The sequence below is a fragment of the Cetorhinus maximus genome, chromosome 4 (genome assembly GCF_964194155.1).
Source record: "Cetorhinus maximus chromosome 4, sCetMax3.hap1.1, whole genome shotgun sequence".
NCBI lineage: Eukaryota > Metazoa > Chordata > Chondrichthyes > Lamniformes > Cetorhinidae > Cetorhinus > Cetorhinus maximus.
The window spans coordinates 18,388,077-18,532,255 of NC_135882.1; the positions used below are offsets into that span (position 1 = coordinate 18,388,077).

At 42.9% G+C, this 144,179-nt stretch overlaps 1 protein-coding gene across 3 annotated transcripts; it reads left to right on the forward strand.

Moving 5' to 3' along the window:
• Nucleotides 1–33,350: 33,350 nt before the first annotated feature.
• tmem65 (transmembrane protein 65) lies at nt 33,351–105,542 on the forward strand. 3 transcript variants are annotated; one of them, XM_078540002.1, is made up of 7 exons: nt 33,351–33,972; nt 69,354–69,398; nt 70,180–70,247; nt 73,354–73,408; nt 81,355–81,397; nt 84,721–84,826; nt 105,491–105,542. In XM_078540002.1, the coding sequence occupies exons 1-7, from the start codon at nt 33,675–33,677 to the stop codon at nt 105,518–105,520; spliced, it is 645 nt and encodes a 214-aa protein (XP_078396128.1). In that variant the 5' UTR covers nt 33,351–33,674; the 3' UTR covers nt 105,521–105,542. The 3 variants fall into 3 exon arrangements, with proteins under 3 accessions (XP_078396128.1, XP_078396127.1, XP_078396126.1); XM_078540001.1 differs by lacking the exon at nt 105,491–105,542 and adding an exon at nt 95,158–98,475 and having other exon boundaries at nt 33,354–33,972; nt 69,357–69,398; XM_078540000.1 differs by lacking the exon at nt 105,491–105,542 and adding an exon at nt 95,158–98,475 and having other exon boundaries at nt 33,359–33,972.
• Nucleotides 105,543–144,179: the final 38,637 nt, after the last annotated feature.

Sequence of the window (144,179 nt, forward strand, 5' to 3'; positions counted from 1 at the left end):
CTTGTAACAGTTTCTAGTTTCCTGGCCCCAACCATCTCCATTTCACCATGGATATCCAATCTCTCTACATCGCTAATCCTCAGTCAGTCTGAGAGATCTTGGTTTCTTCCTTGAATGAAGGGTCAGTCTGAGAGATCTTGGCTTCTTCCTTGAATAAAGGGTCAACAAAGAATGACTTCTAATTCAACTCCACTCATGTCCTCTTGTGAGAACCTGTATGGGTCCTAGCAGTGCCTATCTTTTCATGAGTTACGTGGAACACTCTTTGTCTCAGACCTACTAAGGTTCCTTCCATCCCGTCTTTTTTGGTACACTGATGAATGTGTCAATGCTGTTTCCTGTTCTCACCCCAAACTGGAAGATTTAATTGACTTTGCTTCTCCACCCTTCTCTTGCCTTTCCATGGTCCATCTCCAACTCTTCCCTTCCCCTCCTGATGTCTCTGTCTCTATTTCTGGGGTAGGCTATCAATCAATATCCAACATAAACCCACTTACTTCCACAGCTACCTTGACTACACTTTTTTCCCATGCACTACTAAAAGGATCCTATTCCATTTTCCATTTCTGTTTCATCTGCTCTGACAATGTAAACTCTGTACCACTGATTCTGATATGTTTTCCTTTTTCCTCAGCCAAGTATTCCCCTCTACTGTGGTTGACAGGGTTCTTGACCGTGACCATTACATTTCCTAAACTTCTCCTCTCATCCATTCACCTGCCTCCCAAAATCATGATAGGGTTCCTCTTGTCTTCATCTTCCACCCCACCAACTTCCATCTTCAGTGAATCATCCTCCACCATTTCTGCCACCTCCAGCATGATGTCACCACCAAACACATTTTCCCTTCTGCTCCCCTTTTGGCATTCTGGAGGGATTGTTCTCTCCCCAACATACTAGTCCACTCCTCAATCACCCCAAACACCTCGTCCCCTTCCCACAGCTCCTTTTCCTGTCTCTTTACCTGCTCTCTCTGCACTGCCCAGGGCACCAAACACTTCTTCCGTTTCTACACTAGTACTTCTTTCAATTTAGTCTACTGTATTCTCTGCTCATGATACAGTCTCCTCAACACTTGGGAGACTAAATGTAGATTGGGTGACCTCTTTGCAGAACACCTCCATCAGTTCCTGAGCATGACCTCAAGTTTCCAGTTGCCTATCAATTCAATTCTTTATTCCATTCCCTCTCTGACCTTTCTGTCCTTGGCCTCCTGCACTGTTCCAGTGAAGCTGAAATATAAGCTTGAGGTACAGCCCCCCCATCTTTCGATTCAGCAGTTCTCCCAGACTCAATATCAAGTTCAACAATTTTAGATTGTAGCCTCCAACCCATTTTCTTTGTTTTTTATTGTTTTTTGTTGGCACCTGTTGGTAGTGATTCTGCTTTCCCATTTACACCACCTCTAAACAAATCAGGCAGAATGTAATGCCCTCCCCTGTGGTGAGTTTGGTGGCAGGGCAGTATTTAATCAGGTAGGTGGGAAGGTGGTAGGAGGGGACCCCGCTGCCTTCTGACCTCCACCCCGGTTACGTCCTTGCTGGGAAGGCTCGTGGACCCAGCCACCAATTGTGATCCTTAAGTGGGCAATTAGGGGAGCTTGCCACGCAAGGAGTACAGTAAGCAAACTCATATGGGTTTGCTTTAGGGCTTCTTGCAGGGGGGGTCCCTCATTCAAAGGCAATCAGTGCCTGATTGAGGGACCTGGCATCGGATGGGGGGCAGGGGAGGTGCAACAGACAGCCAACCCCCTGCCCTAGCTGCTGACTCCCCAAACCCCCTCCTTGCAACCCCCACCCCGCCATGCCCCTCTCACCGTCACTTGCCTGGGATCCAGTGACAATACTAGGTTTTGAGTGGGTGTTGTAGTGACAGCAGCCAATGCCTCCCAGGTGGCACTTCCGTTCAATAGAGCTGCTGGCCTTTGGCTGGTAGGCTCCTGGCAGGTGGGCGTTCTGTCCCTGGGACCTTGATCCTGGGAAAAGCCCGCTGCTCCATTGTGATGCCAGGCTGCCAACCCCTGTTGCCTTCATTAAATACCGCCCATTTTTTCTTTCTTTATTTGTTCCATTACCACTCCATTTTGCCTTGCACCATCATCCCTTTTGTCATTTAATCTCTCCTGCTGTGCAACCCATCACAGATCCTCAGCAGGCCTGACAGCATCTGCTGAGAGGAACACAGTCAACGTTTCGAGTCCGTATGACTCTTCACCAGTTCTGTTGACTGTGTTCCTCTCCGCAGATGCTGTCAGGCCTGCTGAGTTTTTCTAGGTATTTTTGGTTTTGTTTTGGATTTCCGGTATCCGCAGTGCTTTGCTTCCATCACAGATCCTCCCTTTTGGTCTTTCCCTTTGTATTTGGGTAAAACCTGTCACATCTCTAACTTTTTCTAGTTTGGACAAAAAGTTATCAACCTGAAATGTTAACTCTGTTTTCTCATCACAGATACTGCCAGGCCTGCAGATTTTTGCCAAATTTTCTGTTTTTATCACAGAACTATCTCTGGTTCACATTTATAAAGAATGATCTAGTATTTACATAGCATCTTTCAAGAACTAAGAATGTCCCAGAACCCTTCAAAGCCATTGAACTACTTGCTTTTTAAAAAATTAATTTATGGGATGTGGGCTTCGCTGGCTGGGCCAGCATTTATTGCCCATCCCCAGTTGCCCTTGAGAAGGTGGTGGTGAGCTGCCTTCTTGAATGGCTGAGTCCATGTGATGTGCGTTTTGAAGGATAGTCACTGGTGCAATATTGGAAACCTAGCAGCCAATTTGCACTCAGCAAGATTCTACAAATATCGATGAGATAAATATTTAGGTAAAAGCAAAATACTGCGGATGCTGGAAATCTGAAACAAAAACAAAAATAGCTGGAAAAACTCGGCAGGTCTGACAGCATCTGCGGAGAGGAATACAGTTAACGTTTTGAGTCCATATGACTCTTCATCAAAAGAGTCTATGTAAGTAATTTGTTTTAATGATACTGGCTGAGAAACAAATATTGTCCAGGACATTGGAAGAACCCCCTCATTTGTTTTTTTTTTTGAAAAGGTGCAATGGGATTGTTTGCAACCAGCTGAGAAGGCAGATGTGGCCTCGCTTTAATGTCTCATCCAAAGGATGGGCTTATTTAATTATGATAACTCCATGTATCTCTTGTGAGAGCTTCTTCCATTTGCTCATTTTGGTCTTGTTTATTTCCATTGAAAGCCTCTTTATGCTTCCAAAGTGTTGAAACATCTTTGGCAAACGTTTTCTCAGTTTGTTTGCAATCACACGTGGGCCGCTATCCAATCTGTCAAGGCAGAGGAGATGGTGGAGCCCTGAGCCTATGAAACCCCAAAACGTGCATTTTTAAGAGATGCTACAAGTGCCAGATCCTTCTGCAAGGCCAATCCGGCCTCAGCACATTCAGTAACCACATGGTTCATTATTGAGTGTCAATGCCATGGACACTCACACAAGTTAGCAGTGGACTCTTTCATATTCTTTGACTTGTAACAGAACCCTCCCAGCAGACAGTTACATAAGAAATAAGAACAGAAGTAGGCCATTTGGCCCCTCAAGCCTGCTCTACCATTCAATAAGATCATGGCTGATCTGACTGTGGCCTCAACTCCATCCTTCTGTCTGCCCCCCCCCCCCCCCCCAATAACCATTAACTCCCTTGTAAATCAAACATCTGTCTAACTCAGCTTTGAATATATCCAAGGACCCAGCCTCCACTGCTTGCTGGGGAAGAGAATTCCAAAGATTAATGATTCTCTGAGAAAAATTCAGTACCTTCGGTGATTGTGAGTGCATAGATAGAAAGCAGCCTTCTTTTTAGACTGGACTCCTAAAGTCTACACCTCTATCCTCTTCAACAGAGATAAAAGGTTAGTTTGCTCTTCAGTGAGCCAATTCCTGGGTTGTCCTTTCAACCTGCAGCTGCTTAGTGAATCATGCAGCCCAGACATCTCCAACTCACTACGTACACCACTTGAGGTGCCTGTGCCTGGGTCAAAGTGAGGGAATGGATTGAATCAAGGAATTGTGGAGGGGACAACCCTCCCACAATGTTTAATGGAGAAGTAGGGGGCAGGGGAATATACGTTTGGTGATGGCATCATCCTGGAGGAGGCAGAAATGGTGGAAGACATTATATTGAACGTGGAGGCTGGCGGGATGGAAAGTGAGGAGAAGGGGAACCCTGTCATAGTTTGCAGGGGGCAGGGTTGGGGTGAGAACAGAGCACAGGAAATGTAATGGGGAGTTGAGGGCCCTGTCATCCATGATGAAGGGAATCCTCGGTTGAGGAGAAAGAGAGACATAATGGAAACTCTGGTATGGAAGGTTGCATTCTCAGAACAGATATGACGAAGATGGAGAAACTGTGATCCGTCAGCAAGAGCATGAAGTGGCCACTAGATGGTAGTATCCATACATGACGTGAGTACTAGGTGCCCTGGATAATTGTATGAAATAAATTAATTGACAGGATTTGGTTAATGCTATAATGAATTCTCACAGAAAGTTGGTGGGGTGGGGGTGAAATGTGAACAGCTGGTGACACATTCTTAATGGCCAGGTAAGAAAACCTGAAAGTTAACCATTTCCCTGTCTGTTGTCTTAATGGTTAAGGCAGCAGACAGGGAAACCCAACAAGTTTGGGAGAACACCATAAGTAGGGAAGAAAGTTCGAAATATCAACATTTACCAAAGTAAGCATAAAGAAAAAATATTAATTGTTAAAGATGAATACAAAGTTAAGTAATTAATCATTATTTTTTATCATAATTTTAACATTTTTTAAGTATGCAAAATGTTCACATCTTTAAACTCCTTATTATAGGTTATCTATTGTGCTCTTCAGATATTGAGGTTCCTTTTTGGAACACAATGCAAGTAAAATCTATGCTCAGGTAGCAGTCACTCAGAAATCTTGTTTCACAGTGAAGATGGTGCTGGGATGACTTTTGGGAGATTTAAAAATGCCCTCTTCAATCTCGGCTCATGACTCTGCTCAAGTTTCCTCATAGTGATCCTGAAGAGAGACAGATTGAGGCCCATTCAGCCACTGGGGTAATCGCAGGGACGTGCTCCACTATCTACACAGGCCTGGTGGTGTTCTACAATATGCTCCAGCAACAGGTTCCACATCTTGAATGCTTGCCTCAAAAGTTATACTGCAGGGGAATCGTACAATTGTTTGATGTGGCTTAGTGTCCTTGGACAGGTTGGCAACCTGAAAATGTCAGTCATTACTATACGATTGCTGACTGCAACTATCAAAACTGTGAATCAGAGAAAATTTGCCTGCATGTGTACCCACCCTGCCCAAAAACTAGTGCAAAAGTGGCAAGAGTAGACAGAACCTAGCTTGGAATTGCAGCCCCTTCTCACACAATGCTATGGAATATGCCATAGAGTCCTGTCAGCAACAGGGAGGGAGTCTGTAAGTGAGAGCAGGATGACATTATCTATGAGATTTGCCATCACCCTTCACTTCTAGATGTTGCTTGTCCATTGCTCTTAAATACTCAGGCTCAGCTCTCATATCTAAATTTCAGCTGAGGCACTGGAAGGAACCAAATTTAAACATTCATTTAAACAAGGTGAGATTTTGTTTTCTTGTCCTTTAGGGAAGGAAATCTGCTGTCCTTACCAGGCCTGGCCTGTATGTGACTCCAGACCCACTCTTAAAAAAGAAATGCCCTCTGAACAAGGGCAATTAGGGATGGGCATTAAGTGCTGGTCTAGCCTGTGATGCCCATATCCCATGAAAGAATTTTTTAAAAAAAGTTCTATTCCTATGGATGCAGTTTCTTAATAGGAGTTGGGATTTTAAGGGTGGCAGGGACTTATTAGAGTTCAAGCAGCTATGAACTTGTACTCCCAGTCATTTTTTTTCAATCGTAAATCTATGTGTCTTCATTTATATTGGAAAGTGCTTGTTGTAACTACATCCTCCCTGCAGCACCACCACTGCTGGAAGAGTGTAATTGTAAGATGCAAATTTACATAGGCAGTTCCCATTATAAATATTGGCTCAAATGCATGATGGAAATATAAAATTAAAGGCATAATCTATCATTTTAAAATGGGGTCTGAATGGTCTCTGTGTGCCATGGTCCAAATATTCTTGCCCTTTTACTTTACTTCACCCGAAGACTATACTTGACTCCCCGTGTGCATTGTCATGGGAGGTCGATGAGCATAAAATATGTGCAAGCAACATGTTGTATATGTATTATTTAAAAATAATCTTAAAAAAATATCAATTTACTGATTCTCAGTGAAGACAAGTGGGTGTTACCATTTAGCTTCACTTGCTGAAAATGATCATTGAGGAACTTACAATTATTACATGTATTACTATTACACGTCAGATTTCTGTCTAAATGTCATAAATGAAAATCATGGTGGTGCTGTGCGCTATTTACGTAATTTATTAAAGGTGCTTGTACATCATTGCTGCAGTCCTTCTGAAGAAAAACGCCCAACTTAAATTTGTTGTCAAAGTGTCGACGACACTAATTGAGCCACATTTATTGCCCATCCCATGTTGCCCTGGGAATGCAGTAGTGGACCTTCCTTTTCAATCATGTAGCCCTTATGATGATGGAATGTTCATGATGCTCTGACGTAGGGAATTCCAGGGTCTTAACACAGCAAATGATGAAGGAAGAGAGGTATATATCGAAGCCCGAATGGTGTGACTTGAAGGGGGTGGTTCAAATGCTGGTGTTCACATTCTCAATGATAGAAGGAAGGGAGGAAGCAAGGAAGGAAATAAGTGCTGTCAAAGTAGCCTAGCTCACTTGCTACAGTGTTTCCTGGGGGTAGTACATACTACAGCCAGAGTATCTCAGTAACGGAGGAGTTCAAGATAAGGAGAATGTATATAATGTTCATGTTGTAACCTCATATAATTAGTGTGCAAACAGTGTTTAATGGGCTGGATTCCTGTCCAGATCAGACTCTCAGAATATTGCAGAATGATTTTGTTTCTGTAGTTCTTGCTATCATCCACGCCTCAAGGAGAGGCAGCTTCAGGCAAATGGAGAGAAACTTGGAGGTTGTAGCCTCTGTGTTAACAACAACATTACATAGCATGATCAGGGAATACAACGGAGGTGCTTTTAAAAATGACCCCAAGGAATTTCATGCAGGAGGAACAAGTGTTGGCAGGCTGGCCCACTGCTTCATTGGTATGATCTGACACATTTTTACATCTAAAATGTGGGCGCAGTACACAATTTATACCCTATAGTGCAGTAATCTGAGCACCTGAAACAGACAAAATATGGCTGATGAACCATGAAAGAAGACGGGTGGCTCTTAAAGACATACCCTGGTCATGAACCAAAGATTCACTTGAAATAAACATATCGTCATTCTAAAATGAATCATGTTTTGGCTTTAACAAGTTTATTATTGCAATCTGTTACATGATCTGGAAAACGGGTAAATTTTCCAAGCATACTAAACTTCTAACTGCTGTGATATTGAATTTTTGAACTCAACATTGTTAATTGGAAGCTAGCTGAGGCTGCGATGCTCTCAAATTACTTTCACCAAAGAGTAGTGAAATAAAAGAAATAAGAAATTAAATTTGTTCTATCAGTTACCTGACTGAATTCAATTAAATAGCTGTTCAACTAATGCTGTACACCATTCTTACCAATGGCTGAACTGTAGATCTTTTCAATGTTGTTGTTTTCATTTGAGATTTTTAATTCCAAGTCAATCTAGGCATTACAATAAAGCCTATGGCACGAATGTAAATTCCTGTCCATTTTCCCTAGAGTTATTGAGAGAACACAATTGAAACAATTCAAGAAAACTAAGTGTTGCATTTCATTAGCTGAGAGATGTGTTTTGTAACATGCACTTCATCGCAGGAATATTAAAATAAAAGCAAAATACTGCGGGTGCTGGAAATCTAAAACAAAAACAGAAAATGTTGGAAAAACTCGGCAGGTCTAGCAGCATCTGTGGAGAGAGAAAAAGAGTCAACGTTTGGAGTCCAGACCCTTCTTCAGAAAGAATATTATTGCCCTCAATGTGATGCAGTGTAAGGTAACAAAGATGATATATGATCTCTTGTCAGGCAAGCGAGGGATAGGGAGCAAAGCTGAGTAAATGGGGTTCTAAATCTAAATGAATGGGAAAACAGGCTCAAGGGGCTGAATAGCCTAATCTTTCCTGCATCCCTATCTCCGGGTAAGAATCGCAGGAATCTGAGATGAAGGAAAGTTGAGATTGTCCCCACTAGAAAGCAAAAGGAGTTTGTTAAATAAATATTTAAGAATCCTTCTGAGGAGAATTTTTAGAAATGTGGCAGAGCTCCTGGAAGCATTCCCTACCTTGTCTCAAGTTCCAGGGTCAGGGAAGGAGCATACAGTGACCAATCCCGCTGGCAACAGAATTTTTAAACCCACACAGAGAGGGGGAGAGATGCAGTGTACTCCAGCCAGCCCCAGCTTCTGCCCTTGCCCAGCCATGATGCTGTTAATCTGACCCCCAGGGCTATCAGATTTCAACCCTAACCTGCTTCGTGCAACAAGGTGACTGATAAAAGCAAAAAACTGCGGATGCTGGAAATCCAAAACAAAAACAAAAATACCTGGAAAAACTCAGCAAGGCTGGCAGCATCTGCGGAGAGGAACATAGTTAACATTTCGAGTCCGAATGACCCTTCAACAGAACTAAGTAAAAATAGAAGAGAGGTGAAATATAAGCTGGTTTAAGGGGGTGGTGGTGGTTGTGGGAGAAGTAGAGCCAGCGATAGGTGGAGATAACCAAAAAATGTCACAGATAAAAGGACAAAAAGGTGTTGAAGGTGGTGATATTATCTAAGGAATGTGCTAATTAAGGGTAGAAAGCAGGACAAGCAAGGTACAGATAGCCCTAGTGGGGGTGGGGTGGGGTGAAGGAATCGAAAAAGGCTAAAAGGTAGAGATAAAACAATGGATGGAAATACATTTAAAAATAATGGAAATAGGAGGGAAAAGAAAAATCTTTATAAATTATTGGAAAAAAAAGGGGGAGATCGGAAAGGGGGTGGGGATGGAGGAGAGAGTTCATGATCTAAAATTGTTAAACTCAATATTCAGTCCGGAAGGCTGTAAAGTGCCTAGTCGGAAGATGAGATGCTGTTCCTCCAGTTTGCTTTGAGCTTCACTGGAACAATGCAGCAAGCCAAGGACGGACATGTGGTCATGAGAGCAGGGTAACTGATAAAGTGGCTCCGGACCCAATACACCACTGATGCAAAATTCAAGAAACCAGATCAAAATAATTATCCAAATAATTGTTCAGTTATTGTGCAATATTTGGGATAACATTTTAATTATATTCTTTGTTTCTTGTGTTATGAGGTCAATGTTATTTATAAAATATGCATTGCACAAATTTGCATTTGATACTGCATCATGAATTAACATTTTATTTATTCCTTTAACCCATTTGGATGACATATATATTTTCATTGTGGCGTGATACTAGTGTGTTTCAGCTTCAGTTATCTACAGGTTTGTCCTTTACAGTTGTTAGAAACTTTTAAGAATAGTGAATTGAACATGATTGTTCCCTTGCTAAATAGACAATTTAAATGAACAATATGACCTTTGACAGGGCCCTCAACCGTGTCCGGCCCATATCCCGCGCATCCTCCCTCACGCCTTCTCCTCCTTCCCAGAAACATGATAGGGTCCCCCTTGTCCTCACTTATCACCCCACCAGCCTCCGCATTCAAAGGATCATCCTCCGCCATTTCCGCCAACTCCAGCATGATGCCGCCACCAAACACATCTTCCCTTCACCCCCCTTGACGGCATTCCGTAGGGATCGTTCCCTCCGGGACACCCTGGTCCACTCCTCCATCACCCCCTACTCCTCAACCCCCACTTATGGCACCTCCCCATGCCCACGCAGAAGATGCAACACCTGTCCCTTCACTTCCTCTCTCCTCACCGTCCAAGGGCCCAAACACTCCTTTCAAGTGAAGCAGCATTTCACTTGCATTTCCCCTAACTTAGTCTACTGCATTCGTTGCTCCCAATGCGGTCTCCTCTACATTGGAGAGACCAAACGCAAACTGGGCGACCGTTTTGCGGAACACCTGCGGTCTGTCCGCAAGAAAGACCCAAACCTCCCTGTCGCTTGCCATTTTAACACTCCACCCTGTTCTCTTGCCCACATGTCTGTCCTTGGCTTGCTGCATTGTTCCAGTGAAGCCCAACGCAAACTGGAGGAACAGCACCTCATCTTCCGACTAGGCACTTTACAGCCCTCTGGGCTGAATATTGAATTCAACAACTTTAGATCTTAAACTCCCCCTCCCCCCATCCCCACCCCGTTTCTTTTCCCCCCCCACCCGCCTTTTTTTTCAATAATTTATATAGATTCTTCTTTCCCCACCTATTTCCATTATTTTTAAATCTAAAACTAAAACCTTTAGTCTTTCCACCCCACCCCCACTAGAGCTGTACTTTGAATATCCTGTCTTCCATTCTTAATTAGCACTTTTCTCAGACAAAGACCACCACCTTCAACACCTCTTTGATCCTTTTGTCTCTGACATCTTTTGATTATCTGCTCACACCACACCCTCAATGTGTCTCTTCCCCCCCACCCACCTTAAACCAATTTATATTTCTCCCTTGTTGAAACTATACTTCAGTTCTGCTGAAGGGCCATGAGGGCTCGAAACGTTGACTGATTTCTTCTCCGCCGATGCTGCCAGACTTGCTGAGTTTTTCCAGGTAATTCTGTTTTTATTTTGTTTTGACCTTTGTACTGTTCATTGTGGAATTGGGTGAATGTCACAAGACCAGGCTGGGAAATAGACACAAAGAACTCCCCAACAATTTTTTTGACTTCCTGCAGATTCAGATAACCTGTTGTCAGAACAAATGGCCAGTGATTTAAAATCTTCAACCTTTCAAAAGGACAAAGAGTGTCCTGGGTGAGCAAAGTACAGATTAGTTGAGAATGAACTTTTCAAATATTGACAAAGAGAAACAAAAATGCACTTTTCTAAAGAATCTGAGTGTATTTTACAAATTGCATTGAAAAAGGTCAAAATGTTACCACTTAAACCAGCTGTCGGTAAACACCCTGCTACCTGATGATAGTTCTTCCTCTGATTTCACCCTGCTCCCCCATGAGGTAACAACAGGCCTCCTTTTGGATAATGTCATTTTATTATATTAAGGGCACTTCATGAATGCAAGTTGTTGTAGTAGTTGTTGTTAGAGCCTCAGTGCTATGGCTGAAAGTGGGAACTCAGCGAAGAATTAAACCCATGCCCTTTGCTTCTATTTCACTGCATTGTGGTGGCCTGAGACGCTGCATTACCAATAAGTTAGGCATCCTTACTCAGTTATGACACCCAGTTCTTCCTGATTATTCCAGAATCGATGCAACCTTGGGGCTGAATTTTCAAAGCGGGGTCAGGAACCAGACAGACACCTGGATAACTTCCAGGTCCCAACCCAGGCCTGCATGTGCATCCCTCACGCAATGCTGTTTTGAAATGCAAATGCCTTATTTTGGGCCAGAGGTGAGCTCACTGCCCAATTAACCAGGAGATAGGAGCTGCCTGCACAGTGCAAGCGACAAAGACGTACAGTAGATGCCAGCCATGATTGGGTCTGCTGCTTCCTTGCTGAAGAGAGCAGGTAGCCCTCAGCACTCCAGCAGCCTTGAGACACACGAAAATGGCCAGAAAGGCAAATGTGAGGTAATATGCTTGACCAGGCGGGTCGGGGACTTACACTGCATAAAAAAAAACTTTAACTTTTCCCACATTGAACCTGACAGCTGTACATTAACAGGCACTACGCTCTTTGGCCAGGATTTTCCAGTCCCCCCCGCAACCACTGTCGGGATCTTCCAGTCCCACTGAAAGTCAATGGACTTCTGCCTGGCCCCCTGCATCCCACCATAGCAGGTATGGAAAATCCCAAGCCTGTGTGTTACAGTTGGAATTTCTGTCCTTGCCTCCCCCGGCCCATTAAGAACCTCCTTAGGGTGGGGTTAATGGGCCATTAACCGTAGGCAAGTGAATTCCCCCATTCCAGCTCTCCCTTTCAAAACTGGAGCATGTCCTGGACGTGTTCGAGTCCAGAGTCGCCCTCCAGGAATGCGAATTTTTAAATTGAGCTCGCACTCGTTCCCATCCCTGCCTGCAATTAAAAATCAGGCCCCCTAGACCTTTACAATAGCAATCTTCTCAATATCAGGAAGAGGCAATTCACGGTGATGCGTCAAAAGATTGTTATCTGGAATAATGCTTTACACAGAGGTACTCAGAAGTACTGCAGCCAACAAAATTACCGAGCTTGATAGTCGCATTTTTGGCTTTGAACAAAGATCTATGAATCCAAGGTGTTTCCTGCTCTCAAAAGGCTGCCGGGCAGAATGGGAAACAAACATTGCAGCTACCCAGATCTGACAGTCAGAGCAGGGGCCAGGTTTCTCAGTTTTTGACACGCTGCTCAATATTCCGCTTTCCTCGGTGAGAAGGACTGAGAATTGGACCATTCGTTTAAGCGCAGCTGAGACATCAGTCTGAACGGAGGAAAAATGTTGGGATTTACATTTCAAGCTTGAAAGGTTACAGGGAGAAAGTCTTCTTGACCGCCTGTTTGATCTCCAGTGTGTAAACCGGATTGACCAAGTTCGACCCTTCAATGCCCTACAACTAACCTGAAGCATATACTACGCCGGGCGAATGCTGGAAGTGATTGAAAGCACGAAATTTGAATCGTAGCGCCGCTGGAGATGGCACAATGGAAGCTGGAGACCCACCCTGTGGGGCACCCCGCACCCCGCACCCCTAACCACTCTTGAGGTCCACACAGCACCCGACGCTGGGAAGGGTACTCATGAGCGCCTCCCCAACCCGCATCAGAACCCTCTGAACTGGAGCTCAGTAAGTCACTTCGCTCGATCAGCTGAGTTGAAGCTCTGTCTGCACACTTGGACCACCCCGTTTCATTCCCTACATTCACTTGTCATTCACTCACCAAAGAACCTGCCTTCAGCAGCAAGAAGGGCCCAGCACCGCATTTCAATATAAGGGCCAGGCACCCGACTTGCAGAATTCTGCAAAGTCTCTGAAAGCCCGATGGAGCCATGCTGGAGAGGTTGTGGTGAGTTCCTGGATTTACTGGAAAATGTTGCTCCATCCCTCACAAGGAGGGCTAGAGGGCTTGGCAGTCTGCCCACACACAGGCTGCAACAGGTTGCGGGGGGGCAGCAGTGCCAGAGCTTCTGGGTCTGCAGCTTGACAGGAAGATGGAGCAGAGGCTGTGGAGAGGGCAAGTATACAAACATAAGAATTAGGAGCAGGAGTAGGCCACTTGGCCCCCTCGAGCCTGCTCTCCCATTCAATAAGATCTTGGCTGATCCGATTGTAACCTCAGTCCCACATTCCTGCCCGCCCCCAATAACCTTCTACCCCCCTTGTTAATGAAGAATCTATCTAGCCCTGCCTTAAAAATATGCAAAGACTCTGCTTCCACCACCATGTGAGGAACAGAGTTCCAAAGACTCACCACCCTCAGAGAAAAAAGATTCTCCTCATCTCTGTCTTAAATGAGCGACCCCTTATTTTTAAATAGTGACCTCTCCGCACTATGCTCTCTGCCATGTTGGACTGGACTCCTCCATACCCCTTGGCAGTGATAGGAGGCTGTCTGGCATCTCGGTGTGCATTCCCCATCAGCGTTCTCCTGTATGCTGTTCCATTGAGGTCCTCAACTGAGCTTCCTGTAGCAAAATTGGTCTGCGACCTCACCCTACCTGTTGCAGCCTGTGTGTGGGCAGATCACCACATCCTCTAGGCCTCCTTCTGAGGATTCAGCAACATTTTGCGGCAAATCCAGGAACTCACCACAACCCCTCCACCATCGCTCCATTTTGCTTCCAGCTAATCCATCCTGTTCCACTGGTCAGGCTGCAGCCCAGTGACTCACCAGGTGCTGATCCCACCTTTATACCAGCCTCCAAGGCACATGCAGTGCCAATATCCGAGCTGGTGGTTGGAAATGTCAGATCAAGTGACACGGCCTCTTCATCAGTGCTGTGTTTTTGTTGAGCGATGGGCGGGTGTGAGGGATGGGTGGGTGTGAGGGATGGGTGGGTGTGAGGGATGGGTGGGTGTGAGGGATGGGCGGGTGTGAGGGTAAGTGGGTGTGAGGAATGGGGTGTGAGGGATGGGTGGGTGTGAGGGATGGGCGGGTGTATGGAATGGGTGGGTGTGAGGGATGGGCGGGTGTGAGGGATGGGCGGGTGTGTGGGATGGGCGGGTGTGAGGGATGGGCGGGTGTGAGGGAAGGCGGGTGTGAGGGATGGGCGGGTGTGAGGGATGGGCGGGTGTGAGGGATGGGCGGGTGTGAGGGATGGGCGGGTGTGAGGGAAGGGCGGGTGTGAGGGATGGGCGGGTGTGAGGGATGGGAGGGTGTGAGGGATGGGCGGGTGTGAGGGAAGGGCGGGTGTGAGAGATGGGTGGGTGTGAGGGAAGGGTGGGTGTGAGGGATGGGTGGGTGTGAGGGAAGGACGTGTGTGAGGGATGGGTGGGTGTGAGGGATGGGCGGGTGTGAGGGAAGGGTGGGTGTGAGAGATGGGCAGGTGTGAGGGATGGGCGGGTGTGAGAGATGGGTGGGTGTGAGGGATGGGCGGGTGTGAGGGAAGGGTGGGTGTGAGGGATGGGCGGGTGTGAGGGAAGGGTGGGTGTGAGGGATGGGCGGGTGTGAGGGAAGGGCGGGTGTGAGAGATGGGCAGGTGTGAGGGATGGGCGGGTGTGAGAGATGGGTGGGTGTGAGGGAAGGGCGGGTGTGAGGGAAGGGCGGGTGTGAGGGAAGGGTGGGGAGGGTGGGGAGGTTGGGGAGGAAAGCAAAAGGTCCATGGTCATACTATTAGCAGCTTGTTTATCAATGTCAGATAGAAGGACGAGAGTAAGCTGGGAGTTGAGAAGGAGCATAAAGCATTAACATATCGTTATTCTCCGTGTTGTCAGCAATGTCAGGTGTCAGGGCCTCTGTCACAGGTGGCCCCATGATGGGGAGAATTTGCTCCTCCATATGGTCAGAAGATGAAGGTGTCCTTGTCCCTTGATGGTTCTGCCCTGCTCTCTATTATGTGCTGTCTTGTCCCGCAAGAGAGAGGTAAGATTGACTGTGATTGTGCAGCACTTTGTTTGGGTGATGTGCCTGACTTAGCAGAATAGCTAGAGGCATGTGGAGGCAGCAATTGGTGAATGTGAGGCTGGCAGCGTTGGTGAGTATATGAGGTGGAGTATCTGAATATTTGGCATGAATCCTAAGTGCCAGGGAGTGTTGCTGGTGGCTGGGGATGTGTTGTATTGAGAAACCTGCGAGGTTGGTGGTGTGGTGGGTTTGAGATGTCCTGTAAAGATTCATTCACTGACTGTGACCACCCTTTTGAGGCTATTAAACTTCTCGTGGCACTGCTACCAGGTCCTCAGTCAGATGCCGGGAATTGATTACCCTGGCCATTTGCTCCCAATCCCTTCTGAGGGTGGTCCTTGAGGATGTCCTGGCCCCGATGGAACCACAATGTTTCTCTTTCTGTCCGCTTCTACCATTAAGGCCTCTGGCCATATTCAGAAACAGCCTCCTGTGATTCAATGCAACTTCCCTTTAAAAAGGATAGACTGCCTTTATGAAGAGCAAACTGACTGCACCATGTACTCTATGCAAGGACTGCTCAGTTCCCACTGAGTGTCTTAGCAGCCAGCAGCGTGGGCCTAACTCAGACCAATGCTACAATCAGGTAAATAAGGAGGCAGCACCAGGTTTGTGTGCTGTTCATTTTTTTAATATAACTGTTCAAAAATAAACAATTAGTTACTTAAGCTTATCCTCCTAGTTCGGATGGGCAGTCTGCTTATATTAGGGATGCTGTTCTTCCGGAGGGACACTTACAGTTGTTCTGGTGACACTGAACTCTGCCAATGCCTCAGAGAAATTTACAGCACAGAAGAAGGCTATTCAGCCCATTGTGTCTGGAGGGTTTCTGCCTCTACCACCATTTCAGGCAGTGAGTCCCAGACCCCCACCACCCTTTGGTTAAAAAAATCTCCCTCAAATCCCTTCTAAACTTCATATACCTCATCCAAAATCTTTCCCCCCTTTGGTTATTGAACCCTCAACCTATCCACTCTATTTAGACCCTTCATAATTTTATCACTGTAGCTCCTGACACTGGTCAGCCAGGTGTCTTTGCATAGTGCGTCGGGCTGCGAAGGTTGTCCCATAGCTGGTATTATTGGGGCGTGCCCTTCAGCTGGTGCCAACACTGGTTAGTGCTGGCGTGCAGCGGTGTCATCCTGCACTGGCAATTGCCCGTTGCTCGCTCAGCTGCTGGCTCCAATCTGGGTAACAGCATATAGGTCGCTTCGCCTCCCCCTCTTACTGCCTGCAGCTCGAGGAGCCGTGCTGTCTGTCGCTGTTCTGCTCCCTTCCCCACCTCTTGATCACCCCCTTTCCTGACCTCTTGCCACCCCCTCTGCTGCACTCCCTGCTGCACAATGTTGCCAGCTGCAGCCTATCGGGCTTTGTCTCACTGCACCCAGGACTCAGCACCTCACTCTCTAACCCAGCAAATCCGCTCCCTTTCCTCCTTCTCTTTGTTTTTCCTGGGTCTGTACCACCTTTGATGCAGGTAGCTGCTTAGGATTTTGCTGGCTTTGACTTCACAGGCCCTGCAACTAAGGGCTGGATGATATGCTGAAGCTGGGGTCCCTGCACGCCTGTGTAAATGTTGGGGCTGAGCCTGCCTCTGCCTGGCTGCCTGGTCCCAATTTAACTTTTCAGCCGACATGCCTTTAACTATTATGGGGAGAGATTTCTGCCCCTGTTCAAGAAGAAGACCTGCCTCAGAGCTGCCTGTTGTGACATTGTATTCCTGCCAATGCAGACAATGACATGTCCCTTTAAGAAGCTGCATAGTGACATTACTATGACATCACCATGCGTAAGGCTGGGGGATAAAAGGGACCAGCCTTCATGTTAGATGTTCCCTATTGCCTGTGATCTCTACTGCAGATGTTCACTACTGTCTGTGACTCTGTATCAGTAAGACTTTATGAATACCTTATGAGTCAGGCATATAGTCAAGTAATCAGTCTATGTAACTGGCCACAGGCTAAATCAAGGCCTATGCAGAGCTGTATAGAGTTGTTGCTGTTAATAAACTCCACGTAATTGTGTTCAACAAGAACCCTCATCTGTCTCAATATCTTGCTTAGCATAGACAGCACAGAGACAGATCCCTTGAGGTCTACATCGAGACCCTCTGCATATATGGTGGCAGCAGACCATAAGAGACCACGACACTGCCAGCCAGGGGCTGGCAGCTCATCAGTACCAGCAGTGCCACCAGGAACTGTGACCACTCCCAGTACTGCAGCTAGGCCAAGGAAGATGCATTCAATGATGGACCCAGACCGCCGTGAAGTCTGGGATATCGCCGGAGCTGGGTTGGCAGGCTCCAGCAAGGGGGCATGTTGAACAGGATGGGGAGGAGGGTGAAAGCAGAGAGGAAAAACTGTTGGGGTGGTGGGTCTCCAATTGACAGCAGGGGTACAGAAACGAGGAACTCCCCACTCCCTTTTACTGACCAGCAGCCCGCAGGATCAAGCCTGCTGGGCTGCACGTTGCGCACAGACCTCTCCCACTGCCTGTTAAACCTGAGCAGCGGCGGGATGATACCCTTAAGTTGGCATTAATTGTCCACTTAAGGGCCTCCATTGCACCTTGGATGGGCAGCCCATCCAACACCTCCCCTGTGCTTGTAAAACCATGGTAGGATGGGGTGGGTGGGCCGGCAGCAGGCATGCTGCCAATGGCACGGCAACCTATTTAATGGGTCCACCCGTCTGCTTTCCTGCCTGTGCGTGGCCTGTAAAATCCAGCCCAATGTGTGGAGAGTCCGCCCTCTGCAGTTGCAACATCAAAGTCAGCCTAATTTTATTCAGTTCAGTTAGGTCTCCCCTTAGGCTCTTCTGCCCCAAAGAAAACAGCCCTAGCCTACCCGACCTTTACTCAACTAAAATTTCCCATCCAGGCAACAACCTCTTAAATCTCCTCCATACCCCTGTAGTGCAATTACATCCTTCCTCCATTGCAGTAACCAGAACTGCAGCAGTACTCTAGCTGTGGCCTAACTAGCGTTTTACACAGTTCCAGCAAGACCTCCTAGCTCTTGCTTCAGCTAATAAAACCAATTATCCCAACTGTACTTTTCCAGGAGCCACAAGTATAGGTGACACTTTTAAAGGGATCCACACCATGAACTCCAAAATAGTTTAAACACAGATGGTTCCTATATCAGTGGGCAGTATTTACATCCAACCCTTGCTCTGGTAGAAGTACAAAATACCAGTTGATATGATCAGCAGTTCTGCTGCAGTGTAAAGTTAAATATTGGAAGCAGCAGCCCAAGATAATTTTGCAATTTTATCTTTCAAAGGGCTCTGTAATTATGACAATCCTTGTGTGAGTGCCAGTTTAAGTTAAATAAATGCCATTGTTGGCTGCTAAGCTTGATAATATGCAGATTGTATACTGGAAAGGTTTTACCTTGGCTTAATAATAAAATCTGCAAAGGCTGAATCCTGGAATCGCTTTCTGCCAGCCTGATTAGGTCCTTTAGAAGCTGACTACTATGTTCCTCACTGTTTATTACACTTCCAAATTTTGTAACACCTTCAAATTTTAAAATTGGGCCTTGTACCCCCAAGTTGAAGTATATCAAAAGCAGCTGTGGTCCTGGTAATCAGCCCTGAGGGACACCACTGCATAACTCCCTCCAGTCTGAAAGATAGCCATTTTCCAGAAATCTATTTTTTATCCCTTAACCGGTTTCCCCTCCCCCACCAACTTTAACGCTGAACTTGCACTTTGTTAGTTCCTATCCTATCATCCCTCATGCCCTCTCCAAGCTCTTCTTGTTGAATACCCCCTCTTTCCCTCTGGACCCTTTTCCTACTGAACTGCTGACCACCAATTCTCCCCCTCCAGGCTCTTATGCTAGCTGATATTATAAATGATCCTCTCTCCTCAGGTACTGTCCTTTCCCATTCAAATCTGCCATCGTCACCACTCTCCTCAAAAAACCAATCCTTGACCCTCTGCTGCTCCAATTCTAACCTCCCTTTCCCCTCCAAAGTCCTGGAGCATTTTGTCACCTCCAAAATCCGTTCCCATCTTTCCTGAAACTCCATCCTTGAATCCTTCCAATCAAGTTTCTGACCCTGCCATTGCGAGGAAACAGCTCTTATACCAAAGTCACAAATGACATCCCATGTGAGTATAACAAAAGTAAACTATCCCGCATCATCCTTCTCGACCTATCCGCAGCCTTTGACATGGTTGACCATGAAATTCTGCTCCAACATCTCTCCACTGTCACTGGGCTGGGTGAGATGGCATTTGCCTGTTTCCAAGCAGTTGCAGCCAGAGAATCACCTGTAATGGCTTCTCTTCCTGCACCCTCGCTGCTGCCTCTGGTGTCCTTCAAGGATCTATTCTTGGGCCCCTCCTATTTCTCATCTACATGCTTCCACTAAGCGACATCGTCTAAAAACACAGCGTTAGTTTCCAGATGTATGCGGATGACACTCAGCCGTTCCCCTCCACTGCTTCTAAACTGTCAGATTGCTTACCTGACACCCAGTACTAGATAAGCAGAAATTTCCTCCAACTAAATATCGGGAAGACAGAAACCATTTTCTTTGGTCCCTGTCACTACCTCTTCCCTTGCTTCTGACTCTATCCCTCTCTCTGACAACTCTGAGGCTAAACTGGACTGTTGGCAACATTGGTATTATTTTTGGCCCTGAGATGGGCTTCCTGCCACATATCCCCACCATCACTAAGACTGCCTATTTCCACCTCCATATCCTTGCCTGACTCCACCCTTAGTCTCAGCTCATCTGCTGCTGAAACCCTCATCCATGCCTTTGTTACCTCAAGACTTGACTATTCCAATGCATTCCCGGTTGGCCTCCCACATGCTACCCTTTGTGAACTTGAAGTAATTCAAAACTCTGCTGCAGGTGTCCTAACTTACATCAAGTGCTGCTCATCCATTTGCTCGCTGATCTACATTGGCTACGGTTAAACAATCCCTTGATTTTAAAATTCCCATCCTTGATTTCAAATCCCCTCAAGGCCTCACCCCTCTCAATCTTTGTCCTCCAGCATTAGAGCCCCCCCAAGATTTCTGCATTCCATCATTTCTGGGTTCTTGAGCATCCAAGATCTTAAATCGCTCTACCATTGGCAGTCATGCCTTCAACTTCCAAGGCCCTACACTCTGGAATTCCATCCCTAAATCTCTCCCCCTCCCTTTCCTGTTTTAAGAGGCTTCTTAAAGCCTTTGACCTAAAAACTCCTTATTGCGGCTCCATATTAAATCATAGTTGACATCACTCGCAAAGCACGTTGGGATGTTTTATTAAGTTAAAAGCAGTATAAAAATGCAAGTTGTTGTTATGGCAGGTAAGTCTGTGAACTCCAACCACCCCCGCCCCGCCATCATGTCCCCTTAACATTCAGAAGATATCCTTGAAAAATAGTCCAATTGCCTGTTGCATGGCATGGGTTAAATATATTTACCAAATCAATATAAAGAACAGTATATCAGAAATCTTTATTGCTTACTTTCACTTTCCAATATTCTTTCAAAAGCCATAAATGAAGGGGATGCAGGCTTTAAGCTAACTTGTCAGGGACAAGTTTTTGAGAGTTTGTTATTCTAGAAAGAAAAGGAGAAAATGATGAAGCATTTCATCCAACACAAAATAATCTTCTGTCCATAAGTGCTTGTCTCAATGGAATCAATTAATACTCCAGATCTGGTAAAGGTAATAAAAAAGACAACAAACAACTACCTCATGGCCAACATGTACATTTTATTAAGGTAATTGATGGAAGACCATCAAAAAAGTACATTTTCAATCAGCCAAGATTGAAAACAGTAACACAATGTGCAGCAAAGCACGAGAAGAAAACACACATTTTGTTGAATTATATGAGAGAACAGCTGCCGAATAATTGTGTGCAAGCAATTTGGGCAGTGTATATAAATATAAAAAAGAATTGCCTTTCATGACCACCAGGCTTCCCAAAATGCTTTATAGCCAATGAAGTACTTTTGATGCATAGTCACTGTTGCAATGCAGGAAACGCAACAGCCAATTTGCACACAGCAAACTCCCACAAACGATAACGTGATAACAACCAGATAATTTGTTTCTGTGATTTTGATTGAGGGACAAGTTTTGGCCAGGACACTGGGAATAACTCCCCTGCTCTACTTCAAAATAGTACAATGGGATCTTTTATGTCCACCTGAGAGGGCACCCCTGTTTAATATTTCATCGGAAAGATGGCACCTTTGACATTCCAGCACTCCCTCAGCACTGTCCTGGAGCATCAGTCTTGATATTTGTGCAGAAGCCCTGGGTTGGGACTTGAACCCACAACTTTGTGGCACTGAGGTGAGAATGTATATATTATATATAATTATTCCCTGATGATTAGGCAAAATGGTCTGATGAAAGAAGCAATGACATGAAATGCAAGACAATGCATTCTTAACTGGCTGTTTCTTTATATGCCTAATGCACAAAGCATAAAGCATTCCATTTAATTAGTGCTACTCTTGAGAGATTTAGCATAAGTTCACGTTGTGTCTGCATTGGGGAGCCAAGTGTACCAGCTCGCTGACTTAGTGTAACCAATGCTAGGTGATATCTATGAGTATAACAATCTGTATTTCTTTAGAAAATATTTGTGCCTGCACCCTTGTGGAAAACAGCATTTCGTAAATGTGCTTCTTTCCTGAGTCACTCTGATGCTATTGGTTCAGGGATGGCCCACATGTGTTGCACAACAGCTTCATCAAACTTCAATAAAAGCTGGAACCAGTTGCTCGGTGTCCCTGTGTGTAGAGTTTTTCTCATGGTGGTTACATGGAAAATTGAAGAGATGCAGTGTCCTGACTGATGGCACATGAAGAACTGCATTGTGGGTGCAAGGCAGCATGGGTAATTTAGTCGTCACAGCCTTGCCAGAATTAGCAAGTTCCGCAAAATGAATTAAAAACCGTGCAGAAGTGCTTGCCTCAAACTGTGAGAAAGATAGACCCCTTTTATGCTCATTAGACTTTATAAAGATGTCTGCCTACACCAGCCTGAGGATTGATAAGTGTCAGAGATAAGAGTCTATTCCTTCAAGCATGGCCTTGAGAGGCCCAGACATCTGGAAAAGACACTTAAATAATTGAAAACCAATTAAATGAGCTAAAAATAGTTATCACCTTATATAGCACAAGGCCAGAGCCAAAAAACAGTACAAATAATGAGCACACAAAGACATCATTGCTGCAGTGTGTAGAGTGGTTTGTTCAGCTACTTTGAAGGTGTGCATGGAAACCTTGTTGGTGGATTGACCACTGAGGTGAACTTTGGCTCACAGGGCTACTAAGTAACCAGTATTGTGAGTATGTTCTATTGCTGAATGGTATTAATAAAAGTGTGCCACATTTAGTTGAACAATATCCAAGTTGTTGTGTGCCATTGATACCAAAAGTAGAGGCAATAACTTTTAAACTAGGTAGAGAGTCTAACAAGTATATTAACTCGGTCCCTATACATATTTTGAAGTGTTTTTTTTTACATATGGTTTTTTTTTGTTAAAGATGAAAAATTACAGAAATTTAGGAAGTGAAGTAGAATTGACTAGAGGATAGGAATTTCTCTACAGTTTAAGCTCATAGGCATTGCAAATATCAGTGAGCTGCAGCACACTACAGGTAGGGGAGTATACCTACAGAGTGACAAGTTTACATAAATGAAGTTGTAATGGGAAACATTGTCCCAAAACTAACAAAAACCCTGACAAAAGGAAGTAAAGTCTTACAGACACAAGATGCATGCAAATGTACATTTTTAAGTATTGTAAACTGGTTTCCCCTTGTGACATTGACTCAATAGTGATGGGGAAGGTGTAAGAGGTAGTACATGTTTCTTGAAAGCCTATATATCCTATGTGCTAGACTCTTGACATCTTAAAACTGCTAATTGATTTCTTGTTGGATTATGCACTGTAAATCAGGAAATATAAGCACTTAAATAAAAGCAAAATGCAGCAGATGCTGGAAATCTGAAACAAAAACAGAAAATGCTGGAAAAACTCAGCAGGTCTGACAGCATCTCTGGAGAGAGAAAAACAAAGCTAATGTTTCAAGTCCCTATGACCTTCCTTCAGAGCACTTAATATTAGCACTTAACCTCTCTTTGCTACCTTCTATTTCTTTCTGCTTTGGCTCTCCTGATTTGCTTTTCTCCCCCTTATTTTTCCCTTTTCTTCCTCCTTTGTCATCTGCTTTACTTGATCTTGGTTTTTTATTCCTACTTTTCATGTGGTATGGTGTGGTGGTGAGGAAAGGAATCACCAGCGGCTGTTATTGGAAGGTGTGACTCTTAAGTGGTTCCCTTCCTATCCCCTCCTCCAATCATCACACTTTTTCCCACTTCTTCACTCTCACTACGTCCCTTACTCCTTCCCCTATCACTCCTCACCTTCATCACTACCACTGTCTCTTGTCCTTTGAACTGTCAATCATGCTCTCCTTACTCCACTACCATTCACCTCGGCCATAAACCTTCATTCACTCTCCCCACCCCACTCATGTGCACAAGTGCAAGAACTCCCAGCCAATACAACCAGATTCCTTCCTTTCCATCCATTTGCATCCTCACTTCTGATGTCTTTTCCTCAAAAAAACCTTGTTTGGTTTCACTGTTCAACTTGTACTTAAAAAGAAATCAAATTCGAACAAGAAAACAAATTTCTTTTTGTCTCTGTCACTATCTTTGTGTTCCCTTTGTACCACTGTCTGTGTTGTTCCCTCTCTCCATTTTACATCATTCTCTGTTTCCCTCTCACTGGGCACTTGTTCTTTCACTCTCTTGTTCTCACTCTGTCACGCACACGCACAGGTACAAGCCATGATGAACATCAACATTTTCTGTCAATAAAACACAGGTGAGACAATGAGTTGGCTTCAAAAGTCAGCTAGTGTTCTTTTTCATAATTGAATTACTATTAACATTAGGATGCCAGCTCTCTCCCACAGCTTAATATACTTTTATGCTTAAAGGCCAGACAAAAGCTACAACAGGTGTCAAATCAGTACATGGTCAGGGTTCTTCCCTCCCTCATGCACATATTGACATAGCAGCTTCTCCTTTTTATAAACATTTTACTGCAAATCTTTTCATTTTTAAAAGTCCTTTTCAAAATTTGAGGAACATTGGTTTGGGTTCTGTAGCCAGTGACAAACAAGCACTAGCCTTCCATCACACTTACACTAGTCCGCAGACTTTGAGCTTTTGCACTGCCACTCTTGGTTTCTAGAAAGTGTGATGCCCTCTACAGGGGATTTGGAAGCTGTACAAACAGGACACAAAGTGGTGTGTTTCCTGAATCAAAGAGATTGGAGAATTTTATTTTAATATTTTTAAAATATCCAACAATAGTTCAAAGCTGAAGGAACAAGGCACCACATTATTAAAAATAAATTCTGTGCCAGAGGTTTCTTTTTGGCAGTAATTAAGACTTCACATGCCATTGAAAATTCACTTACATTTGAATGGACATGTCGAGCTTGTGTAATCTGCATCTATTGATGGTCTGTTAAAAATCACTCATGTTTCTGTGGCAACGTGCACTTGTACATGTATGTTGTAGCCTGGAGCTATGGGTAATTATGGTCGCGGCTCCAACACACTTTCCAGCACATGGCTGACTAAGAATCTCTCCCACTCTTACCACCTGCCATTGGCATGTGTTGGAAGGATTTTCAGGTTATAGTCAACCTGTTTGGCCACATTAAGAATACACCATCCTGAGCTGTCAACTCACTATATCACAAGACCTCCTTGTGTATCTAACAAGTCCTGCATATTCACATCCTTCACGTGTGAATTATGGCATCTTGTCAGAGACTCAATGTAACAAAGCTTCCAGAGGAGCAGCAGAACTACTGCTTCGTAATTACTATCTAACTGCACACATGCAGATGTTGTAATTTGCAGCCTGATTGATTACTTTGCATAAACAAACAACTGGATACATTTATTATTTCTACCATAAAAAATGGGCCAATATTTGTCACTCACAATAAGTGCTTGTTATGTAAGAATAAGTCCAAAGCTAGTTTTTTACTTCAAGCAAGTTTAGTCACAAGACAGCTCAACAGATCAACAAACTAGTCCAGCCCCATCCACATTGGAGTGTTATAGCTGTAACCATTTATAGGTGAGCCAATGCCCATCACCTGTTTTAACAACGCTATTGTCTTAAAAATGTAACTGCTATACAATCTAATTGCCAGTCAACAAGAAGATTGTTATTGGACCTTGAAAGTGTAATTACTGATAAACTGACAATATTGAGCAGAAATTTCAAGAAATTAAAGAACAATATTCCACCAGTATAGCTGACTAAATAATACTAATGCATCCTTGGCAATTTGGCACACTGCACATGCTGAGATTGCACAATGCAGATTCAGCCGACCGTGTCACAGCTCTGGGCAGAACTATCAATTTCACATGTACAAGTTTGGAAAAGGTCAAGGCCTTCTATTAAAATCTTTATCGCAAGTAAAATTTACAAAAGTGTCACAGATATAAGATTTTAAATAAAATTTTGATATATCGTTGTTCAAAAATATAGACATATATTAAAGAAAAGTAGAAGAGTATTTTGCAGGGAAAACACTTATTCAAGCCTTTTTTTAAATCCCTTTTAAAGGTATTGAAGCTTACTTGTTTGGTCTGCCCCTGCTGATAACATAGCATGGTTGTATAACACGTTAAGTGCACAATTCAGCTTTCTAATAATAGAATTGCAGCAGCAGCCAGTATGCAAGGCTGGGAGACTGCAGGATTATTTACACACCAATTCTGTTCAACTTAGTCAGGGAATTGTAAGTGCATCACGTGACTGTTCCTCAGCCAGATTTCTCACTTTTCCCATTGTGCTTTGTTCATAATGCATTTGTTACTTGGTTACCACTAGATAATATTTTGGTTGGTATTTTTGCATCACTTTTAAGATTAAATTCTTCCAGCATTAGTCCCTCAGTGACGCAATGCATTCAGTATTTGACAAAAACAATTTCATTTCTGTACTGCTTTCAGTAAATACTACTGTAGGATCGCAGGATTTTTTTGTCCATTTGATATTTTCTATTTTTTTGTGACAGCTTAGTGGGACCCAGGAGGAATGGGACTCCTGAAGTGAAAATCTAATATTACACTAGCTATGAAATGTCTTTCCATATCATAACTGGAAAATATTTTTTTTAACAAGTCTGAACCAAGACAAGAGTGTCTCCTGTAAATAACACCACACATGAAGTTTAAGTGTAAGGTATTGTTGTAATCTGATCATCATGGCCAAGTTGGAAATTAATCTATTCAGATGATTCCTTACAATTTTAGCAACTGTACTCCAATCAGAATATTTATAGGACTAGTTTTTTCTGGAATCCTTCCCTTGACTCTTTTCATGTTAAGACATTTAATTCCACCTCATCAAGTATCAGGATTTGAGCCTGAAAGAAAGTAATGTTGAGATTTAAAAAAAAAAAATAGGTTGGTTCTAGGGACAACTTTTTATAGAATCCTGTCAAGGAGCCATCAGACCTGGGGAATCTAGGCATCTGAAAGGAGCCTAATGCCTGAAGCATGCAGCTTCTGGATGATAACAGGTACAGGTCAAAACTGCTCTTCCAAATACATTATGGGATAATGGGACTGACCTCAGGGCAACAAGTATCAGAATAAAATAAGTGAAATTTGGGGTAGTTTTGCTTAGATTACATAAAAAGTCAGACATTCCTCAGTGGAACCACAAGATTGGCAGAAAAGCTTTGTTGTTTCTGCTGGATACAAACCAAAAGCCAATTGTCTTATCAATGAATGCTCTTACTATCTGTGATTTGAATAAAGCACTCTACATAAATCAGTATGGAGTCTTATTCCCTTCATATCTCTAACAGAGCATTCAGAATCTTTGACAATCTAATGAGCAGATTCAAGCCGTGTAACCTAACTGTCCAGCTGTTCCTTAGGAGCCATGGTTACTCACTTATTACTAGGGGAATAGGCCGCTGTTACTATACAATGCAGCCTTGCTCATTTCCCACAATAGGCAAGATCCCAGGGACATCAATGTGAATGCAGAAAGATCAAGGCTGCAGCTGAGGACAGCATGGTGCACATTTATCTTTTGCTTTTGTAGTTTGACCTAGTTTTTGAAAGAGTAAGCTAGTTTACAGCTTTCCAGCATTTAGTTAGAAGTAATACAACAAGAACTTGCATTTATATAGCACCTTTTTATGTGGTAAAACCTCCAAATACTGCTTGCCTTCCTGCAAGCTGGCTGCACCTAAGGCTCGCTATTGCAGAGATCCCCAGACTAGCCATGGACATTTTGATGTGAAGTAGTGCTGTCATGACATGGCTACACAGAGGATAACTGTGTGAGTGTGTGTTAATATCATGATATTTCCAGGAACAGTGCTTTTCATTTGTGAAAAGGTTTGGTGTGAAATCTACACATTCCACGAGACAATGATACAAATCATGATAAGCCACGCACATATAATGGTGTAAAATGCTTTTTGGTAATGGGTTCTAAAAAACAGTTGACAAAACAATCAGAGATCAGTTATTACCATTGTGTAGGCAGCCCTTCACCGGATCCACTCAAGGGCCTGTATAATTGCATGAGTTCCAGATGCTGTCGTCCACAGTTGCATTATGACACCACTAAAAACATGTGACACTGACATTGGAATGGTCCTGGGAAGACAGGCAGTATTCCGCAGTAGTTTTTTGTTTTTATCTCAGTATTTATGAAGGCCAGTTTAAAATCACTTTTTTTTGATCCATTTAAAGAATGCAACAAGTTTTTTCCAGATATTGTCACCAGCTGTGCTATGCCATGCCAAGAAAGCTAAAGGCAACTTAAAAACAGTTTCTGACTTAGGCTTTTGTGGAGAAAACGTCCTGAATCTTAGAGAAACATTTCAAATCAGTAAGGAGGAATCAATGAACTGTCGTCTGGTCAACCTCCTAAATGATGTGCTATTTTCTTCTCAAATTTGGAGCCATTATTTTTGAAATACAATCCTGTTCTTTCTGTGGAGCTGGGGAAAGTTGTATTGCTCACTTCCACAACAGAACACAACAGTATGTGGAATGCAAATTGGCTGCCCTGTATGGAGCTTTCCAGGGTATTTACATAAGATTATATAATGCCCTGAATTCTGCTTGCAATGTAAATAGGCTGAATTCAGAGCAGCAGCCTCACAGCATTGCGGAACTGCGTCCAGTATTTTGCATATTGCAGCCATTGGTGACCTAGAATAGTTTGAGCTAGTGAGTTTGTAAGATATGTCTGCCCTTCAGCCCATAAATGTTGTGTCTATGGAGCACACTAAATGTGCATCGCTGCCTACTTTCATTATCATTTACTACTTCAGCTAATCTAGTGAGGAAGTAGAACTGCATGGGTTATCGATAGACATAGGGCTGAAATTCCTCTTGATAATATAAGTCAACATGAACTGTGGTGATTGCACATAAGCAGGTATACCATGCAGGCACATAGACATAGATTTAATGAAGCATGTGGGGTATATAGTATATGAATGGGGCCACATACATGAATTCTGCAGCAGTGTAAAAACTATTGTTAGTCTATGTATAAGTAACAATGCTGCAGTTGAGGACAGCATAGTGCATTTGTGTTAGATACTGATCTTTCACATTTTTAGTTGCTTTTATAGTTCAACTCGGGTCTTCATTGAGCAGGATAAATGCACTGTTTGAGTTGCAGAGAAATACAAGTCATGAACTGGCTATACATTGGTTTTCTGCTTCTTAGTACGGGTGTTGCAGAATTAGTAGTAACATCAGGATAAATTCACTGTGTTTTCCGGGATTTAATTATAGTTGCTACAGCTTCTCTTCCTGTAAACTGGTTACACTGTAAGACTTGCTATCACACACACTCACAGACTACACTGGGCATTTTGCTACATGTGTGATGTGCTGATAGCATGACATTGCTATACAGGACAACTGTGTATGTTAATGCAATTATCTTGCATCAAGATGCTAAGATGAAAATGTGCTGCAATTGGAACCAGCGCACCAGTCTAGGAAGACAGCCAATAAATGGAAAGATCCAGTTAAAAAAATGTCGCTTTTGGGATATCGGCCTTTAAAAAAAACCCAGTTAATTTATGCTGATTTTGCTACTAACTGTGCAACATCTGTACTAGGGAACAGAAAACCAATATAAATGCAATTCGTGACTTGTCTTTCTCTGCAACTCAAACAGATGTGTCGAGAGTCTTTATTTTCCTGATTATAAAAGGTCATAAGTAAAATGAATTTGTGGAGTTTTAACCCAGCTCCTAATGGTTTGACCTGGGCCCACATTGTTTGACAATTTGGAACTAAATTAGCAGTTTTGGGCAGGAAAGTGTGTGCTGTTGAGAGTTGAAAATGATCTATCAGTGCACATCCAAAGGTAAGGCAAAAAAAAAATCCACAACATGATGTCTTATTCCTGACATGAGACTGCTTGAAATAAAACCAGAAAATATTTACTGGCAATAGCCATGTTGAATAGGGCAAAAATAAAGAGGAGATTTGTAAAAGATTGGCAGTCCACAAAGTAGAAAGTCACCTAGTTCAGGTGAGATGCATCTCAGTTTAAGGAAGTAAGAATTGCAATTGCGGAGGCTCCAGTAAATGTTGTGGTGGTGCCAGATGACTGGAAGATTACAAATGTTACATGTTCGAAAAGAGTGAGAGGACTAAACAGGCAACTTCATGCCAGTCAGCTTAATGTTTGTGGAGGGATAACTTTTTGAGCCAATATAATATAGGTCAAAATTAATTGGCATTTGAAAAGGCATGGGCTAATAAATGAAATTCGGCACGTTAATGCATGTTAAAGACAGTAAAAACAGAAAATGCTGGAAGCACTCAGGTTTGGCAGTATCTGAGTTAAAGTTTCAGCTTGTGACCTTTCATCAGAATTTTTACCAGATCTGATGAAAGGTCATGACCGGAACCATTAACTCTGTTTCTCTCTCTTCACAGATACTGCCAGACCTGCTGAGTACTTCCAGCATTTTCCTGTTTTTGTTTCAGATTTCCAGCATCTGCAGTATTTTATTTTTGTTAAAAGGCAAATTGTGTCTGACTAACTCAATGGAGTTCCATGATAGAGTAACAGAAGGTTGATGAGGGTAATAAAGTTGATGTTGTGTGTATGGATTTTCAAAAGCCACTTGATGAAATTTTATATAATAGACTTATTTAGAAAACTGAAGCCCATAAGATCAAAGGGACAGTGGTAATGTGGAACCAAAATTGAATTCAGGATAGAAAGCAGAGAATAATGATGGAATGGGGTTGCTTTTCAGACTGATGGGGCATATGCAGAACTGTTTCCCAGGGATCAGTATTGGGATCACTGCTCTTTTCAATAAATAAAGACCTGGACTTGGGTATACATGGCATAACTTCCGAGTTTGCAAATGACACAAGACTTGGAAACATATAAGATCCTGAGGGGAATTGACAGGCTAGATGCTGAGACGATGCCTTCCCTTGTGGGAGAAACTAGAACTCAGACACAGTTTAAAAATAAAGGGTCTCCCGTTTAAGATGGAGATGAGGAGAATTTTTTCTCCCGGAGGGTTATTGATCTATGGAATTCTTTTTCCCAGAGAGCAGTGGAGGCTGGGTCATTGAATACTTTTAAGGCTGAGTTAGATAAATTCTTGACTGACAAGGGAGTGAAAGGGGGGTAGACAGGAAAGTAGAGTTCAGGCCACAATCAGATCAGCTATGACCTTATCAAATGGTGGAGCAGGCTCGAGGGTCGAATGGCCTACCGCTGCTTCTAATTTGCATTTTTGTATATAAATATGTAGTTGATGAGGAAGATCATAGCAGACAGGAGGACAGATTGGTGAACTGGGAAGGCACCTGGAAAATGAAATTTAATGGATGAAGTGAATAATTTTGGTTGGATGGACGATGAGAAGTAACAGAAACTAGGTGGAGTAATGTTGAAGGGGTGCAGGAACAGAGTCCTGGGCCAGAATCATCGGGTTGGCATGCGGGGACGGGTCCTGCTCGCCGACGCATAAAATGACGCACGCCTGATGTCACCGCGCGCTATTCAGATCTTCAGTTTGGTGGGTGCACACCGGAGTTGGCTGCACGACTGCCGAACTGTCAAAGGCCTATTAAGGCCATTTAAATATCAATTAAGATAATTAACAGAGCTGCCCGTCCAATCTTAAGGTTGGCGGGCAGGCAAAGAGCCCAGGCGGCCTATGTATTTATCATGAAACCTCATCCACGGGCAGGATGAGGTTTCATGAAAGTTTTTAAACTTTAACTAAAATTTTTAATAAAATTCATAGACATGTCCCAGCTCATGTAATACTGTCATGAGGGGACATGTCTTAAAATTTATTTTTTCTTTAGTTTGATTTTGAAAAATTTAAATAATCTCCCTGACGCAGCTCTGTGCCTCGGAGATTTGTGCTCTTTCACGTGCATGTGTGAAAGAGCGCAGGCCCCAACTCAGCCTCCTTCCCCCACCCGCGCAGGGAGCACTCTGCGCTTCTGGGTGTGCGTCACGCTGGGCGGGCCTTAATCGGCCTGCCCTCGTAAAATGACAGCGCCCAGCTGATCGCGGGCCGCACGCCCGCTCCCACTCAGCCCCGCCCTCCCCCTGATAGGGAGAAAATTCTCCCCCTAGTGTGTATGTACACAATCTTCAGAGGTGGCAGGACAAGTTGAGAAGGCTGTTTTTAAAAGAGACCTTTGGCTTTATTAATTGAGGCACAGTTTGTAAAAGCAAGGAAGTTATGCTCAACTTCATAAAACCCTGCTTAGGCCCCAGCTAGAGTACTGTGTTCAGTTCTGGGCACCACACTTTAAAAAAGATGTCAAGGCCTCAGAGGGTGCACAGAAATGATTTGCTAGAATGGTACCAGAGATGAGGGACTTCCGTTATGTGGGAGGATTGAACAAACTGAAGATGTGGTCCCTAGAGGAGAGAAAATTGAGCTGGGTCAAAATCCTGGAATTCCCTCCCTAACAGCACTGTGGCTGTACCTACACCACATGGGCTGCAGCGGTTCACCACCTTCAAGGGCAATTAAGGATGGACAATAAATGTTGGCCCAGCCAGTGAAGCCCACATCCCATGAATGAATAAAAAGAGATTTCATAGAAGTCTTCAAAATCACAAATGGCTTTGACAGAATAAATAAGGAGAAACAGTTTGCAGTGGCAGAAGGGTCAGTAATCACAAGACACAGGTTTAAGATGATTGGCCAAAGAAGCAGAAGCGACATGAAAAAAAAAACATTTTTACACAAGGAGCTATTGTGATCCGGATAACACTGCATGAAAGGGTAGGGGAAACAGATTCAATAGTAACAAATAAAAGAGAATCGGCTAAATATTTGAAGGGCTATGTGGAAAGAGTGGGGAAGTGGGATTAGTTGGCTAGCTCCACTGAAGAGCCAGTACCAGCCTGATGGGCCAAATGGTCTTTTGTGCTGTTTCATTCTAACATGAGTATTTTCGACATCATTCGAAAAGCTTCAGGGAGAAACATTTTGGTCAGGACCTCTCTGTTTTCCCTTTTCAACATGCTGCTGTGTGCTTTCAGCATTCTCTGTTAACATTTTAGATTTTTAATTTCTTTTCTCTCCCTACTGAATATGTGATCCTGCTAATGGTGACGTGTTCAAGCCCCGGAATTTGGCAATGCCAAGTATTAATGTGCACAAACACTCACAGGGGAAGAGCAAGAAGTTTAAAAAGTCCTTGCAGTCAAATGGACGAGTCAGGCGTTCTTCATGCAAACAATAGAAATGAGCAGTTTCTGTTCCTGTACAATATTACTGCAAAGAAAAACGAGTGGTTTGGAAATCCTTGAATGGAAAAGGGCGTTAATAAACATCGTAATCTGGATTGCAACACGCCCTGTAAATGAACGGGGGTTGATCTCTGACACATCAACGGGCTCCCACGACTGACAGGCAGCGGTGGCAAGAGCACTGATTACCACCGCGAAACTGCGCATGTGCGGCCGTCGTATTGCTTGCCGGGAATTGTAGTCGCGCTACCCCCGGCTCCGGGCTGGAAGAGGCAGGAGAGACTACAACCCCTATCGTGCTTCGCGAGGGAGAGGGCGGTCCCGGGGGTGGGGGGGGAATGCACGCATGCGCACTGCCGCCAGGCTCAGCTGTCAGCTGCCTCTGGGAGTTTCCTCGTCCCGGGCGTGTGGCTTTCTTGACTTTGGAATTTGGAATCTCCTGACGTTCGATTGGAACGCGGTGCTGGCGGCTGCGGAAAATGATACATTCAGGCGGAGCTGCCTCTTAACCTGGAGCGTCCGGACCTCCTGCCAGGCGCTGCTCTCTCTCTGACCACCCCGCAGCCAAGAGTCAAGACTCTCTCCTTTTGTTTCTTTTTTTTTGCAACCTCTTTCGGTCGCTTTCCTTCTCAGCGTTCGCCATGCTACTGATCCCTTGCCTTCGGAGAGTTCTGCGACCTTCCCGGACTCTGGCGTCCAGACTGGGCTCCGGGAGGAGAGGTGAAAGGTGCGGGTTCCACCCCCTTGCTCCTTCGCTCCTCTCCTGCCGGAGCAGCGCTGCTCCCCCGCGGCTCTACGGCACCCATTCGGCCAAGGAGCCGATGGAGCCGCTGAACACGGTTGAGGGAGCCCGGGACTTCGTGTACAGCCTGCACTCGAAGGAGAGGAAGAGTCTGCTGCAGGAGCTCCAGAGGTTCGAGTCCATGGCAATAGCACAAGGTAAGGGAACAGCGTGTATGAGGGGACCGTGGGTTGAGCAGAAATACACTAGCTGTGGCTTGGTACTGCAGCGTTACCGACCGGCTGGACAAAGAGTAGTGACCGGACACAAATTCTAGAGAGAGAAAGAGAGAGAATTAATGAGGGAACACAGACTGGAAGACAGGGCTTGCACATAGGGCGGATAGGGGAGAACTTGTGTCCGGACAGGGGGTGCCTTTCGAGGAAGCAGACACACGTGGCTAGGCTGAAGAATGGACACAGGAGCTGTTAGAGACACAAGCTACTTGGAGAGGGGAATGTGGACAGCCAGCCACAGTTTGGAGAGAGAAGTGGAGACTTCATAGTTACTCAGCCAGGGTAAAGTGGACAAATCGGTGTTTGACCGGCGCAGACTCGATGGGCCGAAAGGCCCTTTTTCTGTGCTGTAGACCTCTATGACTGTGACTGAGAAGCTGAAGTAGGGGTGATCTTTGTCAAAGAAATGCATTAGACCAAGTTACTGAAGTTTTAATATCTTTGTTCCTAAAAAGTTATTTTTAGATTGTTTCTTCCATCGTTTCTATTTGAATGACATATTTGTACTTCTGAAGTCAGGGTTAGACCTGATTCGGAAAGGAGTCAGAGATGGCCACTGCGATTTACTGTAGAGTTCAAATGCTAAGGAGGGGTGGAATAAGTAGATGGGGTTTTTTTTTGGGGTCTCTGCTTGATAAAATGCGTAAGTTGGGTATATTAGGATCACTGCTGTTTCACACGACTTGACCATTAACGGTTAAAAATTGCACACTGACTGCGCGTACACACTTTATCTGTGCACCAGACTTTGACACTTAGTATTTAGATATACCGAGGAGTTTTTTTTCGGGTTTTCTCAAAGAAATCGGTGCCTTTGTTTATAGATTGGCAAGCAGGGAGCTCATGCTTGTTTTAAGTTAGTGGTGTGTTTAAAATTAAAAGGCTCCACCTGAGCCGGCTGAGATAACCAGCTGGCTTTCCCCATATGTTAATTTTCTGTCCTCTAGTTTAGACTTTGTTGTGTGTCCTCAATGTTGGAACAGTATGTTAAGGGCATGGTTAACCGTATCACAGTGCCTCCTGATTGTAACTGGTGGTATGCGTTTTGAGTATATAGTGTGGATAGCAGCTTGTATTTTTGGTTCAGATCATTGCTATTAGTATGATTTAATAGAGAAGCACGCTAGGGGAATTGATCGAGATGAGTGTTTTTTTCCCCCCTGTTATTGTAAGTCAGTTGAAGGGCTGTGACCATGCTGCAAACATTGAAACTGAGCTCTTAAACCTGGCAGATACATGAAGCATATGCAAAGTGCATGAGGGAAATGAACTGTTGGCGAGTTAGACCTGATTCATGGAACGTGAGTCACATCACCCGTGGGTTAGTTTACCCGGCGCTGCCCTGTTGCACTCAAAAGCCTCCCACAAACCGCCCCGTCAGTCCTGTTCTGCAGGAGATGGTATGGGCAGAGAGGTTCCCGGCTCCTTCTGCTCCTCCTCTGGCTGGAGAGCGGAATCGATGGAGGTGCAGCGCTCCCAGTCACCCCAGCGCATGTGAAAGCCTCTTATTGAAAGGGCTGCATCTGTTGACGAGAACCAGGGGCGGGTAATTTGAACGGAGAGCCCTGTTCAGCACCTTGGGCTGGGCTGGGCTAGACCTGCCTGCGCTGCGCTTGGTCCCCACTTCGCTCTCCAGCCGCGCGGGGGAAAGTAACAGGAAAACATTCATCCCCTTGTCGCCGGCAACTCATTTGTGGACGATTGTTTGGTCAGCTTTTCACCATTCTGAATTTGGGGGAAAAGTGGGGGAAACAGTGAATCTGCGCTCTCACCGCCAGTGTGCATTGAATAAAGTCTGTGAATGGTGCTGGGACACACAACCCAGTCTGTTTTAACTTTTGAAAGTCCACTTTTTTTTAATTTTTGGTCAGGGTACTGCGACAATGTTCAATTTAAATGACGCAAGACTGCCTCTGCTAGGTCTTCTGGTACTGTGCCTGTGAGTAATTGCGAGGAGGTGTGGAGACAGTCCGGCTGATGATTGCTGACTCTCCATTTCAAAGAGACGGCAAGATATTGAATATGTATCCAGTTGTTGAAAGGCTTTGCGCGCACTACGGTTACATTTCATCCAAGCCCTGGTAACCCAGCAGGAGCTCTTGATTAAGTCGCTGCTTTTGATTGTATCTCCGTCAAAGATTAATGAGTATCCCTGTCTGAATGTTTCCAATCTGAACCTGAAATAGCTCATCACATGACTAGCAGTTTGTTTGACTCACTTGTCCTATTACAGTAGCACAGCATTAGGTAGTGGCTTAGTATAAATTAGATTCCAGAATTACATTTCTTCTGTTTATCGGTAAATTGAGACCTTTTGGGCTAAACTGAAACTGTTTTCTGCCATGATAACAATTCTCAAGGGTGTGCGGTGTTACAGACCTAGTAATGCCAGTCACGAATGGGATCTGTTGAAATGCCTGAAGAGCGGGTGTTGCCTGATAAGCTGCCAGGCTATGGGAACCACGGCGAGTATTTCCCTCCTTCAATGGAGCACTAGACGAAGTTTCCCTTCACGGTTTATAAACTGACAAATTGACCAAGGTACTTGTCTACTGGCATAATATGAGAAAAGTTTCTTGATGTGCCTGGTGCTGATGAGTGTTGGGAGGTGTTTCTCTAAGTGATGTAGGGGAAATTTCAGTTTGGGGGGAAACAGCACAGTTAGGTATGTATTGACACCTGAGTGCAATTACTGGCCTGTTAACCCTGCCACATTTGAAACTCTTTCGAGTTACCAACAGTCACAGATTGCAACTCTTTCGAGTACAATCACAGTTCTTGGTTTCCGGGAGTGGGACATGAACCCACAACCCTCTGATTCAAAGGCGAGGGTGCTATGAACTGAGCCACAGCTGACACCTCCTCTGCCACATATGAAGTGGGACTGGTGTATTCTCCAACATGTCCAGGGTTCCAATTAACCAGTGTTAATTTTAATTTTGTGGGAGGTTTGATGTATATTGATTCATTGTGTGATAAGGTGATTTTGACTTCTGTCATGAGCTAGTCACTTGTCTTGTGGTTTCCTGTGGAGCTCCTGATGCAGCTGGTTCTGGTCTTTATTTGCTGCCCATTCTAATCTTCAGATTATGCTTTCATGAAGTTGTGGTTGGATATAGATTTTGTTGAACCAGAGCACTTCTGTTTTTATTGCAACCAGTGGCTTGTATCATGCACTGTTCTCTTTTTTAAATTAAGTTCTTGAATTATCTCTGTACATCTGTGGCTGTAAATTCTAATTAGTGTGTTAAGATTTGAATGGCGCCTCTGAAGCAAATGACATTCTATAAAATCAAGTGAATTTATTGTTCAGTCTTCCTGTCAGATTTTATTATAGATTAAATTCAGAAATAATTATGGTAAGGCAACTTGGATCTGACAAATCAGATATAGTCACTTCATAATTCTTTGTGCATATCTGAAAACAATGTCTTTAAGCATTAGACATACAGAAAAATAAATGCAATTAATCACTTTTTTTTCCCCTCAGCAAAGACTTAACATTTGATGATCGTTTTGGTTGTTTCTCTCTCCGCATATTATTAAAGAAAGCTTTATAGGCCTCAGGTCATAAGAACATAAATAAATAAATTGCTGCTGATTAAAATGCCAAAGTTGTTCTTCATCTTCTTTCTGATCTTCTAACTGATCTTCCTCTTCGCTATCTGGTGGCTCATCCTTCACCTGCATTGCAGCCTGTTCCAAACTTTCGATTGTTGCTTCACTTCCACTGGAATTGATACTGCTGTTTCTTTAAGGTGCCTGATCCTCCTGCATATCCTGTTGCTTATTGGCCACTCGAGCCTGCTCCACCATTCAATTAGATCATGGCTGATCAGATCCTGGCCTTGACTCCACTTTCCTGCCACCACCACCCGCCTGCCTCCCAACCCTTGACTCCTTGTCAATCAAAAATCTGCCCAACACGGCCTTGACTATATTCAATGACCCAGCCTCTGCTGCTCGCTGGAGAAGTGAATTCCAAACACAAACGACCCTCCTGAGAAGAAATTCTTCCTTGTCTCCTTGTCTTTGTCCTTGCTGTTTAATTATGGCCTGACACGTATTATCGTAAATGAAAACCTTGAAATGAGAGAGTTCCTAAAAAAAACAACAACACCAGATATTTACCATCCTGGCCTGTTGTTCCAGTCCCTACCTTGAGTGTCTTGACTATCTTTCACAAGGTGGCAACAAAAAGAAATAAGCAGGCATGAACCATGTCATACAACATATCTTAAAACCACAGCAGAAGCTAAACAGCAGCCAGATAAATTGCACGCTGATGCATTAACCCTAAACATCTTAGGAATGAACAATTTTAGCTATTTCAATATTTCTAACTACAGTACAAATCCACAAGCCACTCATAGAAATAAAGTGAAAGCAAAGACCTTAACCATATGAGATTAAACCAAATTCTAACCGTGTATATAGGTATGCCAGACTAGGTGTTATTGCTTTATTCTACTGCACAGTGATTTATTAAACAATTCTTTTAAATGCATCTGCTGTCGCTTTTATTTATAGAACTGAATTGATACTTTACCGTTTAAAATAAATGTCTTCTGCAAAATAACACTACCCAATTTAGTGTAAAAACAGCCATCCTTAATTTCTATGCATTCAATTTTTCATTTGAGAGATTATTTTAGTACACTGTATGTCTGTGGGAAAATGCCAATAGCTTTCATGCAATTGTCCTACCTGTGTATTACATTTCCAAGTAATTCCTTGCAGATTAAACATCCAGATGTTTGAGAGATGTATAAATGTAGACACTTTCTTTTAATATGCATTGGTTCTTATGCACAGCTTTGTTTGGAAAGTCATGAAATGCTTTTTAAGTTTCAAATGTTTCAAATCCAGCCTGGATAATAGACTCAAAGGCGTAACAACCTTAAGCGAAATGAGTGTAAGGGACAACCAGCAGTGCAACAGGTGCACAGTACAAAACTCCCTGTGATTTCTGAGTTGACAGCAAGGTGGGAATTTAAGTTGGAGAAGCAGCATGATCGCCTGGATGGAAATTCCGAAATTCCTGCCGATGCAGTTTGGGAATCTGCTGTGACTTAAGTTGAGACGTCCTGTTCAGGGAGAGGAGAGGGGAATTCACTCTGATATACCTGATCCAGGTATGACTGAAACTGATGACAACAGCAAAGCAACTATTTTCCAGAAACGGCGTTACTTTTTATTTGCTCTTGGGATTTAGTTGTCACTGGAATTTATTTCCCATCCCTAGTTCTCTTGAGAAGGTGATGGTCCATGTGGTGAAGGTACTCCCACAGTAACAGACTGTTCTAGGGTTTTAACCCAGTCTTAATTAAGATGGTGTGTGTGACTACGAGGCAGAGGTGTTCCTAATCACCTGCCCTTGTCCTCCTGTTGGTAGTGGTCAGTTTGGAAGTGATGTCGAAGAATCGTTGGAGACTTGTTGTAGAGCATCCTGCAGATAGTATGCGCTGTGGTCATGGTATGCTGGTACTGGAGGGAGTGGATGTTTAGGCTGGTGAACGGGATGGTCAGTTAAGTGGAGAGCTATGTCCTGTTTGGTGTCTAGCTTTTTGAGTGTTCATGCACCTGCACCCATCCAAGCATATGGACACTATTCCACCACACTTCTAAGCTGTAGTTTGTAGGTGGTGGAGTTGATTTGAGGAGCCATTTGCTGTAGACTATCCAACATTTAACCTGATCTAATAGCTATGGCATTGATATGGCTGGTCCAATTAAGTTTCTGGTCAATGGTGTCCCCCAGGTGGCTGATGGTGGGGGATTTGGCAATGGTAAGGATATGAATGTTAAGACATTGTTGATCAACGTTCTCCTTTAGAGATGGTCATTGCCTTGCACTTGTGTGTATGTTATCAGTCGCTCTCAGTCCAAGCCTGCATATTGTTTAAGTCTTGCGGCATGGACTGCTCTGTTTTCTGAGTTGTGAATGGAATTGAACACTGCACAATTATCAGTGAACATCCCCACTTCTGACTTTATGGATGGAAGATCATTAATGAAGCAGCTGAAGATAGCTGGGCCTAGGATGTTGCTGTGAGGAACCTATGGGACCGAGATGATTGGCCTGCAAAAACCACAGCCATCTTCCTTTGCATAGTATGATTGAAGCCAGTGGAGAGTTTCCCCTTGATTCCCATTGACTTCAATTTTGATAACATTTCAAGATGTCAAGGGCACTTGCGCTCACCTCACCTCTGGAATTCAGCTCTTTTATCCACAGTTGGACCAAGGCTGGAGCTGAGTGAGTGGTCCTGCTAGAACACAAATTGGCTACAATAAGCAGTTTATTGGCAAGTAAACCCTGATAGTGTTGTTGATAACTCCTTCCACCACTTTGATAATTGAGGGTAGGCTAATAGGGCAGTAATTTGACCAGATTAGATTTGCCCTGATTTTGTGGTCAGGGCATACCTGGTTAATTTTCCACATGGTTGGATAGATGTGGCTGTGTTGGAACAGCTTAGATTGAGGCATCCACAGTGTGAAGAAGACCAAAGAAAAATTGCTTTATGTACTTTTATTTTTCAGAAACTGTTCTGGTTTCATTATAATTAAAAAAAAAATTAACTCCAGGCTATTCTCTTACTTTTTATTCATTTTACAATTAATTGAAGTTATTGCAGTTCTGTTAATGCATATGATAAACCACTGTACATGAAAGTAATTTCCCAATCCTTTGGGTTTAGTTCTTCAGTTTCTTCTTTCAATTTTAGTTGCGGAACCAATGCTTGAATTGAGAGAAATCACAATCTGAGAGAGAAATTCTGTTCTACAAATTACTTTCAAATTTGCTATGTGTTAGAAGTTAAAGGGAGACGTGACTTAAGTAACCTCATTCAGAATATTATTTTGAGCTGTCTGATAACTCAGCAAGTTTATGGAGTAATTCAGCTGTACAGGCTAACAATGTCGCATGTTTGATTGCTGGTCCATGCTTCTGTTTCTGGCTTGGACCGTGGGAATATCCTGGCCTTAGGAGACAAAATCATCGAGGGCCTCTACTCCTGAAAACTCTCTCTGACCTCTGCTGGAAGTCCTTGTCTGAACCTGCCCCCAGTATCTGCAGACCTCTGCGGTTGAATAAACTGCCAATATTGCTGGATGAAGTTTACACATGTTAACAGCTGCTACTTGGCAAAGTACCTGAGAGTGGCAGTTATAGTTACCACTTTAGGGAACAGGTTCTTCTGACTTGGTTACCACTTTAGGGAGCAGGTTCTTCTGACTTGGATACAGCGAACTCACCAAATGTAGAATATGAAAATGCCAAGCAACGCAGCAATTGTAATCAAAAATTGAGCGAGATAACAATCTGAATGGGAGATCTGCTAGTCCTTGGAGGTAGTATTCCAGCTCTTTGGAAATCATGAAGCGTAGAGAGGATGCAATCTAGAATGAAGTTTTGTGTTAATGCAGTTTTCTGGGCCAGGGTTAATGAATCAGTTGGTGCCTGTTGACAATGACTAAGAGTCCTTAGTAAGTTAAGAAGGTATGTGTAAGGTTAGAAGCAAAGACACTCTTGTCAGCCTTGTAGAATGATAAAATATGCTTTGTGAGACTCTGAACCTTCTCTATTCAGATCAAGTCAAACCATAAAGTTTCATATTTTACAGCTGCTTGTCTCTATTTGCACTTGTCCAGCGTGCTGTAGAAAATGTGTTCTGTTGAGGTGAGAACTACTTCCTTAGCCCATGAAGATGTGATTGATGACCTTCCTTTGTGGTGTGGAAGATGCTATATTTCCACTTGGAAAATGAGCAAAGGCCCCACAGTGTAGTGATGGTATTGACTTTAGGAAAACTGATTAAAGCAGAAAATAAATTGTCACTGCCGAAGGACAAGAGAAGCCTGTAAATCGGAAAGGAAAAACAAGAGTTTCATGTGAAGTGAAGCCTCAGTGGCTAAATAAGGGTGTTTGTAGAGATATGAACCTTAGGCATTTCATTGTATAAATTTAAATTGTGAAGAAAACCAGTACAGTTACGAAAAGATAAAGGTTATTTAAATTAGATAATGTTAGTGACCCCAGATGAAATGGGTTGAAGGTTGGAGGATGGTCAGCAGGAGGGTATCGATATAGTAATCTTTAGAGACAGGGAATAATGGTGACACTTGGGCACAAGAAGGTAGACACATCTACATTAAGACATTAATTAATGATTGCTGGAATGTTTGAAGCATTAGAAATAAGCTGTTTGAACTGGTGGTTGATGTGGGTGGAATAATCAACCCCAGAGGAATTAATTTAAATATTTACGGAAAAAAGTGTTCAGAAAGTGCAGGAGGAACAGATGAGAGGGTGGTGTAGCCATATATGTCAGAACCAACGGGGAGATGGCAGGTGGGAAGGTGGTTAATGGAGTTGGTACAATGGGTGGGGAAAAGCCACAGAGAGAACGTCTCTGATTAGAAATCTCTATGAATAAATCTAAACTAACAGTTGCAGCCTGCTGCAGACCACCAAGTCAACACAGTACAGGACACAGGACAGTATTACAAAGACATGAGAGATTTGGAAAACATTTGTTATGCCCAGTAAAGGCATGTCCTAGTCATCACTTTAAAAATTCTTTCGAGTTATCAACAGTCACAGATTGCAACTCTTTCGAGTACAATCACAGTTCTTGGTTTCCGGGAGTGGGACATGAACCCACAACCTTCTGATTCAAAGGCGAGGGTGCTATGAACTGAGCCACAGCTACACCTCTCATCACTTTAAACATGGACTGTACTTGTACAGAGCTGAAACTGTCTTTGTTTTCTAAAATGCACACTAACCAGGTGGCTAAGATGGTGGCCAAGAGTCAGGTGACTTTTGAAAATTCAACACTGGCTCCATCAAGTTTTTGCAAAGTTCCGAATTGAATCACCCTGGGTGGGGGACTCCCTCTTGAATGGACATACCCAGGCAGCATCCCTCTCTGGAATTCCCATTTGCCATTGTTCATAGTTTACTCCAAACTCAGAATCAATGGACTTCTAGACTCCATGCCTCCAAGTTTGCAATTCAACAAGAGAGCTGCAAAAAGCTCATTATCCACAAGTGGGTGTGAAGAATCATAATTTATTTCCATTATATAGCAATTGCTTTCAGCTTTAAGTCATTCTGGGTGGACAGTAGCAGTTAATCATGTGGCTGAAACTGGTGTCTGACCCCAAAATCCTTTATCAGGTGAGCCAGAAAGAACTGGGCAGTCTGTAAGCCACAGCAGCTGCAGAAAAGGTGGTGTCATATTTGCCTTTGAGAGCAGGAGGCTGTAGAAATCGTAAAAGCCTCCCAGCTTGGTTCCTTTCTCAAAGTCCACCAGTATTGAAATGTGGCCTCCTGGTACAAAAACCACAAGCAACCAACTTCATAGTCTTCTGCAAAAGGAATCTCTGCTGGAATCCTGCAATAATCCTAATAGATGACTCCAGCTATTTGAACCCAGTTAACTACAATTCAAGTGGAAAATACTTTTACTTTACTGGACCTGCAATGACTGTTCTCCTGCAATAAGCCAGACATATGAACTGTTGTTTTGTTTATAATTTATAAAAGTACTGTGTGTGTGTGTGTGTGTGTGTGTGTGTGTGTGTGTGTGTGTAAAATCCTCTTTATTTTAACCCACATAAGCTTATTACTGTTATTTAAATTGACCACACGCGCATCTTCCTCTCCAAAAACTACACTGATTATGGACAGTAAGGGAAAGGGTACAGTTCGCTCCTGACCCTGTCTGTAACAATTTGCAACGGGAGACTTCAATTATAATTTGAGAAAATGGAAGTTGGTAAACATATGGATAATTGCTTCATAACCAATACCCAAGAGGCAGTGCTCCTCTTGACCTAGCTAAGATTAATGAGCATAACACCGGTGCTGTAAGACCCAATGCTTGCTGAAGAAATGGGAGAGATGAATGTGAGCCATTGGGTTAAGTAGTCAGTGAATCATTATGATCCAGGTTTTAGTTCCCATGGATTGGACGACTGCTCATGGCTCTGTTACTTAAAGGAAGAAATGGAACAGTGGAAATTATGGACTTGAGCTTGACTTTTGTAGGAAGAAAGCAGTAAGTATCATAGGTGATTAAAAATAAAGATGTGCATTTATACAGTGCCTTTCCTGACTCCTGAAGTTCCAAGGGGCTTTACAGCCAGTGTTGTACTTAGTAATGTTGGAGTTTATTAAGATGTAATTATTTGGAGGGTTTTCCATTATTCGTGGTATTGTGTAGTTTTAGGAAAGGTAGGCTTTGACTGAGTGCTTTCACGGGGATGACCATGTTGATGCATAAAACAATTTTACTTAGACAAAATTTAAGTTGTGACCAATGGGGCAATGTGATTCCCCCGTATAGGAAGTGACTCCATATTGTTTGTCTTTCAACTGTTTTATATTAACTGTGTTTTTAATTAAGAAGTAAAATTCAAGCAAATCGTAGTCTCGAGAACTTTCAGCAACAAATATTTCAATATAGCGTGCTTCTCGAGTATCTGCACAGAACAAACTGATGCTGCGCAGAGCAGAATGAAGGAGTTACTAGAAATGACCAATTATGTGGTCTGAGGCTTTGAGAAGGCTTTTGAAGGCAGGGTAGGAGGCAGGCCGTAAGGCAAGACTTCCAAGGAATAATATAAAGGTAACTGAAGGCCACCAACAGTGATGGGGGTGAGGGATGATGTTTTGTGTCAGAGATGCCTCAGGCTGGAATGTGGGAATGTAGGAGTTTCTGGAGGTACAGAGACTTTTAAATGAAGACAAGATTGTAGAATTCATTAAACTGTGGAATGCGGAGCCACTGGGGATTGATGAGGTCAGGTATGATGGGCCTTTTGGTGGGACCAGATACAGCAGTACAATTTTGGACAACTGACAGTTCACTACCTCCAAACTGCACCTGCCCAGCAATGGGAGTATTAGGGAGGTGGAGTGTGGAGGTAGTGAAAATGTGGATAAGGGTTTTGGTAGTGGCGTGAATTAAATAAATGGAGATTGTGGAGATTGTGGAGATTGTGGAGATTGTGGAGATTGTGGAGATTGTGGAGATTGTGGAGATTGTGGAGATTGTGGAGATTGTGGAGATTGTGGAGATTGTGGAGATTGTGGAGATTGTGGAGATTGTGGAGATTGTGGTCTGTGGTTATGGTGATGGTGAGGATATAGGGTTCGAAATTTAGTTAAACGTTGCAACGAACCAAACCTGTACATTTTGTTTCAATCTATGTGGGACTTGCATTTTGAAGATGAGGTTACACAGTGTTTGGCAGAAGTTTAAAAGGTGATTTTGGTCTTGAGAAAGTTGTGAAACATCCATGGTTTGCATTGGGCAGGTGATCAGATGGTACAGTGGTGGTGGAGAGTGTTTTTTTGGCATTCATATGAAAGCATTGAAGTGGTAATATGTAGGTGAGGAATAGGAGCAGGGGTGGAGTGTAGAATAGGACCTTGGGATACTTGAGGTAATTGTGCAGCACTGTAAGGAGGAGCCATTTTATTGCTATTGGCTACCTTGGAATAGGTTGGAGTAGATCTGGGTGTCACAGATATGCATCAATGGGGTGATACCAGAGTTCATGTGATGCACACACAATTGGGTCTAGCAATTGCATAAAATAAGTGGTGTCTATTCCGGGGGAAAGGCTGTTCACATGTAAAACTCTGGGTTAGTTTCTAATTCAAATTTTCCCAACAGCAAAATAAGATGTAAGTGTTTAAACATTGATTCAATTAGAAGGCCCATTATGTGCATTATGTTCAAACACTTAGATCCAATTATCACAAACCATTACCTTGGAGGGAAGAATACCTATTAAATACATTTTGGTTTATCTGTGGGCTGAACAATACAGGCGCTCAGATATATTCATAGGATCTTGTCACTATGCTCACTGTTTAAAACAGCCTCATCTTCATCCCCACTAAAGAAATAACCAGTGTTGAATTGATATTCCTGTGATTGGCATGTTGCTCGTTATAGCAACCACAATGAATAGTCTTGAGAATGAATTGTGTTGCTATGACACCACACGAGCGTACGTCACATCCCCTAATTCACCAATTTGCCTTAGTTTTATACAAAAACAGAAACAGAAATACCTGGAAAAACTCAGCAGGTCTGGCAGCATTGGTGGAGAAGAGCACAGTTGATGTTCCGAGTCCTCATTGAAGGGTCATGAGGACTCGGAACGTCAACTGTGCTCTTCTCCGCCGATGCTGCCAGACCTGCTGAGTTTTTCCAGGTATTTCTGTTTCTGTTTTTGTTTTGGATTTCCAGCATCTGCGGTTTTTTGCTTTTATGCCGTAGTTTTATAGTGATTTACTGATCTGTTGCGGGCTCCAAGGTGTATTTATGTTTCTGTTCCTATCTATAGTAACCATTTGGTATCATATTTATCCTATAGACAAACCCTACCTAATTCTGCATTATATGGTTGGATTTGTCCATTGGATAATCTGCTTGGTTCCTGGTGTGATATCAGTTTACTTTAGGCCTTAGGGTATCACAAGGAGGCCATTCAGCCCATCATGCCTGTTTCTTTGAAAGAGCTGTCCAATTTAGTCCCAATACACCAGCCTTTGCCCCATTACACTGCAAATTAGTTCTGCTCAAGTGCATGTCCAATTGCTTTAGCAGTTTTCAGTAGCAAAGAATTACAAATTCACCAATTACTTGTTGCCTCATTGTAATATTGAGAGCACGTGAGCCAAGCATGAAATGCATGAATTAGTATTATACGCTCGGTTGCAATAAACTGAGACTTTTTTTTTCCTTAAATGTAGTTTATTTCAAGCTATGCAAAAATAGCGAATTTTTGTAAAACATTATTCTAAAACACTCAGTCTGCATGATCACAATATTTAAGGTTGTAGAGATAGTGTTAAATAATAGAAACAGGAAAGTTGGAACAGAAATGGTTTGTTTTGATAATTACTGGTTTACATGGTTTGCTTGGTTATGTAACTTGGAAATGTAGCATTTTTCTCTGCCAAGTGACTTTGCACCAGCCTCATGCCAAAGAGAGAAGTCAGAAAACCCAGGCGATTTTTAGGCAGGGCTGCAATGTTCAATAGACAGACGAGTCCGTTGGTCTCACGACACCAATGGGAGTGCTTAGAGGCAGAGCTGAGGGAGGCAACATGGAGGTGTAGGTGTGTTCCAGTCATAACTGGTGGAACATGTAGTGGTGAAAAATTGTCCTTAGACCAAAGAATCGGCATTTCAGATAGCCATTTGTAACTTTAAAATATAATTAAAGTGGCAGCGCTGTCGTTGTTAGTAAAGTTTAATTGTCATAGATTTTATACTTAAAGCTGTGAAAAACCTTTTTTTAAAAAAAAGTCTTTTTAAGTAAAATAAAACAATGGTAGCTTTTAATTCTAGAATTCATTTCGGTATTTGATTTTTAAAAGCTCAAAACACGCTGTGCTATCTTTGGTGATTTTTTTCCTCAGAACAATTTTATTCTAAATCTTGTACCATGTTGTACGTGACCTGAGTGTTCTTTGCTTACAGTAAGCTCTAAAATGGATAATACTGCTCCACTCCTGGCTCTGTTTGTCACCTCCTTTTCTTACAATGATGAATATAACATGATTTTTTTTTAAACTACTGCCCCACTCCACCACCACACATACGTAATTAACAGTGAAGCTCCACCTCTGGTTTTAACCAAACTCTTATTTACTGCATTTCAGCTCTTGGCTATCTATTGCTGGCAGTTTATTAATTATAAATCAAGATTGGAATACTGAGATTCTCTAGCTGATCACTTAAAACTGACCAAGAGTACAAGAATTGGAGAGCAGGTTTCTGGTTAAAAATTTAGATTTAAAACAAACTCTTAATTTTTACAGAAAGAAAAAAAAATATATATATACAGTATATTAGTTTAAATATCCTTTCACAAATAAGACAAAAGCCAATTAAATCCCTGAATTTTGTTTTAAAGGTGATGAATGAAAATGCATTTGCCTGTCAGAGTCTTTGAATACAATATAATTGGGTTTCTTCATAAAGGGAGTTCACCTAGGAAGGAGGAAAAACCTGGACTCTTCATAGCTGAAGGTCGCTCCTGTTAGTACCTGCTGTTGAAACTTTCAGTGCAAATTGAAATGGCTGTGTTTAATCTTCTGGCACATTTGATATTGAGGCATTCAACGGTATTGCTTTGTGATAGAGCTACAAGCAGGGAATCTCAGATCCAACTGAACTGGTGCAGATTCTCACAAAGCAGGGGAAAAAGACATCACCTGTTTTGACGTGAAGGTTTGAGACACTTTGTTATAGTGTAGTATAGTAATTCAGCTTGGCTTGGTCCTGTTGGGGTTTTATGGTCAAGGCTGTGTTGACAGGTCATGTTGCATCAATGTAGTTTTGACAAACTGCTGCTACAACAACAACAGCCAGCATTTATACCGTACCTTTTTAAAGTAGCAAAACTTCTTAAGGCTGTTAACAGGAGCTTAACAAATTTGACACCAAGCCACATAAAAGTGCTATTAGAGCAGGTGACCAAAAGTTTGATCGCAGAGCTAGGTTTTATGAAGTGCCTTCAAGGAGAAAAGAGCGTGGGAGAGAGGTGTAGAGGTTTTGGGATGGAATTTCAGAGCTTAGTCCCTTGGCAGGTGACTGCAGTGAAACAGGCCACTTTGTCGCAGCTAGTTTGTGCCAGTCCAGCCAGTAAATAGTCCCAGTCGCGTTTACCCACTTCGCTTCCATATTGTGCCATGCCCTTTTCCTTCATTCAGCTATCTAACCTAATCTTGAATGTTGACAATTTCTGCCTCAGTCATTGACCCTGGAAGTCAATTCCACAGCCTCACATTGTTTTGTGCAAACAAGTTGCTCTTTGGCCTGAATTTTTGCCGAGATGGAAGGGTTTCGCGGCTTAGCCAAAATGACACTGGAGCCCCGATTCCAGAAGCCCCACACCCAGGGTGCCCCATTTTCACCGGGGAGAACGAGATTGGACTGTACTTTGCACATCCATGGTTCACAGAGGCAGCTGCCCATGCAGGAGTGCAGCTGCCTTCAAAGAGATTTAATTTTTGTTTCTGGGATTTCCAAAACTTTTGCAGAAAAGGTCTAAAGCTGCCGGAGTTATTTGGCGAGGTCAGGTGCTCCGTTTGGGATTGTTAAAAGTAAACGAGAATGTGCGTAAAAAGTGGATAAGCTCTGGAACTGTCAAGCTGTCAACTCACTGAAATTCCCAGGCCATTTAATTTTTTTTGCAAAAAATCAATCCAGTCTGCAGGTCAAAAAATATGTGCTTGCTATTTCACTGTTTGTTCTGCTTGTCCGCTTCCACAACCTATCACTATCACATTGGAGAACCTGTAAGTTCACAGTTTGTTTGATAGTTCCGAGAGTTATAAAGAGATTAGCTCTCTTTAATGAATACAAATTGTTTTCATTATGATTAAGTACTTGAAGGAAGTGTTTGTTTTTATAAGGAATTAAGTAATTGAAGGGATTTAATTGTTATCAATGAGCGCTTATTTTAAATATAGTGAAGTCTGCAATTCGGCCCGTCAAATTTTATTTCACTGCACCATGGCTCTCAAGATCTGCTCATGATGGATACCGGGAGAGTTGGCATGGAGGGTGTAAGGGCAAAGGGTGATGGATGGGGGCATGGGCTGGCAGTAAGTTGTCATATGGGATATAAAAAAGCCATGGGGATGAGTGGGGGCTGCTGGGTTGGCATGAGTTGGCACTGTTGGCATAGGGGTTATAAAATGGCCTGGGGGTGAGTAGAGGGGCATAGTTTGGCATGAAGGCTATGTGGCCATGGGTGTAGAGGGGCCTAGGTTGGCATGGAGGGCATGGGAGCCATGGGTGGGTAGAGGGGCATAGGTTGGCATGTAGGGTGTGAGGGGCATGGGAGGTAGGTAGAGGGGCATGAGTTGGCAATGATGGGGCATGGGGAGTGTGTGGGTGGTGTGAGGGATGAAGGCTGTCTTTTTGTTTTATGTTTTTATTGTAAGTGGCACAAAGTCCCAGGCCTTTTCCAGCCTCAGCGCCTGGCAGCCCCTCTTGCTGCCTCTGCACTATTTCCAGAGGTGGTAGGCCTGACTCCAGTTAGCACACTCCCCGCTCCCAGAGCAAAAATCCAAAGATTCGGGGCACTTACTCACAAGTCGGTTTGCGGAGTTGGGAATTTTTCCTACTCTGCACTCCTGACTAGGGAGTGAAAATTTGGTCCTTTGTTTCTGTTCTAGATCTCTTACATTTAATCTTGCACCTGCAGCCCATTTTCCTAGGCCCCTTAGCTGCTGAACAGTCTGTTTCTACTCCCCTGTCCCATCCATCACCTTAAGCATTCATTCCTTTCCCCACTGTTGCACAGCAGTGTGTACCATCTACAATTCACCAAGCCTTTGGCAGCACTTTCCAAGCCCAAGACCTCTGCCACCTAGCAGCACAAGAGCAGCAGATGCACGGGAGCACCACCACCTGCAAGTTGCCCTCCATGCTACACATCATCCTCACTTGCAGCTATGATGCCATTCCTTCACTGTCACTAGGTCAAAAACCTGGCACTCCCTTCCTAATAGCACTGTGGGTATGGACTGCAGCAGTTCAAGAAGGTGGCTCACCACAACGTTCTGAAGATCAATTAGGGATGGGTAATAAACGCTGGCCTTGCCATCCTATGAGGAAATTTAAAAAGGTCTTTTCATAATTTTATAAACATTTCTTACTTTCTTGCACCACCAAGCATCAGTTTAACCAGGGCATCGCCAAAGAATATGTAAAATGCTATTAAAGGTGTTGTACTTTACAAGTTTAAATGCATCCACTTGAGTTAACTTAAGGTACTCATCATATGCTAAAACATACCCTCCATGACAGGAAGCCCAATTAACGTAAATGAAATGAGCCTTTGTTTCAGAGTCCTGGCATATGGCATTGGTTTTAGTTCTTTGGCAGTTGTCCAAGACAGTACCATATCATTATGATTCGATCTGTCATTTTTCCTGATGCCAAGGCAACACACAAGTTGTCAAAACCTAGTTCAAAGCTGCAGAAATTGTGTATTCTTTCAAAAAAATTTGGAGATGGCTTACCAAGTTGCGGTGTCCTCTTCCGTCAAATTCAAGTATTTTGGTCTTCAGATCAGAAGAGGATCAGGCCATAGAGTTATCAAATGAGTTCTACCCTAATTACTCCTGTACGGTATCATGAAATAATCTGTGGTAAGCTACTCAGACACATCATATGGTGCAGGTTTCACTTTATGCCAGGATTTTGCTTTAAAACCTTCATTGTTTCATTGGAACATCCAAATAATTATAATAGGGCATTATTGATTGCCACTACACCACCTAGTAATGTTATTGGACTAGTGACCCAGATGCCCGGGAAAATTCTCTGGGGACAAAAACAGAATTACCTGGAAAAACTCAGCAGGTCTGGCAGCATTGGCGGAGAAGAAAAGAGTTGACGTTTCGAGTCCTCATGACCCTTCAGCAGAACTGAGTGAAGTTAGGAGAGGGGTGAAATTGCTGCCAGACCTGCTGAGTTTTTCCAGGTAATTCTGTTTTTGTTTTGGATTTCCAGCATCCGCAGTAGTTTTTTTGTTTTTAATTCTCTGGGGACATGGGTTCAAATCCTACCACGGCAGCTGGTGAAATTTAAATTCAATAAATAAAACCTGGAAGTGATGGTGACCATGAAACTACCATCGAATGTCTTGAAAGCCCATCTGGTTCACTAATGTCCTTCAGGGAAGGAAATCTGCCGTCCTCATTTAGCCTGGTCTACGTGTGACTTCTGACCCAGAGCATTGTGGTTGACTCATAACTGCCCTCTGAAATGGTTGAGCAAGCCACTTAGTTCAAGGGAAATTTGGAATGGGCAACATATGCTTGCCAGCGACACCCATGAATGTCTTTTATTTCATTGCTTATGGGAAGGAATCTGTTTAGTTTAACTGTGTTATGACCCCTACCCTTCAAAGTAATTCATTGTGTGAAGCATTTCAAAATATTTGTGACATCCAATAAGATGTTGTATAAGTGAAAACTTTTCTTCTGTCCTGGAGTGAATATGACTGCCCTTAATTTTTTTTGGTCATTTGGGATCGTTTCCAAATAACATGAAACCTTAAGAGACTTTTTTTTAACTACAGGTTTGTAGTTGTGTTTGTAACACAATAAACACTGAAGTATTTTGCCTCAGCTCTCCGGCAGCCTCGAGCAATTTCATTGAGCGTATTCATTATTGGCACCCGAGTAACTTGGAATCCCTGCAACTATTGAATATCCGACTAGTGCAAGTTGATTTTGTCAAGAAACCATTGGTGGAAATTCTGGGAATTTCTCAGCAGTGTCCGAAGGTTAAATGTTGCAAATACCCACTGCATTTAAGGGAGGTGAATTTTCACAGTGCTTTACTGGTGCGACTTTGGTGGTGGAGAGTGTGAAGCATGGAGGAAATTCGCCTCCATGCCTTTATTAAGAAGTGTTTGGCCAACTTCTGTCCATTATTTAAACCTTGATATTGATTGCTTATCTTTAAGGGGTCCAGTATCAAATTTGGACTAACAACACTCGTGTGAAGCCCCTTGTCATGTATTTGAGCTTCGTTAAAAGCGCTGTATCAGTGCAAGTTGTAGATGATGCATTTTTGATATTTGCAATATATGCAGCATGATATTTGACAGATCTAGCTCCTCATTTAATCTGATTCTTTTACCTGCGTTTATCAGCACAATGGCATCTCTGCATTGGTGATCTCTGTTATGCAACACACCCTTCCATGTTGCATCAAAAGATAGTGTTATGTTTTATTTCACATCTTGGTGAAAATCATGGAACCCGATTCTAAGCAAATTATTATTTCCAGGCCTATTTTATTTATAAATGCTCCCATTATCTTTGTTCCCTCTCCCTGTTCAATGGGTTAATTGAATAGCTTTTTTTTTTCAAGTTGTGAAGTATATCTTTGTTTCCTGGTTTAAGATGGAAGCATTGAAGTTAATGGGAAGAAGCAACCAGTCTTACTGAACCCACGGTTTAAATAGGTTACTCAGTTCAAATTGTTAATGATTTATCATAGCATCTGCTTCTGAGCATTGAACTGGCATTGTTCAAAGCTACTGGACTGGCAGCAATTTGCACAGATCAATTGCAAGTTAAAACAGGATGATACTGTGACAGTGTGGAAGTATGATTGACTCTTGAATGTGAATTTGAAACTAACGGATTTTTAAATGCAATTACAGAAGCTGCTGTTCTGCATTGTATCAGAAGTTAACCATAGTTAACTGGAGTCCTTATCCCATTTCTTGCTAGAGGAATGTATAAATCATGCCTGTGGAACAATAGAATTGACTTACTGTGAAAGAAACTTAATTGATTCTTGTATTTGCGAGCCGGGACAAAAGAGCATCAGAGTGGGGGAGGTATTGGATAACGATGCTGTGCCTTTCCTCAAAAGAAACAGTATTATGTGTTCTATCAATATTACAGTGTACATCATTGAATTGGCGGGGGAGGGGCTATGGGGTGCAGTAGCGAGTTATATTTTTAAAGTGTGAAAAATGCATTTGTATTGTACTTGCTCAATAAACAGTTAATAAATGTTGTACTTGTATTTGAATTTATAGCATCCCCTGGACACCGCTACCCCAGAGCCCAGATTCCCATAAGCAGGAAGTGGAGAGAATAGGCTGCAGCGGGTGATGCAGGTTGCTTTGTTGTGTGTCAGTGCACCTGTTCAAAATCCCAACAATTGGCAGATTCCTCTTGTGCTTTGGCATGCTCTTACTGGCTCACTTGTGGTCCTAACGTTCAGTCTTTTAATTTTATGTTTGCTGACGGTGTTTTTGCAATGATGGCTTTTGAGTTGCTTTGATGTCACGTTGTGCTTTACAGGGACGCCAGCTGATGTGTAGCACAGCTGTTCAGGAATTTAATTTGTGTGGTTTTTTGATTTGCTGCCCGCTATACAATAATCACTGGCTTAAGATGGCAGCAAATCTAGCTTTAACTGGCTAGAGCTTTCTTAACTTTGTCATAACGTTATAAAAATGTCATATTTCCTCTCCATCAAAGTGGATCATTTATTTTAAACCAAGTGCATCGTGTTTTGAAATGGTATTGACAGCACAGACAGTATAATTTTCCAAGTTTAAACACACGCCTTCTTTGAAGTACCAATCCTATAGAGGCGTGGCCTCATTTCTGCAATGCCAAATGAAAGCGTAAACTATTGGTGTTTTGGCAATCTGCTACTTGCCATTCACATGTGATAGGGAGTAAGAATCAGGGAAGCTATCTTCAGAACAGTGCAGCATTAGGGACATGACGATGATGATAAATTATATGGAAACATTATTCTGAGAGGTGAATTTGTCCCTCAGATGCAATTAAATTGCCACTGACTGCAACACTTGACCAATTCATGGGCTTTTACTGTGCCTTCTCGCTTACTTCTCCTTTTTTCTATTATCTCGGATGTTAACGATTAAGATAGTTCTAATAACTCAGATGCTGCAATAGTTGTCCCGCTATTGGTAGAAGCAGCAGACTACAGCGTATCATATCAAAGGAGAGAAGAATGAATGAATCAGAAAGCATAGTTAGAGATCAATGATTATATAGTGGCTCACCTTAGAAATTTTGATACAGCGGATTTACTTTTTGGACCCACATCATTCAACCCACTTGAGGTGACATGCCTGCTCAGTTTAACACATTTCTGATTTGCATTGCTTTCCTTCTCCTTACAAGTCTACCGATCAGGACTAGACTATAAAAGCAGGGATGTGCTGCTGAGGCTTTATAAGGCTCTGGTCAGACTGCATTTAGAATATTGTGAGCAATTTTGGGCCCCGTATCTCAGGAAGGATGTTGTGGCCCTGGAGAGGGTCCAAAGGAGGTTCACGAGAACGATCCCAGGAATGAAAGGCTTAACATATGAGGAACGTTTGAGGACTCTGGGTCTATACTCGATGGACTTTAGAAGGATGAGAAACTTACAGAATACTGAAAGGCCTGGATAGAGTGGACGTGGGGAAGATGTTTCCATTAGTAGGAGAGACTAAGACCCGAGGGCACAGCCTCAGAGTAAAGGTAAGACCTTTTAGAACAGAGATGAGGAGAAACTTCTTTAGCCAGAGAGTGGTGAATCTATGGAATTCATTGCCACAGAGGGATGTGGAGGCCAGGTCATTGACTGTATTTAAGACTGAGATAGATAGGTTTTTGATTGGTAAGGGGATCAAAGGTTACGGGGAGAAGGCGGGAGAATGGGATTGAGAAACTTATCAGCCATGATTGAATGGCGGAGTAGACTCGATGGGCCAAATGGCCTAATTTCTGCTCCGATGTCTTATGGTCTTATGGTCTTATGATCATTGATCTTTTCATGTGATACAGCAAAATCACATCAAAAATCAAGTTGTCAGCACAATATATGAGCAAAAACATGCATTTAAACAAGTAAACAATGGTTAAATTTTGCCAGGTAAAATCATAGAATCTTGCATGACAGAATGAAGCCATTCAGCTCATTGTGACTGTGCTGACTCAGTCCCACTCCCCTACTCTTTCCCTACCACCCTGCAAAAATATCCTCCAGCTGTCCCCATTATACGCCTGGTACCAATCTTAAATTTATGTACATTTCTTCAGCCAGTGGAAATAATCTTTCTGGCAGTTGTCCTTGAGTAATTTTTAAATTGCCCTTTTATAATTTTGAACATCTGGAAAGATATCCTTGTTAACAATCTGCTTCACTAAATGGGAATACATTTCTATTTTTCATAGTCAACGACATCAGCTATTCCAAGGTCGTTTTTTTGGCCACTGAGTGTTTCAAGACTCTTTCTTTTTCTGTGGGGCTGGGGTCTGCTGAAGAAGTTGACATTCTTTGTGAAGTTGCCTATAGTATTGGTATATATGAAATTCAGTGTTAACTGGTATATATAATTTGAGATAGGACAAATTTATGTAATTTTACTGTAAGTATAAATAAGGTTATTCCTAATATAATTAGAATAATTTAGATCCAGCCTGTAAATTGAGACATAATTGAAAGGCTAGGCTCTGTTTCATAAGTTGGGTCAACCTGCGGCTACAACATTCCTAGTCACAGAAACTGTACTTTACAAAAGAAAATCCTAATCTTCAGCCTGTTTCCTATTGTTTTGAAAATGAGTATAATATTAAAGGAGAAGCACATGTATCTTGGGAGATTATTTTGTGTGCAAAGAATCTTTTCGCAGCCTGCCATCTCCTCTCCTACCCCTGCCCCACACACCTTGTAAAGGAGAGTCTGCTAACCCGGGTGTATGTTGTTCTCTGCTCTGCAGCATCGGGTCCACTGCTCCAGCAGTGTACATCAAATCTTCCATGTTGGGAGTTGGAGGTGGGGAGAAGAGAGGGAAGTTGGGGAGTTAGCGGTGTTGGGCTGGTGGTTGGAGGGTTATTGGGGAGGTTTGGGGAGTTATTGGCCGGGGCGGGGTTTGGGGAGTTAGTAGGGGGAGGCATGGTGGAGGGGAGATGTTGCTGACTCCACAGAGGATGGAGGAAATTTAAATCTCTCATTTGAAGGTAAGGATGGTTCTGGTGTTGAAAGCTGCTCTTTAAAAAAACAGAAAAATCAATTTGTCAATGAAAATGGGTGTGTAAGAATCCTTTGCAAAGCCATCAGTGTTTATCTGGGTTCCAGTATAAAGGTACATTAAATGGTGACATCTAACATATTATTTTATGCACAAATAGATATGATACCAGCGGTAAAGAATGTTTGGGTTTGTAGAGGTGGCTGGGAGGAGACTGTGTATACAGTGCCACATCAGTTGATTTTTATTGAGCTAGCTAAATGTCCGAGTTCTTCAGCTTGACATGTGAGAACATGCTATTTTGGTACTGATTCATTCAAGCTGAATGTTGGGGTAGACGGTGGCGTAGTGGTATTCTCGCTGGACTAGTAATCCAGAGATCCAGACTAATGCTCTGCGGTCCGGGGATCGAATCCCATCACGCCAGATGGTGGAATTTGAATCCAATAAAAATCTGGAATTAAAGTCTAATGATGACCATGAAACCATTGTCGATTGTTGTAAAAACCCAACTGGTTCAGGGAAGGAAATCTACCTGTGACTCCAGACTCTATCTGTTGACTCTTACCTGTCCTCTGAAATGGCCTAGCAAGCCACTCAATAAAGGAATGAAACCGGACCTACCACCCACTGTAACACTGATATAACACACACCCTTCACTGTCTATGACAGTATGGGTAGGAGTGACCACCACACAGTCATTGTGGAGATGAAGTCCCACCTTCACATTGAGGATACCCTCCAATGCGCTAAATGGATTTCGAACAGATGTAGCAACTCAAGACTGAGCATCCATGAGGTGCTGTGGGCAATCAGCAGCAGCAGAATTGCACATGAACATAATCTGTAACCTCATGGCCTGGCATATCCCCAACTCTACCATTCCCATCAAGCCAGGGGATTAACCCAGGTTCAATGAAAAGTGCAGGAGGGCATGCCAGGAGCAGCACCAGGATACCTAAAAATGAGGTGTCAACCTGGTGAAGCTATAACATAGGATGACTTGCATGAAAAACAGCATAAGCAGCAAGTGATAAACAAGAGGTAAGCGATCCCACAACCAACGAATCAGATCTAAGCTCTGCAGTCCTGCCACATCCAGTCGTGAATGGTGGTGGACAATTAAACAATTCATTGGAGGAGGAGGCTCCACAAATATCCCCAACCTCAATGATGGAGGAGCCCAGCACATCGGTGCAAAAGATCAGGCTTGAAGCATTTGCAACAATCTTCAGCCAGAAGTGCAGAGTGGATGATCCATCTAAGCCTCCTCCAGAGGTCCCCAGCATCACAGATGCCAGCCTTCAGCCAATTCGATTCAATCCACTTAATATCAAGAAATACTGGATACTGCAAAGACTATGGGCCCTGACAAAATTCCGATATAGTACTGAGTATAGTACCAATAGTACTGAGGACTTGTGCTCCGAAACTTGCTGTGCCCCTAGCCAAGCTGTTCTAGTACAGTTACAATACTGGCATCTACCTAGCCATGTGGAAAATTGCCCAGGTATGTACTGTACACACAAAGCAGGACAAATCCAACCTGTCCAATTACCGCTCCATCAGTCTACTCTCGATCATCAGTAAAGTAATGGAAGAGGTCATCAACAGTGCTATCAAGCGGCACCTGCTTAGCAATAACCTGCCCACTGACGCCTAGTTTGGGTTCTGCCAGGGCCACTCAGCTCCTGACCTCATTCAGGTTCAAACATGGACAACAGAGCTGAACTCCAGAGGTGAGGTGAGAGTGACTGCCCTTGACATCAAGGCCACATTTGACCGAGTGTGACATCAAGGAACCCTAGCAAAACTGGAGTCAAAGGGAATCGGAGGAAAACTCTCCGCTGGTTGGAGTCATACCTGGCACAAAGGAAGATGGTTGCGGTTGTTGGAGGTCAATCTTCTCTGTTCCAGGACATCACTACAGGAGTTCCTCAGGGTAGTGTCCTCAGCCCAAACATCTTCAGCTGCTTCATCAATGACCTTCCTTCCATCATAAGGTCAGAAGTGGGAATGTTCGCTCGGTAGCACCACTACTGACCGAGCTGGACAAGTCCTAAAGGACATAACTGTTAGACTGGGTCTGCAGCAGGTGGTGAGGGAACCAATAAGAGGGAAAAACATACTTGACCTCATCCTCACCAACCTGCCTGCCGCAGATGCATCTGTCTATGACAGTATCAGTAGGAGTGACCACTGCGCAGTCGTTGTGGAGATGAAGTCGCACCTTCACATTGAGGATAACCTCCATCGTGTTTGTGTGGCACTACCACCATGCTAAATGGATTTCGAACAGATCTAACAACTCAAGACTTGGGCATCCGTGAGGTACTGTGGGCCACCAGCAGAATTGTACTCGAACACACGCTGCGACCTCATGGCCCGGCATACTATACTCTACTATTATCGTCAAGCCAGCGGATCAACCCTGGTTCAACGAAGGGTATAAGAAGGCATGCCAGGAGCAGCACCAGGCATACCTAAAATTGAGATGTCAACTGGTGAAGTTATAACACAGGGCTACCAAACAGCATAAGCAGCAAGTGATAGACAGAGCTAAGCGATCCCGCAACCAACGGATTAGATCTAAGCTCTGCAGTCCTGCCACATCCAGTCATGAATGGTGGTGGACAATTAAACAATTCACTGGAGGAGGAGGCTTCACAAATAACCCCATCCTCAATGACGGGGGAGCCCAGCACATCAGTACAAAAGATAAGGCCGAAGCATTTGCTACAACCTTAAGCCAGAAGTCCAGAGTGGATGGTCCCCAACATCTCTCATGCCAGTTTTTAGCCAATTCGATTCACCCCTCGTGACATCAAGAAACGACTGAAGGCACTGGATAGTGCAAAGGCTATGGGCCCTGACAATATTCCAGCAATAGTACTGAAGGCTTGTGCTCCAGAACTTGCCGTGCCCCTAGCCAAACTGCTTCAGTACAGCTACAACACCTGCATCTACTGGCAATGTGAAGAATTATCCTGTACACAAAAAGCAGGACAAATTCAACCTGGCCAATTACCACCCTATCAGTCTACACTCCATCATCAGTAAAGTAATGGGAAGGGGTCATTAACAGTGCTATCAAGCGGCACTTGCCTAACAACCTCACTGCTGCCCAGTTTGGGTTCTGCAGAGGCCACTCAGCTCCTGACCTCATTACAGCCTTGGTTCAAACATGGGCAAAAGAGCTGAACTCCCGACGTGGGAGTGACTGCCCTTGACATCGAAGCCGCGTTTGACCAAGTGTGGCATCAAGGAGCCCTAGCAAAGCTGGAGTCAAAGGGAATCGGGGGAAAACTCTCCACTGGTTGGAGTCATACCTAGCATAAAGGAAGATGGTTGTGGTTGTTGAAGGTCAGTCAATTTAGCTCCAGGACATCACTGCAGGAGTTCCTCAGGGTAGTGCCCCCAGCCCAACCATCTTCAGCTGCTTCCTTCCAATATAAGGTCAGAAGTGGGGATGTTCGTTGATGATTGCACAATGTTCACCATTCACGATGCCTCAGATACTGAAACAGTCCATGTCCAAATGCAGCAAGACCTGGACAATATCCAGGTTTGGGCTGACAAGTGGCAAGTAACATTCATGTCACACAAGTGTCAGGCAATGATCATCTTCAACAGGAGAGAATCTAACCATCGTCCCATGACATTCAATGGCATTACCATCACTGAATTCCCCGCTATCAACATCCTGGGAGTTACTATTGACCAGAAATTGAATTGGACTAGCCATATAAATACTGCGGCCACAAGAGCAGGTCAGAGGCTAAGAATCCTGCGACGAGTAACTCACCTCCTGACTCCCCAAAGCCTGTCCACCATCTACAAGGCACAAGTCAGGAGTGTGATGGAATAATTCTAACTTGCCTGGATGAGTGCAGCTCCCACGACACTCAAGAAGCTTAACACCGTCCAGGACAAAGCAGCTTGATTGGCACCAGACCCACAAACATTCACTCCCTCCACCATCGACGCACAGTAGCAGCAGTGTATACCATCTACAAGATGCACTGCAGGAATTCACCAAGGCTCCTTCGACAGCACCTTCCAAACCCATGACCACTACCATCTAAAAGGACAAGGGCAAGAGACAGATGGGAACACCATCACCTGGAAGCTTCCCCCACCACCCCAAAGTCACTCAGCATCCTGTCTTGGAAATATATCGCCATTCTTTCACTGTCGCTGGATCAAAATCTTGGAACTCCCTTCCTAACAGCACTGTGGGTGTACCTACACCACGTGGACTGCAGCGGTTCAAGAAGGCAGCTCACCACTACCTTCTCAAGGGCAACTAAAGATGGGCAATAAATGCTGGCTCAACCAGCGAGACCCACATCCCGTGAATGAATAAACAATAGAACCTTTGGGCTGTTAGAAAAACCATTTGCAGTCAAACATTTTGAATATTGAGTCCCCGGTTTGGCTTCTAGTAAAAATCTAGTAAGAAGTCTTGAAAGAAAATGGTGAGAAAATGATCTTTAACCCTTAAAATGCAGTGAGCTTCTACTTGAACATTCTAAATGCGGACAAGGTAAATACACAATGATGATCATGTCCCCATTCACCTGCAATCCGACTCCATTGCAATGATTGAATAGTTTAATTCAACTTGTCAGATAGTGGTGGTGAAATTGAGGTGAAGATTGTATTCTCTCTGACATTTTAAAATACAAACAATTCTTCAAAACCATATGTTAGGAGAATGTGGCATTAAAATTTAAAGAAAATGGCATATTAACATTCAGCTTCCGCTAGAGGTTTAGCTACATATCTATTATTGATGGAGTTGAATGGAGCCGCAAAATTTTGGGTTAGCTGTTTCTAATAGTGTCATAATATTCTCTTTAACTAAATGTGACCATCATTGAGCATTTCAAGAAGCAAGCTCATGCCTGCACTTTGTATTGACTTGACTACAAATACATCTGGCAACTATGGTGGTGAGGGTGGGAGAGAGAAAAGGGGAAGACTGATGAAATATACAAGACTGAAGAACGAGATCTAAACATGAGAAACTAAGGCTGGTGTTGAATTGTGTGAGAATTGCACCACATTGAAAGGTACTATCTCCAACGAGAGAATGCAACCACCTCCCCTTAACATCCAACAGCATTACCATTGCTGAATCCCCCTCCATCGACGTACAGGGGGGTCAACATTGACCAGATCATAAATACTGTGGCATCAAGGACAGGTTAGAGGCTAGGAATTCTGTGGTGAGTAACTTGCATGTTTGACTTAAGCTGTAGTGCTCTATATTTTCAATATAAAATATTTGCAACGTTTCTATAAATTGGAACTTGAAATCATAGGACAATTTTTTCTTTTGGACTACACGAGCACCAATTTTATCATTGTTCCGAAACTGAGGGGGTATTAGAATGAGGAACAATTTAAACAAGTCCCATGAGGATGTGGAGAGAAAAAGAAGCTAAACATACCTGGTGCGAGTTGTGGACTGAAATCATCCTTTCTCCTTTAGTATGGGGATTTCTGCAAGTTACCATTTCTCTGCAGGGAGTCAGTCCACTGCAGGGGCATCAGCATCTTTGTCAGCCCAATTGAGTAGGGGAAATTTAGAAATGACTAGGATGCACACTCTGAACCATCCATTATAGAATTTTTATGAACATTGATTTTTTTTTTACAGAACTTGGTATCTGCATATTTAAATCAATCCACTTCTGTGAAAATTAAGGTAATATTGTATTTTGCGTTACGCATTATTATCCATTTAAAACTATGATTACTGATGCTAGTTGGCTAATCTTAAAACCAATACCTCCTCGTTACAGCTTTCTTGAATTGTAAATCACTTGGATTGTTTTGCAAATGCCTTCTGAATTAAAAATATACGACCTTCAATCCTTTTGCTTCATTAAAGAATATTTATAAATTTCAGAAGCATATCTTTCCATTAAGAAACCTTTGCACCTGCCCTTGTTCAAAGTGAATGATTTGCTGCTTTAATAGTAGACACCATTTTTTTGTGCTTGCGGATTTTTTCGATAACTGTAATTTGGAGTTTTGGCATCTTCATTTTATTAGCTCTGTAACTAGTGAGCTGTTAAGTTCCAACTCCCCAATTTTCATAGTCATCGCTTTAGATATTCTTGAATGTCTTCTGTTGGGACTGCTTTCTTTGTTTAAACGCTAGAGTACTCAGATATCTGTTGTAACAACCACAGAATCAGGTCTTTAACGAGCTCTTGTTACACAATCCAACATGAGTACTCGGGCACATCATTCCACACGGTTCCAATATGATGGCACGCTCCTTTATTATTGTCAGCAATTCAATACAGGAACTCAGGTATGCTATACTCCATGGTGTACAATTAAAAACCAAATTTGTTTTGGTTTGTATTTAAACACATTTTAATGGTTTTTGTTTTTAATACAGTCCAGGGGAAATCGATCCATTTCAAGGATTTGTTCCCAAAGTGTTGGCTTTCTTCTTTCCTGTCTTAAATGCAAGGAGCATGTTACAGTCAGTGTTAGAAATTCCAGGTCTTGACTTGGGTATTCTCTCGAGTGCAGTGGTGCTTGTCTCTCAGTTAATGTTCCGAGCGTCCCAATATCTTAATATACAGCCAAGGGTGTATATAGCTCATTTCCTTTGCATGAGTGCTTCTTCGGTCTTTTTGAAGATGGACCAAGAAAATACCTGGTAAGTCAAACGAGCTAAGAACAACAGAAAGCCTGCTTTCTTTCACAGCCAGAATTATGATCAGACTCACCCAATTCAGTCAGTGCCACTTGTCTTTGTGTAATTATTCGTCTTGGTGTAATTATTCGCGAAATAATTAGAGTGCTACACATTCTTCAGTCATTCTGATAGTAAACACTAAATTGCTTATGGTGAAGTTAAAAGCATAATTCATGTAGGAAAGATCACTTGAATAATAAAATTTGAGAGTAAATGTATTACTGCTTTTCATTTTTGACAATTTCCCTGTTGAATCCCCTCATTGGATCAAAACCATTGAGTTATCCTAAGAGATTGACAACAGGAGCTTTAAATGTAAGCTTTCATTCATTCACATTCTTCAATATCTTTTCAAATCTACTCCATTGTTCAGTATGTTACCGGGAAGAGGTACTTTATTGATAATCTTCGTTTCTAATTGAATGTTCTGAGCTGTTTCCTTTGTGGCCAAATTTATAAAGCTACTGACTGCTAAGTCATACTTTCCTGATCTATGCTTTCTTAGCTAACCCAGGTTATCAGCGTTATAATTGCCTTGGTGTCCTTGAGGCAGAGAATTAAAAATTTTTGTTCCCCATTGCTAGTCATTGACCCTTGCTGCAAAGTATGTGTGTGGTTGCTTGAGGATAGTCTCAAGTACAGCTATAGTCACCATGGTAAATAGCCTGAGAACACTTACTATATGATGAATGGCCATTTTGCAGAGGCAAGTGAAGCACTGGTGCTTGTGTGGGGCTGTCTACCAGCAGGAGTCATTGCCTTGTTGAAGGGAGAAAATTGACAAAGGAACTTTCTGAAGTATTCAGCACAGTTGTGCACATTTAGCTATTCGTACAGCCCATTTTTCTAAATTTTATCCTGCAGCAAGATCATCTGGATCAGTGTATGCTCTAAACACGATCAGCATTTTTCAAATGATTTCCTTAGCTTCACTGCATTCAGTTTTCAGTTAACAACTTGTATCTTACTTTAAGGTATTAAATGTCTTTGTTTAATCAAGAGTGAATCATTACTAAATCTAGCAATGTCTTTTTCGAGTTGCAGACCAAATAGAGTCACATATTCTCCTTTTTACAAATTAAGCATAGTTCCATCAAGAATAACCTGATACTCTGTCTAATTATATAACACACTAACACATCTTTACAATGTCTCAAAGAGCTTCACACAACGAATTAGTTTTGGAGTGTAGTGAGTTATGTAGACAAACACAACAGTTAATTGCTGCTGCAATGTTCTCTCTGGCTGAACAAGCACTGCAGTTCAACATCAGCATCTCTGACAATGCAGCTCTCTCTCAGCGTTGAATTAGTGTGTCTGTCAACATCTGCGCTGATCTCATTTTTTGGCACTCACCTTCTGACCCAGAACTGATGGTGAGCTAAGCATTTTTTTTGGGTCTATTCCTAAGTCCTATGTTCCTAATGTTCGGTATACCCTTCAGATTTTGCATTAATGTATTTTCTCGTGGTAATGAGAATGTAGGATTTTAATACCAATGTTGCTACTTGGGTGATTTAAAAAAACAAAACAAAGGACAGGATGTTCTCTTCAATTGACTGTTATCAATTTCATAGGGCTGGATTTTATGCAGCCTGTAGTGGCAGGAACCATGGCGGTGGTGGCTCTGGGATTAAATGGAAGCCGCACAGTTCCCCCTCGCTGTTGGAAAGCCACCCAGCAAAACATGTTGAGATTGCCAGCAGCCTCCTGGGGGGTGTGGGATTTCCTCCCTATCGGGCACTCTGTCTCTGATTAAGGGACCAGGCATCAGACAGGGAGGCGGCTGCAGCAAGTCATCACCCTGCTCTTGCCTCTCCTGTGATCCCCATCCCACCTTCACTCACCTATGGCCTGGGGTCCCAATGAGATCCCTGGGCCTCAGGCGGGTGCAGTGCCACCCGCAGCCACCACTCCCCCTAGTGATGGCGTCAGTGATGAATTGCCGGCCTCTGATTGGCCAGCAGCTCTCAGCATGCAGGACTACTTCTGCTGTTGGGGATCACGATCATAGGGATGGCAGCCAATTTAGTGCCTGAAGAGTACTTGATTCTGTTGGATCTCCCTGATGGAACTGACAGGTGTTTCCCCACCGGTTTTCCAACCAAGACCCTCATCAGCCTAGCAAAACCTCGCCGTAGATTCTCTAGTTAGTTTTTAATGTGCTGTGTTTGTAGTGTAGCCCTTCTTGAATGCCTAGATCACTTGGAATACTGTTGGGGGAGCAGAGGGCACATTACTGACTTTGTAGCCCTTCATCAACAGAATATTGCTTTGGATCATTAACTTAAGGTGAAGTTTCATTAAATGCTTCACCATTATTTCAAAGAAATCCTTGTCCTTTTAGCGCGATTGCCTCCCAGAATAAAATGAGCTGTATTAATCTTGCAAAGTCTAATACCAATGTACTCTCTCTGAACAAAGATTAACACCATAATGTACATTCCTGTGATCGAAGCAAGCAAAGATTAGATGTTTCCAACCTGAACATTGGAAAGAGCACTGGTTCTTTTTTTTTCTTACCTTAAGGCTTCATTCAGCAAATGTGAAGTTTAAATTATTTTTTTCGTGCAGATTGCTAATCAGAAGTAATTGCCTTAATTCCTTGATTTAATTAGAAGTACTTTTTAAAAAAAAAAAGTTGATTACATTCATTTGTTTCACATTGAGGATTGGCAGATCTGCTTTTTGTACCTCCCCGAACCGTTGGCATTGTATTTTTGACATCCATTCTGTTAGGTGGATGTTCTATGAAGTATTTTGTCAGGAAACCTCCATAGTAGGGAATTAGTAGAATTATCGTTTTGATACATGAAGACTTAAAGGCAGGAAATTTGAAATATGATTAAGGGAGGCTTGTAATTTTGGGGACTTACAATATAGACTATAGGTTTATAGACTAATGTAAACCACTTTGAAGAGAATTTTATAGAACACCAATCTGTTGACTTGATTAAGCAGATTGCTGCCACTGGAGTAATTATTGAGCTTTGGAGATACATAATATAGGGCTTAATATAGACCCTTTCTGACCATAGATGTAATGGTCTGTATAGGAAATCCTGCTGAAAGAGAAAGAAGTTCTTAAAAACTGAAAATGTAGCAATCTTCATCTGCAGTATAATTTTATTTTGAGTGTATCTGCAGTATCCAGTAACTAATAGCTTACATAATCCATCTGACCCATATTAGACCATAAGACATAGGAGCAGAAATTAGGCCATTCGGCCCATCGAGTCTGCTCCGCCATTCAATCATGGCTGATAAGTTTCTCAACCCCATTCTCCTGCCTTCTCCCCGTAACCTTTGATCCCTTTACCAATCGAGAACCTATCTATCTTGGTCTTAAATACACTCAATGACCTGGCCTCCACAGCCTTCTGTGGCAATGAATTCCATAGATTCACCACTCTCTGGCTAAAGAAGTTTCTCCTCACTAAAGACGTTTCTCCTCATATTTGTACAATCCTCTGGAATCTATTGTCTATAAAGAGGTTTTTGAAAGTAATGCATTGTCATCTTGGAGAGAGATGACGAATGCAGCAGTCAAGGAAGAGCAATCAAAAAAACCCACCTTTCCACTTTTTCTTTCTTGGAACTTGATTCTTTCTACTTAGCATTTTACTTATAGGCAGATGTAGTTTAAACTTTGTTTGAGAATTAATATAATTATAATTGACACCATCTATTTTGGTGTGCATTTTACATAGGCCAGTTACAATAGGACAAATGCAATAAATCAACTAATTGATATATTTCTTGATGACACCTAACCCTGTAATGCAGCCACAACTTCATATATCAAGCAAAGGTTTAAAGACCATGACAGAATCTGTGCCTTTAGAAGTTGCAGACGGTATCAGCCAGATGGCTTTGAATTCCATTAAGTCAGAAAAGGCATATTTACTCATGCACATTTGTCATTGTTAAGTTAGTTATGCAAAAATAAGTTTAAGTCAATTCAGCATAATACCAGGTATCCAGCTGTTCCATTTAGGTAAGAGGAACTAAAAGAACTGCTGGAACCACAACCTCCTGACTCTTGAGCATGCTTCCACAATGCCAAGCTTAATCTAGATGATTAGTTAGCGTTTTCTAGTTTTTCCTTTTTCTTCTGTCGATTGCCTCGGATAATGCTCCTGCACTTGCTCAGGTGGCTGGTGCTCACCACGTACATTGAAAGTGAAAGGAAATCAGTCCCTAACCTGAGGGGGAAAAAATGGCATAACTTGACGAGTTCAAATGTGTGTTGGTTATGCACACGGCTGAAGCATAGAGTGGCTTTAAACTATTAATTCAAGACCCTTGCACAGTCAGATTCAGTAAGCAAACCTCTAATATCACCGAGATTCAGTATGTAAATTGCAATTGAAACATAGAAGGACGAATTATAATTGGAAGTTGAGGTTTAACTCGTTTTTCTTCACTAAGAGATTCCAACTATAAGGGAAAAATTTCCCCACCCCGTTTGGGGGGTGGGGGCGGGGGAGTGTGGAAGCGCGCGTGCCTCCAATTAGTGCCCCCGATTTGGGGGGGGGGCACTGCTGTTTTATGTGGGCGGACCAATTAAGGCCCACCCAGCGTAACGTCCTCCAGGAAGCGCCACGCGGGGTGGGGGGGGATTCCCTCAGCCAGGAGTGCGCTCTTTCGTGCATGCACATGAAAGAGCTCACTGATCTCCCTGAGGCTAAGTGCAGCCTCAGGGAGATCGCCTTCGAATTAAAATTTGCAATAAAAATGATCGAAAAATTTCCCTGACATGTCCCCTGATGTGACACTGTCACATGAGTTGGGACATGTCCATCACTTTTACTGAAACCTTTATTAGAAATTTAAATACCCTCATGAAACCTCATCCCGCCCATGGATGAGGTTTCATGCTTTTCCTGAAGCCCGCCAGGGCTCCCAGCCTCCCCGCCAACCGTAAGGTTGGACGGGCAGGTCCATTAATGATAAGTAATTTCTCAATGGCCTCAAAAGGCGTTGACAGGTCGGCGGGTGCGCAGCTGACTCATCTGTGCTCCCGCCGACCTGAAAATGGAAATGACACGGGGTGGCGTCAGGAGTTCCACCCGACGTCATCCCGCGTCATTTTACGCGTCGGAGAGCGGGCCCCACCCCTGCTCGCTGACCGGAAGACCCTGCCCTAAGAGTTTCTTTAAAGTCAAGGCCTGAAATTAATCATGGCTAGTTTGGTGTTTGAATTAATAGAAAAGCGTTGTAATAGTTCTGTTTGATTACATTTTGAAGCAATGACGAGGTTTTGTATGGGTTAGAGAGAAATTGGTTGTGCAAATGTTACCCTTGCCATGTTGATTTTGTGCAGCAGTTTTCCCTGGGTATAAATATGGCAGCCTAATTATAAATAAGTATAAAATGAACAAGCAGCCTCAGACAATACAGTTACGCTACTCGCCTAAGGAGATCACAAATGGTACCAATATTTGTTTGAAAAAGAACATTATTTGGTTAAGCCTAATCAAGCATGTAAGGACAAAATAATGTCTTTGAGATTTAATATATTGGCTTTAGTAATAGAGAATCTATCTGAGTTTTGCACTTGTTCCCATTTGTGATGGAATCTTAGTTGTGTTTTGTGTTGAAACATTTTATGTAGGCTCACCAGTGCCCTTTGCTCATTATGGGTGCAATTTAGATGGTGTCACAAGCAATGGAGATAAATGAAACATGTTCAAAGTATGAAAACAGCACCAGAGCTGCTTTTTTATTTGAGTCAATGTTTTGAGCTGGGATGAGAGTGATGGATGATGGTGACGCCCTCTGAAATTTGGGCATTTTAGAAAGCGGACTTGTGGGGCTGACGACTCAATGTCCTCAATGAGAGGTTTGGTACATTATCACCTTCATGAATTCTAGTGATACTTTAGTGCCCTTTGTGTTATATGGTGGTGTGTGTTCTAGTTGTGTATTTTTAAATGTGCCATTTTGAAGTAGCATTTATTTATACAGGTCTAAACATTTTTCCTTTTCTCTTTACAGAAGAAATGGAAGTTAAGCCTCCATCATCGGCACAGCGCAGATACGGTAACGTGTCTCTGTTTTATAACCATTGTATCCCTTACCCTGGATGCAACAAAATAGTCAAGGACAAGTGTATGGACCTAACCTCTTGTGTGCTGAATTTGATTTAACAGCATGATCCTAATATGAATTGATCTGCAATCTCCTTTCCTCCTGGACAAATACACAGGAAATGCCAAGTGCACCAAAAAACCATTAAATAAAAAGTCAGGCATCAATGTTTTATAAACCCCATGGAGGAAAGAAGATTTCCCCTGGCTGCAGAAACACAATGGATAAATCCTATTACAGCATCTTGATGCTGTGGTCAGCCATACACCCTGACTCTGACCTGTCACAAATTTCCATCACAGAACTATCAAATTAAAGATATAAGAGGAGGAAAGAAAATGTTTGCAAGAAAATTGTTAAACAAGATACTAACAATGCAAAACAAGATACTAATCATGCAAAAGCAATTGTCTTTTCCCCATGGCTTTCTGTAAAACCCTTTTGAAAGTCAAACCTATGTAACCAGTAATTAGACTGATGTTACTTTGGATGTCACAGGGATATCTGAATTTATACTTGAGTATTTTTATATTTAAATAACTCCATATATTACATAAAATGTATTAACGCTATGTAGTTTGGTTTTGATAAGATTACAACTGTTTTCTGTAGAAGTTGAATTGACTGTTAGAATCTTTTGTGTTACTGAGTGGTACAATTAAACTATAATATAGTGATTTTATAATTGAGGCCTTGCTTAAGGAAAAACTTTTCATTTTTTTAAATCTTGCAGTGTTTCTTCACAGTGCAATACCTTTTGTTGGATTTGGTTTCCTGGACAATGCTATAATGATTGTTGCAGTAAGTACTTCCCTGTCTCTTCCTGCATTTCTTATCATTGAGATACTAATCTTAAAGTGATCATTTTAGGAAGGGTGACTTCACCCTAATTACCATTAGAAAGGATTGGAAGGGCACGCTGATAGGATAGGATTAGATTAGGGTGGGAAAAGACTTTTGTGAAGCATAAAAACATCAGTATAGGCTGGTTGGGCCAAATGGCTTGTATTTGTGCTGTAATTCTGTGTAATTCAGGGATCAGTTTACTATATTAGTTTTGTGGAGAAGCAATATGATTGTACTATGCATTGCCACAGAGCAGTAGGGAGTGGCGATCAGGGCCTTTTTTGGAAACTGGAATAGTGGCTTATTTCTCACCGTTTCTGTGCACCTTATAGTGATCAGTTACATTGGCCAACCCTTACCTGTCTAACCTATAACAGGTAGCAAACTTCTGTATTTCACATTTTGCTATGGCTTTGCCTGCTAATTTTCATACGTTTTGGGAAGTAGTTTATAGAAGAAGACAAGAATAGACCCAAGTGAAGTCTCATGCAGATAGTAATAGTTGTTTAAGTAGTACGCTGAAAATTGTTGTATCCTGATTACCAATTTGCCCCCCTCCCCACCTATCCAGTATTCTTTATTGTTAGCACTGACTGCCAGTAAGAAAATATGAGCCATAGTAATGGTATGAAGTAGTTAAACTCAACTAAGGCTAGAGGGCTGCAAAGGACATTGTAGAAAAATATGTTGGTCCTTGAGATTGTGATCAGCTTCATTGGGACTGTGCAGAAGGCCAAAGATAGAGACATCTGAGTGAGAGTTGGGCGGGGAACTAAAATGGTAAATGAGGGGGAGCTCAGGGTTGTACTTACGGGCAGAGCAAAGGAGTTTGGTAAAGCAATGACCTCATTTGTGTTTGGTGCCCTCCATGTAATGGAGCCTAGAGCAACGAGTAGGTTAGGGGCCCTGGATGGTGATATGGGAAGTGTTGAATGGGCAGGTGTTCCAGCTTCTGCGCTTAAATGTGAAAGTACCTGGGGGAGGGGAGCAGGCGGTAGAAGGGTGAACCACAGTGCCATGGGAGGGATTGGTTCCTCAGGAAATCTGAGAGAAAATGGAATAGGAAGATATATTTTGTGGGATTATGGTGGAGGAAGATAATCTGGAGGGGTTGAAGGTGAGGACTGGGGAGACAATTGGGTGACAAATGCTGGCCTTTGCCAGTGATACCTACATCCTATAAAAGAATTTTTTAAAAAACCCATCACGGTTCTGAAAGGGAAGAAACATGGGAAATGGGATGGGCTCCCCGGAAACTGGGAGGAAGGAATGGAGTCACTTTTTCTTTCTTTCCACAAATGGCTAAAGGATCCTGAAATCCTGTACACACAATGTTTCACATGTACACTGGCCATATCCAAATCTACCGCAGCACCACCTTTCTTGATCCCTCCACTGCCTCTGATTTGTCATGATGCTTGTACAACATCCAGTACTGGGTGTGCAGAGATTTCCCATTAAATATTGGGAATATTGAAGCCATTGTCTTTGGTCTCCACCACAAATTGCGCTCCCTAGTCAGCCACTCCACTCTGTCCCCAGCTGTCTGAGACTAAACTGCACTGTTCGCAACCTTGTTGCCCTATTTGACCTTGAGCCGAGCTTCCAATCTCATATCCTCTTCATCATCGAGACCACTGGCTTGCACCTTTGTACCATTATCTGTCTCTGCCCCTGCCTCAGATCATCTTCTGTTGAAACCCTCATCTATGCCTTTGTTATCATTAGACCCAACTATTCTGATGTTCTCCTGGCTGGCCTCAAACCTTGTACGTTTTGGGAACTTATGCCTATCCAAAAATATGTTGCCCGAATCCTTTAAAATTCTCACCTTTTCAAATCGCTCCAGGGCCTTGCCTCTCCTTATCTCTGTAACTACCTACAGCCCTCCAAATCTCTGCTCTCCTCCAATTTTGGCCTCTTATGCATCCAAGATTTTAAGTGCTCCACCATTGGCAGCCATGCCTTGAGTTACCTCGTTCTGGAATTCTCTCTCTAAACCCTTGTCTTGCCGCTTCTCATTTAATTTAATTTTTTGTATTCTTTCATGGGATGTGGGTGCTGCGCGCAACGCCAGCATCTGTGCCCATCCCTAATTGCCCTTGAACTGAGTGGCTTGCTAGGCTGCTCCAGAGGCCAGTTAAGAGTCAACCACATTACTGTGGGTCTGGAATCGCATATAGGCCAGACCAGGTAAGGACAGCAGATTTCCATCCCTAAAGGGCATTGGTGAACCAGATGGGTTTTTCCGACAATTGATATTTTCATGGCCACCATTGCCGCGGCTAGCTTTCAATTCCAGATTTATTAATTGAATTTAAATTCCGCCAGCTGCCATGGTGTTTGATATGCTTTGCTATGTTAAAGGTATAAATGCAAGTTGTTGTTAAAGCATTGTGCAGAGATGCTAATAGGCGAATGTTGCTTGTTGAAGGAATTAAAAAGAGCAACACCCTGAGCACAACTGCACTCAAATACCTTCCTCTTGCTTAAATAAAATTTGCAGCCAGAAAGTTCTCAATTTCTCACTCCAGTCGTTTAGAGCACCTTTGTTTCTTTTAATCGCATCCATGTAAGTGATGTGATGGAAATGAGTTTCTAACACGCTGAAGTAAACCAGGATTCTTCAAGAAAATTAGCCTGAAATTTAGATAATTATCAGACTTTCTTTTTTAATTCTCTTTACTTGCCATTTAGATATACATACGAAATGTCTGGTGCTTCACATGGTATTATAGAATTGCATTCTAACTTAGAGATATGGTTAAATTGGACAATTGGGTTGTACTGGAAAAAGGGAAGGTAGATTTAGTCTGAAAATTCTAATCCTGTGAAGAAAATATACCTCTGACCTTGTGACCAAATGCTGGAGAAAGGTTAAGGTGAAACAATTGGCGAATACATTAAAATCAGGCGTTCTGTTATGCTGTACTGTAGTGTTCTTTTAGCCCTCTTTTAAAAGATTGATTAAAAAATAAACAGGCATGAGAGGTCTCTATTGTGCATTACTAAAAGAACTTCAATATTTTGATACAATATTGATTTTAGTTCTGTTTCTCAGGGGACGCAGATTGAGTTATCCATCGGAGTTATTTTTGGCATTTCTACTATGGCTGGTAAGCATTTTTGAAATAATTTAAGTCCACTCAGGAGATCTTTTGAATTGCTTCTGGGTCTTTGTCAATCTTATGTAGTTTGGAGTATTTTTTCTTTCTCTCCGTGGTTTTATAATTCGTCAATCCCAAGGAGTCAGCCACAATTCCCCCTTCATTCAGCAGACTAGACAGCCGTCCCGGATAGTGAGTAGTGGCTTGTAGCGTTTAAACGGGAATTAATTAGGTTCCTGACTGCTCAGGACAGGACACGTTTGCGTGGTGGGAAACTGATGAAGAATGATTAGGTTTCTGAAGCAGGAGGCGGGCAGGCTCTTTCCTATTATTTTGTGTTCTGTAAGCAGTTCACAAAACACCTAACTTCCAAACAAGTAATTACGTCACCGCTGTGTCTCCATTGCCTCTTAATGGTTCCTGTTTCAGCTCGCTCAAGACCTTATTGTTGTTGGCTGCCAAACTATACAGGAAAATGCTGCACCATTAACCTGGGGCCTCGGAGACAGCTGCGGCTCTCTAGTTATACTTTTCCTGAAGTTTCTGGCTGTAGCTGTGCACATCCGTGTCCTTGGAAAATCTATGTCAGCTCGTGTTTGTCAAGAAATCAATTTTCTCCTCCGTTGCAGGTCTTGCATTTCCTGATAACCACGAGGAAGTAATCCTTCACCATCTATTCCATCTCTCAAAACATATAACTAAATCATAGCATGAAAAGTAAATACTTTTGTGCCATGTCCCTTTGTAAATCCAAAGGGACGTAGCACAAAAGTATTTACTTTTCATGCTATGATTCAGTCCTATGTTTTGAGAGTTATTTTCAATTGAGTCAATTCTTGCAATTCTATGGTAGTAAGCTATTTCCAGTAATGAGGGAGTAGCTTTTGAAAACCCTATTAATTCTCAGTGTTGCTACAATTAGGAAAACATCATTAGGGCAGTTCTGCGTTTGGCTGCTCTTTCCTTTTTTTATTTGGCACGCAATGGTCTTTTATACAAGCTAGTGAAGCGGCCGAAACTACAGATTAAAATGTGAGTCAACAAATCTGGTTTTCCTTTCACCTTTTTTACAATTGACACTTGATTTCTGACTATGGTTTGAAGAGCTGTTAAAACCGTGGAGCAGGTAGTATATCCTGATCTAGATTGTGTAAGCTTTCCAACACAGAAACTGGCTACATTGCATTAGTTGAAGTGCAAAATCCAGACAATCGATAAAATTTTGCTTTAAATAAGACTTTAAAAGTTTGTCTTTTATAGATTGATTATAGATTGATTATAGATTGATTATTACTGTTAAATTATAACAATGTTGTTATATGTTTGAATAGCATACATCTAAATATTTTCACCAAATAAAAAACTTCATTTGCAATGGCTTTTTGTGTCATGAAATGATGACAGTTCCCAATGCTGCTTCTGCCCGATTGTGAACAGAGGTAGATGATTTAGTGTTCTTCCACTAGAGCAAATACTGGAATGGATTATGATTTTTGAAAGGATGTGAATTTGATATATTTTAGGCTTACACTTGAGGTTTGCTAGCCTCTTGAGCTGCTGTTGGACATTTATTGAAACTGTTATGGAAAGAACGGTTTAATTTTTTATTCATGACCCCCCTCCCCCACCCGCTTTTGGCCTGATCTATGTTGGTTTTAATGTTTACCTGGTTTTTCAATGAATTTTGGGTAGATTCACATTGAGTATGTCACTCTGAAGCTTCTGTTCATCTGTTGAACTGAGTTTTAAAATGAATGGCTTAAATGTGAATGGCTTGGGGCCAACTGTTGCCAACAAAATAGCCCACTTGTACATTATCAATATTTGGCTTATCTACTGTAAGCCACTAGTCCACAGCAAACTGGGCAAGTCTGTTAATTTGTAAAATGACAGAAGATCAGTGGGAGGCGTTTAAAAAGATATTAGTGTTACATAGAACCAGTTTATACACCTGAAGAGGAAAGAGCTCGACTTTCCAAAACAAAAAGCCGCGGACAACTAGAGTGATAACAAACAATATAAAACTAAAAGAAAAAGCATAACAAAAATGCAAAAAAAAAGGTACAGATCTGGAAAATGGGAAAGATACAGATAACAGCAAAAGGTGACAAAACAGATTGTAAAAACTATAAAAAGGGAATATGAAAAGATACTTGCAAGGGATATCAAAATCAACACAAACTTTTTAATGATATTAGGAAAAGATGGATACTCAGGGGCGATGTGGGCCCCTTGAAAACTAATAACAATGAAAACCAGAAAATGGCAGACATGTTGAATAATTATTTTGCGTCAGTAGAGGAAGAGGTCAGCATGCCAGAAATCCCAGCGAAACCAATATCAAATCAGGGACAGGATCTCACCAAAATTACTATATGCAAAGTAACAGTAATGAACAAAGTAATGATATTAGGGATTGAACAATTCCCCAGGAGTAGATGGTTTTCATTCCAGGCATTTAAAGGATGTAGTTTAGATGCCCTAAATAGAAACTATAATCTTCCAAAGTTCTCTTGATTTGGGAACCGTTCCTTTAGTTTGGAAAATTGTGGATGCCACCACACTATTTAAAGGTGAGAGAGGAAATCCAGGGAATTATAGACCAGGTAGCCCAACATGCTTTGTTGGGAAATTACTAGAGTCTATAATTAAGTATAGGGTGAGTGAACACCTTGAGAATTTGCAGCTGACCAGAGTGCCAGCATAGATTTGTAAAGCATAGGGCCATTCTTCACGAACCTGATGGAGGCTTTGAAGAGATGACTAAAGGACTGAACAGGGGAATGTCGATGGATGTTACTTATCTGTTGGTTAAAGTTGAAGCTCATGGAATTAAAGACAAATTGTTGACCTGGCTTGGAAACTGGTGGAGTGACAGGAGACAGAGGAGGGATAATGTGCTGGTGCTCTAATTGGCAGGATGTGATTAGTGGTGCCCAACAAGGATCTGTATCGGGATCACCACAGTTATTAACAACCTAGATGGGAAAGAAAGCCATATCGCAATTTGCTGATGACCCAAGGATAGGTGACGTCCTAAGCAATGTAGATAGAAGCATAAAATGACAGAGATATTGATAGATTAAGTGAATGGGAAAAACTGGTCAATGAATTTCATTATAGGCAAATGTAAGGTAATCTACTTTGGACCTAAAAAGGATAGAACAGGTTAACTACTAAATGGTGAAAATTTAGAAATAGTGGAGGTCCAAAGAGACTTGGGTTCAGGTACGCAGATCATTAAAATGTCACAAACAGGTGTCGAAAATAATTAGGCTAATGGAACGCTGGCCTTTATAACTAAAGGACTAGAATACAAAGGGGTAAAAGTCATATTTCAGCTGTACAAAACCCTGGTTAGATCGAAACTGGAGTACTATGAGCAGTTCTGGGTGCCACACCTTAGGAAGGATATATTGACCTTGAATGGAGTGCAGTGTATGTTTACCAGAATGTGTTACTTGGACTACAAAGGTTAAATTATGAGGAAAGATTACACAAATTAGACTTGTATCCCATGGAATTTAAAGAGTTAAGTTGTTATTTAATGGAAAGGAAGATAAAGAGAAAATATTTCCACTGGTTGGGTTGTTTTCGACTAGGGACATAGTCTAAAAATTGGAGCCAGATCTTTTCAGGAGTGAAATTAAGGAACACTTTTTTTTACACAAAGGGTGATAGAAGTTTGGAACTCTCTTCTGCAAATGGCATCTAATGTAAGATCATCGGTTAATTTTAAATCTGAGATTGATATTTTTAGTTAACAAAAATCTAAGGAATGTGCGGCAAAGGTGGATAGTTAAGTTGTAGATCAGCCAATGATCAATCAATAGTGATCTGACTGTTCCAATCCCTTTACTGGCTTCTCCTCTCTGTGCTGCGTCTGTGCTAAGTTTGGCTGCTCCTGGATTTTCAGGAAATGCAGAATCACATGCCCCCCAATCCCTCAACCCCAATCTACAGCCTCCCCTCTCTCCCCACCTAAGTTCCAATGCTCTCACTCTCATCCCCCATCTTGCGAATAGTAGCTCAACACTTGACTCCCCTTAGCCTGTCCACCATCTGTAAGGTACAAGTCAGGAGTGTGATGGGATACTCCCCACTTGCCTGGATGAGTGCAGCTCCCACAACACTGAAGAAGCTTGACACAGTCCAGGACAAAGCAGCCAGCTTGATTGGCACCCCATCCACAAACATTCACTCCCTCCACCACCGACACACAGTACCAGCAGTCTGTACCATCTACGAGATGCACTGCAGCAACTCACCAAGGCTCCTTCGACAGCACCTCCCAAACGCACGACCACTACCACCTAGAAGGACAAGGGCAGCAGACATATGGGAACACTGCCACCTGGAAGTTCCCCTCCAAGGCACTCAACATCCTGACTTGGAAATATATTGCTGTTCCTTCAGTGTTGCTGGGTTAAAATCCTGGAGCTCCCTTCCAAACAGCACTGTGAGTGCACCCACACCACATGGACTGCAGTGGTTCAAGAAAGCATCTCACTACCACCTTCTCAAGGGCAACTAGGGATGGACAATAAATGCTGGCCTAGCCAGCGACGCTCACATCCCGTGAATGAATTTAAAAAAAAAAACCTGAGTCCCAATCCCACTTTAGAGAAAACACTAACAAAATATCAATGAAGTTATGTAGATTGACCTCAGCCACAAAAGATGCAGTGAGCGAGTCATATTGCTGATGGGCTTTCCATTCTGACTGCATATAACCTTTCTGAGGTTAGTTGATTCCTTTCTGTTCAGTGACCCATTTTGTCTTTGCAATCTGAGTATCGTATTTTACATCCAGCAGATTGTGGTTCACCACAATTGATGTTTCAATATGTTTAGTTATACTAGACTTGTCTCTGGGTGGTTTTCATTATGAAAGGCCTTTTCACATGAACAGGTTGTTGGTGAGATACATTTGGGCTTATTTTAAATCTGTGGACATGGTGTTGAATGAGATAAGATCTCATCATTGGGTGGAGTTTAATATAATTGACGCAGGTTGGAGAACAGGTGGGAACCCATGTTGCTTCTGTGGGGGAGGCCCAACCGGGTTAAGTGCAATCTGGCCAGCATCAGGCCTTCCCCAGGCTTCAGGACCTCAGGGGCGAAATCCCACCTGCTGAGAGTTTCTGGTCAATCAGAGACCGGTAGTTCTCCATTGCAGGCAGTGCCACCTAGAGCAGTGGCTGCTGCAGGTTATGCACGCAGGGAGAGGCTGAGGATCACCGAGGTGCCCAGGCCACAGGTGAATGAGAGCCATGGGGAGCAGGTCAGGGGAGGGGAGGGCAGGGGGATCAGAGGAAAAGATGGGGTGGCTTTCACATGCCACTGGACAATAAATGCCTATGACAGAGGCAACCCCCAGCCACACAGAAGGTCACATGCAAACCTGACAGGCTGGTAGATAAGTTCCTCCATGGGCCCATTGCTGCCTCCAACCTTAATTGCAGGAGGTTTTCCTGTTGCTAGGAACCTCTCCCCTGATTAAGCAGGCCCAGCCACCATGTTTCCTGTCATGATGAGCTGCATTAAATCCAGCCCATTGTCTCTGTGAATTCTGTTGGTTGGGGCGGGGGAGGTGGTTTGAAGGTCTTTGTGACCTAGGGCAATGGGCATGGGTGTGGTTACAAGAATGACTGCTCATAACGTTTGGATAATGAAAAATCTATTAATTGCCAAGTCTTAAAAAGTGCTTAAAATGAACAAGAATACATGTTTTAATATAAGATTCAACATTTTTTCTGAAGGACCCTGCACTGAGAATCCTTTATTTATACTATTGATTTGGTGCCTTCAGCATTTTGATCATCCTCTTTGGGCTTTCATGCACTTGTGTTTTCCCTTCTAATACGAGTGAAGGAATGTGTGCTTCATGCTCAAGGTACCAGTTCCCTGGGTGGAATCTTGTGCCCTTCCCTGTGGTGAGTTTGGTGGCAGGGAGACGTTTTATTAGGTAGGAATGTGGCGGGTGGGGACTCTGCCACCTTCCCACTTCCGCCCTGATTAAGTCAGTAGTAGAAGGCGGCATTCCCGCCCCACCATTAATTGAGGTCTTTAAGTGGTCAGTTAATGCCTATTTAAGGGCCACATCCTGCCGCTATTGATAACCCAATGTGGGGAGCAAAACAAACAGACATGAGTGGGGTTGCTTGTGCCCTCCTGGGGGATCCTTTGTTCAAAGGCATTCAGTGCCTGATTGAGGGACCTGGCATTGGGCAGATGGGGTCAGCTGAGAGCCACCCCTTGCCCTTGCTGCCAACCCACTCCACTGTGACATCCACCCCTTGATTCCCACTCCCACCACCACTCAATTATGGCCTGGGATCCAATGATGATGACTGGGTGTTTTACCAGCAGCAGCCAGTGCCTCCTGCTGCTCGTTGGAACAAGATGAGGTCCTTCCCAAAAAGTGGTGACGCGGGCTCTCGCAGGCTCTCACCGGCTCTCCAGCCAGCAGTCAAGACCCCCGTTGTCTCCACAAAATTACACTGCCCCCCTCCCCCTGATACCACTGGTTTTCAGGCTCAATATCAGTTTTCATTGTTTTGAAGCTGCTGGCTAAGTTCTGCTCATTTCCAAGATTGGCCTATGAGAATGTGCAGAATATTTTAAAGTCATGTTAAAGACCTACCTCATCTCCTTGTCTTGAATTTTGTTAAACTGTTAATGATACAGCAGATGGTAAACGCTGAGCTGTTCAAATCCCAGAGGGAAACTTGGAACAACTGTCACAACTAATTTTCAATTTGTATTTGCGGGCTTTGAATTCAGTAATAATAAGACCATCGAGTCTTGAGAGGTTTTTATAAAACTAAATTAAACGTTTTATTAATAAAATAAAAGATTATAAGCACATACATATATCTACAAATTACTGCTACAATAGCTTTTAAATCCCCTAGTTAATCTGATTCCCAGTTACATCTTTAAGGCAACAGTAGAACACATAGGTTTTAAAAGACCCAGGCAAAGTAAATAATACACAGTCGAATTCAAAGTGAGTTCTCTTAACTTCAGTCCCTGGAGGCAGCAGTTTGGTACATGCAGGCTGAAGGCGTTGCATACTTGTTGAATCTTAGAGTGCCTTCCCTTACGCACAGCCTTCACTCCTTTATACATACTTTCCCCTTTGAAAGCAAATGTCCATTGTTTCACTACGTCTTTGGGCTTTACCTTCCTGATAGTAAAAATCTCTCAGCACTAAATTTAATCAATAGTCTTTGGTAAAAATAAACACACAGTTTCTAAGCTTCACCTGGCCAGGTGACACATTTCACCCCTTCCTTTGAAAACAATCTAGCCTGGTTTATTTAAAAATGCAAATGTACTTTTTTATACCTTACATTCTAAACTTCCCCCATATTTACCATGCTTACGTCAAAACCTTCAGACCAGCTGCCTTTAATCCAATTAAGTCTCACACACTTAGAATAAATTCCAATAACTTTATGGAAATTATTATATCTTCCTGGCATAAATCAAGTCTTTCATGGTAAACAATTCTGCATTCCCTCCAGGTATTGTTAGTAAAGCCATTCGAGAAAATCCCAGGTTCAGTTCCCAGTTTGCGCTGAGTTAGCTAATCACAGCTAGGCTGCGGTAAGGATCCTATAATTGCTCTCAGCATCTTGGGACTAGTGAGGTGAGAAGTGGACCAGAGTTTCTGTTTGTAATTGCTTTCCAGTGACCCCTGCTACATTTGAATGTCAGGAAGAGAATAGGTCAGCTATGTTAGTTCTGATTGTCCCTCGGACAACTTGTGTCTCAAGAATGGCCACTCCAACTTAGAGTTGTGTCTTCAGCAGGTTATAAGTTAATTGTTATTAAACAAGTTAATATAGAAATAAAGCTGTACCATCTAATTATTTCTAAGAGTAGACTCAATTTGTTGAGCTTTTGTGTTATTTCAACTGATTCTTTTTGTTTTTCCAACCAAACAGCGGCAGCACTTGGCAACCTTGTGTCTGATGTGGCTGGCCTGGGGTAAGTGTATCTTAAGTACTTGAATAGTTATAAACATGAGAACTGAAAATTGAGTGTTTATCATATTTCTAATATCTCCCCAATTTCCTACAAGTGTGATGTGTTTCCTCGATAGCTCTGCAGCCAGCTCGAGGAATTTTTCTCTAATAAGTAGTATGAAATTAATGTTGCTGTTGAGCTACATAAACTTCTAACAAGTGCTTGTGCTATGGCCGCCCTTTCACCTTATCAGATTTTTGCTAACTTTAGTGGTGGTCAGCCATTCTATTTAGATTTTGGTCATTTCATCTCTTGATCCGAGCATCTATATATTTTGTTATACCAATCATCAAAGTTTTTTTGGCTCAGAGGATTGGTTGACAGTCAGCAAATGGCTGAGTGCACTGGATGCAGCTAAGGCTGTGGCCCCCGACAATATCCTGGCTGCAGTGCTGAAGACTTGCGGTGTAGAACCAGCTGTGCCTCTGCCTAAACTGTTTCAGTACAGCGACAACATTGGCATGTACCTGACAATGCAGAGAGAGAAACAGTTTATAAGTTTCGAGTCTATTATAACTCTACTTCAAAACCGACGTTTTAACATTCACTTCCTCCAGGGGTGTAAAGTGGCATCGGCACATGCCATCTACAAGATGTGCTGCAGCAAGGCTTCATCGGCAGCACCTTCTATACCCATGATCTGTACCACTCGAAGGTCAAGGGCAGCAGGCGCATGTAAACACCAACTGAAAATTCCCCTCCAAGTCTCTCACCATCCTGACTTGGAACTAAATCACCATTCCCCCTTCATTTCTGGGTCCAAAACTTGGAACTCCCTACTTGACAGCATGTGGGCGTACCCAATGCCACAAAGACTGTAGTGGTTCCGGAAGATGGCTCACCACTACCTTCTCAAGGGGAATTAGGGGTGCGGGCAATAAATGCCGGCCTTGCCAGTGACACCAACATCCTGTGAGCAAATTTTAAAACAGAAGTATTCCCAGGTATCTGTCTGCTTAACGGCTGCAAGTGTGATTCAAACACTGAAAGTGCCTCACAATGTTAAAAGCAAGTTGTACCAAAGTAGCCTCTGCAATTGGACAGGTACCTGAGAGCATCAACTGAAGGATATAGATAGTAAACGGTGTATTCTGTTTTTGAACTCTAGGGGCAGAATTTTTACCTCAGTGGACGGGTGCGGCCTGACCCACTCGAGCGTAAAATGATGTGTGTTGGCGTCAGGCGAACATCCCGAAATCAACGCGCAGTGGCGCGATAGTTTGGTTGGCAGGCACACGTGGGAATCGACAGCGCGCCCGCCAACAATTAAAAGGCCTATTAAGGCCATTAAAGTATCAATGAACTTAAAGTTTTCACTGCCCGTCCAACCTTACGGTTGACGGGCGGGTGAAAAGGCCAAGCGGCCTTTGCATTTATTTGGAAACCTCATCCACGGGCGGGATGAGGTTTCCAACGTGAAACTTAAAAAATGTTATTTTATTTTTGTTTAACTTAAACCTGTCCCTACTCATGTGACAGTGTCACAGGAGGGGACATGTATTATAACATTTTAAAAATCTTTATTTCTAATTTTTAGAACTGTTCATCTCCCTGAGGCAGCTCCGTACCTCGGAGATTTTCATGTACTCGCGCGCATGCATGAAGTTCGCGCTCGCCCCCACCTCCCCTCCCACACAGGCGGCGCTGAGCGCTGCCGCTCACATTTCACGCTGGGCGGGCCTTAATTGGCCCGCTAGCGTGAAATCGCGGTCCAATCCCGATCGCGGGCAGCCCACGGTTTCCCGAACAGCCCCGCCATCTCCTGCCGAGCCTGCCCAACAAGGGCAAAATTCTGTCCTGGGACTGGCTGCGTACATTAAAATGGCCTTTTTGAGTCTTGCACGTTTCAATGTTCCCAGTGACAATATAGTACTGCAATGTTTTCTGGCACCCAGTAACAAGAAGCCACAATATCGACCAAAGCCCCACAATCTGATTCAGTGGTGGTGATGTACACGAATTAATTCTGAAATGGAGATATCACTGTCTATAAATCTACTCCACATTATTGACAAATTGTTAGCTAAACAGTTTTTGTTTTAAAATACAACTCCACGCAGAGGGCCATTGGATTTTGTATTTCTTTTCACCTCATGGACAAATGAATAACTTCTTCTACAGGCATTGTTCTTCCGCCATGAAGGCCATTAGTTTAAGTTTCTGTTAAACATTGGACAGATTGTTTGGATATTTTGGGGGTTGATTTCGACCTTTGGATTGGGATGAGACTGTAAGGAAATTTGGTGATCAGCTATTCATAACTAAATTTTAACTTGTGTAGGATCTATATTTTTGCCTTGCTGTCTTGGGCTTAAAACAGTCTCATTACTTAGTGAAAACAATTGTGAACAGTTGAAGGGTGTTGCTTACAGAGGAACTTTAATGTGAAGGGGCACATCAGTTTAGAGCATTTTTTTAGACCACTCGTATGAGGCTCTTATCTTCCTGCTGTCAGAAGCATACTCTTTCCTGTATGCTGTTGCGTGCCTAATTTGGAACTTGTTAGCGTAGGCCTAGCAGCTGGTTGTCAGGTAGATTCTTTCCCAAGAGTATGAGAGACTTTGGGGTAAGGGAATGATGAGGACAGGGCACGGAAAAAATTTGAACTATTCACAAAGCTGTACTGATTAGATTCCAAAATTGCCTCCCACTGTTGCCTCGTGTGTGTGTGTGTGTGTATATGCATCTATTTAATAAAATCTTCAATTTTCTGTAAAATTAATGACTTCCCTTATTTTTGATTTTCAAACTGGAATATTTTCGCGTTGCAATCCTATTTGCCAATTATTTTGTGGCTTGCAAGAATATTATACTTAGTGCATGAATATGAACTGAATTGAAGCCTACAAATACAAATGATCGACACTGTGGGTTGATGCAAGCAGAATGGGAGTGAGCTTCAGTTATAATTGAAAAATACATTTTTGTGGTATTAGTTCAACATCTGCTGGTCTGTTTCAAAGCCTCTCCCCATCAGCTTGGTTGGAGTGAACACTTCTTTGCGTTATCTCGGAAGTAATTGGCCTCTCCCATCTTCCGACGTCATTCTACAGTATACGTATCATTTTAAAGACTTGCTATCAACAAAACCACCCCGCTGTTGGAAGCATCATAATTCTTGTGAGCTATTGTGTGCATACGTGTGCCTAATTTACGACACATTGGCAGAGGCCTGGGAGCTGGCTGCCTGTTGTATTCCTTCCCCAGGAGTATGTGCGACCATTATGAATAACTGTTGGAAAGTCAAATGAAAATTAATGTTATTTTTTACACGTTGTTTTCAGACTCGCAGGGTATGTGGAGGCTCTTGCATCAAGACTGGGTCTGCCAAGTCCTGATCTGAACCCAAAACAAGCCGACATGTGGCAAACTCGACTTAGCTCGCAGCTGGTGAGTGTTTTAAGTTTTCAGGCACCGCATATATTCCCTTCCCTTCTCTTCCTGGTTTCCTGATCGCAAATGCCTCAGCGCCTAGCTTCTGCATTCTGAAACATTGCACGCGCGCAACCCTCATTCACTTGCACCAGTTTAAAAGGAAAAGCAGACAGGTATCCGACTCCTTGGCCGGGATTTTCCGGCCCTGTCACGGGTGGGACCCACCGCAGGCGAGGCGGAGCCCCAGCCAGAGGTCCATTGACTTGCGGCGGGACTGGAAGATCCTGGCGGCGGGCGGGTGCAGAAAATCCCACCCCTTGTTACAGCTTGCACAAAAGAATTTGGTTAAGCTGGTTGTCATGAACAGCAGGTGGATAAGCCACGTTGGAATAAATTTGATTTTTCTTAACGGTGTCGCCTTTGGAGCTAGTATCCACTCAATAAGAAAGTATATTTTCCAAATGGTTAACACTTTGTCTTGTGTGTGGAGAGATTCCTTTTTTAAATTAGGGGAGGTAAGCACAATTATATAATTCAACAGTCATGTTCAGACTTAAACCTTCCAATCAGATTTTTATGTTCTTTACTTCCAAGGGACAAAGAGCGAGAGACTTCAAGTGTCCGGCCACCAGGTGGTAGAATCTCGGAGCACTCAGACACTTCATGTTTGTCTGAATGTGAAAGTGAAAGTTAACTGAGAGAGCAATCATTAGGAACAAGAGGAGGCCATTCAGCCCCTTGAGCCTGTTCCACCATTCCATTAGATCATGGCTGATCTGCATTTCAACTCCATCTACCTGTCTTGGTTCAGTATCCTTATCAGACTCAGTTTTAAACATTACAATTGCTACACCAGCTTAGTAAGGGAGAGAGATTTCCATTATTTCTTTCTATGAAGAAGTGCTTCTGGATATCACCCCTGAATATAAACTAATTCTAAGGTTATGCTCCCTTGGTGAATGGGTAGGTAGGTGGGTCGGGAGGGATTATCTGGTCGGGGGCTAGTCAACTTGAGTCAGGGCTTGTCAGGCTGATGGGGAGGGGGATGTTATCAGGGAGGGGAGTCAGGTCAGGTCGGGGGGCGTAGTTGTGTGGTGGGGGCTAGTCAGGTCTGGGGAGATGTGGGAGGGGGGGTACAGGGCAGGAGGTGGGCATTAGTGGGGAGGTGATCAGTTGGTAGAGGCTTGTCGGGGGGGTGTTTTTGGAGGCCAGGCAGGAGTTGGTGGGGGGAGGGTGGGTAGGTTCACTGTGTGATTGGGAGGTTCACTTGTGTAGCTACCCAGGAGTTCCTTCCAGACAGGAAAGATCCACAATGGTAAAGTTCAGTCCCTTTGTTATGCACATCATACTCAGCAGCTGATCTATGGTGATGCAGCAGATGGGATTGTTGTTTGGAACATGGATGTAAAAAGGCAAGTGACTCCTGGTTGGTTAGATAGTGACCATGAAGGAGAAAAGATGTAGGCCAGAGTCCGTCTTTTTGCCGCTGTCTCGCTGCACCTGGACTATGTCTGCTGTAAAAGTGGACATGACGAGAACCGGGCTGTGCTGAGTCAGGCTGCGTCACGCCAGCATCTATTCCGTCAAGACTCATTTTCTAAGCTTGACTGTCCCGGTAGAACTCCCAGCCTTGAGGGGAACAATTAGAAAAATGCAATTTTGCTTGCAAAGAGATTCACGTACCAACTAAAACACCAAAAATAATTTTTGGGCAGCAATTATAATTTGTATCACAAAAGTACCTTTCCTCAAATGCTGATTTACATCATATAGACTCCTGCACTTTGTGCCCTTTTCCAGCACCCCCTGTGCTGACAGTATAGCTTCCACAAAATGGTCTGATTGCTTTTCTAACATTGAAACTGTAGCACATTGCGCAGCACAGCTGCACTTGACTGAAGTTCAGATCACAGCTGGAATATTTTTCATCCCACCGCAAGGATGTGTTGGCAGAATATTGAGATTTTACTGACAAAATAGAGGAGCCCTTTCTATATGGTCACTGTGGATTGGCTGAAGCAGAGCTGCCTTGGTAGGTTCAAAGTATATTTGGATTAAAACCTTCAGACTACCTTTTTTTTTCAATTTTAAAGACAATGAAGATTGGTTTTGATTCTTTAATATTTTATTTCCTGTCCCAACATCATGCTATTCCATTTTCATATTGAATATTTCATGACAGAAATACTGTATAAATATTTATTATCTGGAAAAGGTTAGATGTCTGTCGGTGGAGTTTCATTTCTGATTTACTGGTAATCTACGTCATGCGTATTTGTACATTTTTCCCAACACAGCTCATTTATTCCAATTTATTCCACACTTCTTCAAAGAAAAATTCCGTGAAGCCTTTTTGAATGACTAGCTTGATAGCAGTGCCTGAAGATCTACAAATTCAGGGATATGAAGTAAGACAGTTGGCAATTTTTGTTCAGTTGGGTTTTTGACTTCAAAAGATCCAGCTTGCCAGCCGGTGTGCAATTGTGTCTGCATATTTTTAGTCAACTTAGGCCCAGAATTTTCTTAAATGTAGGTTTGTAGGAAACTTTGTGAGGAGTTGAAGGTAACATGAATTGCCTGCCGATATATAGTCGGTATGCATGTGAAAAATGATGGCCTGGAAAATGCCCACTCGCCCATCAGCCTGCCCCAGACTGTTGGAATGTCCTGTGCATTACAATACAAACACACTGCGCTCATCCAGAGCCACGTAATCTCCTGGGAGAGGTCAGAAACCAAATGAAAACAGAGGCTGGGTGTGGGGGCTGCGGGGAGGGGGGTGGGGGTGGGGGTGGGTGTGCAGGGTTGCAATAACTGGAAAATGGACTGCTGAGACTATTAGGCAATCAAACTTAGTCCGGGAGACCACCCTGGCCCTGATTAACATTACAAGGTACCTACTCTTCCACAGGGCAATCTCTGCCTCAGCCTGAAATGGGTCCAGCTCTTCACGAACCAGTGCTCACCACACAACCCAACAACATGTTCCAGAGGTCCATTGTTCTCTGTGAAATAGGAACCACCTCCTGACATCTAACCTAGCTCTGCCTTTGCATAACTTGTAAGAGTAACGCCTGCTCTTTGCTAACCTATTCCGTTCAAATGACTGGTCTACACAATTTAATCCCTTCTTTACCATATAAGCCTCAATCCAATCATCTCTCTGTCTATGTTTTTGTAAAGTGCAAAGGCCCTGCTCCTTCAGCCAGCCTTGGTAACTAAGGTGAGGAGTTGCTCTTGTGGCCCCTCTAAGCCCAACGACGTGTGCAATTAGGACCAGGCATGAAAGGCCTGGGGTAAATATGGCTATAAAATTAGTTTTTTTTTAAATTGAAAACTCTGTAGCTCTTGACTGCAGTCTACTCAAGGGGTTTAGGTGACAACCTAAATTGGATCAGTGATGCTCAAGAATTTTGTTATCCCTCACAGGAAATTGAATAATTTTTGTGATGTCAGGATTCCAATTTTTAATCCTAATTTTGAATGGGTTTTTACCTTTGTCCTTTAGCTTTTGTTTGTTCCAGTGAACTGATGGTATATCTGTGTTCTTGACTTGAGATGCTTTTTATAATAGGGGTCATGAATTTCAGTAGTTAATCTTTCAAATTATTAAGAAAAGAATCTGGTTGCCAGGGGATTTCTTTATTCAGCCTTTATCTTGTCACATTGAAGGACAATATTTAACAGGATTAAATTTCTGTATTATATAACGATTGTAAATTGATCAGGCCATGTATGTTTGCCTATAGGCCTTAAGCTCTGGAATCCCTCCCTAAATCTCTCTGTATTGCGACAGCACTCTCTTCCTTTAAGCCGTTCTTATATCCTATCTCTTGTCCTATTATCTCTGTACAGTGTACAATTTTGTCTGAATACACTCCTGTTAAGCACCTAGGGGCATTTAATTGCATTAAGGACGCTGTATGAATGAATACAAGTTGTTGTAGCTCACCAGTAAGACCTTTCCATTTCTTTTTTATTCTTCACAGCATCTTTGAGGTTACCTATTTTAGATAAAATTGTTTTATTCAGTGCACATGTTCTATGGGAATTCAATTTGAGATTAATTAAACTTGCATTCAGGAGCATTCTGCTAAATGCTGTAAAATGATAAGTGACTCTTGTCCCAGTTTCACCAGCGCCTCATTCAAACCAAGATTCAGAAGTTATAGATGATTAATTGCATTACACAGTTATCTTATCCTATTATCATCTGACTAAGTACCCTAACTTTTAAAAATCCTCAAGTGCTAAAGTAAAATGTCACGCATTTTTAATCTACCTTAAATCGGTAAGGGGCGTGCAAGGAGACAGGCAACTACGCCGGGTGAGATGGAGATGAATGAGTAGCAAATTAGGTTCACGTGGTAAATTCTGGTAAGCCCTTTTGAGGTTTTAACCATAGATTTGAGAACGGTCGTTTGGTAGTACAGAACTTGAGTATTGCTGAAAAAAGTGATATGTTGAAGCTTTTCATCTTGCACTTATCAGCATGCTTCACAAGAATATCAGTATAAGGGGAAAACAATTTATACTGTATGAGAAGAGAGTGCCGATTGGTTGGCAAGTGGACTCTGGTAGACGTGGTGCCATGGCGAATGCACCAATTGATGGTGATTGATAGTTAACTGCCAAGCATTGTTTGAAATTTAAACCAGCTGAAACAGCTAGGATAAGTGACAGCCATTCACTGACTTGTTCCTCAGGGCAATGCCTTGACCAATCAAAATTCTAGGTCATGGAATAAAAGGGAAAGTAGGCACTTGGATAAGAAATTGGCTGAGTGACAGGAAACAGAGAGTAGTGATAAATTGTTGTTTTTCAGATTGGAGGAAGGTTTGTAGTGGAGTTCCTCAGGGGTCAGCATTGGGACCCTTGTTCTTCCTGATGTAAATTAATGACCTAGACTATGTTGTTCAGGGCATGATTTCAAAATTTGCAGATGATACACAGATTGGAAATGTTGTCAACTGCGATGGGGGTAGTCTTGAATTTCAAAAGGACATAGACATGTTGGTGGATTGGGCAGACAATTGGCAGATGTAGTTCAATGCAGAAAAGCATGAGGTAATTTGTTTTGGCAGGAAAGATATGGTGAGATAGTAAAATAAAGGGAGAGCCTCTAAAGGAGGTGCAGGAAGAGAGGGACTTCGGTGTATATGTTCTTGAGCCATTGAAGATGGCAGGGCATGTTGAGAGAGCAGTTAATAAAGCACATAATATCTTAGGTTTTATTAATAGGGGCATTGAGTATAAGAGTAAGGAGGTCATGTTGAACTTGTATAAGACACTAGTTAGGCCTCATCGGGAGTATTGCATCCAGTTCTGGGCATCATACTTGACGAAGGATGTGAAGGCATTGGAGAGAATACAGGGGAGATTCACAAGAATGATTCCCAGGATGAAGAACTGTAGCTATGAGGATAGATTGGAGAGGTTGTGACTGTTTTCCTCTGAGGAAAAAAAGGCTGAGAGGAGACCTGAGGGATATGGACAGGGTAAATAATGAGAAACTGTCCCCACTCCAGGGAGCATCAAGAATTAGAGGGCGCAGATTCAAAATAATTGGCAAAAGGAGTAAATGTGATGTGGTGATAAACTTTTCACCCAGAAGGTGGTTGGAGTCTGGAACAAATTTCCTGAAAGGTTGGTGGAGGCAGGTTCAATTGAGGTTTTCAAAGGGGAATTGGATTGCTACCTGAAAAAAGAGAATGTGCAAGATTACGGGGATAAGGCAGGGGAGTGGGGCAACGTTGTATGCTCGGACAGTGAGCCAGTGCAGACTTGATGGACTGAATGGCCGTCTCCTGCACTATAACGATACTGTGGATAAGGTGCCTGGTTTAAATGGGTCTAAGTATTTTAAACTTTAATAAGGACAACTATGTGAGCATGGAAGCTGAGCTAGCTGAAGTGAATTGGGATACTAGGCTAGGGGATAGATCAATAGAGAAGCAGTGGCAGACATTTAAGGGGATATTTCAGAGTACTCAGAATAAATCTATTCCTACTATAAAGAAAAATTCTAAAGGGAGGATCCACCATCCGTGGATAACTAAAGACGTTAAAGCGTCAAATTTAAGGAAAAAGCATATAACCATGCAAAGATGAGTGGCAGGTCAGATGATTGACCCTCAGGTCATTCTCTGCCAATCAGGAGAGAGAAATTAAAGTATGAAAAGAAGCTAGCTAGAAATGTAAAAATGGCTAACATGAGTTTCTACAGTATTTAAAAAGGAAAAGAGTAAGTAAAGTGAGTGTTGGTCCTCTAGAGAGTGAGAATGGGGAGTTAATGGTAGATAACAAGGAGATGGCAGATGAAATGAACAAATATTTTGCTCCTGTCTTCACTACAGAGGATACAAAAAACATTCCGGTAATAGCTGTAAATCAGGAGGTGGAAGGGAGAGAGGAACTTGGTGAAATTACAATCACTAGGGAAGTGGCACTGAGCAAACTGATGGAGCTGCAACCTGACAAGTCTCGAGGTCCTGATGGACTTCATCCTAGGGTCTTAAAAGAGGCAGCTAATGAGGTAGTAGATGCATTAGTGTGAACTTTAGAAAATTAACACCTAGATTTTGGAATGGTTCCATCAGACTGGAAAGAAGCAAATATAACCCCTCTATTCAAGAAAGGAGGGAGGCAGAAAACAGGAAACTATAGGTCAGTTAGCTCCACGTCTGTCATGGGCAAGGTGTTAGAATCGATCATTAAGGAGGTTGTAGCTGGGCACTTAGAAATTAGGAAGAGTCAGCATGGCTTTGGAAAGGGAAATCATGTTTAACCAATTTATTGGAGTTCTTTGAAGGAGTAACATGTGCTGTGGATAGAAGGGAGTCTACAGACATTCTGTACTTGGATTTCCAGAAGGCATTTGATAAGGTGCCACATCAAAGGTTATTTCAGAAAATAAAAGCTCATAGTGGAGGGGGTAACATATTAGCCTGGAAAGAGGATTGGCTGGCTGGCCAATCCTGCATAAATGTGTCTTTACCTGATTGGCAGGATGTGACTAGTGGAATCCTGCAGGGCTCTGTGCTGGGGCCTCAACTTTTTACAATTTACATCAATGACTTAGCTGAGGGGAGGGAAGGCATAATAGCAAAATTTGCAGATGACACAAAATAGGAAAGTATATTTTGAAGAAGACATAAGGAGCTTGAAGACCGACATAGGTAAGTTGAGCAAATGGGCAAAAATCTGGTGATGGAGTATAATGTGGGAAATGTGAAGCTGTTCACTTTGGAGAAAGACTGCAGAATTCTGAGGTACAGAGAGATCTAGGTGTTCTTGTGCATGAGTCACAAAAAGTTAGTACGCAGGTACAGCAAGTAATTTAGAAGGCTAATGGAATGTAACCTTTTATTACGAGAGGAATGGAACATAAAAGTAAGGATAAAAGCAAAATACTGCGGATGCTGGAAATCTGAAACAAAAACAGAAAATGCTGAAAAAGCTCAGCAGGTCTGACAGCATCTGTGGAAAGAGAAACAAAGTTAACGTTTTGAGTCTGTATGACCCTTCAGAGCTGAAGAGAAGTGGAAATGTGATGAAATTTATACTGTTTGGAACATGGAACAAGTGACAGGTGCCTTACAGCCTTCTGGATTTAACATTGAGTTCAACAACTTCAGACCATGAATCCCCTCCTCCACCCTCACCCCCTTTTTTATATCCCCTTTTATGTTCGTTTTTATTTTTTTTTCCACTTAATTTTATTTTTATTCATTTATCTGTGGTTTTATCCCATTTGATATCCCATTTTCTGTCCTTTTTCTCCCCACCACTGGCCCCACCCCCCACCCCATTTCCTACAGGGTCATCTGTCACTTGTTCCATGTTGTTCTTTCACACAATGCTACCCTTGTTCTGCTATAATCGCATTCTGCTTTCTTACCTTTACGCCACTATTAGCACCTTTTTTAGCACTTACCACTACCATGAACACCCTCTTTGTTCTTTAGTTCATGAAATCTTTGTCAATCCCTCCTTTGTCCCCACCTATCACTGGCCTTCTGCCCAGCTCCATCTGCCCACCCCACTTACACAGTAAAAAAAATTCATCACATTTCCACTTCTCTTCAGCTCTGAAGAAGGGTCATATGGACTCGAAACATTAACTTTATTTCTTGTTCCACAGTTGTTGATATAAGTAAGGATGTTATGTTTTAGTTAGACAGGGCGTTGGTGAGACCACATCTCGTATACTGTGTGCAGTTTTAGTTTCCTTATTTAAGGAAGAATGTAAATACATTGGAGGCAGCTCAGAAGGGGAATACTAGACTGATACCTGGAACGAGTGGTTTCCCTTATGAGGATAGGTTGGAGAGACTGGGCCTGTTTCTACTGGAGTTTCGAAGAGTGAAGGGTGACTTGATTGAAGTATATAAGATCCTGAATGGTCTTGACAAGACAGATGTGGAACGGATGTTTCCTCTTGTGGGTGATTCCAGAATTAGGGGGCACTGTTTGAAAATCAGAGGTCACCCTTATAGGACAGATATGAGAATTTATTTTCTCCTGAGGGTTATGCAACTTTGGAAGTGGAGTCACTGAATATTTGTATGGCAGAATTAGATTCTTATTTGGCAAGGGAATCAAAGGTTATTGGGGTGGATGGCAACGTAGAACTCAAAACACAAGCAGATCATGATCTTACTAAATGTTGGAGTGGGATCGAGTGGCTGAATGGCCTACCCTTGCTTCTATTTTGTATGTTCGTATGCACGTGCACATTCCCTATTATGTAGCAATGGCTTCTACTTCCAAATCATGTATGTGGGCAACAGAGGTATTGATCATGTGGTCACATGATCGAAACTGAGTTCAGATAACAAATCTTATTACTCTAAGAACCGGAGAGAAACAGATTAGTCTGGAAACCAACAGCACAGAAGAGCCAAGGGATAGAAGGTCCCGAGCGGACACCTCTCTCCCCACCCATCTTGCAAGCTGAAACCCTGTCTGCTGTTTAACTACCCACGTGGTGCAGGCAGAGGTTTTTAAAACATCAATCCAGCAGCTGCAGTCTCCAGGGGTAAAAAGGATACATTGACCGCCAACATCTTTAGATCACCTCGATGCCAAATCCTGAGAGGCCCCTGAGCCAGCCTGGAACCATCCAATTCATCAGTAACCAGAGCCGTATATCTTAAAACTTTCATCGGACTCTAAAAGCCTGTTTAATCTATCCTCCCACTCAGTAACTCATTGGTGTATGTGGTGGGTGGATGTGTGTGTGTGAGAAAGTTGGAGCGTTTTTATTATTTTACTCGGGGTTAATAGATACAATCCTCTTTTTTAAAAAATGATCAAGGAAACTTGTCTCTGTGTGTCTTCTATAGTCACAGCACTTAAACAGTCAAATACTCACTGAATTGGGAAACATATCCTTTTTAAAAAAAACCTGTTGCAGTCAAATGAGGACTGGGAAAAGAGGGTAGCCGTTCTACTTCTCCTTCACCAGCTAGTAACACCTGTCTGAGGCTGAACCAGACTGTTCACAACTTTTTAACTACACCGAACATGCTATAGAAATGCAAATTGTTTTTGATATGGATCAACGGCGCCTACATGGAGTTGAGATGCAGAACAGCCATGATCTAATAGAATGGCAGAAGAGTCTCAAAGGGCTGAATCGCCTCCTGTTCCCATGATTGGAGAAGCTACCTGGATCCTGGATGGTCTAATTGGTGTCAATGCCTAATGGCTACTCTCAGGTCTAATTTGTGCTTCAGAGCTCAGTATTGAGAGATTTAATTGGAGTCAGTGGCTGATGGCTGAGATCTAGTTGCACTTTTGCTGCAAACTGAGTTGTAATTGGGGTCAGGACTGAGTACGAGAGGTCTAATTGGTGTCAACGGGTAGCGTAAGTTATGATTGAAGAGAGGGTCTGGGCCATGTGATATGTAACTGGGATCAGCATTTGGGTCCTGTGGGGGGGGGGTAACTGAAGTGTGGGGAGTGGGTACTATTATGTTAAACGGGGGCAGGGGCTGGATATGGATATTTTTAAGTGGGTTTAACAGGTGAGTACTGAGAGGTGTAATTGGGGCAGGGGCAGCATGGTGAGCATTTTAATTGGGGTGAGACTGGGCACTGAGGTATAACTGGATATGGAAGCTGGGTGCTGAGGTGTTATTGAAATCAGTGGCTATGGAAAAGCTGACTACAGTGACTTGTGGTTAATTTAAAAATGTCCTACAGTCGCTTTAAAAGAACCGTGGCCTTCATTTAAACCTATTTGTGTGAAGATCTGCCTTTTGAAATTGCTTCATTCCTAAGTGGATAATCTAACCTTTTTTTTAAAAAAAATCCTAATTTTTATTTTTGGTTTTTATTAGGGCAAGGTTATTGGTGTGACCATTGGTTGCATCCTAGGAATGTTTCCACTATTTTTCTTCAAAACTGAAGAAGAAGAAAAGCTAGAAGAAAGCAAGAACTAAAGTTGTGTGCCAGTTGACGAACTATTTAACCGGTGTTGAATCTGATGTTTGCATTGTGAAGTTTCCTGGAAAAAATAACTGCAGTCTTTTGACGGACAGAAGTGCAGTCTCATCCGGGATGTGGTGGACTATTGACACTAAGAAATCAATACTTACAAATATATTTTTCATGAACTCAGTATGGTGAAACTTGTCTATTGACCCCTTAATCCCAAATTTGGGGAAAAGATACAGCCACGTGCACACTCACTAAAAGTATGATTAAGTGGTCTTTAAGATCCGTTTCACTGCATGTCAGTTTCACTGCCTTGTTTTCCTTGATCCATTATAATGTGTTTGAAAATAAATTAATTTTGTCAAGTTGCGAATGCTAACATTTTTATCTAAGTATGTAATTGTAGAACCAATCATACAAGTTGTGATACTAAATTATGGAAAATGTAATAACTGAGTTAACTGAAGGATTATTTAACATTTTGTGTTGAAAAGCTGCCTCGAATTCAGTTTATGCAGTCTTATGATTTGGCACTAACCCAGTGTACAATTTCTTTTAAGTGTGACTAAAGCTGTAATTGTGTTCACACAATGGTTATTACCATTCATTTTTTTGTGCATTCGATCTTTATATTTGAAACACAAATCACTCATAAATGGTAACAAATAGTAACAATTGCAGCTTATGAGCATTGTGCTGTTAAGTTAAAAGACTTATTAATGGTACTTAGAATAAACACTCCAGTCTCTCTCTCTTTGGATGTACTTGGTGCTAATTGTAGGATCTAAATTGCATTGTATTTATTCAGAGATAAAGTGAATGGAAATGTAAAATATTTTGTTACAACAAATATCTTTTATCTTTGTTTAAATGTTTCATCTTATAATGACCGAGTTTTAATGATTGCAAGTTGAGGCTCCCGCGTCCTTATTTTTAATAGTAGCTTGGCTGGTCTTGAGATTTTATCAAGGCTAGCACAGCACCAAGAACTAAAAGTGGACATCTTTGGGAAAGATGTGATATTTCTGTAATTAAACAAAGGTTCATTAACAACGATCCATATGAGATGGTGTTTGTGCGCGAAAAGTGAGCTGAACCAAATCGTTTTCCTGAAACCCATGATAGTTCAGTGAGTAAAGACGACTTAATTCTTACATTGCAGCAAACTGGCTCTTTGAGCAGTTGATAATGTAGACACGAATAGAATGCTTGCAATGATTTGACGTGATACCCGAAATAATAACCAAAGCAAAAATATTGCAGGTGCTGAAAAATCTGAAATAAGAATAGATAATGCTGAAAAGCATGCAGTAGTTCAGACAGCATCAGTGGAGAGAGAAACAGTTAACATTTCAGGTGACTTTTCATAAAGCAAAATAATATACCTAACAAAAAGTGGATCCAAATTATTAAAAACAGGTTGAGCTGTTTGTTTGCTTTAAACCAGATTGCAAATATGGTACAAGTTGCACCTTTTACAGAAATTTGCCAATAAGATATTCTACATGGTCACTAAATCCCATTTGCTAAAGAACATTTTCACACTCGATACAGGACCAGAAGAATGGATGATAAAGGCTGTGAGTAGTGGTCTCAAGTCCCAATTATACAAAGATGCCAGTTAATGACCAATCTGGTGCTTAGTGGTTCTGAAATGATCACCTCCAAATGTTAGATGACACTAATTTTATGTTTATGTACAGCAGATTAAATAAATCATGCAACATTACTTAATAGATTAATTTAGTAGAATGTTGCTGCTATTGGCCAACAGTGCTGTTTATTTTCATACTCAGAATAGCGGCCTGGCTATCGAGTACAAAATCTGTAAGAAATAGGAAACACTTGTTAATTTTAATTCCCAGACTGCAAGATTGATCTGCATAATTAATAGTTCAGCAGTTAGAATGAAGGGCCAGGAATGGCAGCTTCACAAGTGTTGGATTTTTTGAATTCAACAGCTGGCCTTTTTGTGTTTCGAGACTCATTTTTACCTGACAAAAGCTGAAAAGCCTTCAGATAAACTAATGCATGTAACTGAGAGGTAGCTTAGAAGAATGGATGTATTTACTAGGTAACGTAGATAGTTTTAATATTGATGCCTTGTGCATAGCCCCAATAGAGTGGAAAACGTGTCCATAGTTGTGGTTACTCTTGAGCAGATTTGCTATATATAAACACCTAAAATGTAGATTTAAAAAAAAAAGAGAATCCTAAAATATTGATTGGCTAATGATTCTTCAAATCACATGTTAATCGCCATTTTTTTCACCATTTGCACTTTTAAAAGCACAAGACTCTAACTTGATGTATATCAATAATGAAATTAGTTCATCTCTTCAGATCTCAAAATAACGCAAAGGGACCAATAATAAGAATTAAATCTTTAAATTAAAGTTACCTGTGTGATGTTTTATTTTTGGTGCAAGTGAATTAAATCTAATGCTCTTCTGAGATTTGGTGTGATAGTTTGAGCCATGGAAGGGATTTTCAGCTTTCCATTAACTAAACAAATGTAGTTAGAAATATTAAATATAGAAGAGCAATACGTTCTCAGTAATCACTTTGATTAACCTGTTTAGAATCAAGCTTATACAGTCTGAGTATTCTTTTTTTGGCTAATGGGAGCTTTTATGTCTTGACATCAGCAGAAGAGAATAGTAGAGAAAAGGCTGTTTTTTATAATTCACACACGAGCAGCCTTGTCGCACATGATATGCAGCACTAATCTCCCAGGTCGAAACTAGATTGAAAGCCAAGATTATCTAACATGGTTGAATTTTCAAATGAACTTAGTGAAACGATTCTTTGGCTCAGAAGAGCATTGAGTTACACACTTTCCGTTAACAAGTTGGCACATAACCTGGGAGGGAAAATCAAAAATAAGACTCGAATCCTCAGGGGAAAATAAAAATCACATTTTGAGTAGACCCGGGTAACTTGTTGAATGCTGGTCAGGGCTTTAAGTAAAGGTTCACCCGAGAACGTCTAGGCTAAGGCTTTCAATTGCTACCTTCGATATTACAGTAATCAGCTAATCCGTGTTTTTAATCAAATTAACTTTGTTTGTTTATGCAAGTGTATTTGTGTTGTGAATAATAGGATAGTTCAATGCATGTAGTTTTCAATGTAATATTTGTTAAAGCTGGAACCAATATTAATATATTACAAGCATACTTTGTGATGTTTAAATAAATGTGGGAGGAAACTGTTTCATTTAAGGACTACTTGACACTTTCGACTTTTATTTACTGTGAACTTTATGTAAGATCTGCAACACTATAATGTACATATTATAAATAATATAGGTTCTCCATGACTCGCAAAAATTTGGCGCTTTAAAACTCTGACTTCTGGCTATTGACTCACTTTCCAGAAAAAATACTTTTTCTCTGAGCTCTATCAAAACCTCTCATCATTTTCACTTCTTAATCTTCACTGTTTCAAGGAGAACAGCACCAACTTTTCCTCATAACTGAAGTCTCTCATCCCTAGTGACATCCTGATAAGTCTCATCTGTGGCCTTTACACCTTTCCTGAACTGCCCAGAATTATGCGCAATGCTCCAGTGATTTATAAAATTCTAACATGACTCCTTTAATTTTTATTCTACGCCTCTATAAACCCAAGTAACCCATATGCTTTTTAAGCCATGTTATCAACTTGTCATGCCATCTTTAGAGATTTGTATTTATGGAGAACAAGGGCTCTCTCCTCATCTACACGTTCAAAATCATGGCATTTATAGTATAATGTCTTTCCATATTAGTCCAACTAAAGTGCATCACTTTGCATTTCCCCTCAAAGAGCTTCATCTGGCATGCTACTGTCCATTTCACCATCCTGTCTGTCATTCTGAAGACTATAACTACCCTCATCACTATCTATTACTTTGCCAAGTTTCATATAATCTGTAAAATTTATAATGCTGTTTCCTACACCTGAGTCTTGGTCATTTATAAAAACTGAAAAGAGCAATGGACCAAAAACTGACCCTTGGGAGATACCACTGCAAACCACCTCCCAAATGAGAAAAACATCTATCCGCTATCACTCTCTGCTACCTGTTACTGATTCAATTCTGTATCTATACTGCCACTTTCCCTTAATTTATGGGCTTCTATCTTCTTAAGTCTTCTGTGTGGCACTTTGTCGAAGGCCTTCTGAAAGTCCATGTACAATATCTATTGTGTTACCTTGATCAACCTGCTCTGTACCTCATCAAAGAATAATATGGAGCACAGTTAGTAATGACTAAATACTCCATCTATATCTACATTCAATGCCAACATCATTTATGGTGTCAATTGCCCTAGCTTAGGCTACTAAGTCTAGTTTAGGCTTGAGCATGTGTAAATTCAGCTCTTTTTTTTTAATCCTTTCACTTTGGGATTTTGTTCATCCTCTGGCTGCACTAGTTACTCTCAGAATTCTTGTTTGGTTCAGGCATTCACATATAAAAGAATAGCATTTGTTACAAATCCCTGCTGTTAACTCCAACAGTATTAAAAGCCAAGATATTTACCTTCTTGTTGGAGAACTTTTTGGACAAACTCAGTCGCATTGAATTAACAATTCACCCATTGATCAGAGCAGTTTGTTCAAAGTAACAAAGTTTCAACTTAAATTTGCGCATTAATCAATTTAATCTTTCAAGCAAAGATAGGAATTCCTAAAGATGTAAATTGCTCAAACAATTTAAAGCTTTTGCACTTGCTATGGTAGAGACCCATCCTGCTGTCACAGGATAAAAATACTCTACACTCATTAACAACTAAAAAGACAAAGGTTATTCCTCTCATCACAAATGTGGGATGAGCACATGAGATACATGCAGTCAGCGTGATGTCAGGAAGATATAATTCACAATGTTTTGCAATTTATTGTAAAATACTGGTATCTGTGTGTATTTATTGTAAAATACTGGTATCTGGTATGCTTCAGTTCTGCCGAAGGGCCATGAAGGCTCGAAACGTTAACTGATTTCTTCTCCGCCGATGCTGCCAGACCCGCTGAGTTTTTCCAGGTAATTCTGTTTTTGTTTTGGATTTCCAGCATCCGCAGTAGCTTTTAGCTTTTTGTTTTTATATCTGTGTGTGTGTGTGTGTGTATATGTGTGACTCAATTGAATTAAAGGCAGCTGGTCTGAAGGCTTTGATGTGGTAGAAGATGAGCTAGGTTTGAAATGTTACCTAGGTAAACAGGTGTCAAGGGAACATTTACATTTTTAAATAAACCAGACTAGATTGTTTTCAAAGGGGTGAAATGTTACACCTAGCCAGGTGAAGTTCAGAAACAGTGTTTATTTTTCCCAAAGATTACTGATAAAATTAGTACTATGAGAGATTTTTATTATTAGAAAGGTAAAGTCCAAAGACATAGTGAAACAATGGGTATTTGCATTCAAAGGGGAAAATATGTATAAAGGAGCAAAGGCTGTGTGTTAGATTAGGCATTTTAGTGAAAAGCCTTCAGCATCTTTGCCTCAAGCTGCTGTTTATGAAGAACTGAAGTTAAGGACACTCACTTTGAATTGGATTGTCAGGGTACCATGGGCAAAATTTTTAGCTTGGGGGGCGCGCATGCGCGCCAGACCCGACCGAGTGTAAGATGACGTGTGATGACAGCGGGCGACTGTCCCGGCGTCATCACGCACTCACGCAATACTTTGGTCTGCAGGCATGCACTGGAGTTGGCAGCGTGCCCGCTGACAATTTAATGACCATAATAGGCCTTTTGATAATTAATGTGAATTTTTCGCTGCCCGTCCAACCTTACGGCTGGTGGGAAGGCGAAAAGGTCAAGCAGCCTTTGCACTTATTAGGAAACCTCCTCCATGGGCAGGATGAGGTTTCCCAAAGCAAATAAAAATAAAATAAAAATTTTAAAACTTAATTAGTAACATGTCCCTGCTCATGTGACAGAGTCACATGAGGGGACATGGTTCATTACATTTTTATTTTCTTTATTTTTTTAATACGTTTTCAGCTCCCTGAGGCAGCTCTTTGCCTCAGGGAGATTATTATGAAGCGGGCATGTGTGACGTTTCTGCTTGCCCTGCTTGCACTTTCCCACACAGCGCTGAGCGCTGCCGCTCACAGTTCATGCTGGGTGGGTCTTAATTGGCCCGCCAGTGTGAAATCGCCTTACAGCCCCAATTGCGAGTGGCTGTTGACTCCCTGCCCACCACCACCGAGCCCGCCCAACATGGGTGAAATTCTGCCCCATGTTTCTTTGGGTCTTTTAAAGTCTGTGTCTTACTGTTGCCTTAACGAAAGTGTAACTGGGAGTCAGATTAAGTAGGGTGTTTAGAAATTATATTAGTAATTTGTAGACATATGTATGTGCTTAAAATTGTTTCTCTTATTAATAAATGTTTAATCTAGTTTTGTAAAATCCTGTAAGACTTGGTGGTCTTATTACTACTAAATTCAAAGCACGCATCTCAAAATTTATGCAAATTGCAAAACAAGTTGTGGCAGTTGTTTCAAGTTACCATTTACCATCAGCTCTGCCATAACAGCGAATGATGCACAGTTTCCACCCAGAGTAGGGAAAGTGCCAAACACTCTGGACGTGGCCTTTGGGGGCCCAAACACAAACCTTTCTCCAAGTGCACAGTGCATTGCTGATGACAAATGAGAAAGTTTATAACAGATAGAAAAAAAAAAATTGCAATTTGAGGGGAGATGGTGGTATAGCACTGGACTAGTAACCCAGAGGCCCAGGCTAATACAATGGAGCCATGAGTACAAATCCCACCATGACGGTTGGTGGAATTTAAATTCAATTAATAAACCTGGAATTTAAAGCTAGTATCAGTAATGGTGACCGTGATACACATCACTGATTGGCGTAAAAACCCATCCGGTTTGCTAAAACCCTTTAGGGAAGGAAGTCTGCCATCCTTATCTGATCTGGAACTATATGTGACTGCAGCAATGTGATTGACCCTTCACTGCAGTTCAATAGCAATTAGGGATAGACAACAACGCTGGCTTAGCCATGAAAGTATAAAGAATGGAATAACACATTAGCACTCCTCATAATCACCAGACGTCTCAAAGCACTTTATAGCCATTCAGTACTTCTGAAGTGTAGTCACGGTTGTAATGTAGGAAACGTGGCAGACAATTTGCCCGCAGCAAGTTTCTGCAAACAGCAATGTGATAATGAGCAGATAATCTTTGTGATGTTGATTGAGAAAAGAACAACTCACATTTACATAATGCTATTCACGACCACTGGACATCCCAAAGCACTGTACAACCAATGGAGCGCTAAAGTATTGAGGGATAAATATTGGCCAGGACACAGGGGATAACTTCCTTGGTCCTCTTCAAAATAGTGCCATGGGATCTTTTACTGTTACTTTGACACGGGTTTTTATTTTTCCTTTTCACTTTTTACTTCCACCTAAGAGGGCATACAGAGGCCACAATTTAACGTTTCATTGGAAAGACATCACCTCTGACAGTGCTACCTTGATTTTTGTGTACGAGTCTCTGGAATGGGTCTTGAACCAGAGTGGAAATGGGAGATTATCAACAACTGCTCCCAACTGCACAAAACATAAGCTAACCCATCAATATTCCTAAAAAAGATAGGATGACTTAAGTGCACTTTTACATATCTACAAGCCCCCCTGCCAAAACCTGCCCTGATCCCAAACCACATAAAACTATTGTACAAATGTGCATTGCCCTGCTTCCAAAATACTCCCCAGGGAATATGAAACTGCTCCAATATATAGGCAGAAAAAGAAATGTAAAGAAAAATGGTTAAGATTTTTTTTTGACCATTTATGACCACATATAATTTTTGAAATCTCTAACTTGGTAATAATGAAAACAATATTTCTCTTTATGGTGCAAAGTTATCATCCAAGATTAAAGTGGATAGAAATGATGGCCTGTGTTTGTGAATCCCTGCAACAAATGTGCTGTTTGTTATCTTGAGGTTTAGGGGAGTGGGCCACTGGGAGTCGAAAATCAAAGAAAACTGGAGAGAGAAGAACAGCCGAGAAAGCAAATAGTAAATACAAGGAAAGAAAAAGTGTGGCGACAGAGAGAAAGAACAAAATAAGAAAAAAAAAGGAGCAATGCAACTGAGATCAGAAATATGATGTGGACAATTAATTCTATGGGGAGAATTTTCCCCATCTCCCCGGGTCTGGAGTGGGCGCCGGTGGGGCAGAGCCGATCGCCACCCGTGATTGGCCGCGCGCCGCCATTTTACGTGGGTGGGCCAATTAAGGCTTGCCCAGCATGACGCGTACCCGGAAGCGCTTAGCGCTCCCTGTGCGGGTGGGGGGGGGGGGAAGAGGGAGAGTTGGGGCTTGCGCTCTTTCGTGCATGCACGCGAAAGAGCACAGAAATCTCCCTGAGGCAGCTCCGTGCCTCACGGAGATTGAGTTCAGTTCAAAATTTAAAAAATAAAATTATTCAGACGTGTCCCCTCATGTGGCAGTGTCACATGAGCTGAGACATGCTTATGAATTTTGATGAAAATTTTTATTTAATTTATAAACCCTTCATGAAACCTCAAGGTTGGACGGGCAGCCCTGACACTCACTTTAATTAGGTAATTAATGGCCCTAACAGGCCTTTGACAGATTGGCGGGTGTGCACCTGAGCCTGGTGTGCGCCCGCTGAACTGAAGATCAGAATGATGTTGGGATGCATACCCACTGTCACTACATGTCATTTTATGCATCGGCGTACAGGGTCCGCCCCCTGCACGCCGAACGGAAGATTCTGACCTATGTTTTTTAACAAAATCTTGCGGGGCCAAGGAACTAGGCATGACCTTTGCCAATTCAAAATTTTCCCGAGTCAAACTGGATGATGGTCACAAGGGAGATTATCCCGAGGCTGCTCCTAGGCGTTGGATCATGTGGGTGCCGCGAATATTGGACGTGTAATCTTGGTTGGAGCACTGGAGCACATGACTGTAAAGGGCATCCACCTCAGTTCCTGATTGTTGTTGCAACCGGGCAACCTAATGTGTCTGAGTGTAGACCCAGGAAAATCTCCCCTCCTGCCTCCAGCCAAGCAGCCAGCCTCTGCTGTACCAGGTAACCTTCCAGTTTCCTTGAATCCCGTTCAGAACTCAAGAACTACGTTCAGCAAATTGAGAAGTTCTGTTTGCAGATGATCCAGTGCTGCACACAGCTGCTGGCGGCATACTTGTCGGCACCTTGGTATCTTTGGTGACAAAGTATCAATTGAGTAAATTTGGAAAAGTTTGAAAAGTTACCATAGCAATGATAAGAACAAAAAACTACTGCGGATGCTGGAAATCCAAAACAAAAACAGAATTACCTGGAAAAACTCAGCAGGTCTGGCAGCATCGGTGGAGAAGAAAAGAGTCGACATTTCGAGTCCTCATGACCCTTCAACAGAACTGAGTATAGTTAGGAGAGGGGTGAAATATTTCACTAATCCCATTTTTAAAAAGTCCTGGTTAACCTGTTCTGCTGCTGTTACTGTGCAATCCCTTAGAATCATGATTATTTGGGTGGGTGACCCTGCTTTTGAAGAGCGAGGAGGCTCTTTGCAAAAGGTAATGATTATGCTGACTGATGTGTTTTTTAAAGATATAGGCATAACTTAAATGAAATGTTTTGGTTTTTATTATATTAATGAAATCAGGCTGTAGCCCAAACTCTTCTTGTGCAGCTTCACCTGGTTTGCAATGCCTCACTCTTATTTCTGCAGAGCTGTGACTGTCAGAGTAAACAAATCATTTCGCCAGAACAAGCTGAAATATGGTGACTCTCATCTGCGGTTGACTGTCTCATCCAATCAAGCACCCCAGCTTTATGCGTGGTAATGTCTTCACAGTGAGACTCATTTTCATTATGAGCTGCACATATTAGGGACCCTGTTATCAGCACAGATTATAGACCCTGACAAGTTTTTATTAAATCAAGCCCCATGCTCCAAAGAGTGTTTAATTAGCATGAACTGATTTATTGAAGGCAAGGAAAATAGATCACACAGAGTGAAAGAAAATGAAATTTTGCAAAAAACATTTGCAAATAGAATATTGCTTAGTTTAATACATCCACACCGACATGGACAAACCATATGGTCATCATTTTCTTGACACGTATTGCGGTATTGCATACAGCCATGCATTAATCAATTGGGTAACAATTAATGTCCCAGTGTGTTTCTAATTGGAACAGAGTACTAACGGCAATTTAATGTTTTTCATTTTGGAATTTTCCAGCGATCTGCCTTCTGTGCAGGCACAGTTTGATGCCCCTGTCGTCCTGCTGTTGTCACTTGGAATAAGCACTGTTCCTGCTCAAGATTTAATGGTAAGTCCAATTGAAATCGTCCAGCCAAAACTGGGGCTGGTACAAGTTCTCCGCCACCCGTAAAATATAGACACTAGTTGCAGAATATTTCACAGCTTGTGGCGTGGGGCAGGATGGCTAGCTAAAATGGTTAGGAGCAATGATGCAGCTAGGCTTGCGGAGGAAGTATGTAATCCCTTTTTTTGTGTTCACAGGTGAAGAGGGGACATCTTTGAATGTGGGTACCTGGGGAACATTAAAGGACAATTGTGCAGCTCTGCTGCCTCCATGTAGATATTGAGACTCTATATTTTTTGCTCACTCCTCTGGGCTATCCACTACCTGTGCCTGAACAGGGAGTCCCACTCACATGCCTCAGTAAATGTTGCTGAAAATCAACTGCCAGGAAGCTTTTAACAGAAGTTTCGAGGATAGCTCTCCATCATATCCTCTCTCTACAAAAGATGCAAAACTCTACAGAAGCTGGAAATCTGAAATGAAAACAGAAAGTGCTGGAAATGCTCAGCAGGTCCGGCAGCATCTGTGGAAAGGGAAACTGAGTTAATATTTCAGGTCGGCGACCTTTCACAATATTCTCCCTTTATCTCTCCGATATAACTGTGTCACCATCACACTTGATCACTTGTAGGAATGGACATTATTCTGACTTTTATTACTATGGATAGCTAATCCCTATTTTACTGTCTAGTACCATACCTTGCTGTCCTGACCTCCCTATGTTTTTGCACATTATCCACCAACACAATATATTGAAGGGAGGATGAGGAGTACATCTATGCTTCAAATGCAATGTCTTAAGGATTCTGAATCATTATTTATCCGGTAATGATTTTATTAGGAATGCTGCTAGGTACTGGATAAACAGCATCAGGGAGACTGACAACAAAAGAACATTGAGTGTAGTGACAGTATTTCTTTTGTGGTTTCTCCATATATTGAAATAAAGGGTTTTCATGGGACTCATTATCCAGTTTAAAGATATGCTTGGCTGGCTGTGAAAACAGAAACAACTATTAGTTGTTAACAATAGCCTGTTCACTGATGCTCTGTTTGGGTTCTGCCAGGGCCACTCAGCTCGTGACCTCATACAGCCTTGGTCCAAACATAGATAAAGAGCTGAACTCAAGGGGTGAGGTGTGAGTGACTATCCTGCCCTTGACATCAAGGCAGCATTTGACCGAGAGTAGCATCAAGGAGCCCTAGCAAAACTGAAGCCAATGGGAATCAGGGGGAAAATTCTCTACTGGTTGGAGTCATACCTAACATAAAGGAAGATGGGTGTGGTTGTTGGAGATCAATCATCTCAGTCCCAGGACATCACTGCTGGAGTTCCTCACGGTAGTGTCTTAGGCCCAGCCACCTTCAACTGCTTCATCAATGACCCTCCCTCCATCATAAGATCGGAAGTGGGGATGTTCGCTGATGATTGCACAATGTTCAGCACCATTCTTGACTCCTCAGATACTGTAGCAGTCCATGCTCATATGCAGCAAGACCTAGACAATATTCAGGCTTGGGCTGATAAATGGCAAGTAACATTTGCACCACACAAGTGCCAGGCAACAACCATCTCCACCAAGAGAGAATCTAACCATTACCCCTTGACATTCAATGGCATTACCATCACTGAATCCCTCACTATCAACACCCTGGGGGTTACTATTGACCAAAAACTAAACTGGACTAGCTATTATAAATATTGTGGCTGCAAGAGCAGGTCAGAGGCTGGGAAGTCTGCAGAGAGTAATTCACCTCCTGACTCCTTAAAGCCTGTCCATCAGCTACAAGTCACAATTCAGGTGTATAATGGAATACTCTCCACTTCACTGGATGAATGCAGCTCCAACAACACTCAAGAAGCTTGACACCACCCAGGACAAGCAGCCCACTTGATTGGCACCCCATCCACCACCTTCAACATTCACTCCCTCTGCTACCAAGGCACAGTGGCAGCAGTACCATCTACACGATGCACTGCAGCAACTTACCAAGGCTCCTTTGACAGCACCTTCCAAACCCATGATCACAACCACCTAGAAGGACAAGGTAAGCAAAAGTATGGGAACACCACCACCTGCAAGGTCCCCTTCAAATTACACATCATCCTGACTTGGAACTACGCTTGCGCTATCGCTGGGTCAAAATCCTGGAACTCCCTTCCTAACAGCACTGTGGGTGTACCTACAACACATGGTCTGAAGCAGTTCAAGAAGGCAGCTCACTACTACCTTCTCAAGGGCAATTAGTGATGGGCAATACATGCTGGCCTAGCCACATCCCATGATCGAATAATTTTAAAAAAGTTCCTTTACTGGTGCAAATCCTTCACAACTACAGATATTTACACTCAAACAACTGAGACAGAGATAACAGATCTTTTCAAACACCAGCTTAACATGAAACACACAAGACAGATTTTAGGAGATTGTTATTTGTCCCAGGTTTACCCAGTGATGTGAAGCTGGCCTGTAGAGTACAAGAGCAAGGAGGTTATGTTGAACTTGTATAAGGCACTCGTTGTATAAGGCACTCGTTCAGCCTCAGCTGGAGTATTGCGTTCAGTTCTGGGTGCCTCACTTTAGGAAAAATGTAAAGGCATTGGAGAGAGTGCAAGAAAGATTCATGAGAATAGTTCCAGGGATGAGGACCTTCAGTTATGAAGATAGATTGGAGATATTAGAACTGTTTTCCTTGGAGAAGAGAAGGTTGAGAGGAGATTTGATAGAGGTATTCAAAATCATGAGGGGACTGGATAGAATAGAAACTGTTACCACTTGTGAAAGGATCAAGGACAAGTGGGCACAGATTTAAAGTAATTGGCAAAAGAAGCAAAAGTGACATGAGGAAATCTTTTTTCATCCAGTGAGTGGCAATTATTGCATTATTTAGATCATTGTTCAGAATTCATACAGATTCATTATATTTTCTTGCTATTTTGACACTATCACCTAATCCCTGATTCATCATGGATTTGAGAGATCCAGCCATGTATCAAAACAGAGTGAAATGGGTTTTAACACTGATATAGTTCTTTTTTGAATGCTTCAATTCTATTGCAGAAAATGATTCAACACATACAAGGGATCTTGTATATAGGTTATGGCTCTGTGATGTGAGCAACAGGTTGTATACACTGATAATTGAATATGGGTGGAATTTAATGCCCCACTGGAGGTGAGTTTGAAGGTGGGGGGAGGGGGGCCTTTTGATCAGTAAGTGTGTAAGGTGGAGATCCTACAGCCTTCCTAACTCCCCCCAATCAAGATCCAGGCGGGAAGGGTGCAGAGTGACTTGTGACTTAAGAAGTAGCCACTTAGTCCCACTAAAGGTCACTTAAGGGCCTCATCCCACTGCTGCTGGTATTTCAGCTAATTGACCGGGAAGGTTAAGTTTGTTTCTCCCTGCAATGCTGCCAGACCTCCTGAGTGTTTCCAGCACTTTCAGTTATATTGCAGCTAGCTCAAAGCCAAAGAGGTTTTGGACTAACTCATTGGGATGGGAGTCAACATTGTTGATCACCAAACAAACACGGTTTGGCTGTAGTTTTACTAGACATTTCCCAAAGCTGCAACATCAAAGCCACCATTGTAGTGACAAATATATCGCTATGTATCTGCCCAATAATTGAGGCGGAATCTTATTTATAGTATTTATATTTACATTCTGCCTCTGAAAACTCCAAAGCTAATGTTGTAATATAAATGAAATACTGTAACTACCTCTGATTACCAACGTAGCTCATGACCACCAAGTGGACAACTCCTGTCAGTCTATTTTGTTTCTTCATATTGGGCTTGCGAATATCCACTACTGACCAGCGTGCAAGTTTGCCGGCATGTTCCTGCCTCCAGGCCATTTTCGATCAGGCAAGGTCATGGGGGTGGGTGGGGGCGGGGAGGGGGCAGTAAAGCCTGCAAGCATTAGATAACCATAGGTCAATTAAAAGGTCTATTAGAGTCACTCTGCACACACGCTGACTGGAACTTTCCAGCACTGGTCCTCCACTGAGTCTGAAACACTGCTGAGGGTTAGAGGCGGCCTCTGGTTGCAGCGTGCGGGTAACTTGCCACGTGGGCCAACCCCACAACAAACTCTGCTGGGATTGACTGTGGCCCATGGGGGTGATAGGTGGGAGGTCCCTCGCTCTCAGACACTCCGTACCTGATCAAGGGATCTGGCATCAAGAAGGGGGTGGGGAGTGCCCATGGGAAGGCAACCCTCCTACCCTCCCTTTTGACCCCAAACCCTTCTTTGTTGGTGACCCCCATCCTGCCCCATTTACCTCTCTCCAGGGATCCAGCACCCAGTGATGATCCCTGGTGAAGGCCCGAGTGCAATACCAGCAGTGGCCACTGCTCTCGCTGATGCTGCTGGGACTGGAGATGTGCTGGCTCCTGTTCAGGGGCAGGATTTCTGTCTGACTTGGGCTTATTTCAACAGGAAGCCCGACGTTGCCCAGATAAAGTGCCTGTTTCTTACTAAATTACGTCGTGCCTCTTGAAAATGTTCACCACAGGGTTCCCACCGGTATTGCAGCCAGTGGACATGAGCCCCACCTTGAACACTAATTCCTGCCCTTTATGTGTTCATTACATTTCTGAGGTAGGCTTTCATAACGTGCTTTTATAATAATCATTTCCATGACATTCCCTCTACTGAGTGGAGATATTTGCACAAAATATTCTAGATATAGCTCGCAAACAAAAGCTCACTGCACCATAGAAAAGAGTCACTGACCCACATTTGAAAGTGACACATCCTATACATTTTGAATTCAATGCTCATCTTTGTTAGATGTGAGGTTATGTAATTTATTGACTGACTAATAAAAAGCACCCGAATGCAAAACAAACAACTGCTTCCTAACTGAAAGGAATTCACACTGCTCAGGTTATATCAAACTCTGTTTTGCCCATTGCAATTCAAACATTTCAATTTGGTACCTCGCAGTTTCGTTACTTTGTAATATGCACTGTTCCAGCTGATTGGTAGATAATCTGTTTATGAGGTCCTTGCTAGCAATGTCTCTTGAATCTCTTATGTTAAAGCAAAATTGCCATTGTGTGTGTGTGAGAGAGAGAGAGAGAGTGTGTGTGTCTATGTGAGAGAGAGATTAGCAGAACTGATGACAGCCATAAGCCAATTTTAATGAGCTTTTATTATTCTTTTAATTCGCCAAGGCTCCTTAGACAGCACCTTCCAAACCCACGACCAATACCACCTAGAAGGACAAGGGCAGCAGATGGATGAGAACACCACCACCTGGAGGTTCCTCACCAAGTCGCTCACCATCCTGACTTGGAAATATGTCACCGTTCCTTCACTGTCGCTGGGGCAAAATCCTGGAACTCCCTCCCTAACAGCGCTGCATGTGTACCCACACCACATGGACTGCAGCAGTTCAAGAAGGCAGCTCACCACCACCTTCTCAAAGGCAATTAGGGATGGGCAACAAGTGCTGGCCTGGCCAGCAAAGCCCGCATCCTGTGAATGAATAAAAAAAATAAATAAGTTCTTGTTCCTCCTGATCAGCTTTTTAACTTGATTCATGAAAGTGTACTCCAAGGCTTTTCACAGAATTAGAATATGTGTGGATAATCCCACTGCTGCTGTCGGCACTTTGTTGATGTGATACCGGAGCGAGCCAAGTGCTGCTGATTGTGCCTCAGTTAGTCTACCTTCTAGGTGCTGTCAAATTTGTATCACATTTTCTGTTTACATCTTTTCAGTTCCTTTATATGAAGTAAACATACATTTCTGTGTTCTTCTGTGCAACTGGGGAGTATTGTGCTCTGGTTCAGCCCTTTGGTCTGGCAGCGGGAAATATTCAGATCATAAACACGGCTCCCATTTTTTCAGACAGCAGATGCTGGTTCTGCTGTTGCCAATTACACCTCCTCAAGACCCAGCTTTTGTTTCTTTACTTGTTTCAGAACCACCCACTTTTATCTTTCACCTTCCTACATTTAATCCCTCTTTGCACATTCCTCTCCTTTTTGTTCTCCCTCCCAACGCAAACTTTTCCCTGGCTCTGTACTTGCTTAAAACCTGCGAAATCTCGAAATTCTTCCAGTTCTGACAACAGCTAATTGACCGGGAAGGTTAACTTTGTTTCTCCCTCCAATGCTACCGGACCTTCTGAGTGTTTCCGGCACTTTCAGTTATATTGCAACTAGCTCAGAGCCAAAGAAGTTTTGGACTAACTCACCGGGATGGGAGTCAACAATGTTGATCACCAAACAAACACGGTTTGGCTGTATTTTACTAGACATTTCCCAAAGCTGTAACGTCAAAGCCACCATTGTAGTGACAAATATATCTCTATGTATCTGCCCAATAATTGAGGCTTACATCTTATTTATATTTATATTCTGCCTCTGAAAACTCCAAAGCTAATGTTGTAATATAAATGAAATACTGTAACTACCTCTGATTACCAACGTAGCTCATGACCACCAAGTGGACAACTCCTGTCAGTCTATTTTGTTTCCTCATATTGGGCTTTCAAATATGCACTACTGACCAGCGTGCAGGTTTGCCGGCACGTTCCTGCCTCCAGGCCATTTTCGATCAGGCAAGGTCATGGGGGTGGGTGGGGGCGGGGAGGGGGCAGTAAAGCCTGCAAGCGTTAGATAACCATAGGTCAATTAAAAGGTCTATTAGAGTCACTCTGCACACACGCTGACTGGAACTTTCCAGCACTGGTCCTCCACTGAGTCTGAAACACTGTTGAGGGATGGAGGCGGCCTCTGGTTGCAGACTGTGGGTTGGGGTGAAGGGTGGTGTAGGTGGTGCCAGCAGTCCATTCTGCATGGAAACCAGCCCCCCACCACAACCTGTCATAGCCATAGGGCCGCAGCTGCGTCCTGTGGAGGGGTTGCCTCTCCATGACGATGGCCCGGCAACTGTGGCCTCTTTAATTTTAAACATTTGTAAAAGCTCTTCACAGGGCACCTCCATATCCTACCCACATCAGCAGCTCCCACTTCTGACAGTGGGGCTAGGATAGGACCTCCAGTCCTGGCGGCCTGGCCTCTGTCCTTAATTTGAAGATCCCAGAGGTGGCCACTTAATTAGCTGCCCCTTCAAGAATTGCCCTCTGGGTTTCCAGGTGGGCACGTGTGTGCTTCTGAACCCCATTACCTCTCAACAGTGGGATCGAGACCCATAAAGCAAAATCTAGCCCATTAACTCTGCTTCTCTCTGCACCAATGCTGCCAGACCTGTTGAGTACTTGCAACATTTTCTTTTTTTTTTCCAATAATTCAATTTTTCTTCATTACTTATTTTGCATTACGAAACTCAATTGACTCTTTTTTCTTCCAAAATACAATGCGCGTTATTTTCTGATGACTGCTCATAACTTGATTTAGAAGGATCATTTTGTTCGCGGGAAGGGTATCAAGAGATGATACAGTACAGGACTGCGGGAAGTGAACTAGCCTCTAGCCTGGGAATTAGCTGGTAGTGGACCAAGGAAACCCACAGCCGTGGAATGACAGAAAAACTAACATCCTTACAGAACGTACGCTTGGCAATAATGGGATCGTTGGATTACTGGTGGAAAGCTGAACTGATGATGAATGTTAGCATAATTGAAACATTCCTGTGTTTCTAGTTAAAAGGAGGCAGCTATGAGGATGATTGGCTACTGTAGTTGATGAGGGGAAGTGGCATTGTTTATAAAGTAATGACTGTGTTGAAATACAGTAAACGAAGATGGAGCGAAGCCACTGTTTCTGCACCTTGTTTCTTTTCTGCTCCAGTGGCAAAGAAAAATTCCAAAACAGACCTACTAAATTCGGGCAGGGGCAGATCACACAACAATTTTAGACAAGAACAATTTTACTTGGGAAAAAGTGGAACCATAGAGATATTTTCTAGATTACTCATGTTGAATCAATAACTAGCATTTAAAACAAACCAGACCGTTTGCTCTTTCTCTTGAAGGAAGGTTTCCTCCTCATGCAAAATGTAACAAAATTATCGGCTCATTTATTAAAAATAAAGTTAAGTTTGTCGCACACAATTCACACAGAATATTTTTCCTCAGCCTGATTAGGCGAATTGATTTTTTATATTTTATTCAAGAGTCAACCCAAAAAGTTAATTTGGGTGATTTCACCTTAATGACAGTAAATACATTGACGGCTGAGACAGAATTATTGCGGGAGATGGCGGCTAATGACCTGGGGACATGGGTTCAAATCCCACCATGGGGGCTGGTGGAATTTAAATTCAATTAATAGTCTGGAATTGAAAAGCTAGTCTCAGCAATGGTGACCATGAAACCATTGTTGGTTGTTGTAAAAACCCACCTGGTTCACTAATGCCCTTTAGGGAAGGAAATCTGCTGTCCTTACCTGGTCTGGCCTATGTGTGACTCCAGAACCACAGCAATGTGGTTGAGTCTTAATCGCCCTTTGAAATGACCTGGCAAACCACTCAGTTCAAGAGCAATTAAGGATTGACAACAAATGCTGGCCTTGCCAGCGACACCCACATCCCATGAAAAACAGCCTCCAAGTTTGCACTGGTCACTTCTTTGTCCCTTTTTAAAAATTAACCTTATTTTAGCTACTTTCCAATCATCAAGTGCCATTTTTTTCTTTCCAATCATTCTCTGAAGATAGTAGTGAGGCTGTGACTGATTTTGTTAACTTCTTTATATCCCTTGCTTGAAGTTCATTTAGGCACAATATCCAGTCTCTCTTAACTAATATGCCCAAAACAATTGTTGCTAATAAGAGTGTTATCAATCTTTCTATAAAGCCTCTCTTCAATGTGCAGCATCAAATTCATCAAAATCCAACAAATGTAGCACCTTCAGAAAATGTGCAGGACTGCAAGATGCAATTTCTAATTGTAGGCACGCTAGAAACACTCAATGAGTCAAATATGATGCTAAATTACAGTCGTAAAGAAAAGAGACATCCCATTCAATGCAATATATACAGCCTACTCTTAATTCAGAATCACTTAGTTCAAATTAACTGACCATTCTAAATTCTCAGTTTTCTGTGTTATTTATAGACCATTGGATAATTCAAACTTGGATGGTTGACTTGTCAGTCATGACAAGGATGGAATTCCATTCTGGGAATTGATGGATCAAACAAAATAAATCGCATGTCATAATTGTCGTGAATACACGCCACCTGCTGGGTTATTTTAGGGATAAGCTACTGGTCCATGGATATTTTGTGTGTACATAAATAAAGACTTAATTAAAATTTCTGGTAGTGTGCTCTTTTCCTCACTATTTGTTCCCCTCAACATTTCCCTCTTAATTTTCAGGGAATGATATTTATTTACATTTAACTAAAAACTCTAATAATTATCTTTCACCCTCTATTTTATCCTCGTCTATATTTAAGTTATATAATATATATATATGTTCCCAATCTACTTGTTCCATCCTACCTAACCCATCAATTTTCAGGGAAAGTTGTGTAACAATGTTTAATAAACCTCTAAAGCTTAGTTTTCCTCCCTCGAATCTTACACCTTTACTCTCCCCCTCTCTACTCTTCTTCCTCCCCTTGACTCTTTCCTCTGACAGTCACTCCCCATTTAATTCTGCATTCATCCATTTGAGATGACCCACTGCAGTGGAATGACATAGAAAGCTAAAGTCCTTACAGAACGTCTGCTCTGTACGCTTGGCAATAATGGGGTAATTGGATTACTGGTGGCCAGCTGAATTGATGATCGTTGCTCCCAATGTGGTTTCCTCTACATTGGAGAGACCAAACGCAGACTAGGTGACCGCTTTGCCGAACACCTTTGGTCTGTCCGCAAGCATGACCCAGACCTCCCTGTCGCTTGCCATTTCAACACTCCACCCTGCTCTCATGCCCACATGTCCGTCCTTGGCCTGCTGCGTTGCTCCAGTGAAGCTCAACGCAAACTGGAGGAACAGCACCTCATCTTCCGACTAGGCACTTTACAGCCTTCCGGACTGAATATTGAGTTCAACAATTTTAGATCATGAACTCTATCCTCCATCCCCACCCCCTTTCCGATCCCCCGCTTTTTTTTTCAATAATTTATATAGATTTTTCTTTTCCCACCTATTTCCATTATTTTTAAATGTATTTCCATCCATTGTTTTATCTCTACCTTTTAGCCTATTTCGATTCCTTCACCCCACCCCCACTAGGGCTATCTGTACCTTGCTTGTCCTGCTTTCTACCCTTAATTCGCACATTCCTTAGATAATATCACCACCTTCAACACCTCTTTGTTCTTTTGTCTATGACATCTTTTGGCTATCTCCACCTATCACTGGTCCTCTATCCACCTCTACTTGTCCCCCCCCCCCCCCCCCCTTAAACCAGCTTATATTTCACCTCTCTTCTATTTTTACCTAGTTCTGTTGAAGAGTCATACAGACTCGAAACGTTAACTGTGTTCCTCTCCGCAGATGCTGCTAGGCCTGCTGAGTTTTTCCAGGTATTTTTATTTTTATTTTTGAATTGATGATGAATATTGGCGTAATTGAAACATTCCTGAGTTTCTAGTTAAAAGGAGACAGCTGCGAGAATGACTGGCTATTGTCGTTGATGAGGGAAAGTGGCACTGTTTAGAAAATAACGATTGTGTTGAAATACAGTAAATGAAGATGGAGTCAAGTCACAGTGCATTACTGTTTCTGAATCTTGTTTTTTTCTGCTCCAGTGGCAAAGAAATTCCAAAACAGACCTACTAAATTTGGGCAGGGGCAGATCAGACAGCTTTGTCTGGAGAGAAATGTCAGTGCCGTGTGTTGTGAAAAATGCAGATTATTAAATTACAGTTGAATATGATACACAAGCACTATTTCAATAATTTACATTTAATGAGCTGTACAATGAGATTTAATCGCTTAAAAACAATATCTATAGTAGCTGTAGAAGGAAACGTTTGCAGGGCTATGGGGAAAGAGCAGGGCAGTGGGGCTAATTGAACAGCTCTTTTACAGAGCCAGCACGAGCATGATGGGTTGAATGGCCTCCTTCTAAGCTGTATGATTTCACCGCTTGTTTTATTTAATGGGAGGATCTGCATTTGACGGATCCCTCATTAAATAGTAAGCAGATCAAGAACAGCTTTGGCGTTTCTAATGACACATGAAGCTTGTATCATCTGCTAACATTTCTGTAACTTCAAAACATTTTCTGAAGCAAAGGGTCATTTGAAGGGATTTTGCTTCCACCATAATGAAGCTGCTGCTTTAGGATTTGCTCCTGGGTACAATGAGCTAGCGATTGAAGCAAAGGATTGTTTTGCTAGGTGGTTGTAGGAAAGGAAGCTAAAGGGATACACAGACATGGCGGATTTATGGGAATAGGGCTACTGCTCACGTGGAGGGTAAATCCCATCTGTAAGTCTGGCTGTTGGTCTTAGATGATAACAAGCAACCACCAACCATAAATTATTACAAGGCACAGCTGTCTAGCTGTCGATCAAAGAAACAATATACTCGCACTCATATACCACCTTTTCCTGTTCTGAGAATATTGCTAAGCAGTTTATTTTTGTAGTTCAGTCACTGTTATGAAGGTATATATATACAGGTTTAATCACTCAATCACCAAGATTGCATAGTCTTAGGGAGGGGGATATCTTTCCCAGCATGCACTCTGCGGCCTGCTGCATCTGACTCTCTGTGAGCTTAGCCACACTTTCAATGGAGATGGTCAGTGCAAATGCCTGAGACATCATGGAACTCATGCTAGAGATGGACTCTTGCATACTCTGTGCAAGGGTGCATACTAACTGCCTCTGGAAATTCTGACAGAAGCGCACATTCTCCATACCGCTCCACAAGTACCCGTTCAGTATATGACTCCCCCAGGCTCAACTCTTGTGTCCAATTGTGCAGAGCTTGAAGCGTCCTGTGCCCTCTGACAGGGATGCTCCATTGCTGCTCCTATCTCCAGCATCACCTCCTGCTCTTGAGACATGCTCCTCATCCTGTGCCGCCCCATCTATCTGAGATGCTGGACCCACTGTGGTGCGTTCATCTGCTCTGGCGGCGGTGTGCAGGAGTCATGTGATGATGCGTCTTAGATGCTGGTCCTCCACTGAGGACTCCTCGGGCTCCTCACTCATCCCCTCCATCGGCACCATCAAGGCACCTGTGAAAGACATGAGTAATTGCTGAAAGTAGGTTAGGCTGGGTTCTAAGTTAGCACTGAGCAGATCATGACATTTAAGTTATTGGTGACATCGCTTCAGCATGAGTGGCAGTTGAGTGCCAAGTGACAGTGTGATATTTAATGCTGTCGCTAAAAGACCACCCTCACCTCCCCATTGCCGCAGATTGTACTGCTGCCACATGCCCATCTCCAGGGCTCCCTTGTCCATCGAGATCAGGGTGGCTCCAGCTCCAGCCCAGGTTCTCTGCCTCTCCCTGGAGTTGTGTGCTCTCCTCTTCTGCAATGAGAGAAGGCAGAGAGTTAGGAGAAGTAAACTGATTTCTAAGAACAGAGGATAAACATTTGAGGAGGGTGACTGTGAGGAATGGGTGAGAGAGGACAGTAGGTTAAGGGTGAGTTTGAGTTTTTTGTCTGTTGAGATGGAGTTTTGAGGAGAAGGCTGGAGTGAGAGTAATGTGTGTGACAGCAAGGTGTATCAGTCAGAGGAGTGCTGTGCAGGAGAATGCTCAGGAGCTGAGAGAATGGATGTAAGGGGAATCAAGCAGGGAGGTGTTGCTACAGCTGTACAGGGCCTTGGTGAGAACGCACCTGGAGCAGTTTGTGCAGTTTTGATCTCCTCACAAGAAAGGATAAAATTGCATTGAAAACTGGTCAGAGAAGGTTCGCTCAGATGATTCCTGGGATGAAGGTATGAGCTTATGAAGAAAGGTTGAGCAGGTTGGGCCTATACCCATTTAAGATTAGAGGAATGAGAGGTGATCTTGTTGAAACAAAAGATCCCAAGGGGACCTGACAAGGTGGATGCTGAGAGGATGCTTCCCCTAGTGGGGGAGCCTAGAACTAGAGGCCACAGTTTAAAAATTAGGGGCAGGATATTGATGTCAGCGAGCGGGAGGTGGGGCCCACTTGCTGATGCGTAAAATGACGCGGGATGACATGGGGCGGAACCCCCGATGTCACCCCGCGTCATTTCAGTTTAAGTCGGCGGGGGCGCAGCCCAATCAGCTGTGCGCTTGCTGACCTGTCCTATTGAGGCCGTTTGAAAACTAATTGAAGTAGTTAATGGACCTGCCTGTCCAACCTTAAGGTTGGCGGGCAGGCCGGGCGCTCTGGTGGGCTTCAGAAAAAGCATGAAACCTCATCCACGGGCGGGATGAGGTTTCATGTAGGTTTTATAAAATGTAAAAAAAGTTTAATTAAAAGTGATGGACATGTCCCAACTCATGTGACAGTGTCAGAGGGGACATGTCAGGGAAATTTTATTTTTCTACATTTAACATTTTCAAATTTTGCGCCGACCTCCCTGAGGCAGTACTTAGCGTCAGGGAGATGAGTGTGCTCTTTCACGCACATGCGTATGTAAAATGGAGGCGCGCCCCCAATTGGGGCGACCGCTCCTGAACTTTCCCCCCGATGGGTGGAAAATTCTGCCTTCGGGGTCGCTCATTTAAGACTGAGGGGAGGAGTATTTTTTTCTCTCCAAGGGTCATTAGCCTGTGGAATTCTCTTCCCCAGAGAGCAGTAGAGGCTGCATCATTGAATATATTCAAGGCTGAGTTAGATTTTTGATCGACAAAGGAGTCAAGGATTATTGGTCGCAGGCAGGTAGGTGGAGTTGAGGTCACAATCGGAGCAGCATGACCTTATCAAATGGTGGAGCAGGCTTGAGGGGCCGAATGGCCTACTCCTGCTCCTGGGTCTTGTATTCTTGCGATGGTTACCAGCTGACATTTGTAGGACACTCACCTTGCTGGACAAAATCAGGCTTTTAAACCTTTTCTGGCACTGAGTCCAGGTGTTCAGCACCACACCTTGACTGCTGCAACCTGCAGCCATGTCTGCTTGCTGAAGCTGCCTGGCCTCCTCCTGCTGTCCTCAGGGAAGAGGACTACTCTTTGTGCGCTTGCTGCATCAACCATCAGCTCCAGGTACGAGTCTGAAAACTGATGGGCAGCCTTTCAATGTATTCCATCCTTTTTGCAGCTCTTTGCTCCTTCCCACTGGTATCCTGAATGCTGCACTCACTGCTGCGATTAGGAGTACTTCTGGGGGTCCCTTTAAATAGAGACTTCTCATAGCTTGCATTGGATTAGCATCCCATCCGCCCTCTGTGATTGGTCAGGGAACTGGGAGATGAGATGATAATGCCAATGCACTGGGAAAGAGCCACTGCAAGTTGTGTAAATTAGTTAATAAGTTCCCAGCCCAAAAATGGACCTGCCATTCTGGCAGGGACTCAGTCCAGAAGATTAAACCCTTAATGTCAACATACTGAGGGATCTTCCCAACATAATGGACAGGTGATTCTTTTGAAACTATAATGATTCTAGGTAGGCAATTTGGAAATTACTTTTAATGTGCTTGTTCTCTGTTTGTTACTTTTAATATGTTTCTTGCAGCTTATGCACAGATTGTTTTTAGCTGGGCACAGGAACTGTTTGATGTTGCTTCAACAGAGAATATGCTAATCAGTAAGTAGCCAGGATGTAAACCATGTGACCTGCAGACATTGTTCAGAAGAGTCTCAGCTTAACTAGCAGAATATGGTTTGAAGAAATTGCAGCTGTACTTTCCTGTTAACAATAACTGTTGAATCTTTATAGTAAATCTGTCTGCTGAGCCATTCTGTATTACCTATGTTTAGTTTACCAGTCCTGAGTGAGATTGGTAAGTTTGTATTAAGAAATACAACAGGAGCCTCATTTCAGCCTCTTTCATTTAATAGTGATGCTCCCAATGGTAGTTTTCTGTATCTCTATCCTGCATTATGTTGTATAGTACATACTGTTTTCTGTTCTGCCTCACTTCTCCTGTTAGATTTACTGGTTTCAGTTATTTAGATTGGTAGATGTGCTGCCAGCATTCTTTTTCTCATGTTCACATAATCATAGTAAGAGAGCAACAAAACAAACAGATTTTCCACTGCAGCACTCCCAGTGCATCAGGAAAATTATGTACCTCCAGCACGTGATTTTAATGAAATTAAAATTAGTGATGGGTGCGCACGATTTCCTGATAGACACTACTACCCTGCATCTGAGGCACTGAAGCAGAGAATGTCCGAGGTCAGCCCCAGTTTTGTTTGATCGAATTAGTTTGAATATTAGGCCAAGTTGAATGCTTATCAATACTTATACGCAATCCTGCTGCATTGCCTGTGGTGTATTAAGTTCTCATTTGACAATGTCACTCCAAATTGTAAGCATTTTCATCACAGACAGAAAGTAAGCAGTCACATTGCTTGTAAAGTATTGACTGACTTATGCGGCCCATAATACAGCTGATGGCAACAATTAAATCTGACTTCATTTCTTGACAGGAAGAGAAGCGGAGGGAGTTATTTTTAACTGTGTGCTTAATGTGAGAGAAGGAGAAAGTGCGATCAAGTTTGGTGTTACCACTGTGTATATATTATGACAATTGCTGTGGCTAAAATACAAAAAAGAAAAGGAATGGTGAGGAAAAAATCTCATTCACTATTGCTAATTGAATTTACACCATCTTTAGAAATTGAGACTCCCAAACTGCTCATGTAGGATGCCTGAGGCAGTGTATAGTCAATTATCCTGACTAAAAATATAAGGTCATGGTGCCTTATAGTCAAACAGAAACAGGGAAGAAATGAAATCATGCTGATAAAAAATCAATTTAACTCCTTGGCTAGTTATTTTATTAACTAGATTAAAAAAGTCACTGCTCATTTATTATCCTCACTTTGGACTGGAGTCGACTAGAATGACCGATTGGTCTCTCGAGCCTTGCTGTTGGCAACTCAGGAGAGTTGTACTCATCCTTGTGCTTATGGTTTGCGCCATACTTTTCCATTTTGTGCAGTCCCTCGGGATTGAGGATGCCTCTGGTTCGATGGGCTCCGAGATGGCTGATAAATCCAATGTGCGTTCTATAGGCTCTGCTGCATGCGAGGCAGGTGGTACTTGAAGGGTCAGGTAGGCGAGTTGTTTGGAGGTTTGTGCGCTTTCTCTGACATGTCGACTGCACCTCTGTGTACTCCCGATGAAGTCTCTTGATGTACTTGGTGCCTTCCTGAATGGGGCTTCTCTATTTTGATCAGGCACATACGCAATGATCTCGAATGTTATGGCTTGAAGCCAAATTGCATTGCCCGAGCCTCTCTGTCTCCCCGATATCCAGAAACACACTGCTTCGTTGCTGACAGCATTGATGCCAACACAAATCACCTGGAAACTCCATGAGTCCTGGGGCGCGTGGGGTGGGGTGGGTTGGGGTGGGGTGGGGGGTGGTGGAAGAAAGAGAGAGCAACACAAATTGGAGGGAGAAAGAGAGAGAGACAGCACAAACTGTGGGTGGGAGAGAGGGAGAGAGAAAGAAGCAATATCTGGGAAGAAAGAAAGAGCAACACGAACGAGAGAGAAGGAAAAAAAAACACACTGGAAGAGGGTAAGAAAGCTACATAGCTGGGGAGGGAAGAGAAAGTGGGGAGGGAGAGAGGGAGACACACAAACTGGGAGAGAGAAAGTGAAAAACAAACTGGAGGAGGGACAGACAGCAACACAATTGAGGGAGAGGGAGAAACATGAACTGGGGGAGAGAATTCGAAAAACACAAACCGGGGAGAGAGTCCCTGGGGGAGAGCGATGTGAAACTGGGGGAGGGAGAGGAGACAAAAGTACAAAATAAGACAAATTTGGAGAAGGAGTGAGAGAGAGTAACAGAAGCTAGAGAGAATGTTCATGTTGGCTTGTGATGTGTCCTCTTGTATGCGTTTTATTGCATGAGCCAGTCTGGCACATTCAGGTGCTCCCTCCTGGCAGAGCCTCATCCCACAGAGAACTGGCCTTCACAGTGGGGCATGGGAGTCAGTGAATTGCTTTAGGTTTGGTATTGGTTTAACTTACTATCTTTTCTTGTGTATTATTTAAGGTTAAAAAAAAGTATGAAAACATTAGTTAGAAGTTGCTTATAATAATGACGGTTTGTTGAATCAATGGAATTTACTTCATGTGTGTCGTTTAGTTGATATTATAGAAACATCATGGAATTGTTTTTATTTAACCATTACTCATTCTTAAATCTTTCTATTCGTGTGTGTTCTATCTTTGATTTATACATTATATAAAACTAGAAAGTAAAAAGTCAAGCATTTTATTTGGGGCTCAGTGGTAGATACTATAACGTGAATACAATAACATTTGCACAGTGGATATTGTGTGATCAGAAGTCAGATGATTAAGTATCACATGACTGATGGCATGTGATTAAATGCCATTCAAATATCACATGACTAAATCTCCAGTAATGCCTCAAACCAGAATTGGCAACTTAACTGCTCATGCTCGTGATCACATTCAACAAGGTATGTCAAATAGCTGAAAGTACAGATCACGTTTTGTATACTCCGTTAGACACATGATTTGGTAGCTTGCTTAGGATTTTAATTTGCTCTAGTTTGGAGCAGTGAGCCCTGAGTTCTGTCCAGACCTAAACCAAGAAGACTACATGTCAGATGCAGCTCAGCCTGAAAGAAAGGGTTAGGATCAAGTGTGATTTAATTTTTGGCTAATTACCACATTTGCCATTACATCAAAACTTGGTTACTGTAAATAAGGAGTTTTCTTTGCCTTTAGCTCATACAGATTTTAACTTAGCTGATTTCAAAATGGAAACATGGAAAACCACAGATGCTGGCCCTAGACTTCCAGGGGCCCACTCCAACAGTGCAAGGGCAGCAAAGCAGAATATGTCCCACTATCAGCTCTGCCCAGTTGCAGCACTTTGAAGAACCCATTGTTATGTAGGGTCCCAGGGCGAGATACCCAAATTATGATCCCGGATGAGGTACCCCAAATTGTTATGATCCCGGACGAGGTACCCCAAATTGTTATGCTCCCAGGTGAGGAGGGATGAACAGACTCCCCTTCTTTATTCAAGCTTGGTTACAACAAGGTTTATTTTAAAAAGGATCCCTTCCCTCATGGATACCTTTTCCCAGTCCAAATGTATCTATGTTTTAATAGGAGCCAATTTAACCAGGCTTTCTTGAGTCAAAGAGTGAGTTTGTTAGTTACTAAAACACAAGAAAAACTAGTAAAAACACAACACACGTACACGTAGATTAGAAATGAGAAGTGAGTCCAGAAATAAAAGTTAGAAAAATATACAAATCAGTCTTTGGGCTATCCATGAGGAGTAGAGGATGAAACTTTGTGGCTGTTAAGTTGGATGATTCCGGTAGAGTTGACATTGGGCAGTTGAGCAGTTGCTTTGGAGACTCTTGCTTCTGCAGGTTAGCGTTGTCCTGTTTCCTTTTCGACTGTGGCTTTGTGACTTGCTTCCAGCAATCAGAGAGAAACTTTTTTAGCTGCAAGCACAGGGATGCCTAGTTGATGTTCTTCAGCTGTGACCTTCACAGTACACCCTCGCACACTAGGCCTGGAACACCAAAACTAGCACACAGAGACCAGTTGGCTTTTAATGCTTTTCTTGTCTATTTTTGGAAGGGAAAGAACAAATATGCCTTTCCCCCAGATCTGCTTTCTTTTCAACTCGCATCATGTCCACAGTCTGGGATATAACTCACAGGAGATGTTTTCTGCTGAGACAGTAATCGGCCTTCATTATCTCCGCAACCACAGGAGATTGCAGTTCAGTTTTTGCATTACATATTTTCCTTTGAAGTCTCTCTGTCTGAAGTAGGCCTTGACAACTTTTTAGGTGCGACATTCCGTTCTCTAGGCTAGTTGGTCAAGTGTAATCCACATAGGAATTTTCCAGCCAGTGGTTACTTTACAGTCTCAGCCAGCTTTTGCTTGTAAGTCCTTTTTTAAAAAAACTTACTTAAAAGTTCAAGATGTCCATAAGTAATTCGGGGCTACGATCCGTGGTCATGACACCATTTAAAAGGATCAGTGGAGGCCACTCAGGAAATGGCTGAAGGTTTTTAAAAAAGTTTTATTTGTGTGGGGCCAGAAGGAGTAGGACCATTTAACCCCCACCCCAGCTATCAGTCTGAGACTAATTGCTGCTATATTTTTCATAAATATATACTAGGCCAATGGTCTAGAAAGATAAGTCCAGTTCTTCAACTCTCCCACAATGTATACAAATTCTCTGCTGGGCACACTCCATTTGGCTTATTTCCTGTGTCACGAATATCATTTCTGCCCATCCTTTGTTTGCACAATATTTACTTAATAAAGGTAAATAATTTATAATGGAGAAGGGGGATCTAATTCTTAACCTACTGATGTTACTTTGAAATTTTATGTGCCTAAATGCTCTATAATATATGATAACTATCTCACTCTGAATATTATTAATTAGAGGGCACAGACTCGATGGGCTGAATGGCCTTCCTTCTGTGTAGTATCATACTATGATTGAAATTCACTGCAGGAAGGAGAAACACTTGGTAAATAATGTAAGATAAATAATGTAACAAGCTGAATGTCTGTATTGCACAGCCATATATGATTCAGATAACCCAAAGGTTTTGCTTGTTAGTGTATGCTTACAATAGTGTCTTTATAAAAGCAAAATACTGCAGACGCTGGAAATCCAAAATAAAAACAGAAAATGCTGGAAGACCTCAGCAGGTCTGGCTGCATCTGTGGAGAGAGAAACAGAGTTAATATTTCGAGTCTAATATGACTCTATCAGAACTCCTGACAAAGAGTCATATTAGACTTGAAATGTTAACTCTGGTTCTCCCTCCACATGCTGCCAGACCTATGGTGTCTTTGTTTTTTTTAAAAAAATATTAGCTTTTAACATAAATATCACTGGATTGTGGCCTACGCTTGGATTTTCATCATCCAAGGTAACATCCTCTGTATTCCAAATGATTACTCTAAGCTCATTACTAGAGAAAACAAAGAAAATGAATTTATCATGTGGAAAATGGGCAGACTTCAGATCAAAAGCAACCTATTTAACAAGCCTTCTTAAGGGCGGCATGAAACAATTAACGATTTCTGATAATATTTTGATCTTTCCGTAATGATGACAAAATTATGAATCCATTTTATGTTTACTTAAACACCATGAATTAAGCCGCTAGCTCATTCCAGCAACTGATTCAAGGGATTAATTCCCCTGATGTGATCTTTTTAATGCAGCCATTAAAGCATCTCCGTAAATACCTTTCTTCTAATGTGGAATGGTTATGGGTGTTCTAGTTTAGCAGTTACAGCTCTGAAAGAACAACATAGGAATGTGAAAATTAAGTGATGAACAGAAGATGTTGGGGCTGAAATTTCTATTTTTGTTAAAGAAATGTAGAGATGTTTGATCTAAGCACTGAAATGTTAACATTGCAGGAGCAAACTTACTTAATGCATTCAAATCCTGAGAAATCAGTTTAATTATCAGTATGAAAATATCAGCCAGTTGCCATGCGCCTGCATTAATGTCTTTTAAAATTGCTCGAGCATCTAACAAAACCCTTAATTGGCATAAATGTGAAATGCCTCTTCAATATTTTGTTGGGAAATTGGTTATGAGTGTGGGAGCAGGGGAAGACAGGGGGGTGAGAAAGGAGTAGAGGCATTTTGGGGTGTTGTTTATCGGAGAAAAATGGTCCCCAGGCTTGGAGTCATGGAAGGGAGGTTCTATGACAAAGGTGTTGTGCAAAATACATATTCATTTCCACGCCCTTGGAACCCATTATAAGTTCTTTAAAAGTATGATAATACTCTATTAGTAAATGTGGAATAAGAGTTCATATAAATATAAATCAGGTGCCTAGGTCAGTCAGGAATTTGGTGATTAAGATTTTCTTGTGGATGTGGCAGTGGTCAGGAGTGACACTGTCAGATCAAATCTAATTCCTTTAACACAGTGCACTTCTGGCAAGTGCAACGAGGTCCAATTTCATCCCCTGTGTAGTAATAGGCCCATTCTGCGATGAGCTGTTGAGAGCAGTAGCACAGCAGTGCTAGAACAATTTTTGTGAGAACCAAACAGCACCTCTATAGCCAACCATGGAAGCAGCCTCGCTGCAATACTTAAATGTAACAAAATTATTATTTTTAAAAAATTGTAGACATTTAAACATGCAAACATGCAATATAGGAACAGAAGTAGGCCATTCAGCCCCTCAAGCTTGCTCTGCCATTCAATAAGATCATGGCTGATCTGCTTGTGTTTCAAATTTCACATTCCCATCTACCCTCCGATAATCTTTGATTCTCTTGCCTAAAAAGAATCTATCTACCTGCGCCTTAAAAATACTCAATGATCCCGCCTCCGCTGCCTTCTGCGGGAACGAGTTCCAAAGTCACACAACCCTCTGAGAGAAAAAAATTCTCCTTAGCTTTGCCCTAAAAGCTCAGTCCCCAATTTTAAAACAGTGCCCTCTAATCCTGGACTCATCCACAAGAGGAAACATCCTTTCCACGTCCACCTTGTCAAGACCGTTCAGGATCTTATGTACTTCAATCAAATCACCCCTCACCCTTCTAAACTTCAGTGGAAACAGCCCAGTCTGTCCAACGTTTCCTCATAAGACAACATGCTCATTCCAGGTATCAATCTAGTAAACCTCCTCTGAACTGCATCCAATGCATTTAAACCCTTCCTTAAATAAGGAGACCAAAACTGCACACAGTATACGAGATGCGGTCTCACCAATGCCCTGTTGAATTGAAGCATAACATTCTTGCTTTTATGTTCAATTCCTCTTGCAACAAAGGTTAGCACCCCATCAGCCTTCTTAGATAGTGTCCTTGGCTCTATTTTGTTACTTTTGGTGGGGTGGACATCAAAGGGTTGGGTGGTGGGGGTTGGGGGGTGGTGGGGCTGGGGGAAGGAAAATTGTATTTCCTGACCTAAATACATTAATGTTAATTTGGGAGCACAGAGTGTGTTTCGTTGCTAGGTTTCGTTGCTTTATTGTACCCTGGTTCATAGGCTGGCAAAACAAATATGACAAAAGGAAAAAACTGTGGATGCTGGAAATCCAAAACAAAAACAAAAATACCTGGAAAAACTCAGCAGGTCTGGCAGCATCTGCGGAGAGGAGCACAGTTAATGTTTTGAGTCCGAATGACCTTTCAACAGAACTAAGTAAAAATAGAAGAGAGGTGAAATAGGATGTTGTTTTCTATTTTCCCTATGTACTGCACTTCTTTTCTCCCATTTACCTCCAGAAAAACAATGAAAAAGTACTTCCTGTACAAAAAAATTGCCAGAGGGCCTTATATGTAGTCAATTATTTAATAAGCTGACTTTTCGGACAGCACTTAGTCTCTTGTCAGAATGTGTTTAAGTAACATCTTATTGATCAAGTTAGTGCTTCAGCTGAGTGCTGTAACGTTTGGACAAAACAAGCTGGATCGCAAATGTGGGTGATGTCTATGGTAGTTGGGAAGCCTGTAAAAGTGTGTTCGACAGATGTGTTACAGAAGGAACATCCTGGGTTGTTTCCGGAATGTGTTGTAACGAGACCAAAGGCTCATAGTGAAGAACAAGCAAAACAAGATAGGCAGGCAATTCAAAGGCAAGAAGGAGGTGTCGAAATCCAATAGCTGGCACTGTGTTTGATAACATTTGTTCAGGAGGAAAGAATACAGGCTCAAATATTTATCCCTCAATCAGCATCACAAAAACAGGTTATCTGGTTATTATCACATTGGTGTTTGTGGAAGTTTGCTGAGCATAAATTGGCTGCCGCATTTCCTACATTACAATAATGCCTACACTTGACTCTAAAGCACTTTGAGATGACCAGTCATCATGATAAGTATTGTGTAAATGCAAGTTTGTTTTTTCTTTTTTCCCCTGTACAGAAATGTTTTCCTTAAATTTGGAGACCTAGAACATAAGAAAAAGGAATAGGTCATTCATACCCCCTGAACCCGCTGTACCACCCAGCACCGCACAGGTTAACTCCCCTGCGGTTCTTTGAAATAGTATCATGGGATCTTTTACAGCCATCAGAGCAGGTAGGTAGGGCCTCAATTTAACATCTTAACTGAAAGATGGCACCTCCGACATTGCAGCGCTCCCTCAGTAATGCACTGAGAAGTCAACCTTCATTTTTGTGATCAAGTCCTGGAGTGGAACTTGACCCTGCACCTTGTTTTTCGAGGCAAGTGTGCTCCATGGCTGACTCACAATTATGCATTATTCATATCCATGGAATAGATTGTGCTACTGACTCAGCCAAACCAGGTATGCCCCAGATTCATTCCCTGGTCTGTGTAGTATTAGCTAATATCAGATGAGGGAGTGTGGGTTGAAAGAATACAGTTGGTCAGAGTCACTGGATTAGGGTCACACAGTTTCAATTACGCAGCAAGCCCTAAAAACAAGAATGCATGTGTGAATGTCAGGTGAGGATGGGAATTGGCTCACCTGTGATGCCTTCATGGCCGAATAGCATTGTGGCACTTACAGTCCAGTCTTGCAGAAATGTCACTCTCCTGAGGTTCTGAATGGCTGCTCAAACCTGTGCAACTGTCTCTTGAGAGTGAGCCATCCATTAATTCTTTCTCTCCCTGAGTCCTCACTTCTGCTTTTTAAGTTCTCCTGATTCTACATGTGTGTACATTTTAACTTAAGCTTCAAGTTAACTACTAGTTTAAGCAGCTTCTCTGATGGTTCAAAGCCCATCACCTGGCCTACCTGGTGAGCTCTGTTAAAGATCTGGAAAGACCTGGCTGCTGATTTTCTCTCATATCTGGCTTCAAATTGCTGGATTGCACTGGCCCCATTTCTGTATATACATTGGGAAAAAGTAAGACACTGCTTCTGTCCAGAAACTGCTGCTGTTATTTGATTTCTTCTTTCCTGATCTGCAACCTGTGAGAAAACTTAGATCTACAATCATCTTTCACACTTGGCTTCAAATTCCTGGACTCCTCTTGACATTAAGAAGACATTTCCTGCCTATAGGCTATGCTGTTCCAACTGTCCCTGGATTTTTCAGGACCATCACTGTCCCATGTCCTAGGTTGTCTGTCCCATAACTTAGACTTTTAAATTTTGCAAATGCACAATGCGCACCTATGTTCATCAAATATGCACTCCTCCCAGTTGCTCACAGGTCTGAAGTGTGCTCATGTAGTCTCCCATGCCAAAGTTTCCCTTAATTTTCTCCCTGAGAGTTGGTCACCCTGATCATCAGACCTAAAATTTGACTCTCTCTATTGCTGATCTTCTGCAACATTTAAAGTACTTGGGGACAGTCTACTGCCCTTCCCTCAGCACTGACAGACATTAGGCTCCTACTGAGCCTGTGTCTGGCTACTGGTTTGAATGGTTTTTCAGCTTCAGTCTGTCCTTGACCACATGTTACATATGCATCTGCGTATGATCATGCACAGACTGTGTTAGTGTCTCACAACAGAGCCTTGTTTCCAATTATCTTGGAATCCTTGCCATTTGGGGACTGTTATGACACAGCAGTTGGTAAAGGCTGAGTTATTTAAAATCCCAGAGGGATACTTTAAACAACCATCATAGCTATATTTTTAATTAGTACGTTTAAGATGCAACATTGAAATCAGAAATGAAACCACCAAGCCTCCAGAGATTTTTAAAATAAATTAAATTAGACATTTATTAATTTTAATAAAAAATTAAACACATACATGTCTACAAATCACTACCATAATAATTTATGAACAAATTCCCAACTTAATCACTCCCAGGTAATCTTCCCCAAAACAACAATAACCCATGGACTTTAAACAGACACCAGGCAAGGCATATTTTATCTTATGAATTCAAAATGGGGTTTCTTTCAATTTGGTTCCTTCGCACAGTTGAAGGCTTACAGGCGGCTTAGATCTCACATGCCTCTGACTTCCACACACAAACTCTTCTGTATATACCTAGTCTTCCCTTTGAATACAAATGCTCATTGTATCACTAGGCCCTTTGAACTCCATCTCTTCTAACACTAAAACCCCTTTCATAGTACCAATTTTATTTATAATATAAACATATTGCTTGGTGTCTCCTAGCTAGGTGCAAGATTTCACTACCAGTCTTTGAATGGTTTATTCAACAAAATGCAAATCTACTTCTTACTTTTTAACTTACTGTTTAAATCTCAAAACTACAATAAATCAAAGCATCCAGACTAGCTGGCTTTAATCCCATTAGGACACACACACTCACACCCACAGACACAGACCTTGCTACAAGTCCAATTTAAAATAATTTCCACTAACACTATATACATTAATATCTCTTCATGACAAAGACCATGTGGTAGTTGGCATGCAATGACCACCCCACGTTAAAAAGACTAATGCACAAGCGCCTTCTACTCATCAAAATGAAGTTTGGGACCTGGAGTGTCATGACCATCATGAACCATCCCCACGGTGACAGGCCTGAGCAGTGTATCGCCAACACGGCTTGGGAACCCGGGTGCCTTGACATCAACATTGAATCACGACATGTAGGAGGTAGCCAGCTGAAGGAACAAGACAATGGGTACAACGTTTTTCTGGAAGGGCCTTCCAAAAAGGAATGATGCCTCCATGGGGTGGGCTTCACTATAAAAATTATGACTCAGCTACTCCCCCTGTGAGATAAGCGAGTGCTTCATGTCTGCCCAGCTCACCCTAACGAGGAATCAACATGCCACTGTCGTCAGTGTATATGCTCCTACACTTGAGGCAACAGACGAGGCCGAGGGGGGATTCTACGCTGACCTTGAGAAATCTATAGCACAAGTCCCAGCACGTGATAAACTGATCCTCCTCAGAGATTTCAACACCAGAGTCGCAAAGGAAGTAAATCTCTGGAAGGAGTCTATTATAAAGGATGTAATAGCAGAGCATTTAGAAATACATAATCTAATCAAGCAGAGTCAGCATGGCTTCATGAAGGGGAAATCATGCCTAACACATTTATTAGAATTCTTTCGAGGAGATAACAAGCAGGATAGATAAAGGGGAACCAGTAGATGTCATATATTTGGATTTCCATAAGGCATTCAATAAGGTATCATACATAAGGCTACCTAATAAGGTAAGAGCCCATGGTGTTGGGGGTAGTATATTAGCATGGATAGAGGATTGGCTAACGAATAGAAGACAGAGAGTTGGGGTAAGGATGGCAACCTGTAACTAGTGGAGTGCCACAGGGATCAGTGCTGGGGCCTCAATTATTTACAATATATATTAATGACTTAGATGAATTGAAGTGAATGTACTATCGCCAAGTTTTTGGATGACACAAAAATAGGTGGGAAGGCAAGTGATGAGGATGACACAAGGAGTCTACAGAGGGATATAGACAGGTTAAGTGAGTGGGCAAAAACTTGGCAGATGGAATATAATGTGGGAAAATGTGAGGTTATTCACTTTGGCAGGAAGAATAGAGAAGCTGAATATTATTTAAATTGAGAAAGATTGCAGAAAGCTACAGCACAGAGGGATTTGGGAGTCCTTATGCATGAATCCCAAAAAGCTAACATACAACTTCAGCAGGTAATAAGGAAGGCAAATGGAATGTTGGCCTTTATTTCAAAGGGAATGGAGTATAAAAATAGGGAAGTCTTGCTAAAACTATACAAGGCACTAGTTAGACCACACCTAGAATACTGTGAACAATTTTGGTCCCCTTATCTAAGGAAAGATATACTGGCATTAGAGGCAGTCCAGGGAAGGTTCACTAGGTTGATTCTGGGTATGGAGGGATTTTCTTATGAGGAGAGGTTGAGTAGGTTGGGCCTGTGCTAATTGGAGTTTAGAAGAATGAGAGGCGACCTTATTGGAACATATAAGATGTTTGGGGGGCTTGACAGCGTAGATGCTGAGAGGTGGTTTCCCCTTGTGGGAGAGTCTAGGACCAGAGGGCATAATCTCAGAGTAAGGGGGCACCCATTTAAAACAGAGATGAGGAGGAATTTCTTCTCTCAGAGGGTAGTGAATCTGTGGAATTCTTTATCGCAGAGGGCTGTAGAGGCTGGGTCGTTAAGTATATTCAAGGCTGAGATAGACAGATTTTTAATCAGTAATGGAATCAAGGGTTGTGGGGAAAAGGCAGGAAAGTGGAGTTGAGGATCATCAGATCAGCCGTGATCTCATTGAATGGTGGAGCAGACTTGATGGGCCGAATGGCCTACTTCTGCTCCTGGTAAAAAGAGGATGCAGAAAAGAAGGCAAGTGTTTCTAATCAGTTAACAGCATCCGCACAAGCTCTGACACGTGAAATGCAGGAAACAGATCCTGTAACACTCACCGTGCTGCACATCAGAGCCCATATGCAGAGTGTGGGTGGACTTTCAGAAAAGCCTCTTGTTAGCTCAGGGTCATGACATACAGGGAAGTCATGGCCCGAGGTTGTTCTTTCCCCTTTTCTTAAATTGAATAATCGGAAAGTCTATTCATCTTACTCAGCCTATTGATGCAAAACTAATTCCAGCAGGAATTCATCTGGAGCTCAGCTTTCTTCTTGCAACAATATCTTATTTATAGAAAAATAGAATACCTTACAGCTTTTTGTGGTGACACATCTACAGGAGGTGGTGGAGGCAAATCCTTCCAAAACATATCCACCCACATGTGCACTTTTATCCTTTCAAGGCACAAAGGGAAATGACTTCCTTTAATATAAAAATAAGTGTATGTAGCACACTTGACTTTATTCCTGACTGGATGTGATTTATCTGTAAAGGTGGCTGTTGATCATTGCATATCAATTGTGTTTAATTATATGCAGGTTTGAAGTCATTAATTGGGGGGTTTTCACTTGAGCATGTGCAAAGATACACTTAACCGAAACTGTGATGGAATTTTGTGGAGGCAACAGGGGTCTCAGCTGCCGGCTGGAGAGCTGGCACTTGACCAGCCAGCAGCAGGCCACCCTGGGACCAAGAACCCCGGGGCCTCTGATCTGCAGCACGGTGAGTGTTACAGGATCTCTCTCCTGAATTTCATGTGTCAGAGCTTGTGCGAGTGCTGCTGACCGATTTGGAAAGGATTGCCTTCTTGTCTGCATCTCCCTTTTCGCTTTTTCCAAATTGTACTGGAGTCGGGAATGAAGCACTGACTTCAATAAGATGTCACTGAAGCGCGTTCTGAAAAGAGACAAAGTGCTATCCAAAGGTCAGCTAATTATAAATTGACTCTGGGTAAAGATCTCCGGGTTCTTTTTTATACTGGGTTACGTTTTCCTCGTTTTAAGATAAATGGAAGAGAACCCCCAGTTCGCTGAGGGCTGCTGGCCAATCAGGGGCTGGAAGCTCTTCTATACTCTACATGGAGGATGTGGCTGCTGCTGGTACAAGATCCACCCAAGCCCCCGGATTGAGGAGGGCCCCAGGCACAGGTGAGTGGTAGCAGCAAGGGGGTTGTGGGGAGGGGGTTGTGTGGGCCAAGAGGGAGGGGATTGGCAGCCAGGGCAGGAAGTGGATCTTGGCACTCCCCCCCACGCCCCCACCTTCCTGATGCCAAGTCCCTCGATCAGGCACCGAGTGCCTTTACGCGATTGATGCCTCCGGGACCCAGCAAGGAAACATGCTAGGATTTGCTTGTCTTACTCACTGCATGGTAAGCCCCATGCACGCCCGCCATTGGGTTCATATCAGAGGCCCTTAAATGGGCATTAACTGCCCACTGAAAGGTCTCAATTGGTGGCGAGACAGAAAGGCCATCCATTGGTCCTCCTGCCATGGACTTAATTGGGGTAGAGGCGGGAAGTTGGCGGGGTCCCTACCTGCCACACTCCCACCTGATTAAATGCACCTCTGCCAACAAACTCGCCATGGGGGAGGGCCCAAGATTCTGCTTTGTTGTGTGTGGTTGAGCAGGGAGGTATATGCTTGTGCCATTTCACTCTGTTAATAAATATAAGACTGAGTAAAGATTGGCTTCAGTATTCTGCTTCACCACCTGGCTTTCTGGAGTATAACAGATAACTAACTGGACTATATTTTACTTTCATAAAATATGAAATAAAAATTATAGAGGTTAATGTTACTAGAAGTTTTTTGAAGTGTGGATGACTTTGTCTAAAATTGTTTCAAAGTTCAAAATGTCTCATGAATTAAATGTTCCAAATTCATTTGTGCACATGTGCGTGAGTGTATGTGCATGAGTACATGTACATCTGTGTTGCATACGTTTGCATGTGCATGTGCACGTGTGTGTGTGTGTGTGTGTGCATGCACGTGAGCATCTATTTGTGCATGGACATGACTCTGGACATGTGAGTCTGCACATGAGTTGGTAAATCTTCTCTTTCACACTCAATACATGGGGCAGAATTTTCCTGTTGTGTGAGGTGCAGGCCCCGCATATCCATGTGTAAAATGACGCGCGGTGACGTTGGGCAAGTGTACCGACGTCACCATGCACCATCACGATATTTCACTTGGTGGGTGTGCAATGATGTCTGTTCCACGCCCACCATTAATTAATGGGCCACTTAAGGCCCTTGAGTGTTCAATCAATGCTGATTTTTCGGCGCCTGTGTGACCTTCGGGTCAGTGCATGGGCTCAATGGACAGGCTGGTAGGACACATTTGTATTAACCTCATCCACGGGCAGGATAAGAGAGCTCGTTGGGGTCGTGAATGTGCACAGTCAAGTATTTATTTTTGAAAGTTTTTCAAACTTGCCTGTGTGATCTGCAGTACTTCAAAACACATACCAGCTGCTTTTTCAGGACTCTTAACCTTCAGGTCAGCACTCTGCAGTGAGGAATCTTTTCCGGGCCTGCAGGTTTCAGGAAGCCTTCCCTTAGCCTGGGAATGGGAGCTGAACTGTCCACTGGAGGCAGCTCCTCTGAGGAGGAAGGGAGGGCTAGAAGGGGGAGGAGGCCAGGAGTGCACATTCAACCTCCAGGGGAGTCACCTTTGGGAGGACAGGAGCAGGCACAAGGGATGCAAGGCCAACAGGAAGTCCAAGGCGGAAGGGGTAGCAGAAGACGCCACTATCCTGCTGCCAGGGTTTATAGGCAGCAAAGCAGCTACCTCAATATGTCTGAGGTGCAGTGCCGAAGGAGGTGCTGTCTCTCAAGGGAGACAGTCACCTATATCTGTCAGATGATTGGGCCTGAGATCTCCACTAACTGTGTGGGTGGATACCTCATGCCAGTGGCTCTAAAGGTCACAGCTGCCTTCAACTTCTATGCCTCAGGCTCCTTCCAGGGCTCGGTGGGTGATCTTTGCAGCCCAATCAGCTGTTCATACTTGTGTCAATGAGGTTACAGACGCTCTGTTCAGGCGTGCATTGACCTTCATCCACTTCTTTTGGGACCAGGCCAGCCAGACACAGAGAGCCAGAGGCTTTGCGGCCATTGCTGGCTTCCCCTGTGTCCAGGGTGCAATAGACTGTGCACATGTGGCCATCAAGGCGCCAGCAGGTGAGCCCGGTGCCTTCGTCAACAGGAAGGGCTTCCACTCCATGAACGTGCAGATAGTGTGTGATCACAGGATGCAGATTCTATAAGTCTGTGCAAGGTACCCAGGCAGCTCCCACGACGCCTACATCCTCAGACACTCCCAGGTGCTGAGGCTCTTCAGTGCTTCAGCCCGGCTGGATGGATGGCTGCTGGGTGACAAGGGCTATCACCTCAGAAGGTGGCTCATGACGCCTCTCCACCATCCAAGAACAGAAGCTGAGCAGCGGTACAATAGGAGCCACGCCTCCACAAGGGCTGTGGTGGAGAGAACCATCGGTCTTCTTAAGATGCGCTTCTGATGCCTGGACTGCTCAGGGGGCGCACTCCAATACTCCCCAGATCATGTCTCGATGATAGTGGTTGCATGCTGCACTCTCCACAATCTTGTGCTGGAAAGGGGGGGATGCTGTGGATGATGAAGATGTAGACGCAGTGGCTGCGGCTGCACACGATGAGTCCAGCAGTGAGTCCGAGGATGAGCATGCACAGGGAAATGCTGAGGGGGTAGACGCTGACCCGGGCATATTCAAGGGAGGCAGGGACACCCGGGAGGCTTTAATCCAATGAACCTTCAGCTAGCAAACCACAGATGGACCTCCAGGACAAGTCTGGGCTGTTGGCTCGATATTCGACACCTAAGTGCAAAATCTGCCAGGTTAACAACAGTAACTAAGGGCCTAGTTAATAAAGCTGAATGTCTAACAAAACACTTATTACAGCTTTGGAAGCCATATACATGCAGAAGAAAAGAGGCACCCTCAGCCATGGTGACATGTCTGAATTTAATGTGTCAAGTAAAGCAACTTATTACAAAAAAAAGACAATAGTGTTACAAATCAAATAAAATCATAAGGGCCTCATCTTGAGCCAACACATAAGCACCAGTGAAAAACCCATGGTGTGCCTAAGGTGCCTTAAGCTTTCGTTCCCGGGTGCTACGTCTTGGTACTGCCCCATCGCTGGGAGTGGCATCTGAGACAGCCTGCTAACTCTACTGCCCTGTTGGCCTTGATGACCTTGGCGGTCGTCCTCTGGCCCGTGGAGCCTGTGCTGGGCCCGTCTGGGAGTGAGTCACCACTCTCTCCTTGGAGGACGCATGGCACTCGGACATGTGGCTCATTGCTTCGTCGAGCGTCCGCGTAGACTCCTCCACCATGGAGACCAAGCCAAGCATAGCCTCATGTATCTCCCCCAGATGATCCCGCACACCCAGCCGCATTTCCTGCACCTGCTGCGTCGCGGACAACTCCAGAGGCACATCATCAGGCACCGACTGAGTATGTGCCTGGTCCCCTGCAGTCCTCTGACTGCTGGCGCCATGGGCACTCTGTCTCTGCCAGCTCCTCCAGCAACTGTGAAGTGCCCTCACCGCTGTGCCCCGTGACACTAGCCATTGTTCGAATTCCCACCGAGGTGCTAGTATCTGTGCTGGTGCCTGCCTCGCAGAAATGGTGTGACACTGGTCAGATTTCAGGCCGCTCAGGTGTGAGAGGGGGCCTCTGCTACTCCTCCTCCTGGCCCTGCTCCGATGATGCTGAAAGGAAGAACAAGGACAGTGGATCAGTTAACGTGGAGACAATATCAAAGTGTATCCCTGTCCCCCGGATCATTATGCGCTCATCCTTCCATAACCAATGGTCAAGCCATGTTGCGAAATTAAATCATTTAACATTCAGCATTGCTATGGCTGTTGGGAGAACAATGCTGACCTCACTGTTGGGCATAAATACCTGGCTGTGGCAAACCAGCCTCACCGACACCAGTGGACCTGGGTGTCCAGATCCAGGGCGTTCTGCGCCTGGCCGCCGCCAGTCCTCGCACGCTCTGCTGCATTATGAACATTCTTCTCCTGAAAATGAGAGAAGAGCATTGATTAGTGCAAATTGCACATGGACTCTGTTCATGCACGGCCCACCCCAACCAGAGTGGGACATATCAGGGCTCTAATGCCTCCTCATCTCACTGCTGCTGATCACACAAAGATGCTAGGCCTGTTCCCCACCTCCCCTTGTCACATGCTGCCTACATCACATTAGGCACCACACGGTATATCCTTGCATAACAAGGAGGCACAAGCACGTGGAGCGCAGAGGGCTGCAGATGGTTCGTTGCCACGCCACCTTGAAGCTCCCCTCCCAGCATCTCATCACCCTGACTTGGACATGTCCTGGAGTTCAAACACAGCGCCTAGGTGCAGCTCCTCCAGGTTGCCCCCAAAACAGTCATGTGGGACTCAGTGTACCACATGCTGTGGGGGCAAAACATGTCACTTCATCACCCTCTCAGGCTGCCCTCAGCATGGGCAGTATCTGCTGGCTCACCCAGAAAAGGACACATGCCGTCAATGACTCAATACAGTCACTACACTTGGAATTGGGGGGGGTGGGCGGGCAGCAGGAGGGTAAGCTGATCTGCTGGGTTAAATGCCCAATGCCAACATGGTCCTCACCCTGCCAGAGCGCAACAAGTTGTTGAAGCGCTTGCGACACTGCGCCGCAGCACATCGTGGGAGCTCACCACCTCCGCCACCTCCTCCCAGGCACGTTTCGTCATGTGGGGGCGGCCTCCTCCTCCCATCCTGGGGAACCAGCACCTCCCGCCGTGCTGCCACCTCCTCGAGGAGGGCAGTAAGGCAGTCATCTGAAAAACAAGGGGCACAATGGCTCCCCCACCCTACCCTCCAGCCTGGCCTATCCCCCTGCCCTTACCCTCCACCCTGGCCTGCTCCGCTGACCTACCCTCCGGAAGCCCTCTGCTGTGGCCTTGTACTTGCCATTGTGAGTAACCTGGAAAAGGCTGCCAGGCTTTCATTTAAACAGGCTGCCGGGTCGCCATTGGACCCGGCGGTCTGTGCATGCCCGCTGCTGCCCACCCACTCCTGCTATCCCTGGGAGTCGAGAAATACGCTGGGCGGGCCTTAATTAGCCCGCCCGTGTAAAATGGCGGCGCGGACCTGATCACGGGTGGCGATCGGGTCCACACCCGCCTATGCCCACTCCCGCTCCGCCCCCACCCCCCACCAGCCAACCGGAAAATTCAGGCCATGGTGTTTAGATGTTTACATGTATCACCATCATATATGAATCTAACCGCTCATTTAAGTAAAGGACAAATGATGTTACAGTGTCATATACACCTCAGAAAGAGACTTGTCATTTATTCTATAGAGCAAGAAATTGACAGTTCTTCAAAACAAAAAAAAACTATGCCTGTCCCCAGAGATAAGTTTCATTAGGCATTAGGGAAGAAACCTGTTAGTGATCTAAAATACTAAATGTGGTCCCATATTTCATTAATATCTTGGATTACCTGTTGAAATGTGAATCCTGGGGCAGGAATTTAATCCTCCATGCTGGGGATGGAGAAGTGATGGAGGATGGAGAAGGTGATAGAGAAAGGGAATGGGGCAGCAGTTAAGTTGTTAAAAATGTGAAACCTGACTCCAACACGACTTTTGTCTGCTCCATGCAATCTCTTTCCCCTCTCTCCTTGTGATCACTCTCCCACCAGGTGCATGCAATTAAGCATAGAAACATAGAAACTAGGAGCAGGAGTAGGCCATTCAGCCCTTCGAGCCTGCTCCGCCATTCAATATGATCATGGCTGATCATCCAACTCAATAGCCTGCTCCCGCTTTCTTCCCATACCCTTTGATCCCTTTCGCCCCAAGAGCTATATCTAACTCCTTCTTGAAAACATACAATGTTTTGGTCTCAACTACTTTCTGTGATAACGAATTCCATAGACTCACCACTCTCTGGGTGAAGAATTTTTTCCTCATCTCAGTCCTAAATGGTCTACCCCGTATCCTCAGACTGTGACCCCTGGTTCTGGACACCCCCACACATCCTTCCTGCATCTATCCTGTCTAGTCCTGTTAGAATTTTTTAGGTTTCTGTGAGATCCCCCTTCATTCTTCTGAACTCCAGCGAATATAATCCTAACCAACTCAATCTCTCCTCATATGTCAGTCCCGCCATCCCAGGAATCAGTCGGGTAAACCTTTGCTGCGCTCCCTCTATAGCAAGTACATCCTTCCTCAGATAAGGAAACTAAAACTGCACACACTATTCCAGGTGTGGTCTCACCAAGGCCCTGTACAATTGCAGCAAGACATCTATGTTCCTGTACTCAAATCCTCTGGCTATAAAGGCCAACATACCATTTGCCTTCTTTACTGCCTGCTGCACCTGCATGCTTACCTTCAGCGACTGGTGTACAAGGACACCCAGCTCTTGTTACACATTCACCTCTCTCAATTTATAGCCATTCAGATAATAATCTGCCTTCCTGTTTTTCTACCAAAATGGATAGCCTCACATTTATCCACATTATACTGCATCTGCCATGCATTTGCCCACTCACTCAGCTTGTCCAAATCACACTGTAGCATCTCTGCATCCTCCTCACAGCTCACCCTCCCACCCAACTTTGTGTCATCTGCAAATTTGGAGATAGTACATTAAATTCCTTCATCTAAATCATTAATATATATTGTGAATAACTGGGGTCCCAGCACCGATCCCTGCGGTACCCCACTAGTCACTGCCTGCCATTTGGAAAAAGACCCGTTTATTCCTACTCTTTTTGTTTCCTGTCTGCCAACCAGTTTTCTATCCATCTCAATACGCTACCCCCAATCCCATGCGCTTTAATTTTACACGCTAATCTCTTATGTGGGACTTTGTCGAAAGCCTTCTGAAAGTCCAAATAAACCACGCCCACTGGCTCTCCCTGATCAACTCTACTAGTTAGATCCTCGAAAAATTCCAGTAGATTTGTCAAGCATGATTTCCCTTTCGTAAATCCATGCTGACTCTGTCCGATTCTGCCACTGTTTTCCATGTGCTCAGCTATTAAATCTTTTATAATGGACTCTAGAATTTTCCCCACTACCGACGTCAGGCTGACTGGTCTATAATTCCCTGTTTTCTCTCTGCCTCCCTTTTTAAATAGTGGGTTTACATTAGCTACCCTCCAATCTGTAGGAACTGTTCCAGAGTCTATAGAATCTCGGAAGATGACCACCAATGCATCCACTATTTCTAGGGCAACTTCCTTAAGTACTCTGGGATGTAGATTATCAGGCCCCGGGGATTTATCAGCCTTCAATCCCATCAATTTCCCCAACACCATTTCCCTACTAATACTGATTTCTTTCAGTTCCTCCCTCTCACTAAACCCTGTGTTCTCCAACATTTCTGGTATTTTATTAATGTCCTCCTTTGTGAAGACAGAGCCAAAGTATGTATTTAGTTGGTCAGCGATTTCTTTGTTCCCCATTATAAATTCCCCTGTTTCTGACTGTAAGCGACCTACATTTGTCTTCACCAATCTTTTTCTCTTCACATACCTAAAGAAACTTTTATAGTCAGTTTTTATGTTCCCTGCAAGCTTACTCTCGTACTCTATTTTTCCCTTCTTAATCAATCCCTTGGTCATCCTTTGCTGAATTCTAAACTGCTCCCAATCCTCAGGTCTGTTGTTTTTTCTGGCCAATTTGTATGCCTCTTCCTTGCTTCTAATACTATCTCTAATTTCCCTTGTAAGCCATGGTTTGGCCAACTTTCGTGTTTTACTTTTGCGCCAGACAGGAATAAACAGTTGTTGCAGTTCACCCACGCGCTCTTTGAATATTTGCCATTGCCTATCCACCGTCATCCCTTTAAGTAATGTTTCCTAATCCATCATAGCCAACTCGCGCCTCATACCATCGTAGTTTCCTTTATTAAAATTCAGGACCCAAGTCTCAGAATCAACTATGTCATTCTCCATCTTGATGAAGAATTCTATCATATTATGGTCGCTCATCCCTAAGGGGCCTCACACAACTAGATTGCCAATTATTCCTTTCTCATTATACAATACCCAGTCGAGGATGGCCTGTTCTCTTGTTGGTTCCTCAACATATTGCTCCAGAAAAACATCCCGTATACACTCCAGGAATTCCTCCTCTATGGTATTGTTACTAATTTGATTTGCCCAATCTATATGCAGATTAAAGTCGCCCATAATTACAGTTGTTCCTTTATTACATGCATCTCTAATTTCCTGTTTAATGCCATTCCCAACATCACCACTACAGTTTGGGGGTCTATATACAACCCCCGCTAACGTTTTTTGCCCCTTATTGTTTCTCAGCTCTACCCATACAGATTCCACATCGTCGGAGCTAATATCTTTCCTCACTATTGCGTTTATTTCCTCTTTAACCAGCAATGCAACTCCACCGCCTTTTCCTTTTTGTCTGTCCTTCCTAAATACTGAATACCCCTGGATGTTCAGTTCCCATCCCTGGTCACCCTGCAGCCATGTCTCTGTAATCCCGACTATATGATACTTGTTTACATCTATTTGCACGGTTAATTTATCCACTTTATTGCGAATGCTCCTCGCGTTAAGGCACAAAGCCTTAAGGCTTGTCTTTTTAACATTACTTGTCCCGTTCCCACTATTTTTCACTGAGGCCCTGTTTGATTCTTGCCCTTGATTTCTCTGACTATCACTTTTCTTATTCCGCTTTCTGTCTTTTGTTCTTTTCTTTGATTTCCCCTCCTCCGACTCCTTGCATAGGTTCCCATCCCCCTGCCATTTTGTTTAAACCCTCCCCAACCACTCTAGCAAATGCACCCCCTAGGACATCAGTCCCGGTCCTGCCCAGGTATAACCCATCCAGGTTGTACTGGTCCCACCTCCCCCAGATCCGGTCCCAATGCCCCAGGAATCTGAAACCCTCCCCCTCACACCATCTCTTCAGCCAATATATCCTGCTATTTCTACTCTGACTGGCACGTGGCACTGGTCGTAATCCTGAGATCACTACCTTTGAGGTCCTACTTTTCAACTTACTTCCTAACTCCCTATATTCTGCTTTTAGGTCCTCATCCCTTTTTTTGTCTATGTTGTTTGTACCAATATGTACCACGACCACTGGCTGTTCACCCTCCCCCTTCAGAATGTCCTGTAGCCGCTCTGAGACATCCTTGACCCTAGCACCAGGGAGGCAACATACCATCCTGGAGTCTCGTTTGCGGCTACAGAAACGCCTATCTATTCCTCTTACAATTGAATCCCCTATAACTATTGCATTCCCACACTTTTTACTCCTCCCCTGTGCAGCAGAGCCAACCGCGGTGTAATGAATTTGGCTGTTGCTGCTTTCCCCTGAGAGGCCATTTCCCCTCCAACAGTATCCAATGCGGTATATCTGTTTTGCAGGGGAATAGTCACAGGGGATTCCTGCACAGCCTGCCTAGTCCTCTTGCTTTGCCTGGTGGTCACCCATTCCCTTCCTGCCTGTGGACTCTTAGCCTCTCTATATGTGCTATCCACAATACTCTCCGCCTCGCGGATGCTCCACAGTGTCCCCAGCCGCCACTCCAGCTCCAAAACCCAGGCTTCCAGGAGCTGCAGCTGGAGACACTTCTCGCACACATGTTGGCCCCGGGCACTGGAAACATGCCCAGCTTCCCACATAGAACAGGAGGAGCACACCACAGCTCACACTTATACAAGCTCACACCACACCAATTGCTCCCCTTTCCCCCAACGCGCATGCACAATCATTCCTCCTCTTCTTCGCACTTGCATGATCTCTTCCCCCCCACCCCCCGCCCACACAATCTCTCCCCTCCAACCACACGATCCCGCCACTCCCCTATCCTACCCCGACATGATCTCTCTTTACCATAGCCTCACACAGTTTCTCTCTCCCCCTCCATCCTGCGTGATCTCTACCCTCAACATGAGGTAGAAAGGACTAAAAGGATATGCTGATGGGATGTGGACAGCATTTATTGCTCATCCCTTATTGCCCTCCAGAAGATGGTGAACTTTCTTGGCTTTCTATAAGTTTGATGCAACTGAGTGGCTTGTTTCCAAGACATTTAAGAGCACTAAAGATCTGGAATCACATGCAGGCCAGACCAGGTGAGGACGATTTCATTTCCTAAAGGGCATGAGTGAACCAGATGGGTTTTTATAACTATGGTTTCATGGTCATCATTAGACCTTTTAATTCCAGATTTTTATTGATTGAATTCAAATTCTATCATCTGCCATGGTGGGATTTGAACCCAGGTCCCTAGAGCATTACCCTGGGTCTCTGGAT

What these genes read in the sequence shown, in the direction of transcription:
- tmem65 (XM_078540000.1), top strand. Translation starts at nt 33,675, where the DNA reads ATGCTACTGATCCCTTGCCTTCGGAGAGTTCTGCGACCTTCCCGGACT. An exon ending in ATCGGCACAGCGCAGATACG is followed by an intron (nt 69,399 to 70,179) that starts GTAACGTGTCTC and finishes TAAATCTTGCAG; the next exon opens with TGTTTCTTCACAGTGCAATA. An exon ending in TGGCATTTCTACTATGGCTG is followed by an intron (nt 73,409 to 81,354) that starts GTAAGCATTTTT and finishes CCAACCAAACAG; the next exon opens with CGGCAGCACTTGGCAACCTT.